Source organism: Hemibagrus wyckioides, linkage group LG28 (genome assembly GCF_019097595.1).
Source record: "Hemibagrus wyckioides isolate EC202008001 linkage group LG28, SWU_Hwy_1.0, whole genome shotgun sequence".
Taxonomy (NCBI): domain Eukaryota; kingdom Metazoa; phylum Chordata; class Actinopteri; order Siluriformes; family Bagridae; genus Hemibagrus; species Hemibagrus wyckioides.
In genome coordinates this window covers 3,557,527-3,700,574 of record NC_080737.1, presented here as the reverse complement: position 1 = coordinate 3,700,574, position 143,048 = coordinate 3,557,527, and the positions used below count along the sequence as shown (strand labels likewise).

The 143,048-nt window shown below is 41.0% G+C and overlaps 10 protein-coding genes and 1 long non-coding RNA gene across 18 annotated transcripts; 4 read left to right on the top strand and 7 right to left on the bottom strand.

The window, feature by feature from the left end:
- Positions 1–4,903: 4,903 nt before the first annotated feature.
- On the top strand, positions 4,904–6,631 carry LOC131347957 (uncharacterized). Of its 2 annotated transcripts, XR_009203865.1 has the most exons (4): positions 4,973–5,077; positions 5,531–5,575; positions 6,134–6,178; positions 6,416–6,631. It is a non-coding gene; the product is annotated as an uncharacterized LOC131347957 (long non-coding RNA). The 2 variants fall into 2 exon arrangements; XR_009203866.1 differs by lacking the exons at positions 4,973–5,077; positions 5,531–5,575 and adding an exon at positions 4,904–4,944.
- Positions 6,632–10,187: 3,556 nt separating this feature from the next.
- h3f3c (H3 histone, family 3C) lies at positions 10,188–13,996 on the top strand. Of its 2 annotated transcripts, none has more exons than XM_058383411.1 (4): positions 10,188–10,346; positions 11,565–11,706; positions 12,158–12,311; positions 12,534–13,996. In XM_058383411.1, exons 2-4 carry the CDS (start codon positions 11,579–11,581, stop codon positions 12,660–12,662), a joined length of 411 nt encoding a protein of 136 aa, XP_058239394.1. In that variant the 5' UTR covers positions 10,188–10,346; positions 11,565–11,578; the 3' UTR covers positions 12,663–13,996. The 2 variants fall into 2 exon arrangements, with proteins under 2 accessions (XP_058239394.1, XP_058239395.1); XM_058383412.1 differs by having other exon boundaries at positions 10,192–10,346; positions 11,568–11,706.
- LOC131348453 (single insulin-like growth factor-binding domain protein-2) lies at positions 13,506–16,356 on the bottom strand. The gene is made up of 2 exons (XM_058383413.1): positions 15,966–16,356; positions 13,506–15,690 (listed from the first exon to the last, which is right to left on the bottom strand). The coding sequence occupies exons 1-2, from the start codon at positions 16,243–16,245 to the stop codon at positions 15,653–15,655; spliced, it is 318 nt and encodes a 105-aa protein (XP_058239396.1). The 5' UTR covers positions 16,246–16,356; the 3' UTR covers positions 13,506–15,652.
- A 6,054-nt stretch (positions 16,357–22,410) lies between these two features.
- crx (cone-rod homeobox) lies at positions 22,411–25,655 on the bottom strand. The gene is made up of 3 exons (XM_058383755.1): positions 25,568–25,655; positions 23,741–23,892; positions 22,411–22,968 (listed from the first exon to the last, which is right to left on the bottom strand). The coding sequence occupies exons 1-3, from the start codon at positions 25,653–25,655 to the stop codon at positions 22,411–22,413; spliced, it is 798 nt and encodes a 265-aa protein (XP_058239738.1).
- A 12,755-nt stretch (positions 25,656–38,410) lies between these two features.
- kptn (kaptin (actin binding protein)) lies at positions 38,411–43,350 on the top strand. The gene is made up of 12 exons (XM_058383703.1): positions 38,411–38,757; positions 39,333–39,415; positions 39,601–39,685; positions 39,975–40,029; positions 40,157–40,235; positions 40,349–40,422; positions 40,684–40,790; positions 40,899–40,994; positions 41,123–41,195; positions 41,334–41,469; positions 41,548–41,721; positions 42,019–43,350. The coding sequence occupies exons 1-12, from the start codon at positions 38,547–38,549 to the stop codon at positions 42,139–42,141; spliced, it is 1,296 nt and encodes a 431-aa protein (XP_058239686.1). The 5' UTR covers positions 38,411–38,546; the 3' UTR covers positions 42,142–43,350.
- A 158-nt stretch (positions 43,351–43,508) lies between these two features.
- On the top strand, positions 43,509–53,278 carry hnrnpl (heterogeneous nuclear ribonucleoprotein L). The gene is made up of 14 exons (XM_058383701.1): positions 43,509–43,671; positions 44,356–44,474; positions 45,316–45,553; positions 45,644–45,731; positions 45,894–45,988; positions 46,126–46,198; positions 49,949–49,984; positions 50,302–50,370; positions 51,136–51,398; positions 51,744–51,865; positions 52,203–52,404; positions 52,512–52,569; positions 52,796–52,891; positions 53,000–53,278. The coding sequence occupies exons 1-14, from the start codon at positions 43,588–43,590 to the stop codon at positions 53,056–53,058; spliced, it is 1,602 nt and encodes a 533-aa protein (XP_058239684.1). The 5' UTR covers positions 43,509–43,587; the 3' UTR covers positions 53,059–53,278.
- A 3,701-nt stretch (positions 53,279–56,979) lies between these two features.
- Positions 56,980–62,744, bottom strand: srsf7a (serine and arginine rich splicing factor 7a). Of its 2 annotated transcripts, none has more exons than XM_058383704.1 (8): positions 62,618–62,744; positions 60,278–60,500; positions 59,418–59,597; positions 59,264–59,326; positions 59,122–59,160; positions 58,439–58,552; positions 57,769–57,879; positions 56,980–57,515 (listed from the first exon to the last, which is right to left on the bottom strand). In XM_058383704.1, the coding sequence occupies exons 2-8, from the start codon at positions 60,484–60,486 to the stop codon at positions 57,464–57,466; spliced, it is 768 nt and encodes a 255-aa protein (XP_058239687.1). In that variant the 5' UTR covers positions 60,487–60,500; positions 62,618–62,744; the 3' UTR covers positions 56,980–57,463. The 2 variants fall into 2 exon arrangements, with proteins under 2 accessions (XP_058239687.1, XP_058239688.1); XM_058383705.1 differs by having other exon boundaries at positions 62,546–62,683.
- A 130-nt stretch (positions 62,745–62,874) lies between these two features.
- Positions 62,875–98,258, bottom strand: slc8a2a (solute carrier family 8 member 2a). 4 transcript variants are annotated; one of them, XM_058383698.1, is made up of 14 exons: positions 97,735–98,258; positions 86,059–86,356; positions 85,466–85,603; positions 84,032–84,259; positions 82,490–82,771; positions 81,921–82,367; positions 81,304–81,650; positions 80,020–80,123; positions 79,694–79,711; positions 78,853–78,965; positions 66,836–66,934; positions 66,445–66,544; positions 65,772–66,044; positions 62,875–65,482 (listed from the first exon to the last, which is right to left on the bottom strand). In XM_058383698.1, exons 2-14 carry the CDS (start codon positions 86,326–86,328, stop codon positions 65,106–65,108), a joined length of 2,796 nt encoding a protein of 931 aa, XP_058239681.1. In that variant the 5' UTR covers positions 86,329–86,356; positions 97,735–98,258; the 3' UTR covers positions 62,875–65,105. The 4 variants fall into 4 exon arrangements, with proteins under 4 accessions (XP_058239681.1, XP_058239680.1, XP_058239682.1 ...); XM_058383697.1 differs by having other exon boundaries at positions 97,740–98,258; XM_058383699.1 differs by having other exon boundaries at positions 62,876–65,482; positions 66,851–66,934; positions 97,740–98,256.
- A 1,013-nt stretch (positions 98,259–99,271) lies between these two features.
- Positions 99,272–105,000, bottom strand: LOC131348757 (F-box only protein 50-like). The gene is made up of 6 exons (XM_058383940.1): positions 104,787–105,000; positions 104,137–104,220; positions 103,554–103,650; positions 102,723–102,818; positions 102,424–102,562; positions 99,272–99,509 (listed from the first exon to the last, which is right to left on the bottom strand). The coding sequence occupies exons 1-6, from the start codon at positions 104,935–104,937 to the stop codon at positions 99,363–99,365; spliced, it is 714 nt and encodes a 237-aa protein (XP_058239923.1). The 5' UTR covers positions 104,938–105,000; the 3' UTR covers positions 99,272–99,362.
- A 1,520-nt stretch (positions 105,001–106,520) lies between these two features.
- Positions 106,521–109,488, bottom strand: LOC131348549 (F-box only protein 50-like). The gene is made up of 6 exons (XM_058383620.1): positions 109,303–109,488; positions 108,653–108,736; positions 108,179–108,275; positions 107,301–107,396; positions 107,005–107,143; positions 106,521–106,747 (listed from the first exon to the last, which is right to left on the bottom strand). The coding sequence occupies exons 1-6, from the start codon at positions 109,451–109,453 to the stop codon at positions 106,598–106,600; spliced, it is 717 nt and encodes a 238-aa protein (XP_058239603.1). The 5' UTR covers positions 109,454–109,488; the 3' UTR covers positions 106,521–106,597.
- Positions 109,489–112,375: 2,887 nt separating this feature from the next.
- Positions 112,376–128,699, bottom strand: LOC131348411 (immunoglobulin lambda-1 light chain-like). 2 transcript variants are annotated; one of them, XM_058383312.1, is made up of 6 exons: positions 128,589–128,699; positions 128,352–128,496; positions 118,209–118,333; positions 117,794–118,116; positions 113,303–113,336; positions 112,376–112,880 (listed from the first exon to the last, which is right to left on the bottom strand). In XM_058383312.1, exons 1-6 carry the CDS (start codon positions 128,626–128,628, stop codon positions 112,558–112,560), a joined length of 990 nt encoding a protein of 329 aa, XP_058239295.1. In that variant the 5' UTR covers positions 128,629–128,699; the 3' UTR covers positions 112,376–112,557. The 2 variants fall into 2 exon arrangements, 1 of the variants encoding a protein (XP_058239295.1); XR_009203934.1 differs by lacking the exons at positions 117,794–118,116; positions 118,209–118,333; positions 128,352–128,496; positions 128,589–128,699 and adding an exon at positions 113,619–113,865 and having other exon boundaries at positions 112,766–112,880; positions 113,303–113,530.
- Between the last annotated feature and the right edge of the window lie 14,349 nt (positions 128,700–143,048).

Below are 143,048 nucleotides of genomic sequence, written 5' to 3'. Positions count from 1 at the left end.
CAGGGGCCTTTGTGTGTGGAGTTTGCATGTTCTCCCCATGCCTGCATGGGTTTACTGGGTACTCCGGTTTCCTCCCACAGTCCAAAAACGTGCATTAGGTTGATTGGTAATTCTAAATTGCCCATAGGAGTGAGTGTGTGTGTGTGTGTGGTTGTCTGTCTATATGTGTGGCCCTGTGATGGACTGGTGACCTGTCCAGGTGTACCCCTGCCTTTCACCCAATGTGTGCTGGGATAGACTCAAGCAGATCCCCGTGACCCTGATTAGGAATAAAGCAGGTATAGGAAATGGATAGATAGATGGATGGATGAAATGACTCTGGTGTTCATGAGCTTTGCCTTGTTTGCACAAATGAACACTTCTGGACTCACAGATATAGAAGAAAATTTAGATTGGTTTACTTTTGAGTCTGGTTCCTCTCAAGGTTTCTTCAGGGAGTTGTTCCTCAACCTCAGCACCGTCACCTCTGGCATGAAGATTGGGGATAAATGTATTTACTTAAAATTTCTATCTGTAATTGAAACACATCCTGTAAAGCTGCTTTACAAATAAAATTGAATTGAATCCCAGAAATAAACCAGCTGTTTAATTTACTTTTTGTTGAACTACATATTTTACCAGGATTTCCCTGGATTTCTGAATGAAATGTTAGCAATTTGTGTAAAGACCGAAACTCAACCTTTCTTTATCTTTTTCATCGGTATAACATCTAAATAAAGAAAAATGCTAATCAGGCTTGCTGGAAATCTTCTACATATTTGTTTTGTGATAAAGCTACCAATGAGGAAGCAACAGAGTCAACTGGCCTTGATCTCTTTTTTTGCCGTTTTATTCACCATTATAAATCTCTTTCGACGTTTTACAAGAGTCTGTAATAAATCATACGGTTTTCTCTCTCAGCCTGGCGTCTGCTATCAAGCAAGTCAGCAAGAAATAAACAGGGAACAAAAAGAGAGAAATCAGAACTGAGTGGTTGTTTACCCTGCTGAAGTGCTTCCTCCAGCGCAACTTATTTTATTCAGCAGTTTATTAGTTTTAAAATTTACATACGGTATGTAAATGAGGATGTTACGGGAACCTATGAGGAAGAAGTCATGGGGAAGCTGCTTCCACTGTAGGCTATCTACAAAAATGTTATCAGTAAGATGAATCTTAAACATCAATCCCATCCCTGTGAAGATGGTTTGTATGTTAAGAGGTCTGATGGTTTGTAAATGTGCTTTGTTCTGAGGTGATATATTTCTGGAAGGTTCTGAAACCATCCGAGTTTCTCATAATCAATGAAATACTATTAAAAAATTGTTTGTCAGAAGCACTCAAAATTGAGACTCTGGATTTAGGACAGAACCAAAGGTGGCTCCAGCCAACTTAGATATTTTATATAAGTAATAAAAGGACACAATTTGCATTACAGTGTTTTGATGCTCTGTTTATAGGGGCATTGTCATGCTGGAACAGGTTTGGACCTGTTAAGTGGAATCTCAAATCTACAGCATACTAAGTCATTCAGCATACATACAATACACACCTTTAGGGCTTGGCTCGTAAAAAAAAAAAAAGAGCTACTTTTTAGTCTCTCTTTCTTGGTGTCTATCCAATAAACACAGACAAGCAACCAAACCCAATGCCAATGGCATCTATCTATCCATCATCGCACCGATTTTTGTTTGTTGAACATTCTGTTTCAAAACCATGGGTTCCACCTTGGCAGGCATAATCAGCTCCACTTCCCAGATTCTGGGATGGTTGGGTTGTGGCTGTGGGGATTAGTGTTCGTTCACATTAGTGAGATCAGACTCTGATGTTGGGATGTTGAGGAGACTCCAGTTCCAGTTGATCCTAAAAAGGTGTTCAGTGGGGATGAGTAAGAGTCAGGGCTCTGTGTAGGAGACTCCAGTTCCAGTTCATCCCAAAGGTGTTCAGTGGGGATGAGTCAAAATATGTTCAGTGGGGATGAGTCAGAGTAAGGGCTCTATGCAAGAGAATCCAGTTTCAGTTCGTCCCAAAGAGGTGATCAGTGGGGATGAGTCAGAGTCAGAGCTCTGTGCATAAGATTTCAGTTCCAGTTTATCCCAAAAAGGTGTTCAGTGAGGATGAGTCAGAGTCAGAGCTCTGTGTAGGAGACTCCACTTAAAGTTCATTCCAAAGGTATTCAGTAGGATGAATCAGAGTCAGGGCTTTGTGTAGGAGATTCCAGTTCCAGTTCATCCCAAAGAGGTGTTCAGTGGGGATGAGTCAGAGTCAGGGCTCTGTGTGAGACCCTCAAGTTCTTCCACTGCAACCTTAACCTCCATGTCAACACCATGTCTTCATGGAGCTGCTTTGTTTTGTGCACAGATACTTTGTTATGCTTGAACAATGAAAAAAAATAGTTTGGTGAAGAACCAAACATTCAGAAGTGTGCTCAGATGTCCACAAACCTTTGGCTGTATACAATGTCTTGAGTAACCTACGTCAAATAGAGACCTCTCTATTCATAAAACAATGGCTCATGGCCGTTCGCCACGCAATTAAAACATAAATCACGCATCACAACACACAGCACACAGATTTATCAGCATGACCCCGGGCATTGACTCTGGCGGTCTCTCAAATACCATCGCAGCAAAGATGTCAGCTGACGATCAAGTGATAAAACACGCCAGGAATCTGAAAGTGAAGAGGAGCATGTGATCTCCAGGCACAGAGAACCCTCAGAGAATGCGGATACAGCGATATTACATAAACTACACCTTGTTTCAATAAAATTGTTTTAAAAATAGAATTCAGTGAAGCGATTTGGAACCGATCCAGCCCTAAAATAAGGAGTAGGTCTGTAGATTTGCCAAAGTTTCAATCCTGGCAATGGAATTATATAATGCATGAATATTTTAGTGTTTTACAGATCATTTTATGTACATTTACCTATATATATATATATATATAAATATATATATATATATATATATATATAATATTTATATACATATATATTGTGAGCATTTTGTCATATTACATAGCAGGAGGAAATGGAGGTCATGCATTCCAAAAACAAAAAACAAACGACCAAAACAAAGCATGGAGGAAATTCTTGTGAGCTGTGTATAAAAAGCAGTTGCTACTTAACACAGATTCATTAACTGATGAACTTTCAAGTGGAGCATGATGTATCTCAAAGGACTGATGATCTCCCAGTTTTTGGTGGTGCTAGTGGTGAGGTGCAGCTCGACGTTCGTGTGTGAGCCGTGCTCTTCGACTGGATGTCCAGAGCTGAAATGTTTGGGTGGAAAAGTGTTGGGTGCGTGCGGCTGCTGCTACGTGTGCGCCAAACAACTAGGCGAAAAGTGCGGGGGTCTGTACGGATTAATTGGGATCTGCGACCAGGGACTCCGTTGTCTCCTCCCGCCTCAAGAGGTCAATGTGACAGTTACAATCATTTATCACGTCGGAGTTTGTCAAGGTGTGTATACAGAAATATTAAGAATGAAAATAAATATATATCCCTCATTTTGAACAAAAGATGGCTTTAAAGCCTACATAAGGAAATAGCATATATTATATTTACTAGCAAGAGTTATATATATATATATATATATATATATATATATATATATATATATATATATATATATATATATATATATATATATATATATATATATATATATATATATATACTTTATAAGCACTTTCTGGAACTCAGTACAGTCTACCCAGAGCAGGATTTCTATCATGTAGAGCCAGAATATAATCCAGGGTTTGTACCGACTCCCAAATATGTATCACGAGCTGGTGTTAAAGTGTTTGGGTCATTAACAAATGTCCCAATCATTACAGCACAAACCACAGCAAGACCGCAAGCACCAACACCACCAGGTCCAGGTGAGGCTTCATTTTTTATTATTATTATTTTCAATATTGTCCTTATTTAGTAAGAGCTGTGTAACCTATGAAGACAAACCTGACCACAGCCAAGTTTGGCGTCTCGTTTTGTGGTCAATTTCATTCTTTTGGGGCCGTATTTAGAGTTGAGTTACGGACTCACAATGGGGATTTAATACAGACATACAGTAACTCTTTGGATGAGAGTTTGGATGAAACAGAGGCGTATTTAAGTGTATTATTACTCCAAAAAATGTGTTTATGCTGTAAGAACATGCAATGGGGTCTATATTAAATATGACCCTAATCTATTTAAATCTTATTTTAGCATGAAAGACATTGGAGACTGGATTTAATCAGAGATGTTGAGAACTTCTTCATCTGCAAATTTTCTTTACAGTAGAGCGCGTGAATATGAACCCGAACATCCGTTTATTAATCAACAAACCAAAACAATGGATTAAATTTAGTCTCTTGTGGCTTCATTACATTGTTTGCACGCAGCATTAAGCAAACAGGAGGATACGCTGGATCGAGTGTTATTTTACAAGTTGCGAAATAATGAGTGCAGAAGACAGTGTTCAACGAAACCACATTTGCAGCAGTGAGCGTGATCGTTCATGTGAGAAAAAGACTAATGAGTGATTTCATCGATTGAATGCTTGCCATATTTTCATTTATGTATCATTGTTCGGGTTTAGCCGGCTAAAAAAGCAGACTCTGAATACAAGAAACTTTCCCTGTGTAAAATATCCACCGTAATTTTTTCAACAACTATTCAGCATTTAATGGTACTCCTTCTCATTGTGGAATCTTTTAGTTTAAATATGTATGAAATTAATAATTCTATTGATTAATATTACAGCAGAAACTACAATTAGGTGAGGCTTTATGATGAAGTTCAGTCTGTCATCAACTTTCACAAGAAGTCATTATTAAGCAACAAAGTTTTAACATTACAGCACGAATTGGGCTTCATTTAAATGTGCCTAGAATGTTCTAGAATTTCATGACCAACCCTTTTTGTTTTCTGCACAGGAGGTGTTGACATCACACCAGGACAATACACTTCAGCTGTACAAGGTAAGGTTTTTATCTCATTAGCAAACACACCGGGGAAATCATAACGCTCATAATGTCTTAAAATTTTTGTCCATCGAAAGCTGAACTGTGGATTTGTACGAATTAGAGATCATCAGCACTTACATCATACACGGTAATAATCCCAGACTTGTCCCGGGTTCAGAAGGGATCTTCAGGGAAATAAATCTTTCAATTTTGTTTTATTTGACACAGACACAATCGTACACAGCACTACAAGTAGCCAGATTTTTTTACATTCTCTGTGTTTTAAACGGAAAATAAAAAGTGTGTGTGTGTGTGTGTGTGTGTGCTATTTTACCTTTGAACAGCTTCTTCTGGCCTTGTCAACGTAACCATAAATCCAGTCCCTAATAATAATGAATAAAATAATAATAAAAAATTAAATATAAATAAATGATTCTGTCGATTAATATTACAGCAGGAAGGCTTTATGATTACGTTCGGTCTGTCATAAACTTCCACAAGAAGTCATTATTAAACAGCAAAGTTTTAACTCGTTGAAATGTGTCTAGAAGGTGCTGGAATTTCATGACGAACCCTGTTTCTGTTTTTGTTTTCTGCACAGGAGGTGTTGACATCACACCAGGACAATACACTTCAGCTGTACAAGGTAAGGTTTTATGTCATTAGCAAACACACCGGGGAAATCATAACGCTCAGAATGTCTTAAAATTTTTGTCCATCGAAAGCTGAACTGTGGATTTGTATGAATTAGAGATCATCAGCACTTACATCATACACGGTAATAATCCCAGACTTGTCCCGGGTTCAGAAGAGATCTTCAGGGAAATAAATCTTTCAATTTTCTTTTATTTGTCACAGACACAATCGTACAAAGCACTACAAGTAGCCAGATTTTTTTACATTCTGTGTTTTAAACGGAAAATAAAAAGTGTGTGTGTGTGTGTGTGTGCTATTTTGCCTTTGAACAGCTTCTTCTGGCCTTGTCAACGTAACCATAAATCCAGTCCCTAATAATAATGAATAAAATAATAATAAAAAATTAAATATAAATAAATGATTCTGTCTAAATGATTACGTTCGGTCTGTCATAAACTTCCACAAGCAGTCATTATTAAACAGCGAAGTTTTAACTTGTTGAAATGTGTCTAGAAGGTGCTGGAATTTCATGACGAACCCTGTTTCTGTTTTCGTTTTTTCCGCACAGGAGGTGTTGACATCACACCAGGACAATACACTTCAACTGTACAAGGTAAGGTTTTATGTCATTAGCAAACACATGGGGGAAATAAATGATAACGCTTACAGTGTGTTAAAAGAGATCTGAATTTTTGTCCCCAAAGAGATATTCGGGGAAATAAATCTTTCAGTTTTATTTATCATAGTACTACAAGTGTCTGGATTTTTTTTTTTTTACACTCTCTGTGTTTTAAACAGAGAATAAAAATTGTGTTTGTGTGTGTGTGTGTGTTATTTTGTGTTTGAACAGATTCTTCTGACTTCATCAACGTAACCACTCATCCAGTCCCTAAGCTGGAAAATGGTGTTTCTTCTTCCCTCCGAATCAAAGAAGTCCAAATTTTGTGCCTCATCATGTCTCTCATTTGCCTGTATTGTAATTTCAGTAACGTAATCAAGTGATTTTAAACAGGTGATGGTGTGTGTGTGTGTGTGTGTTTAACCTCTCCTAGTACATACTGCTGATTGCCACTAGGCATAACTCTGTAAATTCTGTAAATTATAAAGTTGGGATGTCACTCTAAGTGTTTCCAGTGTTGATTTTGTGTGTCTTCGTTCGTGTGTGTGTACAGAAAACCCTTATTGACACCGCAGACCTTTTCACTAACCTCACAGTGACACAATGCACTGCTAATTTCATTAACATTTAGTCTTCAGAGGAAAATATTCCCAGTGTTCAGTGCTCAGAGTTAGACAGAAAAAAAAAGAAAAAAATTTAGCCACCTAAGGTTTGCTTCCTTCTTAAAAGGAACTCTAGACTGTTTCACGCACATTGTTTTACAGTACAGTCTTCCTGCAATCCTTTCTCTTTCTCTGCTCTGCATTTGGCTAAATGAGATTCATGCTAGCATGCAGTCCTCCAGTTTGCTAGTTCTAGGAGTATTGTATTAGCCGAGCAATACAAACACAAACACACAAAAGAAGTTTTGTTCCAACGGGATAAAGTAATTCTGTGAGGAAATAATAACTGGTTGTGATTGATTAAGGATAAAGGATGAAAAGTTATTCGTCACACATCATTTACGAAAGTCGGAACATTTTCGCCTCACAACTCACTAAATCTGACCCTCAACCTTATTTGGGATGGAAATGCTATATTTAGCCCCAGCGATGCAAACTGTGACTCATCAATCTCACACTGTGATCAAAATTTCCAAGCTTCCCTCCAACTGCAGAAGAAAAAAAAAATAAAACAGGGTGTTGCACAAAATAAATAAATAAATAAATACATCATGCTGTGAGGAAAAGCTCTTCCTGGGGCTAGTTGTGTTTTTGCCTCACAGACTCACCTGAAGGTGACACCTGGCTGACCTTTAACACTGGCATGGAATCTGAGGACTGAAGACGCCGGGGCTCTGTCTACTCTCTACCTACAAAAGATCCCTGGCATCAGCGACACGCACCGCTTCTACCCTTCCTCTAAAGAAAATTAAACGTCTAACACTGTTCCTATTGATGAAGGTGCAATGAAGGAGAACAATGACTGAAAAGATAAGCAGCGTTATCGACTAGCTTTAAACAAACAAACAAAAAAGGTCTTAAGGTTAAAGCTTTTCTACTTTGATTATCCAGAAAGGAGTTTGAAAGCCCAAAGGTCACGAGCTGCATAAATAAATCAATAGCAGTGACCTACTCATGCTAATAGGATGATTTTTCAGGGTTGCCGTATCACCTGACTAAAAAATATACACATGCTCAAGTCTCAGCATTTTGTAGGAAACGTGTGAGTATAAAGGACCATATGAATCCCTTCATATAGAATTTCACAGGGAAAAGAAAGAGAACGTTATAGATATCTAAAGACATCCACTGATGAGATCGCTTCTGTTTCTGTTATATCCATCTCACACTAAAAAAAGATAGTAATGAATACACACAAATCTTGCAAACTTTTACTGCTCTAAACTTAGTAGCAAAGTTATGACAAATTAAAAAAAATCTGACAGAGAGAGAGAGAGAGAGAGTTGGTAAAACACGCCAGCCATTTGTTTGTAAAAGAAGACAGTGCCCCCTGTATTATTTAGTCATGTATTGCACTTAAATATAAAGATGAAAACAGATGGCGACACACACACACACACACACACCAAGATCAAATGCCTTTCTGCAGCTCCACGCTCACCTGCACCTGCCAGATAACAAAACAGAGGAAATTATCACTTCATCTTATTAATTCATTTAGATTTTAATTATTTATAGCATTCTCACAGACCTCCACAGAATCGAACTGGGTGGCTGAATTCCAAACCGCCCCTCTATAGTAGTGCACTATACTGATGATAGGGCATCGTTTGGGTTTCCTGCTTCCTTTTCTTTATAAATATATAATACACACAGTAGGGTCCTTAGCACTGGAGCTCAAACTGGGGTCGCTGGGGGGTGGGGGGTGTTTTTTTTGGTTGGTTTTTTTTTTTGTTATAGTGAAAATGAAAAAGAAATCTCTAATAAATAACCAGAATTTTGCTCTACTTAGCTGGATTTTTTTAGCCTAATTTTTATGTTCATGATATAAGGAGATTCTTTATATTTATTTTTCAGTTAATGTGCTAATCTTGAGTTCTTTGGGATTTCTTTCACTATATGTACTCTATACAAAATAGAAAACGTTGTCATTTTTGTATGAACTTTTTTTGAAAAAAAAATGTCTTCATAAATCCTCTAGCATCTGAAAATCTCAGGAAAAACTGTAAGCTGTGAGTGAACTGATAAACGTGAGGCTTTTTTAAGATCTAACAGTGAAAGTGCAGATCTTGGAGTAATCTGAGACTGAATAACAAAGAAATCCTTAAAAATGAACATTCACGCATTTAAATAAACACCTTTTTTTTAATTAGACTTTTTTGTTAATATTTAATTGGCAATAGTGTGTAAATTCTAATAAAACTGCGAAATGTTGCATAGGTACTGTAACTAGGCGTACAAAGTTTAATATTAAAATTAATAAATAAAAGGAAAAGAATGAAACACGAATGGAACATGCTCTGATAAAAAAAAAAAAAAATCAACTTCAGGTTTGCAAACCTTTTTTTAAAAGGTTTTAATTGTTTTAATTAAGTGGTAAAGTGTTCCATCATCTTGGCACCAAATTTTTGTTAGTAAAATAAATTGACATGTCACATAGCAGACAAAAAAGGACAAAAGTAAAACAATGACAACCTTTCTGTGGGAAGAAAATAGATTTAATAATATTTTATGGAAGGAGTCTCCAGTTTCAGAGAGGGTAAAGCTGTAATTTACATTTTTAAACATAGAAAAGTCTTCAGAAAAGAGTTTATGCGGCTTCGTTGCTTTCCTATTACCACAACAAGCTTTTTTGTGCGTTTGTGAGGAAACGACCGTTTATAGCTGCTATAATGTATGTGATAAAAAGAGCTTGTTGAAAGGACGTTCCACATTAACTGTAACCGAAAGTGGATAGAAACCTAAGCCGTTATTGTTTAATGGGTAAAAAATTCGATTGGCGTCAGATTTCTGTAGCGTAAAAGGAATAAAAACACTTCAGGATGGGATGTTATCAGAATACCATCGTTGATTAGCTTCCAGTTTAGCAAACACCAAAATGTTTTCCTCCCCTTATCAACGTGCAGTTTTATTGTGTAGAGATTTATCAAAGCGTTTGAATAAACAGATTATTATTATTATTTGAAATAAACTGTTAAGCAGCACTTTTTACTAGCGTCTCTATAGAGTTTAACGTAGCTTTAAAAACAAAACTCCATAACTTCAGAAAGAAATTGCTATTTATTAGGTAAAAATGACTCCGTACTCATTTTATATTTCAGACATTGATAGTAGACGAAGTGAAAAAAAATAATAATGAAAAAAAGATTAGCATTACTTCACAGAATGCTAAACGGACAAAAATGAACAGCTTTTTAAACAGCTGGAAAGTGACAATAAACGTAACAAACGTGGTTTATGTGGCGTTAAAAGGGAAAAAATAGGTGTACATGTGTGAGATTCTTTATTGTAAAACATTAACTGTTTTTTTTTTTTTTGGAAACGTTCGGAGTTTCCAATTAATTGAGGTGCATTCTGGGAGAGAGAGGAGTGATTGACGTGGCGGCCATTTTGCTGCTGGCCGCTCGGTTCCCATTGTGTGTGTGATAGTAAATACTGACAGTGCCAGGCAAAGCTCTTGCACATATTTCACTGCGCCAAATTAAACACGTTCGTTGCAGGTAAGTGGCCGGGCTGCGCACCAAATTTCGCCTAAGACACTTTTTCACAGCTTTGTTCAACTTTCGGGTGGAATTATTTTTATTTTGCGCGAAAAAAACCGTCGGGTTTGCGTCGTCTGAAAAGGAGAAAAGCGCTGAGAGAAAAACAGGCTCTCCTTTTCCGTGTCGTCGGAGGGAAGAAAATCCGTCCCACTTTTTAATGTGCGTTTTTTACTTCGCTTATTCGCCTCGAATTCGCCACGGAAAATCCCTTTTAACCGGCCATCTCGTTGCCCGAGGGTGTCTAGTCGGTAGTTGTGGAACATTTGAGCCGGTTCTCGTGGCGGATTTTGAATTTTCTGTCAAAGTTTACGCGCTTGTCTTGTCTTCGATACGGGCTTTTCACTCACAGTTGCTATTCGAATCGCGGCCATAATCTTGCGGTAGTGGGCGGGGGCAAAAGAAGCAGAGCTGCCCCCGCAACCAGCCAGCGCGGCCTCTGATTGGCTGGAGCCGGGCGTTTCTGATATTTCATTGGTTCGGTGTCCGTCGATTTCGTGCACGGCTCTTGTGATTGGCCCACCGGTGCTTTCGATCCGCGCTGAATGGTTGGTTTTTGTTTGTTGCTTTTGTTTTTTTTTCCTCCTTCTTGCGCGTGCGAGAGGAAGTTGGCTGAAATAGTAGAAAGAGCAGTCAGGCGCACGTGCGTTTCTTTTATTTATTTTATATTATTTATTATTTTAAATTGAATTAAACAAGTTTGCATGGACTTCCTGGAAGTCATCATTGTTAATAAAATTATTAAAATAAAAATAAACTTTAAAAAAAAATATATATACAAAATGTTACTAGTCATTGTATATTACTAGCAATTTTACTTATTTGTTTATTTATATGTTTGTTTTTCAGTGTTGGATAATTTTCTAAAACATTTTTTTTTTTTTATTAAAACACTTACAATTATTATTTATTTTAGGATTATATATATATATATATATATAATATAATTAATATATAACACAACTGTAAATTAATATGGTATGATAAAGTATATTTATTCATGTTAAGTGTTTACTATTCTATTTCTACTCTTGAGACTCAGTACTGTTGCTTGTAAGTTATCTAGTGATCTACAAGACCAGAAATGTTCTATATAAAATCACTGTTCCAGAAATTCTGTTCACTATAAAATCACTTCTGATCCGTATCGACGCTCTGTTCTTTTTCTTCCCTTTGCAGCAGATTGAGGAAGCATGGCCCGTACCAAGCAAACCGCCCGCAAATCTACAGGAGGCAAAGCTCCTCGTAAGCAGCTGGCCACCAAAGCGGCCCGTAAGAGTGCTCCCTCTACTGGAGGAGTGAAGAAACCTCACCGCTACAGGTGATGCACCGACTTCACCCGGAACTTGAACTCGTCGATCTCCGTACATCTACAGTGCATCGTTTTACCAGTTGCAAATGTCACTTAGAGTTATGCCACTTAAATTCACAATTGGGCACTCGTCATAAATGTGTCCTGACCTGAAGCAAACTAACACCAACCACAGCTGAAGTAAATAACAGCGGCTATTTGCTGAGCGTAGGGCTTTACTGAGGTAGAACGAATGCTGCACAGAGCACTTTTTGCGCTGATATGGATCAGTGGTTTCTGATTGTGTTCGATCGTACCAGATAGATTTTTCATCAGCACACACTAACCACTTTTGCTTTAATACCTTTTAGGTATTTAATACCAGGTGCCTCAGCTGCCTTTTTTGGTCACCTGATTCAAGGACACATCTCGGCTGTAGTCGAGTGGGTATTTAAATGTAAACGTTATGATCTGTGTCCAGGCCCGGCACAGTGGCTCTGCGTGAGATCCGTCGGTACCAGAAGTCCACCGAGCTCCTGATCCGTAAGCTGCCCTTCCAGCGTCTGGTGAGAGAGATCGCTCAGGACTTCAAAACGGATCTGCGCTTCCAGAGTGCTGCCATCGGAGCCCTGCAGGTGTGTGTGTGTGTGTGTGAGAGAGCATCCTTGTACTGAAATAATGTAAAAGACATTTAGAGAGAAGGCTGAAGGGACGGAATGTTCAATAAGATCACTGACCGCCCCTTTATGTAATTTGCTATACCGATTTTTATTAACAGAATAAATATAACAATTTTACACATACTGCCACATATTGTGTTCTGATCCATATATATGTGTGTGTGTGTGTTAATGCAGGAGGCCAGCGAGGCCTACCTGGTGGGTCTCTTCGAGGACACCAACTTGTGTGCCATCCATGCCAAGCGCGTCACCATCATGCCCAAAGACATCCAGCTGGCACGCCGTATCCGCGGAGAGCGTGCCTAGACACTCATCGTCCTGTTCCTTCCATCCTTTCTGTCACTCTCTCTCGCGCTGTCTCTTTGTCTCTCTGTCTCTCTCTCTCTCTCTCCACTCGTCTCTCCCCTTCTTTCTTGGTAGAGTTTAGAATATCTGCGACGGGGAGGCCTATGTGTTTCAGTCTAATAGTGCTGTCTCACTGACGCGTAGGGTACCTGTATGTGCATGTAACAGACGCTTCTGATCACTCACACACACACACACACACACACACACACACGTATAAGAGTCGGAGCGTAAACGAGGTCCACCCTTGCCCAGCTTGGGGTTTGAACACACACACACACAGCATGAGGGAAGGTGGGATCTGGGGTTAGTCTGCTTAAGGGGAGCAGCAACTTCCACAGCAGGGTGCTACTAAAACTGCCCCAGACCACCTTCACTTACACCCCCCCCCCTTTTTTTTTTTTAACATATCCGCCCCCAGACACCTTAGAAACATCTTCCCTTACCTGTCCTCACATACATCTGAATACTTACACACCTCAGAAACCCTCTATCCACCCTGTTGCCCTTTTATCAAACCCACATGTCTGCCCCTGCCCCCCAGCCCAAACTTGTGTGTGTGTTTGTGCGTGTGTAGGATCAGCAAAGCAGAAATCGTATTCAACTGCAAACCAGCATCCTATTGGTTATAAAGTTGTTACTTATAATATTGATGATTACTATTATTGTTGATGGTGTTTTTCCTTTTTTTCTTTTTTTTTCTATGATGCATAGTCATGAATTGTTTTACCACTGTTATGGGACAAAGGAAAAAAAAAAAAAGCAAAACTACAAAAAATTTGAACGAAGAATTCTCTTTTCGTGTTTTTTTTTCGTATAATTATTATTTTTATTTGTACTATTATTATTCTTATTATTATTCTTATTTTCCATGTTGATTGCCGATCCTGCTCCTCCTGTTCTAACTTTCAGGCAGCCACAGGGGGGCGCTCTAAACCAGCCTCTCATTCACTCTCACTGTTCTCCGCAGTCTCGATTTCACTCTTTCCCCTTTTTTTGTCGTCCCCGTTTTTTTTTTTCCCCTCTTTCCCTTCCTCCACAGATCGGCGTTTGTCAAAAGAATTGTAGCAAGCAAAAAATAAATAAAAATAAAAAATCGTCACGTTTAGTTTTCGGAGTGTTTTGCTCTCTTCGTGTAGATTCTCTCTCTCTCTCTCTCTCTCTCTCTCTCTCGTGATACACACGTATACCCTCATGTTCCTGTTTTATTTTTCTTATTCAGAAATTTAAATGAGCTGATCTTTGTATTTTCCAAATTTCTCATACTATGGTGGTAATAAATAGATGTTACACAATGTCTGGTGTGTGTGTGTTCTGTCTCAGTCATTTTAATGATCTTGTATGAAGGTGACAAGAAGATAGCATGTCAAAGATATTTAAAGTTGAATTCAACAGCCAAAAAAATGTACATTTTTAATGTTATATTAGCAACTTTAGAGAAAATACTATAACTGCAGATAGTAACATAGTCGTGGATGTCCTGTGAGGAGAACTAGTTAACTAACTAGTTAGCAAGTAACCTGTTAACAACTCAACTAGGCTTAGAATGAAAGCTTTTCAGTTTGTAGAACACAAAATAAAGTGTAATAATAAGCAAATATATCTCTGTTTGCTCTCTGTCGTTTCTGATCCCCGATTCATTTCGAACGAATCCTTAATATGACTCGGGAGCAGCGAGTCGACTCCTGGAGAGCGAGTCGTTGATTTTGTATTGACCGCGCATGCGCGACATCCTATAGGTTCTGTACGGGGCAACGGGACCGCCTCATAGGCTTCGGCTTTGCAGTCTGTGGCGGAAAACAGAAATGATGAATGGATTTCGGATGTCACGAAATTATTTTGAATATATTCCCCTCTCAAAAAAGTCTCACTGAATAATGTACAGTCTCACACGAGGTCGTTTGCTTGGCGCTGTTCCGCTCGTTTAGTGATGTGTCGTTCACGTGGAACGAATCCTTAATATGACTCGGGAACAACGAGTCGACTCATTTTGTATTGACCGCGCATGCGCGACATCCTATAGGTTCTGTCCGGGATACACGATTAGTTCATCTCCCGAGTCTTCGGGCACGAGTCGTTCGTTCGTTCATCACGTGACCACTTCCTCGATCGTTATCTAACAGTCAGTAATACTAATATAATGTTGTGTAATATTTAGGAATTATCATAAAATGATCAAAAAGCATGTGCAATGAACATTTTCTGATAAATAAAAAAAAGATCTGCTGCTTTTTAGATGATTTTGGGTCGCAGATCAAAAAAAGTCCAAGCAGAGTCACTATTTTATCCAGCTTTACTCCAAAACCCAATGATGTTTTTCAGTATTTCACAGAAAAAGACCAAGACTCCCTCAACTCAACTCCAAGCCAAAGAGCTGGGTTTCCCAATCCTGCTCCTTTAACCCTTTCATGCACAAATTGCTTGAATCCAAAATCCAGATCCTTTAGGACATTTCTACATCTTGCTCTTATAAAGACCCTCCCCTTTTCCCTCCGTTCTTTATTAGTCAAAACAACATACAACCTCACTGTATACCTTCAGAGACACGTGCAATACACTTTAGGTTGTCCAAACCTTTCATTTCCACTGAGATCTTTATCTAGTGTCCACTCCCTGGTGTTCTTGTGAGGATCCTTGCAACAAAGAAATGTAGAAAATAAATAGGCACACTTGAATTAATACAAAAATAATTGTATTAAAAATGACAGAGACATACAAAAGTCAGAGAAACCCAGTGTCACCGGGATACAGAGGACTCTGAAGGTCAGAGGAGAGTAATCTTAGGTTATAATGAAAAACAGTGTTACTGTAGTGATGTCATAACAATGCAGGACTGTTTATGATAACGTTTGCTTATTTATATAGTCATCCTCAACGGTCCGACTAGCTGAATCGTTGATGTCGATGGTCTCCGTCCACCTCTCGGATGTCCCTCGCTCACATCCTCCAGCTCATTTCCTCAGTTGCTTCAGCTTCGCGATAAACGTTTCTGAAAACGTAAACATCTGAGTGAGTGATGAGGTATTTCACGATAAGCCAACTACCAGGCTAGCAATTTCCAGAAAGTTCTGGTAATTCCAATTTGGTTTTCCAGCAAGGTTTCATTGTTTCAACATATTGGCTAATAAGAATGTTCTCAATGGTTCCTAAAAAAACAAAGAGGAGCCAAATGGTAACATGAGTGCAATGTTCTGAGTTTTATGAGAAGACCAACTAGTTCTGAGCCCACATTAGTTAAACACATGTGTGTGTGTGTGTGAGTACCTTTACACACTCCCATGCTGTTGAACGTGACCGGTTTTTCCTTCACACACTCGAGGTCCGTGTCACAGAAGCCGAGGTAGTTGTAGGGGCCAGCGCAAGGCTCGTCCTTCACCCTGGCGCAGTTCATGCAGCAGCCGCACGCATCCAACACCTTCCCTCCAGGGCAGGTGAGGTCTTCTGAGCATTTCCTCATGTAGCAGGGGATGCAGGACATCGCCTGGCTGTCCTTCACCAGCAGGATGGCCAGCAGCTGACAAACCAGCAGACACTTCAGATACATTGTGGTACGGGAAATGAGAAAACTAAACTAGTTCACACTTTCGGTGTTGAATCTCAGCTCCCGGCCTTTCAACCCTGAAAAATACTGATCCTTTAACTGGTGAGATCTGTGCCTGCCCATTTTACCCTCAGGAAGGATTTCTTGAAGAGCTGAAGAATGATGAAGTTCAGAGAATGATAAGTTCAGACATGTCAGAGCAGGAGTGCAGCCCAAAGGATTGTGAAGAAATACTCCACTGACACACCCTCTAACACTGCTGGAGCATGTTCACATGAGTCACAAGATCATTATTTCTGCTGTAAGGTTTGTATAAAAACCGTGTTTATTGTTCAGATTCCCTCAGTTACCTGTGGTAGAGGGTTATTTTTCTCTCGTGTGAGCTCGTTCAGGGTCATATTCATACTTCACATTAAAGACTCCGGGCCATGTTTTGAAATTCCAGGAGCAAGTTTGAGCCTGATGTTACTACTCGTGTTTTTCCATTCGCTTTTAAAAAGCTAGAAAGAGTCTAAACCTAGGAATTATGCAGTGAATAAATAAGCGCACACGTTTGTCAACACAATTATGTTTAATCACGTTTATCACATCATCGAATGAAATATTAAGAGAAGACAATACATATATTAAGTGGCCTGGTGTTCCCAGAAAACCCCAGTTCTCCACACCATTACACCTCCAACACCAGCAGCCTGAACTGTAGGCAGATTTCACACAGTGTTATGTGTAAAATACTGTATTTAGATATACATACAAAATGTGTGTGAAAATCCCAGCAGATCAGCAGATCTAGTTTCTGAACTACTTAAAACCATCCCTTCCACCACCAACTGCCATGCTGACGGTGATTTTCTCCATTGTGAGGTTCGACGTGAATATTTGGGCAAGTGTTCCTAATAAAATGTCCAGCGAATGTATGTCCTTAATATACTCAAAAGCTGAAAGAGACGTCAACATTAATCAAGAGTGAATTAGCAAGAGCTAGAAAATGGCGTACCCGGCAGTACCGACGCTGTCCACCAGAGGGCATTACTTGGACTTGTTTCTCATTAGGCCGAGCTTTTAAACGCTCCCTCAACTTACTTCTACCGTCTCGTCTGCTAATTTCTTTTCTTATAATCTGTTATTTTTTTGTATATAATCGAATTATATTTTATTAAATAAATATTTATGTTTTTGTTGGTAGATTGTCGTGAAGAGTTTTTGTTTCATAAACATAGTAATGTCTATATAAAGCTCAAGACGCAAGTAACCTCGCGCTTGGACCTGACTGAAGGTTCTGTCAGGAATTTTATTTAGGAATCAGATTGACTTTAGCTAAAATGCTCTCCAATTACTACGGATTAGCGCCGAAAGACAGGGAGTGATGTTTGGCTAAACGAACACGTTCAAACGGCGTAAATCTAGAAGATTCTCAAGGCTTGACGTCCTGTCGGTGGCTACCTCATGCTTGCTCACAATGACCAGACATATAGGTTTCTCACAGAAATTGTCACAGCTCTTGATGCTAACAACTAAGTTATTTGTGGGTAAGACCTAGCACTGAGGACATAGACAGAACTAGCTAGTGTGTTCATTGCAGGTAACTTCTCAGTAAGAATGTGAACTAGCTGGTTTCTTCTGGAGAAACTTCAATTCAATTCAATTTTATTTGTATAGCACTTTTAACAAAGAGCATTGTCTCAAAGCAGCTTTACATGAGAAACAACATAAGAAAACAACAAACATATAAACAGATAAACAGTCCTAGACGTTATCCCAAGTGAGCAAGCCTGAGGTGACTGAGGCGACTGTGGCAAGGAAAAACTCCCTTAGATGGTACGAGGAAGAAACCTTGAGAGGAACCAGACTCAAAAGGGAACCCATCCTCATTTGGGTGATAATTGTGTGATGCAGATACAGCATGTGTAGAATATTATGTACATTATGTACATTATGTTCATAATATTAGCAGCACTAGATGATAATGTGCATTTAATCAGATGTACTGGAGCACAAGGTTATGGGAAGTGTTAGATGTATGCCAGGCTAAAGAGATAAGTCTTTAGTCTACATTTAAACTGGGAGACTGTGTCTGAGCCCCGAACACTGTCAGGAAGACTTCCAAAGTTTAGGAGCTAAATACGAAAACGCTCTACCCCCTTTTGTGGACTTTAATATTCTGGGAACTACCAGAAGTCTGGGGTTTTGTGATCTTAAAGAGCGTGGTGGATTGTAGCGTGTTAGAAGACTGGCTAGATACGTGGGAGCTAAACCAATTAGAGCCTTGAACGTAAGTAGTGCTAATTTATAGTCAATTCTAAGTTTAACAGGTAGCCAGTGCAGGGATGATAATATTGGGGTTATATGATCAAATTTTCTTGATCTGGTAAGAACTCTGGCGGCTGCATTCTGGACTAACTGTAGCTTGTTTATTGAAGATGCAGGACAACCACCTAGTAATGCATTACAGTAGTCCAGTCTGGAGGTCAGGAATGCGTGAACTAGTTTTTCTGCATCAGATACAGATAAAATGTTCCTAAGCTTGGCAATATTTCTAAGATGGAAGAAGGCTGTTTTTGTGATATTGGAAATATGATTTTCAAAGGACAAGTTGCTGTCTAATATGCAAACTCATTATGAAAATCAGTGCAGGGCCCCTAGGGGTCTATACACGGTGGCCAGAGCAAGATATAGTAGGGATTTTTTATGTATGTTCAGACATTCTAGTTTTGTTAAGGAACAAAGATCTGTTAATTCAGTAGCAATCTACAAGTTAAAAAGTTAGTAAGCATGGCACATTCAGTGATATGATGGTTATCCACATATTTGAGATAAAACTGTTGATGCAAAGATCAAACCTTTTGACCAGAGATCCTTCCCAAGGCTTTTTCCAAATGGGAAAGACTTTACATGGGGATAATTTGTAGTTTTATTTCCACCAGGATCTGCAAAGTCTGTTTATTATATTTCTTTTTCCTTTCCCCACCTTCTAAACACAACAGGTACATGTATTTGAACAGACGCTCTGGTCGAGAGCTTTACAGCTAGGCTTAAACTTGCTGCTGTTCCTTTTATAACGGCTTCGTCATCCTCTGGGATGAATTCGAAATATTTTTAAACCTGATCGTTAAACACATCATATCTGCATACCAGCCCTAGTCACATTGCATGGCTTTATTCAGGTCAGAACAGGATTAGAAAACTCTCCTGCAGGATGAGGGGGATGGAGGAATGGAAAAAAAAGATAGAGGACATGGGTGGAGTTTCTCCGTGTGCTGCAGGTCATTTTTTTTCCAAAATGGATTGGGGGAACATATTAGTGATCAAATGCATGGTAGGAGTAATAAATGAGATGAAGAGAACAGGGAAAGAAGAACTGGCCAAATAGGAAGTTGTTGACTTAAATGGAAATATTGGTGAATTTGTAAGCCCCCCATTATAAGGTTTCCTTGATGGTAAAGGCTCTCCTGACCAATCAGAAACAGAATGCTTAAGTAATGGAGCAAAGTATACCCTATATCTGAGAGTGACGAGTCTCGTCAGTCCATTTCTGACAAATGTAAGGAAAGATGAACTCCAAAAATGACAAACAAATGGTGGGGAGAAAAGAGGAATGTTTAGGAAATTCCTTAATCCATTCCCCCACTTTGGAGATATTGCCTTCTTGCAGATCTTAGAATACAAGAAGTAAGGACAACAGTAAAGATTGGGGTTAAAAGTGTAAACATTGTGGACCTTGACACATTAGCTAGGTCCCTATACAGCCATCCTAGTTAGCTAGCTGGCAAACTGCAGCTATCTGCTCTGCATGATAAACAGGTGAGCACAAGATTAGCATAATTCTAGCTATGTAATTCTAACCAGCTGTAAAAAAAAATAAATAAAAATAAATAAATAAAATAATTAATTAAAAAATTGATTAACAAACCTAATAATTAGATTACTAGCAAAATTCCAGCTAATGCGATCAGCCATAACATTATGACCACTGACCACAGTTTGAGGTGTTGACTTTAATTCCAAATTCCCCAGATCTCAGTCCAATCCAGCATCTTTGGGATGTTCTGGACAAACAAGTCCGATCCATGGAGAGCGCACCTCACAGTTTACAGGACATAAAGGATCTGCTGCTAACATCCTGATGCCAGATACCACAGCACACCTTCAGGGATCTAGTGGAGTCCATGCCTTGACCGGTCAGGGCTGTTTTGGCACAATATTAGGCAGGTGGTTATAATGTTATGGCTGATCGGTGTATATTCGTCAATCTATGAGAAATTATATGGTCTGCAGTAGAGAGGTTATAAATGTAATTAGTCCACAATGGCTCTAAACTTCATTTGTGTACTTCCTTACTACTTCTACTCTTACTTATTCCCTATCTGTTAAATACTATTTTTATGTCTTTTGCCATTTCATTGCTAGCTATAATGATCTACCAGAAGAGAAAGGATCAATTCCTGCTTTCTAAAAATCTGCTTTGTGACTCCTGTTTGTTTTACCCCCATCCGACTCCACTCACATTCTATTCTTCTCTTCCCCAGAAATCAGCGTTTAGAGCGCAAAAATTTCAGAAGAATGTTGAAGTAGAGAAAGAATAAATGTTAGAAGAACAGAAGGCGATGGGGTTGAGGGGTCTTTGCTAATCCTCGCTAATTGCTTTAGGCTCGTGTCAGTTTGATGGTAAGGAGATTGAGGTATTCTCTGGGTCATTGCCTAAAATAAACCACCCCCATACACACACGAGCACAGTCGCGTAGTCGTGAGGAACTGGTAACCAGACAGCCGTCTGTCACCAGCTGTTCGTCAAATCTGAACATTTCATCATTTCTGAACATACACTAGTTTGATGGTTCATAAAGTGTGTAAAGACACGCTGGGAACTGAACACCGCCCATTACGGAGAGCCATTTCAAATACTGACCATGATATTTAGACCAAAAAGGTAATTCAAATTAAATTGTTGATTCATCTTTATTAACTGCTTCATCCTGGTTGGGATACGGATCTCAGGAAGCAGGAATGAACCTTGAATGGGACACCGGTCAATCCATCTACCAGCATGTTTTTGGGAGGTGGAGGGAAGAAACCAGTGGAAGCTTTAGATTATTTTCAGTTTCTGCAAAAGTCTGACCTCCTCTAAAGGTTTTCTAGGCATTTGACCAGCTAACATTCATGCAAACTGCATCACATGACCCACACACTCAAATGATTTACATTTACAGCATTTGGCAGACACCCTTCTCCAGAGCGACTTATAATATCTCATTTCATACAACTCAGCAGTGACAGCTTGGTGGACATGGAATTCAAACTCACAACCTTCCAGTCAGTAGTCCAACACCTTAACCACTAAACTACCACATCCCTTGCAGCTTCAGCCCTTTCCATAATTCCCAGACATTTGGATAGTTACAAGTCCTTTAAATATCCTGCAGAGTGTATATTGGTTCTGGTTTTCACTTTGTTTTGCCTTTTCCTAGTCTAGTCTAATCTTTAGATCAGTCTGTTCTTCTGCCTCCCTTGTGTCCACCTTGGGTTACTACAGACATCAAAACCCAAGTCTGAATCAGTCACAGTTAGCAAACCGATTAGTATTTATGGAATCAACTAAAAATACTTTAGTCAATACAAATGATTTGTTATATGCATTGATTCTGTAAAATAGCATCACTGGAAAGTCTAAAGCTAATGCCTTCAGTCTAAAACAAAAAAAACAAAAAAAGATCCACAGGAGCCACTGTAGCAACAAATCAGTTTTAATGACAGCTACATAAAATTACACTTAATGTTTTAACAATTTAACAGCTGATAAATATTAGCAAGCTAAAAGCACAACACAATCATATATATAGCATCCTAGAAGAGAAAGTCAAACAAATAGAAAGAAAATAGAAAGACAGAAAGACGGCTGGGCAGAGACTCGACTAAGACTCGGCTCTCCAATCACATGTGTGTGTGTGTGTGTGGGTGTAGATATAAATCTGTGAATGTATGTGAGGTAAGTTCTTAATCATGACGATTGCTCAACCAATCACAGAAAGCAGACGCCATCTCTTTCACAATGGATGGCTTTTTGAATCAGTCCCCAAGACTACCTCAGCAAATGGCAGCTTGAATCCTCTTCCTTCGTGTTCCGGCTTCCCTTTCCCTTTTCCCTTCCCTTCCTTCCAACTTTCCCGGACATTACAACACCTGGAACTTGTGATCGAGGCAGTCGACGGTGCTGAAGCCGAGCTTCCAGGCCTGCTGGTCCTTGTAGTCGAGGCAGTCGAAGCCGAGCGAGGCGGAGACACCGTAGCCCTGGGAGGCGAGTGAGGGCGACTGGCTCAGCGAGGTGCCTACAGAGGACACAGCAAGGGGCGAGAGGGCTCCTTGAGAGGTAACAGGTGACAGGTAAGGGCCACAGTCGAAGTACGGCGATGTGCTGAAGCCTGTGCCATAGGAGCACGACACTGGACCATAGCTCATGGCATACGGACGCTGCATGCAAGCGGTACCCGAACCACACAGAGGGTCAGGGAGAGGTGACAAAGAGGCTGGGCTCCAAACGGACACGGGGGCAGAACCTAGGGTTGGAGGTGGAAGAGGAGGAGGTGGGGCCACTGAGATGTTGGCAGCATCAGAGGGCATCTCCGGGGGAGGAGGAGTGGCCTTTTTCTTGGGAGGGCGTGGCTTGGGCTGCCCACTTGTCTGCTGTTGTTGCTGTTGACGGCATTTGGCCCGACGGTTCTTGAACCAGACCTACACATATAAAACAGAGGAAACCAGAGAAACAATTTAGAGATGGCAGAAGTAAGAATAAAAAAATAGTGATGTCAAAGTAAATATTTTTAAATATTACAGGCACAAAAAGTGGACGTGCAACCACATCTTTAGGAAAATATAGACCTCAGTGTAAAATTAAAACCAAAGAAACAGTGTACCCTGAAGGGGCCTCACAGGCATCACCTATATCTACCTTATGTATCTCACACACAGGTGCATCTCATGATTTTATTTATAAACACCTGTACATTGTTTTACCTCTACTCAGAAAAACCTCACCTGTACCTTGCTTTACCTGTCTGTATCTGTATCCCATTCTCTTTTCCTGAACCTTGCAGTGTCTTCAGGGAGATCACACCAGTGTCTCTAGATTTTAAGGAAGTATCCTTCTTTTAACAGATCCCCAAGAACCTAAATGGAGCTTTTTTCCTTAAGCGTGTGTCATACTTGTATCCATATAGATCTCAGCTGTACTCAGGTATGTCACATCTGTCTGTACCTTGCAGATTCTCACCAGGACTCGATCAGATCAGGTCTAATCTCCATCTTGCACCTTCCTTCTGTGCTCATGTAGATCTCACCTACACCTTGCAGTGTACTGTGTGTACCTGTGTCTATACTCCGTTATATTTCACCCACAGCCTGCGGTGCGAGTGTGTCATCAGTCTGCTCACTCATTATGCTACACCTGACCTAAACAGACTTCACCTGCACATCTATATCACACCTGTCCTGATACCGATCTCACCTGTACTCTGGATTCAGGCAGGTTGATTTTGAGTGCCACCTCCTCCCTCATGAAGATGTCTGGGTAGCGCGTCTTCGTGAACAGCGCTTCTAAAATGTCCAGCTGAGTGCGCGTGAAGGTGGTTCGCTCTCTACGCTGCTTTCTCGGAGTTGCTAGAGACAAAACACACAGGCGTTGGTTTCGTAAATCCCTATTTCAATCCTGAATCATCAGAGTGGACGATTATGTCCTTGTTAGAATTAAATTAAATGTGCTATTGGTGACTTGATATGCTTTGAGAACAAACTTATGCTGTTTGTTTTATTTTTAAGCTATCCAGATTTCATTTGAAGCTTCTTTGTTTTTGGAAGGGAAGCACATAATGTCACCTTTTGTCTTTCAGAGTTTTAAGTGCCTTAGACATAGAACAGAAAAATACTGTACATTGTAATTACTTAACTTGTTGGAAAATAAATAAAAAACAGCTAAAATTAGACTTATAAAATATCTTGTAGAATCTACATTTATCTGTATAAATTGTTAGACAGAGTAAAACATCTCTCTCTCTCTCTCTCTCTCTCTCTCTCTATATATATATATATATATATATATATATATATACATATTGAGCAATGTTTCAAAATTCAACTTACATAGACAATCATACACAGTACCACATGTAGTGACATTCTTATTAGGACTGTCCTTGGTATAAAAATAGAACCAACTAACACTTAGGTAAAAGAATAAAAACAAGACAAGATACAATCAAATAAAATAGAACATGTAGGAAAGAATATGGTGGAAATATGCAATAAAAATAAAATACATAAAAAAAACAACAAATACATAAAAAATAGAACATTTTGAAAATATTTAGTTAGAATGTAAAGACATAAACAAACAAATAAACAAATATTAATGTGCATGCAAAAGTAACCAAGTATTATTTCGTCAATCATCTAAACAAGTAAATTGAACCAAAATGAAATATGTGAGGGTTTTGTGCTGGGGTTTTTTTCCTCTATATAATAATATTTAATAAACAAATATTCTAAATAAATAAATAAATAAATTTTATGTGCATTCGCTTTATTCTATGGAGTAGTGTTTATTTTTAGTGACTAATTCACTAAAAAATAAACACCTAATTGTCCGTCTGATTTTACGTGAACTCTGTAGATAAAGTCACAAACAAACGAGATTGGAAACGAATTTTCAACAGAAATAACAAAAACAAACCATTAAATATTTGAAACGAGAAGGTGTAGCGGAAAATGAACGGCTCATGGGAGAAAACTAAAACTGGACAAACTTTACTGGAAAGAAACAAAAAACAAAATCCACTCTTTACGCGAACAGAATCCATTCAAATATAATTGATTTTGTTTTTTATCATTTAAATCTGTACAACAACAATTTACCTCTGTTTTTCGATCCACTGAGCTTTTTCATTTTTAATTAAACAGTATCAGTCCAGGCAGAAATGATTTATAGGACTGTTATCTTATGCGATATTGAGTTTAAGTATGTGACCGATCGATAACTATAAGAATACAATATGCTAATATTATTTTTATTTATAATAATAATAATAATAATAATAATAATAATAATAATAATAATAATAATAATAATAATAACGGGTTGCGTTTGCCTATAATAATAAATCAGAAGTGATTTTTTTTTTTTTAAAGTAAAAGTAGAAGCAGAATCGAATAAATATTGTAATTAGATGAAATCAGTTTTGGATAAATTACATCGTAAAACATGTAAAAGTGGAACAGAACAGAAGATATAATACTGTACTATACCTTACTATACAATACTATACTCTACTATACTGACCGGGGAAGGAGGCGGCGGTGTGCAGGAGCTCCATCCCCGGTGCCGGGAGCGTTAAACCGAACTGCGGCTGCTTCACATAGGACATCATGCTGACCTCCAGGAGTTCCTCTCACTAGTGCACCAGGAGAACCAACGAACCTCTGTTCTCATCCACACACACACACACACACAGACACAAACACACAGACACACACACACAGACACACAACTACTGACTGACTTCAAAGTGTGATGTAGCAATTTAAAATCAGAAGAGCGCACTAATCAATCTCTCTCTCTCTCTATCTCTCTCTCTCTCTCTTTATATCTCTTTGGCCTCTCCGTCTCTGCCTTTTCTCCCTCTCTCTCTCCTCCTCCTCCTCCCATTCTCCTTCCTCGTCTCGAGCTCGTTGCAAATCATTTTCCGGCATGGTCATCTGTCGTTTTTTTTTTTTCTTTAAATCGATATTCTTTTCCTATTTTATGTGTTCATACGTGGCTTGTTATTGTTTACAATACTAAAAAGTACTGGATTTGTCTTTTAGAAGTGAAAAAAAAACCCACAATAAATGTCATTTAATTGTGACGTAATAATTATCATGTCGCAGACATCACAGTAGCTGATGCTCTTGGAAAGGCAGGAGCTAAACTGTACCTTTTGTTTTACCTTTGTGACGTCATCCACCTATTGCTCCTTGATTATGCATTGTTATGTCACTGGAACTGACCCCTAATAACCTTTCAGAGCAAAACGTAAAGAAAAGCACGAAAAGTATACACTCTAGTACCATTTACACGGTTCCGGATTTTGTAATATTTATTGTGCGTCTAAATTACTATCAGTGATCATGAGAGAAGCACATATGCATCTCTAATGTAGGACGTCTGTATTGGAAATCTAACAGAGTCAGGAATATGCTCTGCAAAGCATCAGAACTAAGAACTAACAGAAATAACGCCATCAAAACGGTTCGTTAAGGAAACATAACATGATTTTCATGGCATCACAAAAAATGCCTCCATGATTCAAGTGGAGTCTAAAATAAAAATTACTTAATAATTTTTTTTTTTAACTACTAAGGAAACTGACATTTTCTTCAATGCAATTATTTTGGAAATTGTTTTGCAATTATTTTTTACAGTTTGGAAAAAAAAGTGAAGAAAATCTTTCATGCATTACTAGACACATCATGGTATTACGATAATAACCATGTGCTATATGTTATTTGCTTGTTTGTTACTTTATAAATAATTAATATATTTGTACAAATTTTGTCATACAGCATTTAATCAGACACACACTCAGTGAGAGAGAGAGAGAGAGAGAGAGAGAATTGGGCTGACTTATTATGATGTGCTTTATCTCAAATAAATCTCAATAAGTCTCTTAGTACAGGATAAAGAGGGAAAACAGTCATTTCTCATCAGTGGGACAGAATGAGGAGAAGATGGTGCACAGAGCAGGTCAGTTTCTGGATACATAGGGCTACTTTTTTTTTTACCTTTTACTTACCTGGGAAAGTGAATTTATCTTCAAAAACTCATAAATGGGATGGAAAAACACTTGTTCTAGCTGTACTGTGCACTTTCCTTTGAGCCTTATGTGATGGACAGAAAGCAGCCCAATGTGTCAGGAGAAGAAATGATGGACAAACAGCAAGCAGCTCAAGAAGACAGAGAGAGGCCTTACTGAGGAAAGTGGGATGGACGGATGAATGGATGGATGGATGGATGAATGAATGAATGCAATAAGGAAAGAATAGAATAATGATGTCTAGATAGATATCTACATTTATGAATGAATGAATGAATCAATGAAAAGAGGGATTGATGGATGAATAGATGGATGGATACATGCCATAATAATTAGATGGGCCCGATAGTGCCTAGATATTTTTGTGGATGGATGGATGGATTAAGGGAGGGAGAGATGGATGGATATATGGATGGATGAATAGATGGATGGATGAATGTAATAATAATTAGATGGGCCTAGTGGTGCCCAAATATATTTTGGTGGATGGATGGATGGATGGATGGAGAGACGGATGGATGGATGGATGCAGGGATGGATATATGGATGAATGGATGCATGGATAGATGGATAGATGGATGGATGGAGGAATGGATGGATGGATGGATAGAGGGGTGGATGGATCGAGGGATGGAGGGATGTATTCATGTATTGTAATGAATCAAACAGAAAATTTGTATCATTCTAAGAAATTTGCAAAAGGAAGCATAATATTTCTTATTCATTCTGTTATGATGAACAAAAACAACTGACCATGACGCTCAACTCGGTTTTGAAACTTAAGACTTAAGAAGAGATTGGACAGTACCGTTGAACCATTGCTGTGAACATCAGATAGAACCACTGGACAATAGAACACTGAACTATTTTTCAGAACACTGGACTGTAGCTTTGGACCATAGTGTAGAACATTAGTTCACTGCTGAGATCATTATACAGTTGCATTAGAATATTTTAGAACACTGGACTGTAGGACTGAAGCATTAGACAGTAATGCTGTAAATGGGGCACTAACACTGGAGCATTTTTAGAAGATTGGACCATAACATTTGAGCCCTTTAGATGACTGGACAGTAACTTTGGTCTGCTGTTTTGAAGATTGGACAGTGACTTTGGACTGCTGTTTTGAAGATTGGACAGTAACTTTGGAGCATTTTCAGAACATTGGACACAAATGACCCCTGCTTAGATCTGCACTGTAATACTGTACTACTGTGTAATACTTTGGATAATAATAACGGACCATTATTCAGAAGATTGGACAGTAACACTGGATCATTATTCAGAAGATTGGACAGTAACACTGGATCATTATTCAGAAGATTGGACAGTAACACTGGATCATTATTCAGAAGATTGGACAGTAACACTGGATCATTATTCAGAAGATTGGACAGTAACACTGGATCAGTATTCAGAAGATTGGACAGTAACACTGGATCATTATTCAGAAGATTGGACAGTAACACTGGATCATTATTCAGAAGATTGGACAGTAACACTGGATCATTATTCAGAAGATTGGACAGTAACACTGGATCATTATTCAGAAGATTGGACAGACGCAGTGGGCCTTGATTGATTTCTATCCAGAATGTTAATAAACTGTAGCTATAGTTTTATATGTAAACCAGTGTTGTTTAATTGGGATTATTTTTCTTTCTTTCTTTCTTTCTGTCTTTTTTGCCAGCGAGTAAACTTGATGCCAGCAGTCAAAGTGCTAAAAATTATGTGAACTCTCTGACCAACGCAAGGAAAAAAAATATGAGGCAGTTTTAATTTAAGTTTAGTGCTTTCATTTAATTTAATTCTGGTAAATAGCCTAAAATTACTATTTTTAACTAAATAGTAAACTAGTTAAAAAGTTAGTAAAAGTTTTCTTTTTGGATGATGGTATGTTATATATGTAAATATATTTGACATTTTTTTGGTCTTGTGTCAGAGTAAATGTAGTTGTTTCCCTGTTCCTGTGCCCAGTTTGTGGACGGGGCAGTTTTCAGGACGATGGTGTGGGTGGAGGGGGGGTGGAGGGGGCATCCATCTGGCCACCAGCAGCTAGACAGCCTCACAAGCAATTATGGAAGTGGACTATCCTTTAATCCGAGTGTGCACTCACACTCACACTCACACACACACACACACACACACTTGCTAAAGGATCTCGTTCACATGCCTGTCCGCACTGACGCACAGATTCTGCACTGTACGGAGAAGATGAGATGGAGTAAGCAGGACAGGGAAATAACATTTTAGAAAAATGGGATGAGATGAAGAGAGTTTAGATAGAGAGAGAGAGAGAGAGAGAGAGAGAGAGAGAGAAAGCGAGAAATAGAAGAGAGAGAGAGAGAGAGAGACGCGTCATTGCTGGCACACTGCATTAGATAATCCAGATTAGGGAGCCTAAAAAGAACGGGTTTAATCTCCTGCCCAGCCAGTAATACATGCACTGCTGTCAGCACCAATCACTCACACATTCCTAATCCCTGAAGAAGTGCACACGCAGCCCACGCATACATGCAGAACAACACTTTATAACCCCCTCTCATACACTTTATTTTCATACACACACATTAACCCCTTTTATTTCCTATACAAGAAATAATGAACATGAACATTACTGACTGAAAAGCAGCTCAGAAGCTGCTCTCACATGTGATGTGAAGTTAGAAGGAGTGAGCAGGAACAACCAGCAAAAATTCTAAATAATCTCTGTTGCAGAAAAATGATTTTCTTTCTTGTTCGTCTTGGAAAATAAACTAGAACAGGGTAGAACTGAACTGAACTGCAGCATAGAGTGCAGCAGAGTGAAGTAGAAGAATGCACAGAGGAGTGCAGAATAGAGCGAAACAGTATACAGTAGAGTAGTGTAGAGTATAGCAGAGTAGAATACAGTAGAGTATAGTAGTGTAGAGTACAGTACAGTACATTAGAGTACAGTACAGTAGAGTACAGTAGTGGAGAGTACAGGAGAGTACAGAGGAGTACAGTAGAGTACAGTAGTGGAGAGTACAGTAGAGTACAGTAGTGGAGAGTACAGAAGAGTACAGAGGAGTACAGTAGAGTACAGTAGTGGAGAGTACAGTACAGTACAGTAGAGTACAGTAGTGGAGAGTACAGAGGAGTACAGTAGAGTACAGTAGTGGAGAGTACAGAGGAGTACAGTAGAGTACAGTAGTGGAGAGTACAGTAGAGTACAGTAGTGGAGAGTACAGTAGAGTACAGTAGTGGAGAGTACAGGAGAGTACAGAGGAGTACAGTAGAGTACAGTAGTGGAGAGTACAGTACAGTACAGTAGAGTACAGTAGTGGAGAGTACAGGAGAGTACAGAGGAGTACAGTAGTGGAGAGTACAGTACAGTAGTGTAGAGTACAGTAGAGCACAGTAGTGGAGAGTACAGGAGAGTACAGAGGAGTACAGTAGTGGAGAGTACAGTACAGTAGTGTAGAGTACAGTAGTGGAGAGTACAGGAGAGTACAGAGGAGTACAGTAGTGGAGAGTACAGTACAGTAGTGTAGAGTACAGTAGTGGAGAGTACAGGAGAGTACAGTAGAGTACAGTAGTGGAGAGTACAGTAGAGTACAGTAGTGGAGAGTACAGGAGAGTACAGAGGAGTACAGTAGAGTACAGTAGTGGAGAGTACAGTACAGTACAGTAGAGTACAGTAGTGGAGAGTACAGGAGAGTACAGAGGAGTACAGTAGTGGAGAGTACAGTACAGTAGTGTAGAGTACAGTAGTGGAGAGTACAGGAGAGTACAGAGGAGTACAGTAGTGGAGAGTACAGTACAGTAGTGTAGAGTACAGTAGTGGAGAGTACAGGAGAGTACAGAGGAGTACAGTAGAGTACAGTAGTGGAGAGTACAGTAGAGTACAGTAGTGGAGAGTACAGAAGAGTACAGAGGAGTACAGTAGAGTACAGTAGTGGAGAGTACAGTACAGTACAGTAGAGTACAGTAGTGGAGAGTACAGAGGAGTACAGTAGAGTACAGTAGTGGAGAGTACAGAGGAGTACAGTAGAGTACAGTAGTGGAGAGTACAGTAGAGTACAGTAGTGGAGAGTACAGTAGAGTACAGTAGTGGAGAGTACAGGAGAGTACAGAGGAGTACAGTAGAGTACAGTAGTGGAGAGTACAGTACAGTACAGTAGAGTACAGTAGTGGAGAGTACAGGAGAGTACAGAGGAGTACAGTAGTGGAGAGTACAGTACAGTAGTGTAGAGTACAGTAGAGCACAGTAGTGGAGAGTACAGGAGAGTACAGAGGAGTACAGTAGTGGAGAGTACAGTACAGTAGTGTAGAGTACAGTAGTGGAGAGTACAGGAGAGTACAGAGGAGTACAGTAGTGGAGAGTACAGTACAGTAGTGTAGAGTACAGTAGTGGAGAGTACAGGAGAGTACAGTAGAGTACAGTAGTGGAGAGTACAGTAGAGTACAGTAGTGGAGAGTACAGGAGAGTACAGAGGAGTACAGTAGAGTACAGTAGTGGAGAGTACAGTACAGTACAGTAGAGTACAGTAGTGGAGAGTACAGGAGAGTACAGAGGAGTACAGTAGTGGAGAGTACAGTACAGTAGTGTAGAGTACAGTAGTGGAGAGTACAGGAGAGTACAGAGGAGTACAGTAGTGGAGAGTACAGTACAGTAGTGTAGAGTACAGTAGTGGAGAGTACAGGAGAGTACAGAGGAGTACAGTAGAGTACAGTAGTGGAGAGTAGTGGAGAGTACAGTACAGTAGTGTAGAGTACAGTACAGTAGAGTACAGTAGTGTATAGTACAATAGAGTAGTGTAGAGTACAGTACAGTAGTATAGAATACAGTAGTGTAGTTTGGAGTAAAGTAGAGTATAGTAGAGTGGTGTAGAGTATAGTAGGGTAGAGTAGTGTAGAGCAGAGTGCAGTAGAGTACAGTACTGTACAATAGTGTAGAGTGTAGTAAAGTACAGTATAATGGTGTAGAGTATACTGGTACAGTGGTGTAGAGTACAGTACTGTACAGTAGTGTAGAGTGTAGTAGAGTACAGTAGAATGGTGTAGAGTATACTGGTGTAGAATACAGTAGTGTAGAGTACAGTAGGGTAGAGTAGAGTACAGTAGAATGGTGTAGAGTACAGTAGTGTAGAGTAGAGTAGAGTAGAGTAGAGTAGAATGGTTTAGAGTACAGTGGTGTAGAGTACAGTAGTGTAGAGTAGAGTAGAATGGTTTAGAGTACAGTGGTGTAGAGTACAGTAGTGTAGAGTGCAGTAGAGCACAGTACTGTACAGTAATGTAGAGTGCAGTAGAGTACAGTAGAATTGTGTAGAGTACAGTAGTGTAGAGACATGTAGAGTAGAGTACAGTAGAGTGCAGTAGAATGGTGTAGAGTACAGTGGTGTAGAATACAGTAGTGTAGAGTACAGTAGTGTAGAGTAGAATGGTGTAGAATACAGTAGTGTAGAGTGCAGTAGAGTACAGTACTGTACAGTAATGTAGAGTTCAGTAATGTAGAGTGCAGTAGAGTATAGTAGAATGGTTTAGAGTACAGTGGTGTAGAATACAGTAGTGTAGAGTCATGTAGAGTACAGTAGAGTGCAGTAGAATGGTGTAGAGTACAGTAGAGTGCAGTAGAATGGTGTAGAGTACAGTGGTGTAGAATACAGTAGTGTAGAGTAGAGTACAGTTGAGTAGTGTAGAGTAGTGTAGAGTAGAGTGCAGTAAAGTACAGTAGAATGGTGTAGAGTGCAGTAGTGTAGAGTGCAGTAGTGTACAGTGGTGTAGAGTGCAGTAGTGTAGAGTACAGTAGTGTTGAGTGCAGTAGAGTACAGTGGTGTACAGTACAGTAGTGTTCAGAAGTGTAGAGTACAGTAGTGTTCAGAAGTGTAGAGTACAGTAGTGTTGAGTGCAGTAGTGTACAGTAGTGTAGAGTACAGTAGTGTTGAGTGCAGTAGAGTACAGTAGTGTAGAGTGCAGTAGAGTACAGTGGTGTAGAGTACAGTGGTGTAGAGTACAGTAGTGTTCAGAAGTGTAGAGTACAGTAGTGTTGAGTGCAGTAGTGTACAGTAGTGTAGAGTACAGTAGTGTTGAGTGCAGTAGAGTACAGTAGTGTAGAGTGCAGTAGAGTACAGTGGTGTAGAGTACAGTGGTGTAGAGTACAGTAGTGTTCAGAAGTGTAGAGTGCAGTAGTGTAGAGTACAGTAGTGTAGAGTAGAGTGCAGTAAAGTACAGTAGAATGTACAGTAGTGTAAAGTGCAGTAGAGTACAGTGGTGTAGAGTACAGTAGTGTAGAGTATAGTAGTAAACAGTAGTGTAGAGTGCAGTACAGTACAGTAGAATGGTGTAGAGTACAATGGTGTAGAGTAGTGTAGAGTACAGTAGTGTAGAGTATAGTAGTAAACAGTAGTGTAGAGTGCAGTACAGTACAGTAGAATGGTGTAGAGTACAATGGTGTAGAGTAGTGTAGTATAGGGTGCAGTAGAGTAGAGAGCAGTAGAGTACAGTAGAATGGCGTACAGTAATGTAGAGTTCTGAGTGCAGTAGAATGGTGTAGAGTACAGTAGTGTAGAGAACAATAATGTACAGTAGAGTACAGTGATGTAGAGTACAGTAGAGTAGTGTAGAGTACAGTAGTATAGTGTAAAGTTCAGTAGTGTAGCTTGGAGTAAAGTAGAGTATAGTAGAGTAGTGTAGAGTGCAGTACAGTACAGAGTAGTGTAGAATAGAGTAGACAGCAGTAGACAGTAGAATGGCATACAGTAGTGTAGAGTTTGGTAGAGTTGTGTAAAGTACAGTGGTGTAGAGTGCAGTAGAGTATAGTGGTGTAGACTACAGTAGTGTAGAGTGCAGTGTACAGTAGTGTAGAGTTTGGTAGAGTACAGTGGTGTAGAGTACAGTAATGTAGAGTGCAGTAGAGTACAACAGAATGGTGTAGAGTACAGTGGTGTAGAATACAGTAGTGTAGAGTAGAGTACAGTAAAGTGCAGTAGAATGGTGTAGAGTACAGTAGTGTACAGTTGAGTAGTGTACAGTAGAGTACAGTAGAATGGTGTATAGTTCAGTGGTGTAGAATACAGTATAGTAGATGCAGGAGTGTAGAGTGGTGTAAAGTACAGTAGTGTAGTGTGGAGTAAAGTAGAATATAGTAGAATTGTGTAGAGTAGAGTGCCATCTAGCGGTGTAGAGGACAGTAGAATGGTCTAGAGTATAGTACAGTAAAGTGCAGTAGAGTGGTGTTAAGGACACTAGAGTACAGTACTGTAGAGTATAGTACAGTAGATTGCAGTAGAGTGGTGTAGAGGACAGTACAGTAGAGTACAGTAGAGTGGTGTAGAGGACACTAGAGTACAGTAGAGTGGTGTAGAGGACAGTACAGTAGAGTACAGTAGAGTGGTGTAGAGGACAGTACAGTAGAGTACAGTAGAGTGGTATAGAGGACAGTACAGTAGAGTACAGTAGAGTAGTGTAGAGGACAGTACAGTAGAGTACAGTAGAGTGGTGTAAAGTACAGTAGAGTACAGTAGAGTGGTGTAAAGTACAGTAGAGTAGTGTAGAGGACAGTACAGTAGAGTACAGTAGAGTAGTGTAGAGGACAGTACAGTAGAGTACAGTAGAGTAGTGTAGAGGACAGTACAGTAGAGTACAGTAGAGTGGTGTAGAGGACAGTACAGTAGAGTACAGTAGAGTGGTGTAAAGTACAGTAGAGTGCAGTAGAGTAGTGTAGAGGACAGTACAGTAGAGTACAGTAGAGTAGTGTAGAGGACAGTACAGTAGAGTACAGTAGAGTGGTGTAGAGGACAGTACAGTAGAGTACAGTAGAGTGGTGTAAAGTACAGTAGAGTGCAGTAGAGTAGTGTAGAGGACAGTACAGTAGAGTACAGTAGAGTGGTGTAGAGGACAGTACAGTAGAGTACAGTAGAGTGGTGTAAAGTACAGTAGAGTGCAGTAGAGTAGTGTAGAGGACAGTACAGTAGAGTACAGTAGAGTGGTGTAGAGGACAGTACAGTAGAGTACAGTAGAGTGGTGTAAAGTACAGTAGAGTGCAGTAGAGTGGTGTAGAGGACAGTACAGTAGAGTACAGTAGAGTGGTGTAAAGTACAGTAGAGTACAGTAGAGTGGTGTAGCAGACAGTACAGTAGAGTACAGTAGAGTGGTGTAGTGGACAGTACAGTAGAGTACAGTAGAGTGGTGTAGTGGACAGTACAGTAGAGTGCAGTAGAGTGGTGTAAAGTACAGTAGAGTACAGTAGAGTGGTGTAGCAGACAGTACAGTAGAGTACAGTAGAGTGGTGTAGTGGACAGTACAGTAGAGTACAGTAGAGTACAGTAGAGTGGTGTAAAGTACAGTAGAGTGCAGTAGAGTGATGTAGCGGACAGTACAGTAGAGTACAGTAGAGTGGTGTAGCAGACAGTACAGTAGAGTACAGTAGAGTGGTGTAGAGGACAGTACAGTAGAGTACAGTAGAGTGGTGTAGCAGACAGTACAGTAGAGTACAGTAGAGTGGTGTAGAGGACAGTACAGTAGAGTACAGTAGAGTGGTGTAAAGTACAGTAGAGTACAGTAGAGTGGTGTAGCGGACAGTACAGTAGAGTACAGTAGAGTGGTGTAGAGGACAGTACAGTAGAGTACAGTAGAGTGGTGTAAAGTACAGTAGAGTACAGTAGAGTGGTGTAGCGGACAGTACAGTAGAGTACAGTAGAGTGGTGTAGCGGACAGTACAGTAGAGTACAGTAGAGTGGTGTAAAGTACAGTAGAGTGCAGTAGAGTGGTGTAAAGTACAGTAGAGTACAGTAGAGTGGTGTAAAGTACAGTAGAGTACAGTAGAGTGGTGTAGCGGACAGTACAGTAGAGTACAGTAGAGTACAGTAGAATGGTGTAGAGGACAGTAGAGTGGTGTAGAGTACAGTAGAGTGCAGTAGAGTGATGTAGAGGACAGTACAGTAGAGTACAGTAGAGTGGTGTAAAGTACAGTAGAGTACAGTAGAGGACAGTAGAGTGGTGTAAAGTACAGTAGAGTGCAGTAGAGTAGTGTAGAGGACAGTACAGTAGAGTACAGTAGAGTGGTGTAGAGTACAGTAGAGTGCAGTAGAGTGATGTAGAGGACAGTAGAGTACAGTAGAGTGGTGTAAAGTACAGTAGAGTACAGTAGAGGACAGTAGAGTGGTGTAAAGTACAGTAGAGTGCAGTAGAGTAGTGTAGAGGACAGTACAGTAGAGTACAGTAGAGTGGTGTAGAGGACAGTACAGTAGAGTACAGTAGAGTAGTGTAGAGGACAGTACAGTAGAGTACAGTAGAGTAGTGTAGAGGACAGTACAGTAGAGTACAGTAGAGTGGTGTAGAGGACAGTACAGTAGAGTACAGTAGAGTGGTGTAGAGTACAGTAGAGTACAGTAGAGTAGTGTAGAGGACAGTACAGTAGAGTACAGTAGAGTGGTGTAGAGTACAGTAGAGTACAGTAGAGTGGTGTAGAGGACAGTACAGTAGAGTACAGTAGAGTGCAGTAGAATGATGTAGAGGACAGTAGAGTGGTGTAGAGTACAGTACAGTAGAGTGGTGTAGAGTACAGTACAGTAGAGTGGTGTAGAGTACAGTAGAGTACAGTAGAGTAGTGTAGAGGACAGTACAGTAGAGTACAGTAGAGTGGTGTAGAGTACAGTAGAGTACAGTAGAGTAGTGTAGAGGACAGTACAGTAGAGTACAGTAGAGTAGTGTAGAGTACAGTAGAGTGCAGTAGAATGATGTAGAGGACAGTAGAGTGGTGTAGAGTACAGTAGAGTGGTGTAGAGTACAGTAGAGTACAGTAGAGTAGTGTAGAGGACAGTACAGTAGAGTACAGTAGAGTGGTGTAGAGTACAGTAGAGTACAGTAGAGTAGTGTAGAGGACAGTACAGTAGAGTACAGTAGAGTAGTGTAGAGTACAGTAGAGTGCAGTAGAATGATGTAGAGGACAGTAGAGTGGTGTAGAGTACAGTAGAGTGCAGTAGAATGATGTAGAGTACAGTAGAGTGGTGTAGAGTACAGTAGAGTGCAGTAGAGTGGTGTAGCGGACAGTACAGTAGAGTACAGTAGAGTGGTGTAGAGGACAGTAGAGTACAGTAGAGTGGTATAGAGTACAGTAGAGTACAGTAGAGTAGTGTAGAGTACAGTAGAGTGCAGTAGAATGATGTAGAGGACAGTAGAGTGGTGTAGAGTACAGTAGAGTGCAGTAGAATGATGTAGAGTACAGTAGAGTGGTGTAGAGTACAGTAGAGTAGTGTAGAGGACAGTACAGTAGAGTACAGTAGAGTAGTGTAGAGTACAGTAGAGTACAGTAGAGTGGTGTAGAGTACAGTAGAGTAGTGTAGAGGACAGTACAGTAGAGTACAGTAGAGTAGTGTAGAGTACAGTAGAGTGCAGTAGAATGATGTAGAGGACAGTAGAGTGGTGTAGAGTACAGTAGAGTGCAGTAGAGTGGTGTAGCGGACAGTACAGTAGAGTACAGTAGAGTGGTGTAGAGGACAGTAGAGTACAGTAGAGTGGTATAGAGTACAGTAGAGTTATACTATAGAAGAGAGAAGAGTATAGCTGAAAATGAGCAGGCAGAACCTGTACAATTCGCACAAGAAGCCACAACAGTTGTTTCTTCCTCTGTTTTATTATTGTATGAGTTTGTGTCACTGTCTGTGACTTGTGTGTGTGTTTCTGATGAAGAAACCCAACAGTCTCTAATGTTCTTCTGGAGACATTGTCAATAAATCCTCATAGTTATGAACATTTGATTTGTTTTTCAGTTTGTTGTCTTTTTGACTCCAATGAAACCTTCCACACTTTCCACACCGTTGCTACATCATGAACAGTGTCTGCTCTGTTGGTATCCTTAGGAGTTAAAAATAAGCTTGCACTGGTGAATGGTGAAATGCACTACGGTTTGTCCAGGCGAAGAAATCCAGCGAATGAACAATAACATGACTATCCTCTAGTGGTAATGCTCTCTCTCTCTCTCTCTCTCTCTCTCTCTCTCTCACACACACACACACACACACAATGACAATGATTATATCCAGAAATTATTACATTGAACCATTATTTATTGATATTATTATTAAGATACATTATGATACATATTTATGATACATATATATTGATATTATGTTTATCCATTGGTTTTTAGTCATTTAATCTAATATATCTAGTTTTGTTTGTTTGTTTTGCAAAGAATGTGCATGTTTAATATTATGTTACTCATGAACTCATTAAAGTTTTCGGCAGTTTTCGCCCATGTTCGTTAGTGTTCGGCGCTGACTGTATACGTCAGGTCATACGAATGAATTCGATTGGTTGCAAGCGCGTCCATGCAGCTGATTGGTCGAATTTACTCTCAACGACCTCATCCAAACCGGATGTTTTGTGTCTGAGGAGCTCATGGAAGAAACCGGGCCAATATGAAATGTGAATCGAAACTAACATTGTTTTGAATTCATACCGTATTTAACATTATCGTAATGGTATAGTTTATTTATTATCATGCTGCCAGACGCTGAAGGTTCGTGTCCGTTTGTAGAGGACAGTTTTAGTCGCTTTCCGTCACAGAGTAACATATACGGGCTGTGCCAAGCGGGAGAAGACGAGCTGCTGGCCGCGACACTTAAAGGAAAAGTGGTTTGTTTTCGGTACCAAGACCTGCAGCAAAAAATCCGACCTGTGGCTAAAGAGTTGCAGTTCACTTACATACCAGGTGACAACGTTAACTCATATTCACGCTTTGATAGTACCCGATTAAGTCTGGGAATCGACAGAGTCGACTCCAAAGAAACTTGAATCAAATATCCCTATGTTTCCTGGAGTCGACTCGGTTTCAGATTCAGGCCATGGGAGTCGGTTCCTAATATAATGTCATATTAATAAGCACACAATACACTGATATTACCTGTAGTACGATTGCCAAGAAGACTTAAAGAGGTTCTGCTGTAAATGTAATTATATTTACACAAAGAATACAATGAATTGGCAAAATCTGGTAAAGCTTCTTTTTGGAATCGATTCCCTTATTAATCTAAATATGAAGCACCTGGTGTTCAAAGCTGTATTTTATCCAGAAAAAAAGAAATGTCCCTTTAAATCAGATGGCTATCAACCAAGCCGTGTTTGGTGTCTGGAAGCAATAAACACACTGTCAAGGGTCCGTTAACTTTTGGCTTCATTAGTTTTATTTTAAAGTGTTTTGATACTTTATCTTCAAAACAGTTTCTTAAATATAAATAGTGATTTATTTCTCCGTTGACAGACGTGTGTATGTGTTTTTCCTTACAGTCGATGCTGAGATTGTGTCCATCGATGCGTTTAACAAGTCCGCCCCTAACAGAGGCCTGGTGGTGGGAATCACCTTCATTAAGGTTAACATCAAGACTCTTGAGATTATCAACCGATTCAGTCCTGCTCTTCAGTCTTGTTCTTTAAATTTATTCCTCTACACACACACACAAAAAAGCGCTAGTTATCAGAGACTTTTTAGATCAAATACCAGAGTTAAATAACAGGCTTTCTGTTATGTTATTTTTTCATTCTTTCTTTCTCTCAGGACTCGGGTGATAAAGCGACACCGTTCCTGAATATCTATTGTGAGTACGAGCCAGGGTCAGAGTTCAACCTGGAGTCCATCGCTCGTAGGTCACACAGCAACACATGCTTCATGTTATTATTATTATTAGTAGTAGTAGTAGAAGTTTCACCTGATTTATCCAGACTTTAAAATATTATGATAGGTTACTGCAGACTAAGAGGACAGCAGCATTCTCATGAGCTTAAGGCTGCATTCAGAAGCTCCCCCACTCGTATTTTTAAAGCTTTGAAAGTAATGTTTTATTACACATTTTATTTTATAAAGTCACTCAGGCTGAAAGCATCTGCTGAATAAATGTAAGCGTGAAGATTAATAGTGTTTGTTCCTCACAGAGAGCTGCCTGAACCTGGAGCTGCAGTTCACTCCCTTCCAGCTCTATCACACTGAGTGAGTGTCCACTTTAAGGTTTATGTATTAGAACACTTAGGTTTTTACCTTGTTCAAACTGGAGGCTGAGTGTACTGTGTTGGAGTGTGCACAGTAAAGTGTGTGTGTGTGTGTACGTGATGTGCAGGCTGCAGTATGAAGAGGGTCACAGAGAGACAGTATTCCTGCTCAGTGGACATGATCAGCGCATACACCTCTATAAAGAAGTAGGTTCTCTGTGTGTGTTTGCTTGCTTACTAAAGGCCATGAACTGATTTGTAGAATAATGTTTCCATCTGATTGGTTGAATAACCCCGCCCCCTCTCTCACTGACTGGCAGAATGCTTCTCTGCATCAGTTTGAGGAGCAGCCAGTCGAGCGTTTCTTCCCCGAGCTGACCGATCTGCCCAGCAAGTGAGCGTTTGCTTGCTCTAAAGTTGTAAAAGCTCTTAGATGTGATTTTTATTCCCACTCAGCAGAAGGGATGTGATCATAAAGTCTGATGACTTCAGTCCTGTCCAAGCTGATGTTTCTTTTGGTCACAACTCCAAGATGGATTTATTTAAAGGAATATTTAAATAAAGTTTTTTATGCTAAATTTTTACATTAACTATAGTTATATAGTGTATGTACATTACCCCTTCGAATAATGGGGCACAAACTGTGTGTGTGTAGTGTGTTGTGGATGAACGTTTTAAGTATTGATGGTGGTCACCGGCTCACGGCTTTTGGCTGTCAGAGCGGCTGTGTGGGGCTCGCACTCGTCAACCAGAGAGGACCTGGTAATACACACACACAATCATACACAAATGACATACAATGATATAAACACAGATTTGAATACAGTTTTTTTGTACAGTTCACACATTGCTGTGTGTGTGTTCATCCAGAGATCCTCCAGAGTTGGCGTTTGCAGCAGGACAGTCCCATATCCACAGTATTACTCTTCCCTCTGAAGGTGGCGGCCCAGAACAGCAACCCAGCCGGTGGGTCTGTGTGTGTGTGTGTTTGTAATAGTCCTGTATAATTGGCCATGTTTGTAGGGTATATTTAAGATCACTTGTGTGTGTGTGTGTGTGTGTGTATGCGTTTGTATATATATGTGTGTGTGCAGAAGATCAGAGGAATCCTTTAATACAGTATAACCTGTTGGTGAGCAGCACTATAGAGATGGCCGTGGTTTACAGGTGAGGCTCCGATGTATTTTTTTAACCTAAACTATCAGCTGATATTCTTGATTATCGTCCAGGTCTGCTGCTGAATGTGTGTTAGGAGGTTGTTGTGTAGATGATGTGAAGCTTGAGTGTGTGTGTGTGTGTGGTCAGAGATGTAGAGCAGTATGGTGTGAGCAGGGCAGTGTGTTTAGCAGGCAGTGATCAGTGCGATGCTGTGCTGTGTGCTCTCCTTATCGACCTGGACTTTGACGGACAGCTGGAGGTGCTGCTGGGAACGTATGGACAGGTACGCGCACACACACACACACACACACACACACTCTCACTCACTCGCTGGATAAATGCTTGCATTTGTCCTCCACAGGACCTGCTTTGCTACAAATTCCAGCAGCCTACAGACAGCACAGATGGGCGGTTCCAGCTCATGTGGAGGCGGAGCTTCAAGAGCCCCCTGCTCTCAATCATCTACTTGGACCTGACTGGGGATGGATTGAAGGAGCTGGCCATTCTGACCATAAAAGGACTACATATATTACAGGTCCCTGTTAATTCATGCAGAAATTCACAACAAATTGTTTTAAGTAAAAACAAATAAAATATACAGTGAGTGTACCAGTTTTACTGGCTGTTTTACATTGATTTCTCATATTTAACATGCTAATAGCTTGTTAGTAAAAAGAAACTTTCTTTAAAATAGTGCCTTATGGTGTGCCACACGGTTCTTTTCTAGGCCCCTTTCTATTATTATTCACACTGAATGTATTTTGTCCACAATAATAGTCTGCCTGATTCACTTATCCCTCATATTTTTCTTTCTCTCTGTGTCTCTCTACAGCATAGTCTCAGCAGCACGGCTGATCTCGTTCTGCAGCGACTGGCCAACAGAGTGGCGAAGCTCTCTACTGACACTGAAATCCAGCCAGTTACAAATAAAGACTCTGAACAGACTGAACAATGATCACATCTGGAACATTTCATCCTGAAACCCTCCTGTACACGCTTGCAATGGCACTATGGGATGTGGGCAGCCATTTCAGATTTGCCACTACAGTCGCTACAATAATACTAACATTAACATTAGAACTCGACCCTGTGATTGTTTGTTGTCATTATGCGAGTGATCATAAGTGGCTTGTGGACTGTGTGTTACCCACAATGCACTGCAAGTAGACAAAACAACACTGACAGGTGGCTGCCAACTGCGAGTTGGTTTACAATCTAATATTTACATCATTGTTGAATGAAGTGTAGTACAATGCTGCTATCCTCTCTACAACATACAGCCACAGGGCATTTTTTATTGCATCTTTGCTTTCTCCTAATCATTTCATGTTGATTCCACATCCAGTGAAACACTGATATAAGCTAACAGCATTAACTATCTGATCGTGTGCAGCTTGTCATCATGTGTCCCAAACCTTTTTATTAAGCAGTATCTTATATTAATTTGATATATTATAAATCATAATATTGCACATGTGAACGACATGATATATGAACAATAACTCCAGGAATTTCACAAATAAATAACTGATCATTCTCTACTGAAACTTATTGTACACTTTATTTCCAAAAGTTTTGGGACGTCTGCCTTTACCTGCACATGAATGTAATATGGAGTTGTCCTGCCCTTTGCAGCTATAACAGCTTCAACTCTTCTGGGAAGGCTTTCCACAAGGTTTAGGAATGTGTTTATGGGAATTCTTGACCGTTCCTCTAGAAGTGCGTTTGTGAGGTCAGGCACTGATGTCGGACGAGAAGGTCTCTGCTCTAATTCATCCCAAAGGTGTTCTGTGGGGTTGAGGTCAGGACTCTGTGCAGGCCAGTCAAGTTCCTCCACACCAAACTCACTTATCCATGTCTTTATGGACCTTGCTTTGGTCACTGGTGTACAGTCATGTTGGAACAGGAAGGGGTCATCCCCAAACTGTTCCCACAAAGAGCATGAAATTGTCCAAAATGTCTTGGTATGAAGCTGAAGCATTAAGAGTTCCTTTCACTGGAACTAAGAGGTCAAGCCCAACCCCATGAATTCAATTAATTAATTCAATGATTTGGAGGGGTGTCCCAAAACTTTTGCCAATATAATGTACTATTTCAAATGGTATTCAATGCACATAGTGGGGTTTTTTTTTTATAGCTGCAGAAATAAAATATATTTACTGAATATTTCGAAGGAATATTTTATTTTTATGTTTTACAGTGTTGTATCTAGTATCAGAACAGTTCTGACTACAAGCCAATGAAAACGACGCATGGGAGGAGTCGAAACGCGGCGGGCCCCGCCCCCTGGGCTTTTGTGCTTTTGCAGTCAGTTCCTCGTCTCATTTTTCCGCTTCGCAGTTTGTCCTCGCCGCAGCTGCCGTCCTTCCGCTCCCATTTTAAAAGCTGTATTCGGGACAAGATGGCTGCCGCAACGAGTCGCTACTATAGTGAGGGTGGAAGGGCCACTAAAAGGCAAAAAACGGACAGCGACGGAATGACCACGGTATGTGTGTTTTATAATCGCTGACTCAGCTTTGCATTTGGTTTAAGACAAAAAATAAATAAATCCTGCTTTGTGTAACAGGAGAAAGTGCGTCCGCTAGTCGACATGCTAACACGCTAGCTGTTCTTTTTTGTTTAGCCGATTAGCTGCGGTGAATATTTGCAAAATATATGTTCACATTTTATATTTTATATATCAATCGGTGTCTTTTTTTGTTGTTTGTTTCTATTCTGCATCCTTTTTGTGTGTGTGTGTTTTTTTGTCTTTTTTTGTGCTCGCTGAAGGCTTTTCCGTGTGGGAGGAGATTTCGCTCAGCTCATTGTTCCTAAAGCCACGTTAGCAAGCCAGCATGGACCGCTAGATGCTAACGATCATTTACACACACACATTTATACAACTCAACTAGAAATAGATCTTTGTACCCAGAAAGCAAGATTATGTAATTCAAGCAGGCTTGTTTTGTGAAAAAAAAAAACAAGGTTGAGGTCATTAGCCCTGATTGCACGTATAATGTATTGCTTCTGTCTTTAGCTGATTTTCCTGGCTGCTAGGTTCTCCTTAATTCCTAATAAATTGACCTGAAATGTCTCTCATATTGTACCTGACATTTTGTATTGTGTAAATATCCTTACAGTTTCTTAAACTCACCGGTATTTGACCTCTGACCTGTGTGTTTATGTTTAGGAGGTTTATGAGGACCCTCATAAGCCCCTGCCCTCTCTGGTGGTGCACATCAGGGGTCTGGTGGACGGCATTACCGAGTCTGACCTGGTGGAGGCGCTGCGCGAGTTCGGCACCATCAGGTACGACGCACACAGTGCTTTCACATACACTACATTGCCAAAAGTTTTGGGACACCCCTCCAAATCATTGCATTCAGGGCTTGGGCCCGGCCCCTTCGTTCCAGTGAAAGAAGCTCTCAGTGCTTCGGCCTACCAAGACATTTTGGGCAATTTTACAACATGACTGAGCTCCAGTGCACAAAGCAGGGTCATGGATGTGTGAGTTTGGTGTGGAGGAACTTAACTGCCCTGCACAAAGTTCCGGGTCAGGCTTTCTTGTCCAAAGTGGGATGCCCGCATTTACATTCACATGAATGTAATATGGAGTTGGCCCTTTCTTTACAGCTATAACAGCTTCAACTCGTCTGGGAAGGCTTTCCACAAGGTTTAGGAGTGTTTCTGGGAATTTTTCTCTAGAAGCGCATTTGTGAGGTCAGGCAGTGGTGTTGGTTGAGAAGACCTGGCTTGTGGTCTCCATTCTAATTTATCCCAAAGGCGTTCTATCGAGTTAAGGTCAGGCCAGTCAAGTTCCTCCACACCAAACTCGCTCTTCCATGTCTTTATGGACTTCATGCTTTGTGCACTGGTGTGTGGTCATGTTGGGACAGAAAAGTTGGGAGCATGAAATTGTCCAAAATGCCCTGGTACGCTGAAGCATGAAGAGTTCCTTTCACTGGAACTAGGAGGGCAGCCCAACCCCTCAGAAACAACACCTGAACTCAATGATTTGGAGGGGTGTCCCAAAACTTTTGGTGATGCAGTGTACGTAATGTTTATTACAGTTAATGTAATGTTTGTTATAATTCATGCACAAGACCTGTTCTTTCCTGTTTGTGACTATTTGTGCATGTGTGTGTGTTAGCTATGTGGTGCTGATGCCGAACAAGCGTCAGGCCCTGGTGGAGTATGAGGACATGGGCGGCTCATGCAATGCTGTGACGTATGCCAATGACAACCAGGTGTACATTGCTGGTCGTCCCTGCTATATCAACTATTCCACCAGCCAGAAAATCTCTCGACCCGGGGACTCGGGTGACGCCCCCAGTGTTAACAACATCCTGCTCTTCACCATCATGAACCCCATCTACCCTATTACCACGGTAACATTCCCTAACATGCCCACTGGTAGTTAGAATGTGCATGCCCTGATGAGAAAATGGTATCTAAATGTCTTACTGGCTGTTTTGCAGGACGTGTTGTATACCATCTGTAATAACTGCGGCCCTGTGCAGAGGATTGTGATCTTCAGGAAGAACGGCGTCCAGGCCATGGTGGAATATCCTTCATAAACGGATTGAAGTGTCCCATGATTCATGCCATTTCTAGAACAGTTTATAATCTTGTTATATTATAATGTTCTGTATGGTGGGGCATTGGTTTAATGTTTTTCTTCGCTCTGTTCCGCAAAGGCAGACTGTTATTTCCTTAACTTGCTCACATTTGATTCAGTCCAAAGTGCTCAAAGAGCAAAAGCATCACTCAATGGAGCCGATATCTACTCCGGCTGCTGCACCCTCAAGATCGAGTATGCCAAGGTCAGTGATTCCGCATTCACCCTGTGTACACTAATCTATAGTTATATTGACAGACAAATTATTTTAATCCACAATTCCACTTGAGGCCACGCCTCCCAGTCGAGTCTCTACTGAAGGTTTTTTCCCTCTCCCCGCAGCCGACTCGACTTAACGTGTTCAAGAATGATCAGGACACTTGGGATTACACCAACCCAAGTCTGAGTGGCCAAGGTAAAGCACATGCACTGATCCCGGCGATAGTTATGTGGTTAAACTTCCTGTAGTGACATCACTGTGGAATTCACAAAAGGTCACTTCACAGTGGTGTCATTTCAGTCCATTTTTTTTCATGCACAGGCGTGCGCACACAGTCGTTCGGTTCGAGCTGGTACACACAAGCTGACACATGATGTAGCCTCTTCTTTTCACCACCGGTTCGCATGTCACCCGTGTCGTGTCGAAAAACACACAAGCATGCGTCGCACTCGGTAGAGGAACCCTCCCTTCCCTCGCTCACTGTTAGTCACTCCGCATGGCACTGCACCCAGAGCACACAACATGGTGGAGACTTTTATCTTATAAATTTGTTGGTCTTAAAAGCAAACTTCTTTCTGAAATGCTAATTAGACAAAGGACCACTTAGTTTTATGCTAATGTAAGCATGCTAACTGGTCCTTTGTTTTATCAGTTTATACAGAGCTTTCATATAAAGATTGTTGCTACAAATTGATTACTTTATAGTTCAAGTTTCATGATTGGTTTAAACTGCTGCCTGATCCAAAAGTAAAGAAAAACTGGGTGGGTGCTGGAGCTTGTTGCTCCCTCTAGATCCAAAATGAAGAGAGAAAAGCTAGGTCATGGGTTTTGTTTAAGGAAAATGGCATTGTCGTGTGTGTGTGTATTTTTTTGGCTACAATGGTCTATACAGGCTGCTGGATGAAGGGTTTCAGTCGTTCAGGTCACAGAACTTATTGGTAGAAATGGCTTCTATTCATCTGAGGGGCTTCATCAGTTCTGTAGAATGGTGTGAAAATGGTTTTAGTGAAACTCCAGGCCACATGATGGCCATTGAATTCCCAGAGGTGTGAATTTGCAGTGAAGGTGGTGAGTTGATAACGAGCGTCCCATTCGCACCTCTTTCCAAACGGGCGTTTCCTGTCGCTCATTTCATATGCATGTGTATTTAAATGCAAGTTTCAGCTCCGTCATCACCTTGGAGTAGTCTTCCATTCTAGTTTGTATTTTGAGGTGTTAGTAGAACTAACTAAGCCCCTTGGATGAGTAGTGAACTCCAGTAAGCCTGACTTTAAAAAAATATATTTTTCTATTGTTTCATTTAGTTAGTGAAGCTAGTAATTTGAGCATTTTCAACAGTTTCATTGTGATTTAGTAAGCAAGGAAATGAGTATCACTAGTGCCTGCGAAACATTTCGGTCATTTTGCCTACAATACAAAACACACAGGACATTTTTCAAGCGGCATTCATATACCCCAAAATGAGCATTCTACAGAAAACACACCAAACATGCTACTCTTCAAACACTCTGGAATAATCACATGGAGACACATCTTAAACGTCAAACATCACATGGAACAGGAACACTTCAGAACAGGTGACATGTTTCATCTCCTCGACAAGACGACTACCCGCTCTGATTTAGCACCGTATCTGGGGGATGGTCTTTTTCTTGGCAAATAAATTGCTGCCAGTCACAGAAGATTTTTTCCCCCTTAACACATCACCACAAGTCAAGCGGCAAACATGACATGCAGACACTAAGACAGATTGTAAGAAGAGGTGGGAGGATCATACCTTGTGTTTATTCCCTGTTTGCTGTCTTAATGTCTTGTTTCTTTGGTGTGCGGGCTATTTTTTTATTTTTATTTTTGCTATCGTCACGCCACATTTTTTTGAGTTCTGAGCAGACATTGCCATTCCACTTCCAAGATTTCAACATCACCAGGGTCAGAGCTTTGCCATGGCACGCTGAGCTCACATTACCACAACAGCACACAGAGTCCAAGACTGTTGCCACACCACACAGAGATCGTCACAACATGGCAGGACGACACACCCCCACCCCAGGATCATCAGTGCACATTTACGTCAGGATCACCACGATACTAATGCTACAAGCAGACACTACCCATGCCGACAAGTCGAGATCGTCATTGCTCACCACACCGAGCAGATTTTTCTCTATAGATGCCATGAACCGCATGTCACGACGTCACACCCTCTAGTTCAATTTGTCGTAGTCACCGCACAGACATAGTGCACGTCAAGCTTCAACATCGTCATGACAACACATCAAGCATCACAGTAAGCCACCGGGACATCACTGCGGCCAACACTACATTTACAGCACATGGAAAGGATCACTGAAGTGTACATGAAGACACGAGCACCGAACATGTAGCTAGAGCCTCGTCATCCTTCCTTAAGCCCTCTCACTCTTTGAGGAATCAGGTCCTTCTCTGTCTCTCTTTCTCCTCTCTCTCACCTCCCTCTCTTTGCTAACTCTTTCACCCTGAGAGCGGCGATTCGTGTTCTGACTGCTGTTACGCCTTCCGTGTGACACAGGTTCGGATTAGCTTGGCCGCTACAGTGGCGTCTGTCCTCAAAACCGCCGCTGTGTCTGCAGCCCCTCCATCTGAACGGTAAGCACTGTGTGTGTGCCTGGTAACCACTCAAGGCAGCCTCAAAGCACTTGGAAGTCTAAGTAAAGCACAATGGAGAACGAAAGCCGATGCCTGGGAATCGAATCTTTGGGTTGAAGGAACAGGTTTACGGGCAAAGCATCTCTCGTTCAACCAGTAACACCTTGGATTCTCATATCACTGTAAGTAAGTACCGCCGTCAAAACACCCTGACTTGCTGAATCGTGCCAGTTGTGTGGCCTTTCAGCCCTGGCAGCTTGCATACAGCATGAGTTGCCCCTTTTAAACCCGTTGCTAGCCATGCTTGGTGTGCCTGCTGAAAGACCTTTTTAATGCCTCAAATAAAGATTATTCCCATTCTACACACTAAAAAAAAAGGTGCAGTCTTGATTTTCATTAACTCCCTTCACATAGGCTTTCAAGAAACGTGTTGGTCCTTGTTAAAATGAACAAGGCAAGAATCAGTTTGAATAATGACCTTGATAACTACCGGAATCCAAATTATTTGTGCTTTTTAATCAGTAAATGTTTGCTCATTGTTCTTGTTGGTCCCATGGTCCATAAAAAGATGACTATCAACTGGTGGTTCCAGTTGACGTTCTTGTAGAGCAATTGCACTTCATGTTTTTGGTGCATTGGAGCAGTAAATCATAGTGACCGTAGCCAGTAATGGGGGTCTAGGAGCTCATGTATAAGAGGGCAGATGGTGCTTTCCTCAGTGTGTGTTATGGTGCCCTGCGCTGCAACATGAGCGCCAGAAGAAGGTGTGGTTGGATGGTTTCACATGTCTTGGATAAAGCACATGTTGGCCTTCACCTTCACCGCTTGGTAACTGTTATATATTGAGCTGGCTCATTGGAGGGAAACGGCAGATGACTAAACCGAGGAAAAACACTGGGGAAAATAAGAAAAATCTTGGGGATATTGGTGGTTAGTTTCCAAACGCCAACCATAAATGAACCCAATTGCTGGAGAAGATGGGACAGATTCCTTATAGGGTTTACTGAACCTAGTTATGATACTGTAAGGTTGCCTTAGCTGTCATTATTTTCAAATGCAAGCTAGTATGATGTCTGGCCATGTGACAAGAAGCGTGTGTCCAAATAAAAACCTCTCGGGTATTTAGCTAGTTAGCTTGCCCTTCAGTTCAAGTGCTTTCAATAACAGTAACCAGCAAAAGTGCAGTGGGTACATTGGTAGTGTTGTACAGGAAATAAATAGATCTTTAGATCTGCTACACTTATTTATTTACTGTAAAGTTTGTTTTTCCTGTGGTTTTTTTTATGCATGTCTGATGTGTGTATACCTGTGTCTGTACAGATGCTGATTCAGATGGCAATTGGAACAGTTCTCAAGGTGTGTTTTGAGATTTGAGTCTGAGATTTTTTTTTAAACTAAACCTGTATGGATGGGTAATTAGTTTGAACTATAAACAAACATCTCTCCATGTTCTTACCTCAATAATCTTCTTTTCAACATATTTACCATGGTGTTTATCTAGATGTTGCCCCACCATGTGGTGTTTACAGCTAATGCAGTTATAGGCTCTCCTGCATGCCAGTCACAGCTGCACAGCCCCTCCCTTTTTTAGTCTGTTAATCTGATTGGTTCTTGTGTGCTGCCCTTCAAGCTGATTGGCTCTGGTGTGTATGTATGTGTGTTCTCTCTGTCAGACCCCACCACAAATCCAAACAAGCGCCAGAGGCAGCCAGCTCTGCTTGGAGACCACCCACCCGAATATGGTTAGTCACCATCACTGACACACACTCACACTGCTTAGCCCCGCCCACTTTAATACAAGGTAACTTTAATGATGCACCTGCTGCGCATGGCCGAGCTCTGCACAAAATCACCCAGGATATAATGGTACTTGATTTGACTCAGGATTTTAATCAGGATCAGCCAACATGAATGTGACTTGGGTTGCATGATTTTCCTTTTAAGACATACACTCTGAGAGCGCACTTGTTTGCATACGTGTATGATCTTTAAGGATATGTCTACAATCTGATTCACTGTGAATAGACAAGCTCTTACCTCAGCCGGTGATTGACCAGTCCAAGTATGAGCACCTCTGACATGCTATCTTGACTTTATATGAGACTGTAACATCATACTAAAGGAAATCAGTAGATAGATGTCTTACAAGTTTGTGAGGTGGGAGGGACATGTTAATTCTGATCTCTGCTCCCGTGTCATGCCATTGAGTAAATGGGCAAACAGTGGGGAAAGACATGTTACCAGTTTAAGTCTGCCAAAAATTGTGTAAAGTTTTAATTTGAGTAACAATTTTGCGGATGATTCTCCGTTTCCATTTAGCTATCTGTAGGAACTAGCATGTGATTAGAAAAAAGGATACGGTAATATATCTTGGCTAGCTTCAGCTAAAAAGATTATTGGAATACAGCAGTATTAAAGTAGGTGGGTCTTTTTTTTTTTTTTTTTTTTTTAAAGTGTAAAATAGCACAGTGCCATCTGCATTTCCTCTGTTGTATTGTTTCCTGTAGGTGGTCCCCAGAGTGGTTATGGTCACTACGACGAAACTTACGGTCCTCCTCCTCCACATTATGAGGGCCGGAGGATGGGGCCACCTCTGGGCCGGACCCGTGGCGGACCTCGTTACGGAGGCCCTCAGTATGGTCACGGCCCTCCCCCCGACTACGCTGCTCAGGCAGACTCTCCGGTCATCATGGTTTACGGTCTTGACCCTTTCAAGATTAATGCAGACCGCATTTTCAACGTCTTCTGTCTTTATGGCAATGTTGAGCGGGTGAGTTTCCTCATACCGACATCTTTTTAAACTAAATTCCACACTGAAGTTTTTCGGTTGCTGAGTATAGAAATAGTTGTTCTTAACTTAATTAAAAACAAAAGCTGACATGACATTTAATCATCAGTTTTAGATGTTTGAGAGATCAAATTGAAATTTCTATCCATTTCACACACACTGGCACGATGAAATAAATGCCAATATCTGGATTTTGACTCAAGTATCAGATGGCAGATGTAAGATTTTGGCATTAGTTTGCTTGACTTAGTTTATATATCCAAGTAGTTTTGACCTAAGTTTTAGACAGTTAATTGAGAGTAATTAACATGTGCTGCATTTGTGCAGGTGAAGTTCATGAAGAGTAAGCCTGGTGCTGCAATGGTGGAGATGGGGGACTGTTACGCAGTGGAGAGAGCTATCTCCCATCTCAACCACACCATGCTCTTTGGACAGAAACTCAACATTTGGTATGTTTCTACTGATCTAGAAAAAGCTTAGCCTTTTTTTTTGTTCCCTAACAACAGTGCTGTTCTAAGTTTTGAATAACTATAACATTATGACCACCTGCCTAATATTGTGTTGGTCCCCCTTTTGATGCCAAAACAGCCTTGACCCACCTAACATATCCCACCCACTAACAGGTGAGAACCCCTAATCTGAGCTGGTTTTTTTAAAGCAAAGGCTCTTGTATGCTATTGTGCCTGATAACTTCCCCTGTTTCTACCATTACTCTGCTACTGATAGGATAGATTAAGATTAGTAGACCGATCCTGTGTATGTAATGTGCCGTTTCCTGTGGTGCAGCGTGTCGAAACAGCAGGCTATAATCCCTGGCCAGTCATACCAGCTGGAGGATGGCAGTACTAGCTTCAAGGATTTCCATGGCAGCAGGAACAACCGCTTCAGCACCCCTGAACAGGCAGCCAAGAACCGCATCCAGAGGCCCAGTAACGTCCTGCACTTCTTTAACGGGCAGCCGGACAGCTCAACAGAGATCTTCGCCCAGGTAGCCAAATGGTCGTTGACCATCCCTAGTGTCTCTTATTTTTCCTCTCTGGTTTTATTAAATTATTAAAGACATTGTGGATTAAACTGTTATCGTTCCCCCTGCAGATCTCTGAAGAGCTTGCCATCAAGCCCCCAAACAGTGTCAAACTTTTCACAGGAAAAAGTAAGTCTTGGTGTTTTTAAACCTGTTTTATTTGACGTGTGCTGCATCATTTCCCTATATTCACCTGTGTATTTTGTGTCCATCTGGAGGAATGTGACATCCACTACTCAGCAGGTTTCCATGTTCTTGTTTAGGATGTCAATGCTACAAAACTGTTCTTTCACTAAAGTTTTTACTCTTCTTTGACTGTAACCATGGTTACAATCAATTTATTGTGTTGCTTTAGGTGAGAGGAGTGCGTCGGGTCTGTTGGAATGGGAGAGCATCAACGATGCGATGGAAGCTCTCTCTGTAATGAACCACTATCAAATGAAAAATCCAAGTGCGTATCCCCAAAACAAGAGCTGCACATCATGCTTTTTTTTTTTTTCCTTGCATAAGAAAATGGTTTTGACTGAAAGTATAAACTCTCCTCTTTATTTTCTTTTAGCTGGACCGTACCCCTTCACTCTGAAACTCTGCTTCTCCACGGCCCAGAATGCTAACTAAAGCCTTGATGACCTCTGACCCCCTCCTTCACAGTGTGTCCCAAGATGGCTCTCTGTTGTTTTAAGTACAAATAGTGTTCCTACGTGATGATTTTTTTTTATTTTAATTTTTTTTTATTGTTGTATAAGCTCTTTTTTCCTGCCCTGTATACCAAGGCAAATTAAGAAATAAATCAAAAGTGATGTTTTTGTTCTCTAAATAAAAGCCATTATTAAACCCAGTTGGAATAACTTTATTTACACTTGGGCTGCTTATTTCCTGACTGAAACTTTCTTGCTAAGCTTGAGTTAGAGCTATTAAGATTACATGATGGTACACTGATTAGCATCATTTTTGTGGTTTAGCTAACTAGCTATTTTTCCTATAAATAAAATATTCTGGCTGAAATAACTTTTAATCTAATGATAAATGATTTGGACATAATACTACACAGGACATTTCAATTAACATTTTTAAGCTCTTGTGTAAAAAAAAAAAAAAACCTCAAATAGTGCAATGGGTTGTACTTGAGCCGATATCCTATGTCAAAAGCATGAAAGAAATCGAACCTAAAATGATGCAGACATTTTGAACTGGGACAGTGATCCACTTCTATAGCTATTTACTTCTATAGCTATTTTGGTGCAAATAGCACTGCTATTTGCACCAAATAGCCATAACCATGAGAGAAGTGAGTGAAGGCTGGCCCGTGTAATCCAATCTAACAGATGAGCTACTGTTGCTCAAACTGCTGAAGAGGTTAATGCTGGTTCTGATAGAAAGGTGACCAGTGCATCACAGTTTGTTGCTTATGGGACTGCATAGCTGTAGACCAGTCAGGGTGCCCACGCTGACCCCTGTGCACCGCCGAAAATGCCAACAATGAGCACGTGAGCATCAGAACTGGACCACGGAGCAATGGAAGAAGGGGGCCTGGTCTGATGAATGACGTTTTCTTTTCTTCCTGCATCTAATATCAACTTTGAGGACAAAATGTTCACTTGCTGCCTAATACACTATATTGCCAAAAGTATTCGCTCACCCATCCAAATAATCAGAATCAGGTGTTCCAATCACTTCCATGGCCACAGGTGTATAAAATCAAGCACCTTTAGGCATGCAGACTGTTTTTACAAACATTTGTGAAAGAAGCTCAGTGAATTCCAGCGTGGAACTGTGATAGGATGCCACCTGTGCAACAAATCCAGTCGTGAAATTTCCTCGCTCCTAAATATTCCAGTCAGCTGTATTATAAGAACGTGGAAGTGTTTGGGAACGACAGCAACTCAGCCACGAAGTGGTAGGCCACGTAAACTGACGGAGCGGGGTCAGCGGATGCTGAGGCGCATAGTGCGAAGAGGTCGCCAACTTTCTGCAGAGTCAATCGCTACAGACCTCCAAACTTCATGTGGCCTTCAGATTAGCTCAAGAACAGTGCGCAGAGAGCTTCATGGAATGGGTTTCCATGGCCGAGCAGCTGCATCCAAGCCATACATCACCAAGTGCAATGCAAAGCGTCGGATGCAGTGGTGTAAAGCACGCCGCCACTGGACTCTAGAGCAGTGGAGACGCGTTCTCTGGAGTGACGAATCACGCTTCTCCATCTGGCAATCTGATGGACGAGTCTGGGTTTGGCGGTTGCCAGAACGGTACTTGTCTGACTGCATTGTGCCAAGTGTAAAGTTTGGTGGAGGGGGGATTATGGTGTGGGGTTGTTTTTCAGGAGCTGGACTTGGCCCCTTAGTTCCAGTGAAAGGAACTCTGAATGCTTCAGCATACCAAGACATTTTGGACAATTCCATGCTCCCAACTTTGTGGGAACAGTTTGGAGCTGGCCCCTTCCTCTTCCAACATGACTCTGCACCAGTGCACAAAGCAAGGTCCATAAAGACATGGATGACAGAGTCTGGTGTGGATGAACTTGACTGGTCTGCACAGAGTCCTGACCTCAACCCGATAGAACACCTTTGGGATGAATTAGAGCGGAGACTGAGAGCCAGACCTTCTCGTCCAACATCAGTGCGTGACCTCACAAATGCGCTTCTGGAAGAATGGTCAAAAATTCCCATAAACACACTCCTAAACCTTGTGGACAGCCTTCCCAGAAGAGTTGAAGCTGTTATAGCTGCAAAGGGTGGACCGACGTCATATTGAACCCTATGGATTAGGAATGGGATGTCACTTAAGTTCATATGCGAGTCAAGGCAGGTGAGCGAATACTTTTGGCAATATAGTGTATATCCCACCCACTAACAGGTGCCATGATGAGGAGATACTCAATCTAATTCACTTCACCTGGCACTGATCAGAATGTTATCAGTGTTGTACATGGGTCCAAAAGTCTAAGACCACGCTGACGCAACTTGCTGGTGATTGCCATACACACTGTTCAAAGCAAAAGCAGGCATAGTCACAGCAATATACACAAACACACACTTGATCGTGTACGATGTGACCGACCTGTCCACTTCAATTTGATGCTATAGGCAGCAGTGCTGTTTAACAGGGACCTCTGACTGGCACACTACTCATGGTCACGGGTTTCTGTAACACAACACACACACACACACACGATATTCAACAACTACGATATGGACAATCTATAGCCACAATTCTTCAGAAAGCGAGTGTTAATTTGTGCAGTATTTAAGCTTGAGATGGAAAAAAGGACAGCTAAATGTCTAATTCTGTTCTCTATATATATGCACTGTATATCCTAAACATGAATTATAATCATTAATGAGTATAACTGTTTACACACACTTACCTGATTATTACTATTAAAAGGAGGACTCCTAAACTCCTGAATTACCTGAAAGGTAATTTAGTTTTATTAAGTTATACTAGTAATTGATCTCCGCGTCGTTTTTTGTCCAGTTTTGTGTCTTATCATCGCCTGTGTGGAAAAAACTAAACGGCTAGCTAGTTAGCTTAATCGGCTGCATGCGCCCTATTGGTGCCCGACCGTTACTGTTTAAATTTAAACTGCAGAGGGTGCGCGTGCGCTTTATAGATTATTAGATTTTATAAACTTTACCTGAAACTGGTACAATATCCCATCAGGCTAGCTTTAGAATTGAGAATCAGGATCAATTATGAATATAATTTAAAGTTTCTGTCAGAAATTCTCAAGATTCATATGGGCTAATTTAAACGGGGCCTATGTGTAACCCGCGGACAAACCCATATGGTGCCCACATGGGCCCCACCTTGCAATGTTGCAATGGGCTGTGTCTCAGATGAATTATATAATTAAATGATTACCGGATGGAATATTACTTTACAATATTACTGGATAAATCATCACGTAGTCTACAATGTGTTGAGTATGCTAACGAAACTCAAGTCTGACTCTTGATCAGTGGACTACTAAACGTAAGAGTCTCAGCTGAATCAGTCGATGAACCGGCTCAGTGAGAGAATCAACTGAATCAGTCGATGAACCGGCTCAGTGAGAGAATCAACTGAATCAGTCGATGAACCAGTCAGTCAATGAGCACGGTAGCAGCCATACGACAAATATGAATGGGGTTAATTTAGACCTCGGACTCATGAATCATGAGTTAATATGGAGAATCAGGTGAGTCAGTCAGGGCCCGTAATAATCGGTGCACAATATTCATTATAACAATAATAAACCAAATTCCAGCTTAAGGTTAAGGAATAACAGCTGTTACTACAGTTAAAACACTTGAAATAACTAAACAAAACGCTCACACATCCTTCTACATCATTTCCTCTTGGTTTGATTGTTAACGCTCAAATCTTGCAATAAATCTTAACATAAAAGTCCTCACATGCAATCAATCATGAAATAAATTAATGGCTTCTTTAAAAACTTTCACCAAGGGAAAATAAAAACTAATCATAAACCAGCTTTATGACTTGCGTGTGGGTCCTTGTTTATTGTCCGCCATAAATAATCAGACAGCAAAGAAACACTGATGTGTAAAGACTCAGTTTATTAAAAAGACCACTGGCGTTTTCATAGCAGGGGAGGGAAAAAACCAAACAAACGAAAAAAAAAAAAACAAAACCCAAAAACAAAGACAACTTCAAGCCTAGCGTGACCCAATTATGGCTCATTCTTTTTTTTCCAATCCCGACACCGCTGACTGTCCCGTTCGATACAAAACCACAGTCTCGGGCCTGAAACTAAAACAAATGGCTTAAAACCATTTTAAGAATACGTTTTTAAAATGGAAAGGAAACTTGTGAAAAAATTTGGTAAAGAGAGGAAAGTGGGAAGAGCAGAGACGGACAGGTGCGGGTGCAGATGTATGAAACCGAAAACTGAAAGGAGGGTGACAGAGATGGGACACGAGTCACAAGGACACCGGTCAATGGAGGTTCGTCAGTTGAAAGAGGTACAGCAGAGAAGCATGGGGGGGGAGAGGGAGGAAGAGAGAGAGAGAGACGATCTGAATCAGTCTGCGTCAGGCGTCGGGCTCTTTCTCGGGCTGACGGATCTAGAGCGGCTGAAACACACACACCATTACACACATTTTTTGTGGAACACACAGTATGAGCATCATACATTTATTCCATACAGAAACAAGACAATACACCATACAGCACTTTGCATAACTTGTCTATGAATGGTTCATGGACTGTCCGTCTAAACAAGGCAGCTACATGCACAAATCATCATCATTTAATGGATTTAAAGCAATCAATTCTTCACTGAAGAAGTGTCAGATAAAAACAGGTGCAGGGACAGGACGGACTCACCTGTCTCTTTTCTTGCTTATGGAGCGAGAACGAGATCTGGATCTCGATCTGGATGCGCTGCGCGCTCTCTGTCTGGAGCCGGAGCGGGAACGTGAATGAGAACGTGAGCGACTGTTCGAACAAAAGACAGGCACAAAAACACAAACATTGATATACAACCTTTGTTTAAAGGCAGGATTTTCAAAGGAGCAAGAAAAACGGATCAACCAAAGAAAACAATTCCAGCTGAAAGCACGTCTCGCAGTGGGTGTGAAATCCCTGAGAAACCAGATGTTGGGTGAGAAACTTCTGCTAATATTAAGCTAGAATTACCCAAGCAAACAAATTATGGTTAACAAACAGGTCTACATTTAATATTTTGCCGAAATAGCACTGCGTTCACACCAGTAAGCCAAAAGCCCTCTAACTTTCCCTTTAAGTTCTCATTGCAGCAAAAATGTACAAGTTTGCTGTAAAATTTACATATTAGATTATACTTTAAAGGTAAACTGTGGCCTGTGGCTTTTCCTCCATTTTTGGATGTCAAATGCAGACTAAATAGAGGTTTCAGAGGACAGCACTTCTCCATGTCACTCACTTGTATTAATCGGTCACTGTCATAAATTATAATTTCCCCACACTCCCATGCTATCACCGGTCCTGAACAGAGTATATGCAGCACGTGTGGTACCTGGTCCTGCGGACTGGCGTTCTGGACCTCCTGGCAGGACTTCTGGAGCGGCGCACAGGGGAACGAGAGCGACGAACTGGGGTTCGGGATCTGGAGCGGCCTGGGGACGCCGACCTAAAAAACACAAACATTTGAGCCACAGTAACACGTTTTCGTTTAAAAAGGCACATGTTGCTATCCGTTTTGGCGTTCCGTCCACACCGGGATGACGTTTTTAGTCAACGAAAATGTATCTTTGTGAAAACGCTCTCCAAAGTGGATACATTTTTAAAAAACACCGTTTTCACATAATGTGGACTGTGAAAATGGAAGCTTTCAAAAACGATGATGCATTTTTAGTCATGTGACCAATTCAACCAAGATGGTGGACGACATTGTACAGTTGTTTTGGATGATCTCCATTTTGAAGTAAATAAATAGCAGGTGAAATGACACCGGTTGAAGCGTCTTACATTTTACTCATGCGGAGTACAGGGACATAAGCGTTTTTCAGATGTTCAGTGTGGATGACCAATGTTTGGGGAAACGACTGAAAACGACAGTGGACGCAGAGCATTTTTTAGACGAAGATTCCGTTTTCAAATTTATCCGGATTAGTGTAGACGTAGCCTTAGATGACTAGTCTCCACAAAAGACACATCAGCTGTTGAGTGCTGTAACGCATAAAGCAGAGCAGAACTCACCTGCTTCGCCTTCTGGAGTAGGATGGAGAGCGATATCTCCTGCAACACACACATACATATAAGCAAAACTTCAAATAACATCACAGCCCAGTAGAGAGATTACCAAAATCACTGAGTAATAATAAAATTACGGCATTCTTACCGCTCGTAGCTGCGGCTGCGAGAGTGGTGGCGACGGCCGCGAGATCTGGACCGAGAGCGAGACCTAAACAGACCGTGTTTTTAAAAAAAATGAGCTGCAGTTCAGACATTTCAGAGCTAGTGCTTTTTAAACGTTGAGCGCTGCATGGCTGTACCTGCTGCGTCTGCCGCCTCTCTTGCTGTAGCGGTAGCAGTCGTAAGCGTAGTGACCTGTCTCTCCGCACTGGTAGCAGCGGTCGTTAGGATCAAACTGCCTGCGGCTTGGCCGGCCGAAGCGGGACTTCCGGGACATTCCATTTGACATCTCGACACGGATGCGGGCCCCGCAGAGCATTCTGGGAAAGAGAAATGAGTTACTAAAAATCACAGCAGTTATCCAGTCATGTCACAGGTTAATGGACGTGTACAGTCTTGCCCTTTAGATACATACAGATTTTCCATACAGATACATTTTCAGTAAATTACAGCTCTCCTAACACCTTATTGGTGTTTTGGCCACCAATATTTCTTGACTTGGTGTGTGTTTATAGAACACACAGGAAAGGTGCTGAAATGCTGTCATTAATTCCAGGAGGTATTCTGTTCCAGTTTAATTGGAGATATGTATCCAATTTGTAGAACAAAATTTGGAATCTCGGGTCATCAGTGTAATCAAACGTTCAGCTGAAGCTACAGCAATAAAGAAATCCAGCCAAAGTAGGTTATTTAACATAGGATTTAAAAAAAAGAAAAGAATTAATTCATGGATCACTGGTTGGATTGCGACATGTGGTCATCATGAGTACTCTCATAAAACAACGAATCTCATGAAACAGGTCACCTGTGTGATGTTACTGAAAGTATATTAAAAAGGGACACCGATGCGTGTCCTCCATTTTCTTTTTAATTGTATCTCTTTACACTGAAAACCCAAGATAAAGTAAGAATAAAAACTCTGCTGTCTGGAGACAAACAAGAACACGGCCGGCCTTCTAACAGAAAGACGAAGGCAGATATCGAGCTCGAGCCGACTCACTTGCCATCCATGCCCTTCACAGCGTCCTCTGCGTCTCTGGAGTCTTCATACTCGACAAAAGCGAAGCCCGGAGGGTTGCGTGCCACCCAGACGCTCCGCAGAGGCCCGTAGTAGCTGAAGGCGCGCTCCAGCTCACCCTTCGCCGCACCATTGCCCAGGTCACCCACGTACACCTTACAGTCCAGGGAACTGCGTGACGAGTAAGACATCTCGAAGCTGCGACCTGGAAGAGTTACAGAAACTTAAACCCTCTCACGGCTTTCAATATCAGCGCCTCTTTCTAGAACAATGCCATCTGATATTCGAGACCCGTTTCGCTCATCTTGAGCATAAACACACACCCGATTCCGACTGAATTAAAACCGACAGTTGAGACGGCAGAAAAGTTTCCAGCAAACAATATTAAGCCTCGACAGCCGGGTGAGGAGACGATTATATCTGAGAACCGTATGCAAATGTAGCAACGTCTGGTTTACACAGTCAGCTAGATCAAAACATGTATTCCTTCACGTTTCTGCGGCTGACGGGAAGCAGGTTAGCTTCTGTACGGTCTTGAGCGTCATTGTAAAACTACAATGTTAAAATTTGTAGCTATTAAAGCAGTTAAATACATCCTAATGCATATTGCAAAGGTGCAGAAACATCTAGTGATATTTTGGTCCCTCAGTCCCCTAATATAAGCTGACAAATACAAGACTAGAGGTCAAAAGGCTTACGAGCTGTTTATTACGTTCATGAAGAACAAATTTGACATCTTTTAACATCGCTACACAGAATTCGTGTTCCTGGGGTCACTTTACACCGAAGAAAGTGTGCAATCTTTTTGGTCAGAAAGGTTTACACAGACTCATTCCCAACACCGTGTCCATTCAGACAGGACACACACTGCCTAGAGTTATTTATATTTATATATTGCTTTAAAGCAAGTAAAAAAAAAAAAAAAAAAACATTTTTGTGGACTCATACACGGTGGGAAAAATTTATCATGGGATTTGGAGACTGAATAAAAATGCCAAAGATGCTAACGTTAAAAATTACTTCAGGGTGCAAACTAATCCCGTCCAAACAGAGCTAGCACGATATCACGTGCGTTTTAAACACTAATTTCTACTAATTACACAGAAATTTTAATGTGAATGTGGGCAACTTCTACCTAAAAAGAAAACCTTTATTATCATGAAACAAATGATTAATATAAAAGGAGTCCGTAAAATCCTTCCTCAGAATCGGCTTTGTGCAATATATTATTATTACTACATATTTACAGTGTTTTAGCCACTGTTTAACGCCGTTCCATGATAACTAAAAACTTGTAGATTGAGTGTGGATAATATAATCATTGTAGAAATAGTTTTAGATTTAAAAAAAAGGAAGAGTTAGGAAACCGAATTAGTCAGTTAGCATGAAGCTAATAACGCCATTAAATATGCGGTAGTCAGTAAAGTTTAGCCGACATGCTAACAGCCTCTTTGTTCGTTAACTGGCTGCAAAATCCAAAATTTCATGCTTTTTTTGCAGATTTACTCAAACATCCATCAGCTTAAGTCATATTTATTATCAACAAATGTTACATGTTTTCTGTTTTGCGACATGTTTGATCATTTAACTCAATTTCCCCTTCTAATCTATGGTGCATCAGGGTTCACCCTCAGCCCTGTAGCGAACAATTTACTGTTTTTCCTCAGCAAAAAAAATAAATAAATAAATAAATAAATAAAGCCAAACAAAGTGCAAGCTGTTCTTGTTTTTTTTAATGATGTTACGAATTATTTGTTTTTATTTATCCGTAGATTTCGATTTATATTTAAAATGCTGAACACCCGAATCAAACCCTATAACAACCTTGTCCCAAATGGCTGCGTGCGCCCTTAACGAGTAAGCTCCATCAAGACAACAAATAATGGCGTGTAACGCACTATGTAGTGAAAGGGCCAGCCATTTGAAACACAGCCACATACACTGTCGTGCAGCGAACAGAAACCAAATCAATTAAAGAAGAAAAAAAGACGCAAGCGACACCGAGTCGGCGTTATAAATCAGACAGCTGTATGCTAAACAACGATAGACAAGCAAAACAATGAAAACAAATTAAATGTTAAAAAACAAAAAAAACAAATGCGCGTGCTATGTAGCTTAGCTTAGAGACAGGCGTACATGTCGGCCTCGGGCTCCGCGACACAGCACGCGCGTGAACGTGCGTTTCCGGTTGCACACGCAATCTCAAACCGCGATAATATTCAATACATGCAGAACCTGTAACAAACTCACCGACGATGCATAAACAACCGCAACGGTAATCGTGTTGTTTTTTTCGAATCGATTTCTATTCTATTTTCTCACCTTTTTCTACTTGTCTCGAGCGTCACATTCACACACACACGCGCTCTCTCTCTCCCTCCCTTTCTTTTCCCGGAAGCGCACGGTTTCCAAAGCTGAGCGCGCGCCTTCGCGAGCAGTCAAAGAGGCGGGGCTTTATAGACGTGAATTCTGATTGGCTCCTACCTAGGCGACGCGCTATAAAGGCGCGTTTTCGTAGCGGTTCACTCCGAACCCGCTTTCTGTAGGTTACAGGTAGTGCACTAAAAAGGGCGCAGGCGCCATTACTTCAAACCCCATGTCGTGATATTATGTCAAAAATGAAGAAGAAACATGAGTCTGATGTGTTATATAGCACTTTTTAGTTAGAGTGCTTTATAATATATATTGAAACCGGTTAGAGGATTAAATGATTGAAAGTTACATCTGCAATTGTTATTGCCTTCTCAGATTTATCAGACAATTAAAAGTATATTGAAATAAAATGAAAGACCGGCAAGAGTATAAGCCAACTATTTTCTATTTTCTGTATTGCAAAAGACAGATAAGCAACAAAAGATACAGCAACAGAGGATGGATGTTTGGGGGACAAAGTTTGAGAGGCCAGATTAAGATGGTTTGGACATGTCCGGAGGAGGGAGAGTGAGTATATCGGTAGGAGAATGTTGGACATGGAGCTGCCAGGAAGGAGGCAAAGGGGAAGGCCAAAGAGGAGGTATATGGATGTAATAAATAAGGATATGAAGCTAGTGGGTGCAAGTGTTGAGGATGCAGAAGATAGGGGTAGGTGGAGGGAGATGATTCTCTGTGGAGACCCCTGAAGGGAAAAGCCGAAAGAAGAAGAAGCTACACCTATAGAGTGTCCTTAACTCATATCTGAGGGAAAGAAAAAAAACGACTTGGCTGTGATTTAAAGGTGCAATATGTGATTTTGTATTTGTAAATTACTTGTTGGAGAGATCTTGAAGAAAAAAAAAAGACTAATCTAAACGAATGTTCCTTTGACAGTACAACTGCCCTCCACTGCAAATAATATCCAGGGGTATAGTGCTTTAGGAGACCAGTAAAACACACCACATGGTGAATTGAAGTGCTCAGTATGTGTTGTACATCTTTAGAATATCCATTACACAGTTCTGAGAAAAAAAACGTTATAGCAATACGTCACCTTAGATGTTATTTTCATTATAAAGCCGTAAGTGTACTTCGAGACGCAGCAGCAACAGTCTAATCTGGAGGTTATTATGATTACACAGTGTAGCAAATGATAATATGTGATTTTATTTACATACAAACCAAATGATAAACCTGTGTCAAGGTCCTTAACTGTAGCTACAACAGCAGTCAAGTAGGGTAGGCAGTCTTGGTACTCAACAATATATATATATTTGTTTGTTTCAGTATAATTTAAAAAAAGTCTTCCATTTTGTGTAGCTGCACTGCTACATTTTGATATTTATTACAATTTTTATCGTCAGAATCATGAAAGCCAATGTCATGTTTGCAAATTAAAAAATAAATATAAGAAATATAAGTAATCAACAAGGAGCCTAAAATAGAACCTTGAAGGATACTTCAAGGATACCTTTCTGACCATACTGGAAGCCTCTCCATTAATGTTTATCAACTAGCAACCATCTTAAAAATGAGATCCATGGGATATGGGAAAGGGAGAACAGGGAAGGAGAAATATGATATAGTGAATAAATGGGGAAAGTGAATGGAGGATGGAAGTAAAGGGAGAATGAAATAGAGGAGATGAAAGAGAGAGAGAGAGAGACAGAGAGAGAGAGAAGACAAAAATTAAGAAAAAATTTCAGAAAATTAGGAGAAAAAGAAGGTGTGGGCTATAAAAGAAAAACAATAAGGGACCTAGAACAGAACCTTGTGGGACACCATATTTCATGTTATCCAGAAGAATCTGCATTAATGCTAATTAACTAGAAACAATATTATAATATCTGGACTAGACACGCCTTCCAGCCCCTGGTTAGTGTAAAATCACGATTCTCTATTAAGATGATTCCATGAATCAGAATCACAAGGTGTACACTATGTGTTATTTCTAATTAAAAACAACACGAGCTACTGGGTTAAAATGTTCTCCAAAGTCTTATAACAATTTACCAGAGTATCTGGGAAGAGGAAACAATTTCTAGTAGTAGTTAATAATGCTGACATGTGTTTAGTGCCATTTAAAAGAGTAAATATTACATACATCATGCATGATCAAAGAAATCATTATTCGCAAGTTCCATTCATTTGTTCTTTCATTCAGTGCTTTCATTCGTTCAGTCCATCAGTTCACGTTCAAGTGTAAATATCAGTCATGTGAAATATTCTGCTTTGGTTGTTTAGGATTGTTCGTCTTCTTCTAATGGATGACAGTGTCCTGTTAGAACAGGTTATAAATTAAAGTGTCAGAGTTTATCCACTGCTGTAGATGAAGATGAAGAAGATGATGGTGAAGAAGGCTTCTCGGCTCAGTCTTCCTGATGGAAAGTGCGTTTTCTCAGAAGCCTGTGATGTGACAGTATGCCTCCAGGCTGGAGAAGGTGATGTAGAGGAGCCACAGGCCAATGAACAGCGTGGACGTGAGGATCTTGATGGCTTTGGGTCCACCTAGCTCTCCGCCCACAGAGGGGCGCCGCCGCAGCATGAGCACGCCCATGTTGATGAAGGCGCAGATGGTGAAGAGCGTGACGGAAAAGGCCAGCGAACCCGGCTCCACGTGGAAAGCCTGACCTTTGACCTCCCAGTAGATGGCAGAGATGGACCAGGCCACGCCGATCCCCAGAAAGACGTTCACAGCATTGCTGCCTGTCACGTTTCCCACCGAAGCGTCAGCGTACTGATCCTGAACCGCCGCGACTTTACTCGCAAAGGTATCTGTGAGAGAACAATGAGAGCGAGAGAGGAATAAAGAAATCCAGGTAGAAAAGGAAGAAAGACAAAGAGTTGGGAAGCAAATCAATACAAATTAGACAAATAAAAGAAGGGAAAATTGTAGACAGAAAACAGAAGAAAGATGAAAAAACAAAGATAGAAGGAGGAGAAATAAAAAAGGGAAACGGAGAGAAGGAGAAAAGGAAGTGAGAATCAGGGAAGAGAGAAAGGAAAAAGGAAGAGAAAATAAATGAGTATAATTAATTCTTTGAAATTACAGACACACACACACCTGGGATGGACGTGCCGAGGGCGACGAACACCACAGCAGTGACGGTGTCCCGCAGTCCCACGGTGCAGCCGAAGTGAGACGCCAGGTCTCCGATGACGGCCGTGAGGAAGCCGATGACGAGGATTGAGACGATGAAGCAGGCCCAGCCGTTCCAGTACTCAGTGGGAGGGACAAAGGCGAATGTCAGCTTCCAGAACACCGTCATCACGTGCATGAAGTAATCACAGCAGGACGGCCGGCGTGGCTCAGCCCCTTCCTCCTCATCGCCCTCTCCTGAGACACACACACCTCATTACACAACTACCTCTGTGCTCCAGTGACTCCGCCCACATACACACTGTACAGCCTCAAACACTCCTCCCACGGCTCTCAAACTGTGTCATGTAATGTAATGTACACCTTTCTGGTCACAAAGGAATGGAATCCTGGAATACTGGAATCCTAAAGGTTTTGTGCACAGAATTTCAAAACAAGACAAAGTCACTGGTCAAAAATAGTTCTTAAAAATCATTACAGGTTTTAGCTTGAAGTCAGTTTAGGCCACACCCCAAACCTGGTGTGACTGACACATAACACTATGCTGGAAAAAAGTAATGTTTTGCTCGGTGGTACCTTTGTGATCATATTTCTAGACAACAGTCTGTTATACACTGTCAACACACACACACAGTACCTGCACTGACAGTAACCGCTTCAATGAATTGTTCTTTCCATGAGTGTGTTCCAATCACTTCAGCCAGGTTAGTGTCTTTTAACAGACGATCCACAGTGTTCTACACACACACACACACACACACACAGATTAACATTAAAAGAATATTGTAAATGTCAATTCATCAAAGATTTTGGATTTGCACTGATCATTCAGAACACACACCCACACACAACACCACTATCAATCTAAAAAGTGAAATGAAACACAGGTGAATAAAGACAAAAAGCAGGAAAGAATCACTGGTCAATCACGGCAATCCAAATACACACAGGTGACTCTGATTGGTCAGTGATTTAATTTGACAGCCAATATCAATCGAGACTCTGAAGCGTCCAATCAGAGTCCTGACCAAAAAACTATCTACCAATCCATGAACACTTCTCATGCAGAGGGGTGGAGCCTTGTCTACCGGGTCTATCGTGCCATTGGGGGCCATTCCCTGGCGGATCTACAGAAGAGGAAGTGGGTGGTGTTAGCACAAAACTCTCTCTCTCACACACACACACACACACACACACACACATATATATATATATACTACTCACAAAAAGTTAAGGATATTCGGCTTTTGGGCGAAATTTCAGGATGCACCTAAAATGCACTATAACCTTTCCAGGTGAACTTAATTTGACCTTCTCTACACTTTTGAATGCACATGTCCAACTGTTCAGTGTTTCAGTACTTTCTGCATAACTTGCTGTTCTCTAACAAGGTGCTTAACGGCAAAATTCACAACTGAGGTTTGATCCATGAATCGACCAATAAATTTTCTGGTTCCATTAGAATTGGTATTTAAACAGTCCTCTTCATCATGCTGTTCACATTTTGACATCATGAGACCAAGACCACACCTAACGACTGTACCTCACCATTACGAGGCTTCAAAGAGGATGTTCTCAGAGGGAAGTGGCCACTGAGCTTAGAGTGTCAGTGTGTCATCAGCAGGTTGCGACAGAGATACAGAGAGACTGGAAGAGTCACAGAAAGGCATAGAAGTGGACATCCTTTGGCCACATCCCATGCTGATGATGTCGCTTCATTGTGAACAGTGCCCTGCGGATGATGAATGCCACTCAACTCCAGGCACATTTAAGGGAGGTGAGAGGCACCCAAGTGTCACGTCAGACCTTTCGAAGCATGGTCTGCGTGCTAGACAACCTGCAAGGGTACCTGCCAACACCACCAGACACAGGTGTCGGGCCAGGGAGTATTTACACTGGACGAGGGACCAATGGGCCTCAGTGCTGTTCTCTGATGAAAGTCGATTCACATTCAGCAGAAATGATGGCCACCAACAATGTTGGAGACGTCAAGGAGAGCGCTATGCATCAGCCACTGTTGTGGTGGTGTTACAGTCTGGGCAGGTGTGTCTACTCAATACAGAACTGCCCTACATCTTGTGAATGGTACAGTGACAAGTCAATACTACCTGAATAAAATCATTAATCCAGTCATTGTGCCCCTGCATGAACAACATAGGCCTAATTTCATCTTCATGGACGACAATGGACGACAATGCTCCAGGTCATCGAGGTCGCATCATTAGGGAACGGCTGCTGGAGGCTGGGGTACCTCAAATGGAGTGGCCTGCACTTTCTCCAGACCTGAATGCCATAGAAAACCTATGGGATCAGCCGAGTCGCCATGTAGAGGCTCGTAACCCTGCACCCCAGAACCTCAATGACCTGAGGGCCGCCCTTCAAGAAGAGTGGAATGCCATGCCTCAGCAGACAATAAGTCGACCCGTGAACAGCATGAGACGTCGTTGTCAAGCTGTAATTGATGGTCAAGGGCACATGACAAATTATTAAGACATTGACATTTTTTGTTGTGGTATACCCACCACTGTTGGCTTTTATTTCAATAAATTGTTTAAGATGAGGAACTCACCACTGCAGCTTCTACTTAAATACCCTACTTTCATGATATAATATCACTGTAGCATGAACTTTTTATATTTAGCCAAAAGCCAAATATCCTTAACTTTTTGTGAGTACTATATATATATATATATATATACCCCCCCACACACATAAATACTGTATATACAACCCACACACACACATACATGCTGTATATACACCCCCCCCACACACATACTGTATTTACACACTCCCCCCCACACACATACATACTGTATATACACCCCCCACACACACATACATACTGTATATACACCCCCCACACACACATACATACTGTATATACACCCCCACACACATACATACTGTATATACACCCCCCCACACACATACATACTGTATATACACCCCCCCCACACACACATACATACTGTATATACACCCCCCCACACACACACATACATACTGTATATACACCCCCACACACATACATACTGTATATACACCCCCCCACACATACATACTGTATATACACCCCCCCCACACACATACATGCTGTATATACACCCCCCCCACACACATACATACTGTATATACACCCCCCACACACTAACTGTATTTACACACTCCCCCCCCACACACATACATACTGTATATACACCCCCCCACACACATACATACTGTATATACACCCCCCCCCCACACACATACATACTGTATATACACCCCCCCACACACATACATACTGTATATACACCCCCCACACATACATACTGTATATACACCCCCCCACACACACATACATACTGTATATACACCCCCCCACACACACACACATACATACTGTATATACACCCCCTCACACACACATACATATTGTATATACACCCCCCCACACATACATACTGTATATACACCCCCCCCACACACACATACATACTGTATATACACCCCCCCACACACACATACTGTATGTACACCCCCCCACACATACATACTGTATATACACCCCCCACACACATACATGCTGTATATACACCCCCCCCCCCACATACATACTGTATATACACCCCCCACACACTAACTGTATTTACACACTCCCCCCCACACACATACATACTGTATATACACCCCCCCACACACATACATACTGTATATACACCCCCCCCACACATACATACTGTATATACACCCCCCCACTCACATACATACTGTATATACACCCCCCCACACATACATACTGTATATACACCCCCCCCCCCACACATACATACTGTATATACACCCCCCCACACACACATACATACTGTATATACACCCCCTCACACACACATACATACTGTATATACACCCCCCCCCACACATACATACTGTATATACACCCCCTCACACACACATACATACTGTATATGCACACCCCCCCCACTCACACATAATGTATATACACCCCCCACACACATACTGTATATACACCCCCCCAGACACATACATACTGTATATACCCCCCCACACACACATACATATTGTATATACATCCCCCACACATACTGTATATACACCCCCTCACACACACACTGTATATACACCCCCTCACACACATACATACTGTATATGCACACACACCCCCACTCACACATAATGTATATACACCCCCCAGACACATACATACTGTATATACCCCCCCACCCACACATACTGTATATACACCCCCCAGACACATACATACTGTATATACCCCCCCCACACACACATACTGTATATACACATACCCTCCATATACATGCTGTATATACACACACCCAACACACATACATGCTGTATATACACCCCCCATACACATATATACTGTATATACACTCCCCCCACATACACATACATACTGGATATACACCCCCCCCCCCACACACACACAACCAAACCGTATATACAACCCCCCCAAACACATACATACTGTATACACCCCCCCCCACACACACATACTTTATATACACCCCCCACACACATACTGTATATACACCCCCCACACACATACATGCTGTATATACTCCCCCCCACACACATACAAACTGTATATACAACCCCCCCCCACACACATACATACTGTATATGCACCCCCCCCCACACACACATACTTTATATACACCCCCCACACACATACTGTATATACACCCCCCACACACATACATACTGTATATACACCCCCCCACACACATACAAACTGTATATACAACCCCCCCCCCACACACATACATACTGTATATGCACCCCCCCACACACACATACTTTATATACACCCCCCACACACATACTGTATATACACCCCCCACACACATACATGCTGTATATACACCCCCACACACACATACTATATATACCCACACCCCCCACACATCCTGGCTGTATATACACCCCCCCCTCACACATACTGTATATACACCCCCCAGACACATACATACTGTATATACACCCCCCACACACACATACATACTGTATATACACACACCCCCCCACACACATACATGCTGTATATACACCCCCTCACACACACACTGTATATACACCCCCTCACACACACATACATACTGTATATGCACACACACCCCCACTCACACATAATGTATATACACCCCACACACACATGCTGTATATACACCCCCCAGACACATACATACTGTATATACACCCCCACACACACACACATACATATTCTATATACACCCCACTGTCACCTGGGTGTGAACACCAGAGGGAGCCCTCGTCTGAGTATTAACCATCTCTGCCCTACTTCCGGTACTGAGGTGTATTTAAGCAGCGCGCCACCTTCACTCCAGTGCGAAGCATTGTTTCCGTTTAGCATGACTTGCCAAGCCTTTATTCTGTTCTCGTTAGCTACATCGTGTATGACCTTGCCTGTTTATTTCTCTTTACTACGAGTTTCGAATTTGTGTTTTTGTCTAGTTTGCCTAGTGTTAGTCTGTCTGGTATTTGACTCTTTGCTTTCATTTTCCTGACCTCGATTACCTGCCCTCTGTTCTTCATTAAATCCGCAAATGGATTCTAATACACCGGTGCCTGACGATTCATTACAGAATGCTTCGCCAGAGATGAATCCAGAGGATATGCAAGCGGCGTTGTGGCGACAGCAGGTCCTCATTCCGTGCGTATCAAGAGGAAGTTGACTCTCTGAGAGCCGCAAACCAACAGCTCCAGCAACAGCCACGAGACCAAGCAACCGCCACTGCACCGGCATTCTATGCGCGCAGCGAACTTCCCCGTTTCGCACTGCCCGAAAAGTTTGACGGATCCGCTGATCGCTGCCGGGGATTTCTGCGTCAATGTGACAACTACTTTGCTCATCAGCCAGAGGCATACGGTGACGAGAGAACCAGGTGCACGTTTATTCTATCCCTGCTTACCGGAAGAGCGCTAGACTGGGCAGCAGCGATTTGGGACTCCGATCCTCAAGTCAAAACATCCGCTGATTATTTCGTGAACTTAATTAAGGAGGTATTCAAATACCTGGCTGGAGGCAAGGATGTTTCTGTACAGCTGCTGGAGTTGCGCCAGGGAATGGATTCGGCAGCGGATTACGCCATTAAATTCCGCACACTAGCCGCGCAGTCTGGTTGGAATGCGATAGCTCTCATGGCGGTGTTTCGCAAAGGACTCAACCCGGAGTTACAAGCTGAAATGGCATGCCGCAACACCAACGTGACGCTTTCTCAATACATCTCTACAGCCATTCGCCTGGACAACCTGCGACGCCAACACCAACCCACAGCCACCACCCCACGTGTCATGCCGCGCCGTATGATGGAGGCCCAACCACATACAGCGGATCTCTCTGAACCCATGCAACTGGGAAGGGTTCGAGTTACTGAGGAAGAGCGGGAATGACGCACAAGGCTCAACCTCTGCTTTTACTGCGGGAAACCAGGCCACAGAGTGTTCCGTTGCCCAGAAAAGCCAGCCACGTCGCAGGTAGAGACTATAGAACGATTTTCCAAGGTTTCTCTTCCTGCTCTCTTGCTTCTCGCTAACTCTCAGTTCTATGTCACAGCGCTAATTGACTCTGGTTCGGCGGTCAACCTCATGGACTGTAATCTGGTGCGCGACCTCCACATCCCCACGGTCCCATGCATGCCTCCACTCCTTAGTGTCACTCCCTCAGGAATATTATGATCTGCGAGAAGTTTTCAGTAAAGAAAAGGCGACCAGGCTCCCACCGCACAGACCATGGGATTGCGCCATTGAGCTCCTCCACAATACCACACCACCCAAGAGTCGAATCTACCCCCTCTCTATTCCAGAAAAAAAAGGCCATGGAGGATTACATCCAAGAGGCTCTCACAGCTGGATATATACGACCCTCTACATCACCGGCTGCTGCAGGTTTCTTCTTTGTGGAGAAAAAGGATGGAGGTCTCCGGCCATGCATTGACTACTGAGGTTTGAATGCCATCACCGTGCCTTACCCTATCCTCTCCCGCTAGTTCCAGCTGCCCTCGAACAACTACAAGGAGCTAAAGTATTTACTAAGCTCGATCTGCGCAGCACCTATAACCTCATCAGGATAAAGGAGGGAGATGAATGGAAGACTGCTTTCCACACGACAAATGGACACTATGAGTATTTGGTCATGCCTTATGGACTTACCAATGCCCCAAGATATTCAGAGACATGCTCCACAGTCACGTCATAGCCTACATCGACGACATACTGATTTACTCATCCGACCACGACCAACACATTTCTCACGTTCGAGCCATCCTTCACCGTCTTGCAGACCACAATCTCTTGGTAAAACTGGAAAAGTGTGTATTCCACTGGTCCTCCATAACGGTTCTGGGGTATGTGATTTCTTCAAAGGGAGTGGAAATGGACCAGTCAAAGGTGGCAGCTATCACTTCTTGGCCGGAACCTACCACTATCAAGGAACTACAACGATTTCTGGGGTTCGCCAACTTTTACCGCCGTTTCATCCGGAATTATAGCACCATAGCCAGTCCTCTAACCTCGTCACTGAAAGGAAACCCACGGAGATTAAGATTGACTGATCTAGCCAGGACGGCCTTCAATAGGCTCAAGCAGAGCTTCTCCTCCGCCCCCATACTCCGACACCCACGACCTGACCTGCCTTTCACCGTGGAGGTGGACGCCTCTAACTGCGGAGTAGGAGCAGTTCTTTCTCAACGCCAGCCAGAGTCAGGCAAACTGCACCCATGTGCCTTCTTCTCCCGCAAACTCACACCAGCGGAGATGAATTATGATGTGGGCAACAAGGAACTGCTAGCCATGAAGTCTGCCTTGGAGGAGTGGAGGCATTGGTTGGAGGGGGCCATTCACCCATTTCTCATTCTCACAGATCACCGGAACCTTGCGTATCTTTGTGAAGCTAAACGCCTGAACTCACGCCAAGCCAGGTGGGCCCTGTTCTTCTCCCGATTCAAGTTCACAGTCACCTATCGTCCGGGGTCCAAGAATGGTAAAGCTGACGCGCTCTCCAGAATCCATGAGGTCAGCGAGTCTCCCTCACACCCGGACACCATCCTCCCACCTTCTGTTCTCGTAGCCCCCATACGTTGGGATTTCATGAAGGAGATCGAACAGGCCTACACCTCAGAGGCACCACCTCTGTCCTCCTTCCAAGAGTTTCGTGCCCACAGCTCTCCGTCAGAGACTAATCAGGTGGACCCACGAAAGCCCCAGTACAGGCCACCCAGGTATACACCATACGACCCGGTTGCTACGTCAGACCTTTTGGTGGCCTTCTCTGAACCAGGATGTGGAGGGGTTTGTACACTCATGCTCCGTTTGTGCCCAGTCTCGGACCGGCTGGCACTTGCCAGAGGGCCTGTTGGAACCGTTACCTATCCCACGCCGTCCCTGGTCTCACATATCCATAGACTTCCTCACCGACCTCCCCGATTCGCAGGGTTTCACAACCATCTTGGTAGTCATTGACCGGTTCTCCAAGGTGTGTAAACTCATTCCCCTGAAAGGCCTACCTACATCCTTGGAAACCACTGTAGCCATCTTTCAGAATGTGTTCCGTAATTTTGGCCTCCTGGAGGACATAGTGTCGGACCGCGGCACCCAGTTTACCTCCAGAGTCTGGCAGGAGTTCTGCAAACAGTTGTGGATCAAGGTTAGTCTAAGCTCTGGGTATCATCCCCAATCCAACGGTCAAGCCGAACGCCTGAATCAAGAGCTGGGAGGGTTCCTGAGAACTTACTGTAGCATGGAACAACACAGGTGGAGCGAGTTCCTCCCGTGGGCCGAGTATGCCCAGAACTCTTTGACTCATTCCTCCACGGGACTAACGCCGTTCCAGTGTGTATTAGGCTATCAACTGCCGCTGTTCCCTTGGTCCGGCGAGCCCTCCGACGTCCCCGCGGTGGATGAGTGGTCCAAACGCAGCCAGGAGACTTGGGAAAGAGCCCATGTTCGCCTACAGAGGGCGATTCGATGGCAGGTTATTCAAGCCAACCGCAGATGTCAGCCCCACCCAACATACCAGGTGGGGCAAAAGGTTTGGTTGTCCACACAGAACCTGAAACTGAAACTACCCTGCCGTAAACTCAGCCTGAAATTCATAGGCCCTTTCAAAATTGTTCGCCAGATAAATCCGGTCTCTTATCGCCTTGAACTGCCCGCCTCTTACCTCATCTCACCCACATTTCATGTGTCTCTACTCAAGCCTTATCACGGACCTCAGACTACGAACCCCAACACTCACGAACTGCCCCCTCCCCTGGACGTAGACGGCTCCCTCGCCTACCGAGTTAACACCATCTTGAACTCACGTTGCCAGGGCAGTCGCCTCCAATACTTGGTGGACTGGGAGGGGTATGGCCCCGAGGAGCGCTGCTGGGTCAATGCTCGCGACATCCTGGACCCGGCACTCATAGAGGAGTTTCACCGAAACTTTCCCCACAGACCTGCTCCTCGCCCAAGGGGGTGCCCTCGACGACGAACATCTGGAGGTGTTTCTAGACGGGGGGGTTCTGTCACTAGGCAGCCTGGGCGTGAACACCAGAGGGAGCCCTCGCCTGAGTATTAACCATCTCTGCCCTACTTCCGGTACTGAGGTGTATTTAAGCAGCGCGCCACCTTCACTCCAGTGCGAAGCATTGTTTCCGTTTAGCGTGACTTGCCAAGCCTTTATTCTGTTCTCGTTAGCTACATCGTGTATGACCTTGCCTGTTTATTTCTCTTTACTACGAGTTTCGGATTTGCGTTTTTGTCTAGTTTGCCTAGTGTTAGTCTCTCTGGTATTTGACTCTTTGCTTTCATTTTCCTGACCTCGATTACCTGCCTTCTGTTCTTCAATAAATCCGCGAATGGATTCTAATACACCGGCGCCTGACGATTCATTACATCCACACACACATACTGTATATACACCCCCCTCACACACACATACATACTGTATATACACCCCCCACACACATACATGCTGTATATACTCCCCCCAGACACATACATACTGTATATACACCCCCCCCACACACATACATACTGTATATACACCCCCCGCCTCACACACACATACATACTGTATATGCACACACACCCCCACTCACACATAATGTATATACACGCCCCACACACATACTGTATATACACCCCCCAGACACATACATACTGTATATACAACCCCCACACACATACTGTATATACACCCCCACACACACATACATGCTGTATATACACCCCCCCACACACACATACTGTATGTACACCCCCTCACACATACATACATACTGTATATACACCCCCCCACACACACACATACATACTGTATATACACCCCCCTCACACACACATACATACTGTATATACACCCCCCACACACATACATGCTGTATATACTCCCCCCAGACACATACATACTGTATATACACCCCCCCACACACACATACATACTGTATATACACCCCCCCCTCACACACACATACATACTGTATATACTCCCCCCAGACACATACATACTGTATATACACCCCCCCCCACACACACACATACATACTGTATATACACCCCCACACACATACATGCTGTATATACTCCCCCCACACACATACATACTGTATATACACCCCCCCCACACACACATACTGTATATACACCCCCCCCCACACACACATACATACTGTATATACACCCCCCACACACATACATGCTGTATATACACTCCCCACACACATACATGCTGTATATACTCCCCCCAGACACATACATACTGTATATACACCCCCCCACACACACATACATGCTGTATATACTCCCCCCAGACACATACATACTGTATATACACCCCCCCACACACACATACATGCTGTATATACACTCCCCACACACATACATGCTGTATATACTCCCCCCAGACACATACATACTGTATATACACCCCCCCACACACACATACATGCTGTATATACACCCCCCAGACACATACATACTGTATATACAACCCCCACACACATACTGTATATACACCCCCACACACACATACATGCTGTATATACACCCCCCCCCACACACATACTGTATGTACACCCCCTCACACATACATACATACTGTATATACACCCCCCCACACACACACATACATACTGTATATACACCCCCCTCACACACACATACATACTGTATATACACCCCCCACACACATACATGCTGTATATACTCCCCCCAGACACATACATACTGTATATACACCCCCCCACACACACATACATACTGTATATACACCCCCCCCCTCACACACACATACATACTGTATATACTCCCCCCAGACACATACATACTGTATATACACCCCCCCACACACACACACATACATACTGTATATACACCCCCACACACATACATGCTGTATATACTCCCCCCACACACATACATACTGTATATACACCCCCCCCACACACACATACATACTGTATATACACCCCCCCACACACACATACATACTGTATATACACCCCCCACACACATACATGCTGTATATACACTCCCCACACACATACATGCTGTATATACTCCCCCCACACACATACATACTGTATATACACCCCCCCCACACACACATACATACTGTATATACACCCCCCCACACACACATACATACTGTATATACACCCCCCACACATACATGCTGTATATACACTCCCCACACACATACATACTGTATATACACCCCCCACACATACATGCTGTATATACACTCCCCACACACATACATGCTGTATATACTCCCCCCAGACACATACATACTGTATATACACCCCCCCACACACACATACATGCTGTATATACTCCCCCCAGACACATACATACTGTATATACACCCCCCCCCCACACACATACATGCTGTATATACACTCCCCACACACATACATGCTGTATATACTCCCCCCAGACACATACATACTGTATATACACCCCCCCACACACACTTACATGCTGTGTATACACCCCCCACACACATACATGCTGTATATACACTCCCCACACACATACCTGCTGTATATACTCCCCCCAGACACATACAAACTGTATATACACCCCCCCACACACACATACATGCTGTATATACTCCCCCCAGACACATACATACTGTATATACACCCCCCCACACACACATACATGCTGTATATACTCCCCCCAGACACATACATACTGTATATACCCCCCCCACACATACATACTGTATATACACCCCCCCTCACACACACATACATACTGTATATACACCCCCCCACACACACACATACATACTGTATATGCACACACACCCCCACTCACACATAATGTATATACACCCCCCACACACATACTGTATATACACCCCCCAGACACATACATACTGTATATACACCCCCCACACACATACATGCTGTATATACACCCCCACACACACACACTGTATATACACACACCCCACACACATACATGCTGTATATACACCCCCCACACATACATACTGTATGTACACCCCCCCGGACACATACATAATGTATATACACCCCCCCACACACACACACATACATACTGTATATACACCCCCCCCACCTCACACACACACATCCTGTATATACACCCCCCACACACACATACTGTATATCCACACCCCCCCATCCCACACACATACATGTTGTATATACACCCCCCCCCACACACACATACTGTATATACACACACCCCCCCCACACACATACATGCTGTATATACACCCCCCCCCACACACACATACTGTATATACACACACCCCCCCCCACACACATACTGTATATACACACACCCCCACCACACACACACATGCTGTATATACACCCCCCCCCCCACCCACACACACACATACATACTGCATATATACACACACACACATAGCCAAAGACACTAACTATGTAATTGGGCATTAATGCATCCATCTACATAAATCAAATGAAAACATTCTTCAAAGTATAAATATTGGCACCCTCATTCACGGTGTGTGTACCTTAAAGGCCATGCTCTCTTCAATAATGACCTCTAGCCTGCTCTGTTCCCCCAGAACCGGCCGTCCCTTCTCAGCGATCTTTCTCGCCTCCTCCTGTTCAGCACTGGGAGCACCTGAGAACGGGTGAGAGACATCGATTGATGGATAGAGAGAGACAGAGAGCGAGAGAGAGAGAGAATGATAAATCACATTACCCATCCTAAAATATAATACAACACTATACTACATTTAGTGTTATTATTAAACTCAGTAGTGCAGCTGTTATATGTTATCGTTTCTATGGAAACAGATCATACACAGGGACTTGAACAGCAGACACTCGTTTGTACTGAGAAGTTCATTTAACTTTCATGTTTTTAAGGAATCTCCAGTGTCAGTGTCCTGCTTACACACTTTGTCGATTCCCGCTTACATGAAAAGATGCTTTTTTGTTTTGTTAACTTTAAAAGAGATTAAAAAAAGACAGGCTGGTGAGGAAACATCTGTTTATAGCTGCTATAACGTGAGTGAGAACATGTTTTGCAGACGTTTCACGATATTCCATGCAGCTATAAACAGATGAAATGGCATTCTTTATTAAATAAACATCTGTGCATGTGGAATAAAACAGTTCTGGATGTGCTGTTTGGAGGAAAATGATCAACTCTGGGCTGCTAACATTAACCTCGCTACATCACACCACTCTGCTGGTGATTAGTTTCCTATAACAGCACCACACTCAGTGTTTTATTCCGCTCTTAGGGCATGTAGTGTAGAGTGTTTCAACAGTGTGATATATAAAAAATACACAATTCTGGAGAGAAAGAGAGCAAACACTGAGGAAGATGATGGTACAGCTTACCCTGATTCAACAACAAATCTGCAGCAGAACACAATTCAATCAATCAATCAATCAATCAATCAATCAATCAATCAATGATGAGGAACATTTAGTTAAAGTTTTAAGTGCAATATTCAATCAGAATAGAATGAAAATGAGCATAGCAAGATGAAAAAACAGGATGTAAAATAACACTCATTAATACACACACACACACACACACTTTTGAAACTAGAGACAGTAGGGTGACAGATTGAATGACAGTGGGGTGATGATCTTGAACAATCTCTCTCTGTCTCTCTCTTGCTCGCTCTCTCTCTTACACACACACACACACACACACACACCTGAAATTCCTCTCTTGAGCCACCGAGGTTCTTCAAGGACGATGAAAAAGTTTTCTCGCTTATCATATTCCTGGACATTGATGATTGGCACCTGTAATGTCTTACTACACACAACACACAACACACACACACACAACACACACAACACACACACACACACACACAGAGGGAAAGACAAATGCTTATTTCCTTTAGGCTTAACCCCTGAAATATTAACAGAGACCCTGACGCTTAAGTCACATCAAAGCTGAACTTGCATCAATACTTAACCACAGACTGTGAATAATTTAAACACACACACACACACACACACTGCGTCAGAAGTTCATGCATTGTATTTAAGTTGAATAAAAATGAGAGAACAATCACAGACATACAGCAACTTACAGGGAACTGCTTCACAACTACCACCAAAGATTCTACACAACTACACAACTACACAACTATTACAACATTGTACAACTCGCTGATTATTATATAGTTATAATACACCATATACAACCACAAAACTACCACCACAATATTATAAAAATGGCACAGTACTGAAGTAATAACACATAATTAACTTATTATAATTAACAACAAACACACAACCACTATACACTAAATACCAAACCCACATAAATCACCACAACACTACAACAAAACTACCACACAACAAAATCTCTCGCCTTAACTACTCTCCTTCTCACCTAAAACTACTACAAAATGACAACCACAGACCTCCAGCTACTGTAGTCTAAATAATTAACACACAACAATGATACTTTTAACACAAAATTATCGAACAAAATGACTACTAAACATTTTTTTCACAAAACTAAAAAACGATTACAAATAGACAAATTCACAACTGTCATATCATGCAATACATATTTACGTGACAAACCACCAGAATCTACCAAATAACTACTGTGAAATTAGCAAGAATCATTTGAAATAATGGTTTGTTTAGAATTGTTTAACTCATAACTCTTTTTGACAAAGTCAATGAAAGGTGTAAGATAAATGTGAGAGAAACTTCTTGAACCAAACGACCGGTGAAAAAAGTTCCACTGAAAAACCTAAAGGATAATAAAAGATGAGGTAGGTCACGGTTACTGATGTGCTTTAATGTCACGGTTTTTGAGCGTTCACCACTTACATCTTTAATGGGAAGAAGATCTATCGCACACTAGACGCTACAGCATCAATAAAACACATTGTCCCTCACACACACTCACACACACACAAACAAATTGTCCTACACCCACATAAGGGAAATTCCTGTGTGTGTGTGTGTACCTGCTCTCCTCATTACTGAACTCCAGTTCCCCCTGTGTTTGTTGGTAGTCGACTCCGCTGTGCGCTGTTCCATCCTCAGTGTGATACGGTATGACCACAGTGCCCCGGCTTCCCGTCTCCCGAATGACGGTTACTTCGGCGACACCCGCACACTCGGAAACGAGGAGCTCGCGCTGCCCGAACGAAAAGACACCAGCGTGATCATCGTCCAGAATCGTTACCGTGGCGACCAGTGGTTCAACCAAACGGGCAGCCTCTGTGGCATCGACCCCCGGCTCACGCAGGTTTGAGAGACGGATAAAGAAATACTCATCTTCTTCGAAAACATCATCGTCTATGATACCAATCTATAACACACACACACACACATTTCTAGCAGATTAATAACAAAGATACACATGTAACTGCCTCATTCAGTTGAAACCCTGTTGAAGGGATTCCTCAAGGCTCAGTTCTTGGTCCAAGTATTTTGCTTGTATGTCATTTAGATTTGAGTTCACTGGTAATTTTTATCTGATCTCCTTCCTTACTGGTCTACCCTTAACTCCATGACTAGCTTGCTCACTATTTTTCCATCTTCCTCTAGCTTAAAACACACGCACATTCCGTATCCCTACCTTTATCTCTTTGCGTGTGTCTCCAGGTTGAAACTCCAGCGTTCCCTCACAGTAATCATAATCCACTCCAGCTTTGGCCGAGCCATTTTCAGTCCTGTAGTCCACTTGGAATGTTTTGGAGCCACAGCCCCCCGACAGTATAACCCATACGATCAGTTGGCCGCAGTTTTCGCTGCAGCGGTAGTGATCCAGCTCTAAGGCCACATGTGAGCAAGTCATCAAGTCATCATTGGGGCTAGCGTTCGGGCCTGCACGTTTGGCCTGTTCTGCTGCAGCATGCTTCTTTAACACGTTTCCAGCTCCGATAATCATGCGTGTGGCTTGTACGCGGTAAAATGCTCGACTCTTGGGTTGCTTCTGCAAGTTTGAGTAGTTGGCCATCTCGATCAACTGGTCCAAGTCTTTATCTGGATGTTTCTGCCTCAGGTCACGCAGCATCCGGATCACCTGGAGGGACAAATAAATAACCTATTAGCAATACCTGATCAACTAATGGTTAATCTGTGAGGCTAAACATTTGCCCATATCTGTCCTTCCATGTCTGTTCTTTTCTCCCACTCCATCTGTACCTCCTCACGATCCTGCTCAGGGTCTTTGCTTGTCTCTGTGCTGGTGACGTTGCTGGCACTGTTGCTAGGACCACCATTGGCATTGCCATGGAGTTTCCCCTCCATGATGACATCAATGCCATTGAGCGCCAGATCACCCTCTGTCTCCACAATGATGCCATGGTGCTTGTCAGTGCGGTAACGTCGATGAAGATATTTGTAGAGGAGAAGCCGCCGGTCTGCGATCCATGCCATCAGGACACACACAGGGAAGAACAAGAGCGTCAGCAGGGCTTCCCATACCTGACAGGCAAAGAAAAACACACTGGCATAATTATGAGTTTCATGTACTTACACAATTTAAGCAAGGTTTATGCAACAACAGCCATACTTTTATATACTGACGGTCATTTTAAAGTAGATACCTAAGAGAGATACAGTGCAGATGCCTGAATCTGTTGTTCCGCCATTAACACAACAAGACCTAACACTCCCAAGTTTTCTATGTCACCTTACCCACGGGAACTTTCTGGAACACATTAGCAACCCTGGTGGCCCACCCAAAGCTAAAGAAGGTACTAAGCAAAGACACATGAGTAAAGTGTTCCTGTGCCTCATGACCACCACATTCCACCCCAGTCCTCAAAGTAACATTGATGAGGCTGTGGACATATTGGGACATCAACGCTTTACAATAGAGACAGTAACACAAAGACAGGTTGGAAATTGCACACAGTATATCAAACAGTCAGTATACACAGGGTAATGTGATAACTGACCAGAAGTTACTAGTGCATGTTAAGAACAAAAACTACAAGATATATAAGAATCAAATAAATACATACAATTCATAAATAAATACAATCACAATTTAAAAAAGGGGGTCCCCAAAAACTAAATATTCCTAGTAATTCCACTATGAAGTTTTGTCCTCAGTTCAGACAAGATTTAGGTTATCCTGGAGCTGGAGCTTTTATGCCATTTGTGCTGTGTGAGACTCCTGCTCTCATAGCTTGATCAATGATGCACACGTATGCTGGAATAAAACCTGCTTTCTTGCACATGCCATGCATTCACTAGGTTGTTGACCTGTTGATGTATACCTTAATCAAGTTATTAGGTCTTCATGACTGCAAAAGCATTGTGCCTTTTCCAGTGATAGGTGAAGCTCCAGAGCCACATAGACTTCAGCTACAGTACCACTGCAACAGGCCACTAGAAGGTTAACACTCTACAGAAGAGCTGCAGTTTCTTTGGGTTTCCAAGAAAGCTTTACAGCAGCCCAGAATAAAAGGGTATGAAAGGCTATGGTTGTGGTTTTGAGCAATGACTTCACCTCGCTTTTAAACTCCAAAAACCTTCCAGAGTGCTCCATTAAAATGTGGTTGGAAACAGTTTGACAATGCTACCAATCTATAATACTGATAAACACCATTTAAAGGGTGTTGTTTTGACCCCAGATTTCCTTTCAGCTAACTATTTCATATGATATAATGATTTAAGTATCTTGAATAAACCATCTGTAAACATCATATGCATTTACCCACACACACACACACACACCTGGACAATGCCTGGGGATATGACGGAGAGGATAAGATAGAGCCAAATGTACGCGAAGATGCTCCAGAAGGCGGTGATGAAGAACACGCGCAGGTGTTTGATCTTCCTCACTTCACCGTCCGGGATCACAAACACACAGATTGCGATGATCACGAGCATGTTAAAGGCAGCGCTGCCCACGATCGTCCCAGGCCCGAGTTCGCCCGATTTGAAGCCGTGCCCACACACCTGTATTTAAGGAGATAGAGCAGCATTGAGCTTGATCATCAAGTTGCTAATTAATAGTTTCTATTCACTCCCTACTCTCCATTATATTATCAGAGCTTTTTGTTAACAGAGCCAGCTCTGCAATAGATAAAACCTTAATTCTCTTGATTCCCAGGTTGTAACACCTGTCTACTCCCAACTCCTCCATACTCTCCATGTCACGGTGTACAGCTCTGGATAAAATAATATGAGCTCTTCATTCCTGTGCTGTCTTTAATGAGCTCTTGTTGACTGATTATGGTAACGGGATCCTACAGGCCTACAGTGCTAAGGCTCAAGTAACAAATTAGACTTCGATTGAGCTAATAATGTATCAGAGTGGCCATTAAGAGGTAATAACAAGGATAAACAGAGTAAGGAGGAGCCAAAAGTAGGGCTGAAGTAGAGGGGAGATGCGGCCAACAGAGGGCACAAGAAGGCTAGAAAGGGCAGGATGGTAAATAAGTGGACAGTCGAGGAGAACCTTCAATCTCTTAAAATGGAAAATCAATTTTTCCAACAAAAAGGAAAGGCTCCATGTGTCTGAGGTTAATGAGCATCCACAGACACAAGGAAAGTGAGTTGGGAAATACGACAATTTTCCGAAAGCACGGAGAGTTAATGTTTAATGGTGTGTGTGTGTGTGTGTGTGTGTGTGTGTGGAGAAAGAAAGTGTGTAAAATTGTTGCTTATTGGCAAGATGACCTTGTGTTAATGTGTGATATTATTCTGAGATCTAAAAAGTTAATGTGCAATGTGTGTGTGTCTGTTTGTGTGTGTGTAGTCAGTCTATAATGTACTTTAAATGTATTCAGGAATTGTTAGTCAGAGAATATAATATAATTTTTTTAATATAATTTCAAAATATGTGTGTGCGTGTGTTTGCATCCTAGTTTATTCTCGTCTCTAAATTTAGTCCTATTTTCCCACACGTTTGGCAAGCTGAGGTGAATACAGAATTAAGTCAAATAATTGTTTGCTGTGTGTGTGTGTGTGTATGTGTGTGTGTGTGTGTCTTTGTATCCTAGTTTAGTGTGCATTCTGCAACTGACACCAGCACAAGAGAGGATGACAAAGATGACCCATGGCAGAAGTGTGTGTGTGTGTATGTGTGTAGTCCTGTGATTGACATTATCGCAGATGAAGTTGAACCAGGGGCATATAATGTGTTTGTGTGTGTGTGTTTACCTCTATAACTGACAGCAGGATCTCTGGAGCAGAAGAGCCGAGGGCCATCAGAGTGAGATTGGATACGGTTTCGTTCCATATCCGCACCGTCGTCACTGTCTGTTCACCGTTTGGCCCTGTAATGGTCACCTCTTTCTCCTACAGGAACACACACACAGAAATAAATGGACAGACAGGTACATATACACAGATATAGATGTACAGACCAGATAGATAGATAGATAGATAGATAGATAGATAGATAGATAGATAGATAGATAGATAGATAGATAGATAGATAGATAGATAGATAGATAGATAGATAGATAGATAGATAGATAGATAGATAGAGGGTAAAAGTGTGTTCAAGTGACCGAAGGATTGGAGTTACAGCTACACCGTATAATTATATGTATTTTTTCTATAACTTGTTGCTGTGGAAATGGCACAATATTGTTTCATAAAGAAATGAACGCTTAAAATAATCTGATCAAAAATTTCTCTATAAAGAAAATACAATAATTAATATATTTCTATTAATTTTAATGAGACAAACAAGTCTTTACTATGAAAACTCTTCTTAAATGCAGCTCTGTGTGTGTGTATGTGTGTACCTGCGAGGTGATAACCTCAATGGCGGCCATGAAGCGGTCAGCGATGATAGATACCCCCAGGAACATGTAGAGGAGAGACAGGAAATAGATGATCGCACGAATCACCTGCTGGGGCAGCGGCGGGTTGTGAGGGAGCCAAACAGGAAGTAGAATCCCGTTGGCGCACTCCACCTTGTCCATACAGCTCCGCTTTGCACTGGTGTTCACCTCGACGCTGCCGCACACGCACACGGACAGGACGAGGAGGCGCAGGAGGAGAGGACACGCCATGACCGCGTGAGAGAGAGACAGTCTCCTCCTGCACAGAGAGAGAAAATCACGAAATATTGTAAAGACATTTCTAAAAACGGAACATTTTAGTTAGTATATGTAAATATCCTAAATGTTCAGTGAAACCTCGGGAGGTTTTCATGTGAGACATTCCCACAGGTGGCAGTGTTGGATTATTGTAAGTATTTCCTGCTGTCATCCACCTGGACTATGAGCCTCTGTGAAATTGATGAGAACCTTCAGTTCTTTAGCTGCAGAACCAGTCCAGGGGTTCATTCAGCTCATTGTGTTTCAGCCTAGAAGTGTGTGTTTGTGGGTTACAGTATTAAGCTTATAACTGCTCCACTTTTTTTTCCAGTAGTCAGGACTGGAAACAGGAAGCATTCCTTCCATCCCAGGGGTTGTGTTTTAGGTCAGAGCTGTGCTTTAGGTCTGGGGTCCATATCATAGGCTCTGAGGAAAGAACCTCCTCAGCATACATGAGCTCACAGACACTCAAGACTGGTTAGTGTCCGTGTGATTGACAGGTGAGAGAGAGTACCCCTTTCCCACCCTGATGAAGAGCATGGACAGTGGTTTTGGTGGTTTTGGACTGGGGCATTGTCTGAACCCGAACTCATGCCATCTGGACAACAGGATGAAAGCTGTATTCCTGAGCAATTAAGTGATCACAGGAAAATCACAGGAGCACGTCTAATCACAAATCTCGTTAATGTCTGCATAACGACTGAGACAACAGGGAAGTTGCAAGGCGGCAAAGCCATAAAGACTAAAACCCAGAAGCCACCGACAAGTTAAACTTGAAGTGAATTTCTGGAAAGTCTTGGACGTGAATCGCCCAAGGCATCAGTTTCTTTGTAATTTAAAAAAAAGCAACGTTTTATGTTTTGTTGTCAGAACAAATAATCTCGAGCTGGATTTGGCCAGAGGGCCGCTGGGCTCCGACTCCCGGTTTAAACAAACAGACGGTTCCGCTGTGTGACCTTTAAGGGGATTTCACAATGATATAAGCAACGATCAGCAATGACACATTTTCTGGTGAATTTCATGTCATGTGTGTGTGTGTGTGTGTGTGTGTGTGTGTGTGGGTAACAGTTCGGTTTAATCAGTGTGATTCTATGGAGCTCATAACATTTATATCACACAAACATTTTTTGATGTTTAATTTAATTTACTGCACTGCTGTTGCCTTGACCGATTGAAATAATCAGACAAAAGCAGGTTCAAACTGTATCATCATCATCATCATCATCATCATCATAGTCATCATCATAGTCATCATCAAGCAAGGACATGGCCAGACCTCCTGACATTTCACTTTTTTTATTCATCTTTCCAAAACGAACAAACCGGTGAAAAGCAGGAAGTCTGAAGAAGGTGTACTCAAGAGAACAAGATTCCACGCAGGAGTGTGTCACATTAGTAGTTTTTATGTCGATTAAGAATGTATGAGCTAACTTTAATGCGTGTGTGTGTGTGTGTGTGCGGTTGAGATTGACACGAGGAACGTGCGCCTCACAGTGGGGTCACGTTTCACTTTCCAAGCTGTGCTATGGTTACCTGCACTCCCTGCAACCCTACACCTGCAACAAAAATAACCTACACACACACACACACACTAAATACACACACTCAGTCTACATCAGCATAACACACACTCCTCCTTCAGCCAAACGATTGGCCCCGGTGAATTCCTTCCACCAATCCGACGGCCCAGTTCCTTCCTGCGTTTGACTTCCATTTTTGTGGTGGAAGTCGAAAAGTCTGCTAGTTTTTTCTTTTCTTAGCGATCATCGGTTCCTGATCGATTCCTTATTAGTGTATTGATATAGGTTTAATCACAGAGCAAAACAAATAACAAATAGCAAGATGGCTGTCCAGACCAGACCAGAATGTGGTGGGAAAATGGTGTCATGTCCAAAACCACATTCAACAGTCACTACTAAGAACTGTATTACTTTGACACAGGATTTATGTATATATTCTTTCTCAGGATTTAGATTAACTGGGTTTTGCATAACATCCTGCTAATACAGTGTATAGAAATAAAATCCTGCCCTGTGATGGACTGGCGACCTGTCCAGGGTGTACCCCTGCCTTTCGCCCAATGTGTGCTGGGATAGGCAGATCCCCGTAAGCCTAATAAAGCGGGTATAGAAAATGGATGGACGGATATAAAATCCTGCCCCCTGTTGGCTTTGAGACTAAAAGATCTTTGCATTATGTTCTTTGCTTTATACAGAAGACGAGATTGGACGTTAATGTTAAATGTCAGTGTGTAGTTTTATATGTGTGTCTGTTGTGCAAGTGTGTGTGCGTGTGTGTTAGTGTGTGATCTCGGGTTACCGCGGTGACACTGTCCCTGTCTTCCAGTGTTGGCTATAAGTGATTGGTCAGATTGGTTTACACACGAGGCTCTGACAACTTAGGGGGAGTTAGCACCTTTTAGCGGTTAATATTACACACACACACACACACATGCAGGAAACACACCAAGAAATGCACAGGAGAATTAGAGAGCAGGGTTACATGAGGGGAAAGAGGGAAAAGGTTACAGGGATGAAGGGAGAGAAAGCCAGAGAGAAAGAAAGAGAGATCTGATAGGGAGAATAATGAGGGTAATTAGTCAGAAGGAAGTAAAGGAGACGAGGAGGCCAAGAGAGAGGAAGAAAGAGAGGTGAAGAAATCACCTCTCCACAGCCTGGAACATCACCGATATTTTTAGACCCGGGTTTGTCGTTCATGTCCGTTTGACGTCTTTTCAAACTAAACGGTGGAATTTCCCATAGCCTGATGTGATGCAGATTTTCAGAGTTTCAGAGTTTCGCTCTTCAGAGCAAAGCCACAGAGAACATTTATGGTCTATGATTCTTTAGTTAGTTTATTAACAATAATAATAAACAGAAGAGACAAATACAGATCCTTTTGCATAAATAACCCAGTAACATAGCGAACTGCCTCCCATTTACACCATAATCCCAGTCAGAACACCTCATCCTCCTCTGTGACACCATTACAATTACCCAATTAACACTCTGTACCTGCCTTATCGACCAATCAGCATTAAGCTGTCCTACATCACTAACCAATCAACAGCACTTGCTGGGAATGATGGTAAAGTCTTTTAACCATCAAGAGTGGTTATATCATCATCATGCCCTGTTCAGATTAAGACAGCATTGATCTCTCTCTCTCTCTCTCTCACACACACACACACACACACAATTACTAGTCAGCTGTAACTGAGCCCTGACGACCTCATGTCCTGGCTGTCTCCGGTTAGCAGCCATCACTCTGACACACACACACACACACACACACAACTGTTATCAGTATCACTGCTCTATAGTCTCATGCTTTCTAGCGAAAGTCTTAACCCAAAACTTCCACAGCATTTATATTTTCAAATCTGTTTTCAATATTCAAATATGTTTTTACCATGTGGTCACTTTGTATCAGTCTCTATCCCATTTGTTGCTCTGGACAATTGGACTGACCCCCGTCCTTCTACACCTACACATCATCCATCAGTGGAAAGTGAGCACCACAGGACCACCGCTGTGTGTCAGTCTCAGTGAAGGAGGTGTGGCCTCTGTGTGTGTCAGTCTTAGTGAAGGAAGCGTGGCCTCTGGGTGTGTCAGTCTCAGTGAAGGAGGTGTGGCCTCTGTGTGTGTCAGTCTTAGTGAAGGAAGCGTGGCCTCTGGGTGTGTCAGTCTTAGTGAAGGAGGTGTGGCCTCTGGGTGTGTTAGTCCCAGTGAAGGAGGTGTGGCCTCTGTGTGTGTCAGTCTTAGTGAAGGAAGCGTGGCCTCTGGGTGTGTCAGTCTCAGTGACGGAGGTGTGGCCTCTGTGTGTGTAAGTCTCAGTGAAAGAGGCGTGTCCTCTGTGTGTGTCAGTCTTAGTGAAGGAGGTGTGGCCTCTGTGTGTGTGTCAGTCTTAGTGAAGGAATCGTGGCCTCTGGGTGTGTCAGTCTTAGTGAAGGAATCGTGGCCTCTGGGTGTGTCAGTCTTAGTGAAGGAATCGTGGCCTCTGGGTGTGTTAGTCTCAGTGACAGAGGTGTGGCCTCTGTGTGTGTAAGTCTCAGTGAAGGAGGTGTGGCCTCTGTGTGTGTCATTCTCAATGAAGGAGGTGTGGCCTTGGGGTCTATCAGTCTCAGTGAAGGAGGCGTTCACTGGAGCATTCCAATTCGCCCGCTCTGTCTCTGTCTTTCTCTGTCTGTCTGTCTGAAATATAATATTATAGATGATGATATTGTGTAAATGGAATAAAACACTATAGGGTTGCGCTACATGGTTCTTCAAAGTGAAGAACAGATTTTCTTTCTCTTCCATAATAAAAAATCAAAATCTGAAACTAATCCAGATTCAAAGTGTATCATTATATCATATTCAGTGCAAGTCACATCAACCCCCAGACCTACAGAGTCCCAGTTCACCAGCGTGACACACACCCAGGAAGTTCTAAGGATAAGATTGTATTAAAACTGTTGAGAATGTAGATGATTCAGCAGTCTGTGTGTTGTTATGTGTTAGTACAGGACAGTAAAATAACCGACTGTGTTACATTTTTGTTGTTCAGGTTAGTGAGCAGGCTTTTCACCTCAGAATCTGATTAACGAGGCCGTTTCAGGAAATCAAGCTATTGTTACTTAAAGCGTGTGGATAATCGGAGCCGGCTAACATCAGACACGCTTGGCTCAGGATCAGGGGTGTCGGACTGCAGTGTTTTATCCTGCTCCAAAACACAAGTGTTTCAATTCACCAGCTAAGTATCACACACTTCAGGAGTTCAAACTGGTGTGAGAGAGATCTCAGAAAGCTGTCTCAAGATAAAAAACTGCTTATATACTTAATAACAATCTGAAAATCGACTGATCCTTATACCTGTCACTCTCAATGAAGGAGGCGTGGCCTCTGTAACTGTAAATCTCAGTGAAAGGGCGTGGCCTCTGTGTGTCAGTTTCAGTAAAGAGGGTGTTGCCTCTGTGTGTCAGTCTTAGGGAAGGAGGTGTGACCTCAATGAAGGAGACCTGGCCTCTCTGTCTATCAGTGTCACTGAAGGAGGTGTGCCCTCTGTGTCCATCAGTCTTAATGAATGAGGCGTGGCCTCTGTGTCTATCAGTGTCAATGAAGGAGGCATGGCATCTCTATCTATCAGTCTCAGTGAAGGAGGTGTGACCTCTGTGTCCATCAGTCTTAATGAATGAGGCGTGGCCTCTGTGTCTATCAGTCTCAATGAAGGAGGCATGGCCCCTGTGTCTATCAGTCTCAATGAAGGAGGCGTGGCCCCTGCGTTTCAGTTTATTAAAGGATGTATGTCCTCTGTGTGTGTCAGTCTTAGTGCAGGAGGCGTGGCCGAGATAAGCAGCTGCTTATATACTTTATAACAAGCTACTAATCCTTATACTTGCCACTCTGTAGCTGTAAATCTCAGTGAAAGGGCCTCTGTGTGTCAGTCTCAGTGATGAGGGTGTGGCCTCTGTTTGTCAGTCTAATTGATGGAGGCATGGCCTCTGTGTCTATTAGTCTAATTTAAAGTTAAGTGGTCATTTTGTTTGTTTTCTCCTAGCCCAAGCTTTAACCAAACACAGAATCATTTGAACATTGTCTAACTTTCCAGCCTCAAGCTGTGAACTTTAACCGTTGAGGCCCTTTTTTCGCTGCTCAAATAACACCTCACATGGGTCAAATACGCATCTCTAGTGTAAGTCCGTGTCAGCCGAGATGATCCACAATAAATCCAAACTGCTTTGTGGTTATTGCTGATGGAAAAACTCTTACTAAAAATCAATAAGCATTCACACACCCAGGGACCAGCGCTTGTTTTTCCCAATTCTAACACACCCCATGCACAATAAAAAAGACATTTCCACAACACACACTCTCACACTAACAATAACAGCTGTTCCAGTGCCATGCAGTTTTATTCCCTTTTTTCTTGAGTCCTAACAGCAGAGTTCACGAGGGTCCTCAGGGATATGATATGATATGATATGATATGATATGATATGATATGATATGATATGATATGATGGACAAATCAGGTGTTTTCCCTGGTGTTATATATACTGTATACACATGGTTTGTGTAGCTGATGGACTTTTATTTGGCAAAATGGTTCAGCAACTTTTAAAAGCTATACTTTCAGAGCTATTCTAAAGCAAGCAAAACATTCAAATGAAACAACTGGTACAAGATGAGGGTGTGGCCTCTGTTTGTCAGTCTTATTGAAGGAGGTGTGGCCTCTGTGCCTTTACAATCAAAATATTAAGAGGCCCATAAATCTCTCGCTCTGTCTCTATCGCTGTCTTTCTCTCTCTGTCTGTCAGTCTGTCTGTCTGGGAGAGAGAAATGTAACAAAGATGCTGTGCAGCAGGGAGATGCACAAACACACACACACACACACACACACACACACACTACAGCTACAGGCTGATTAAGTCAGCAGACATTGAGAAATACGCAGATGAATGCTTGGACACACACACACACACACACGTGTCAGACGGAGGGAGCTCAGGTCCTGTGGTGTGTGTTACACCTGCCACTTTCACCTGAACATGGCGATACGGTCACTCTAGAAGGAGCCGCTGTCTCAACTTCAACTGCCTTTCGCCACAACGCGGACATTATGCAATATTCAACACCGCGGCAAGACAATGAAGCTGCCACCCCCCACACACACTCTCTCTCTCTCTCTCTCTCTCTCTCTCACACACACACACACACACACACACACACATTGGCAAACTCCAATCATCTGACAGATGCACATTTATAATTAATGCATGTGGCTCATCAGAAGGCGACACCTGAAAAACTCAGTAAATGACATAACCGGATTGGGGAATCGATAAACAGCCACAACTTGGCTGCATACAAACGGCTTCCTTTTCAGCAACAGTCGCGAATGTTTAAGGTTACGCTTCATAGAGACGTCTTTCGCATGCAGAAGTAACGGAATACATGTAACAGGATTAGGTATTTAACCAATAAAAAGGCGGTAAGCAATATTCTCCGAGTCTAATAGCAGATCAGATGCTGTTAGTGTTTACAAAGCAGGCTTAAAGTGCTGGAATATGAGAAGCATCCAAAATTGTCACTCACTTTTTTTCCAATATATAACTAACATTACACAGTACATATGAGTGAAAAAACAACACTGCACACACATCACACAATAAAGAGCTTCTTAAAAAGTAGCTTATTCCCTGTCTCAGTAATGCTAGCAGATGTGCAAAACTGTGCATTCTACGTTTTTATTTCTAACTTGTAACTTATTCTTACAGAGTCACTGCTTTGAATTTGGAAGTTTGTTCTTCCATTTACTATTTATTTATCTGATATACTGCATAAAAAGCAAATTTTTTAAAAAATCGTAGCATTTAACAAGTTTCAAACTGATGCTAACTAGCATCTAAAATAAAGCTGGAATTTTAGAAGACTTTTTGGAAGACTAGCCAGAAGATTTTCTGACTAAAAATGTCCTTGCTACCCACTAGCTTGCTAAGGAATGCATTCAAAATTGGTTTCTTTATTAGATAAAGAATCACAGATTGATTTTTATATACATATAATTACTGTAATTGACAGCTAACGTAGCAAACTGATGCTAGCAAATTTCCACGCTAGATTTTGTGACAAGAAATAGTGCAAACAGCACCACAGCCACAGGTTTTCCCTCAGAAACTAGGATTTCCCTCAGGATTAATACACAGAATAGATTACATTTAATGAACCAGCTTTGCTGTAATCAACTTAACTTGGCAGTGGTTTTCACGCGAGTGTGAACACAATGAGTGTTCTATCCAGAAAGTGTTTAGTAATCATGAGTTTATAGTTTAGTTTAGTTTAGTTGCTCAAAACAGAGAAGAGTAAAGTAAGGAAGAAATCTTTCATTTACTGTTGGTCATGTGATTAACCATGTTAGCATGACATTATATGCTGAACTCCAGGTTCACCTTCCTGACTAAGATTTTAAAGTTAAGTGGTCATTTTGTTTGTTTTCTCCTAGCCCAAGCTTTAACCAAACACAGAATCATTTGAACATTGTCTAACTTTCCAGCCTCAAGCTGTGAACTTTAACCGTTGAGGCCCTTTTTTCGCTGCTCAAATAACACCTCACATGGGTCGAATACGCATCTCTAGTGTAAGTCCGTGTCAGCCGAGACAATCCACAATAAATCCAAACTGCTTTGTGGTTATTGCTGATGGAAAAACTCTTACTAAAAATCAATAAGCATTCACACACCCAGGGACCAGCGCTTGTTTTTCCCAATTCTAACACACCCCATGCACAATAAAAAAGACATTTCCACAACACACACTCTCACACTAACAATAACAGCTGTTCCAGTGCCATGCAGTTTTATTCCCTTTTTTCTTGAGTCCTAACACCAGAGTTCACGAGGGTCCTCAGGGATATGATATGATATGATATGATATGATATGATATGATATGATATGATATGATATGATATGATATGATATGATATGATATGATATGATATGATATGATGGACAAATCAGGTGTTTTGCCCTGGTGTTATATATACTGTATACACATGGTTTGTGTAGCTGATGGACTTTTATTTGGCAAAATGGTTCAGCAACTTTTAAAAGCTATACTTTCAGAGCTATTCTAAAGCAAGCAAAACATTCAAATGAAACAACTGGTACAATAAAACATGTTAGCATCCAGTGAGAAATGGAGGAGGAACATCTTGTTGGATTGGTCCACCCTAAATATTATTACTGTAATTGAAGCAACAGCAGTCCATTACTATGCCATTAAAAACCACACAGAATGCTGCTTTTATCACTACATCATTCACATCATCAACTCAACCCACTCACTATCTAATAAAGCTAGCAAAGTGCTCACTGGCTATGCTAGCTTTAGTAAATGATAAGTGGTTTTAGGTGATGTATTGACACAACTGTGTGTGTGTGTGTGCCCCCCTACAGGGGCATTGTGTCTATGCAGATCTGTTAGGACTGAACACATGCTGAGTTTTATGTTCCAGTCCGGCGTATTACAGATCTGAATTGATACCTTACGGTCTCAGGATAGTATAGACCAGATTAGCTGTGTGTGTGTGTGTGTGTGTGTGCACTGCTGTCTAGTTGAGTAAATCAATTATTATAGTACGTGTTAACCTAGATTATATGTAAGTGCGTGGGAGAGAGAGAGATGTTAAAAATATACACCAAGTTCCCTTTACCACAATTCTGCTTTTTCCATTTGTTACTTGTTAGCTGTAAGGCTAATGTAGCTAACCAGTAAAGAAAGCTTCTACCTACCAGAGCTTCACATGCTTACTTTATTTCAGTGTCTGTAGCACTATTTGTACATAGAATTCTCATAAAATCACCTTTAAATCCACTTCCTATCTATAGGTCACCTTAACAAAATATCTAATGAGGAAAGAAATGATTAAGCATCAGTACGTTTTTCAACTTTAGCTTTTGAGCAGAAAACTAAAGAAGCAAACTACATTTTTCATTCAGTCACATCATGAGAAAGAGTCAAAGGATTCATTTTTCTCTCAGTATGAGGTAATATATCAAAACCTGATCCATGGTAAATGCTGCACATTTTCAATAAATGTAGAAACGGTTAAAATAATAGTCTAGAATAGATGATATGTTCTAACAAAATGTTATAAAAAAAATATTTCAGCCTTTTTTTTCCATTCTGAAAGACAACAGGGCTGCGTGAGGTGGATTACTCTTTAATCACTTCCACTCAGGACTGACCCGAGACTTTGACCTCATACATCACCGACTTCATCATTACTGTACTGATTCCAAATTAAGTAAGAAATAAATCACCACGTCTAGCAATGTTATAGGAAAATAATCTATGACAGGGTGATGTGATGAAGCCAACCCTGCGAGGATCCCGAGGCATCCAGAGATGGACCAGCTCCAGATGGGTTTTGTGAGGACTTGGGTATTCAAAGCAACACCGCCAACCCTATGTGGACTTTGGGGATGACCACCATTTAATTAATACACACAATAACGTTCTACATCACATAACTGACTATACATAAGTGCCAAAAGGACATTGTTCATGTCCAGTGTCACCCAAATGAGGATGGGTTCCCTTTTGAGTCTGGTTCCTCTCAAGGTTTCTTCCTCATACTATCTAAAGGAGTTTTTCCTTGCCAGAATCACCTCTGTCGCCTCAGGCTTGCTCACTTGGGATAATTTTGTCTAAACATCTAAGACTGTTTGCATGTTGTTTGTTTCTTATGTTCTGTAAAGCTGCATTGAGACAATGTTCATTGCTATATAAATAAAATTGAATTGAATTGAATGAAGTGAAGTTCTGCAGTGTTTTATTCCTCTTATACCACAGAATTGTCCACAGAATCTAAATATTTTTAAGTGAAAAAGGGTGAATATGTCAATTCTGTGGAATGAATAAAAGCGGGACGTGCAAAGCTAATCACGCTTATAAGGGTTTTCTTCGTTTATTTAGCCTCGCTTGCATTTTTCTTCGAAATGCTTGCTTAAGAATTAATGCATGATGTTTAAATGTTATGTTTTGTTTGTACAGATGTCATTTAGGATGAAATGAGTTAACAGAGTACTCAGACTTGCTCTGAAATTCTGTATGCAACTGAGGAGTTTCGCTTAAAGATTAGCGTATGCCAACGTGGTGTCCATTACAGGAGCTATGTGCTAGCTAGGCTAACGAACGTAACTATAATCTAACAGACAAAAAAAAACTGTTATCGTGAATTCTGTAGTGAGATTAATTGTTTTGGCTGCCGTTGAATAAATTACTGAGGAAACAACTGTGTAAATCGAAACTCTGATACTGAAATACTACTCGTGTTGACCCGCGACTAAAAGCGAGCTAGCTTACTAGCTGGTGTTTTTCCCCCCCTTGTGGTTGGCGGGAAGTCAATGAAGATTGAAATTTGCATATTTATTAATATTCACAGCTCCTGTCTGAGGGTGAAGAGACGTTCTTGAACTTATAATTCAACTATTTCTTAGGCACCATAAAGAGATTTATATCTATTCGTTCATCTTCAAATATCAACAAATTATGTTCACGGATTCTCTGTGACTGAAGACAGCTTATTAATATGCATATGTATTATTTTCTATTACCAGGACATTAAAGGCGTGCTGAACAGATTATTATTCCACATATTCATTCATTCGTCCCCAGTATGTGGACACTTTGTGCATGAAGACAAATGTACATTTTATATGAATGGTCATCTTCAAGGAGGAAAACACCAGTTGCACCTGTAACTCGGACGTCTCAGGTGTCTTGAAGGTGATTTAACAGAGTTTGGGCTCGTGCATTGTCGAACTTTAACAGTGGATGTAGCAACATCACACACACACACACACCAATAGAATATATATTTACATATAAACATACCTTACCTCAAGTTCTATTGCAATGGCACGTGCATCGCTGGTGTGAAAGTTCTTCAGATGCTTTTCTGTTTCTTTATTCTTTTTCCGAGGTCCGGTCCAAGACTTTCAGCACCTGCTTGGATGTTTGTCCTGGATTATTACTTTCTGTGCATGTGTGTGTGTGTGTGTGTATGTGCGCGTGTGCGTCCTGTCCTTAGAAAGCATCCCCGAAAACGACACACACACCGCGGCGCGCGCGCGCAACTGCGTTACCCGACACGAGGAGCGGTGCGTCAAACGGCCCATTATAATAAGATGAAGCGGGTTGGAGAGAAGCCAGTGGTTGTCGACCACCCAGATTCATTTGCATTCAGCACTGTGGGTTTAAGTTACATTTTACAGGTAAGTCAAGAATTATTGGCACCCTTCACGAGACCGGGTGATACTGATACAGTTATTATAGAGCGCAGGTTCCCAGTGCTGGTCTCGGAAGTCCTCCTGCTCTAACAGACATAATGCAACTAATCAGATAGCTGACAATCCATCACGAGTTGAATCAGCCGTGTTGGGTGCAGGACAGGAGGCTCTTCAGGACCAGGGCTTTAAAGAGTACAATTACAGAAGCAACTCATACATAAGCAGGAAGTGAAAGGCACTTTAGATACTTGTGTTTGTCAAGCCTTAAAAGCATTAGATCTTTTAGCCTGTGCAGAATGTTGCCTTGGACATCTATAAATGTCATATAATGAAGCATGTGATGCAAAATAAATAAACAGATAGATACAAATAAAACTTTCTCCTTAAGAATATACTGCAGTCACTCAGACTTTACAACTTTTTCCAGAATGAACAATAATCTTAAATATAAAGAATCCAAACAGTATTTTCTCTTGTTAATGTGATGGGTAGTGCCATCAAGAATACATCTTTTGCATTACTAGTATGAACCATTTACCTAGAAATGCAAATACTGTGTATTTATTCTAATGTAGTGTTTAGGTCAATTATTCCATTTAAAATATGTCCACTAATGTTAACAGGTCAGCTATAGCTCAAGTGGTTAAGGCTCTGGGTGGGGGATCAAGCCTGCCAAGCAACATGCTTAAGTGTTTTATTGCTCTTGTACCACAGCAATTTGGTGACGATAAGCATTATTTATTTATTTATTAATAACACAAATTGTTATAGATATTTGATGCTGTGTAGAGTGTGTGAGGTAAATTAGATCTTGTTCTCAATCGTTCCTGCAGCAGCCTCGTTTTACAGTCATGAATTATAATAACAATAATAATAATAATAATAATAATTAAAAAAAAAAGCTTTTACAGAAATACAGCAAAGCAAAAAACAACCAAAAAACCCATATTTAAACAAATCCAAAGCACCCAAAACCCAAAAATGCCGATGTCAGTGATTATCCAGGTTTTTCTCTTGGATGTGAAAAACCTGGTGTCCGCGACTGGACTTATTTTCTTTTATTTGCTTCCCCCTGCTGGCTGAACCGAGGTATAACATCCATCACAGGCGACTTCAGGAAATAACAATACCATTTCTTAGTGTTGAGAAAAGCTTTGGTTTATTAAATTGTGTAATACCTTTGTGCAATACAGTTTCCAGTGGAAGTACACAGTATTTGGCATTGTTTTTAAATCATGAGCTAGACTTGGTTGCCTTGACGACAACTGAAGTCCCAGTGACCTTGGTTTCAAAGAATTCAACCATGAACTTATTTTTTACTTTGCGCAGAAAGTGAACGTATCTCACGCCGGGCCCGTAGCCTGAGAACACGTGGGAAACCTGTGTGCGCACACACACACACACACACACACACAGTGGACAAATGTCAGTTAGAAAGCATTATACACTACTCACAAAAAGTTAAGGATATTTGGCTTTTGGGTGAAATTTATGGAAAATGTAAAAAGTTCACACTACAGTGATATTATATCATGAAAGTAGGGCATTTAAGTAGAAGCTGCAATGGTGATTTCCTCATCTCAAACAATTTATTGAAATAAAAGCCAACAGTGGTGGGTATACCACAACAAAAAATGTCAATGTCTTAATAATTTGTCATGTGCCCTTGACCATCAATTACAGCTTGACAACGACGTCTCATGCTGTTCACGAGTCGACTTATTGTCTGCTGAGGCATGGCATTCCACTCTTCTTGAAGGGCGGCCCTCAGGTCATTGAGGTTCTGGGGTGCAGGGTTACGAGCCTCTACATGGCGACTCGGCTGATCCCATAGGTTTTCTATGGCATTCAGGTCTGGAGAAAGTGCAGGCCACTCCATTTGAGGTACCCCAGCCTCCAGCAGCCGTTCCCTAATGATGCGACCTCGATGAGCTGGAGCATTGTCGTCCATGAAGATGAAATTAGGCCTGTGTTGTTCATGCAGGGGCACAATGACTGGATTAATGATGTTATTCAGGTAGTATTGGCTTGTCACTGTACCATTCACAAGATGTAGGGCAGTTCTGTAGCTCTCTCCATGACATCTCCAACATTGTTGGTGGCCATCATTTCTGCTCAATGTGAATCGACTTTCATCAGAGAACAGCACTGAGGCCCACTGGTCCCTCGTCCAGCGTAAATGCTCCCTGGCCTGGTGGTGTGGTCAGGTACCCTTGCAGGTCGTCTAGCACACAGACCACCCTGATGTAAATGGTTTCGAATGGTCTGACGTGACACTTGGGTGCCTCTCACCTCCCTTAAATGTGCCTGGAGTTGAGTGGCATTCATCATCCGGTTCATCAACGTGGGATGTGGCCAAAGGACGTCCACTTCTATGCCTTTCTGTGACTCTTCCAGTCTCTCTGTATCTCTGTCGCAACCTGCTGATGACACACTGACACTCTAAGCTCAGTGGCCACTTCCCTCTGAGAACATCCTGTTTGAAGCCTCGCAATGGTGAGGTACTGTTGATCAATTGTTAGGTGTGGTCTTGGTCTCATGATGTCAAAATGTGAACAGCATGATGAAGAGGACTGTTTAAATACCAATTCTAATGGAACCAGAACATTTATTGGTCGATTCATGGATCAAACACCAGTTGTGAATTTTGCCGTTAAGCACCTTGTTAGAGAACAGCAAGTTATGCAGAAAGTACTGAAACACTGAACAGTTGGACATGTGCATTCAAAAGTGTAGAGAAGGTCAAATTAAGTTCACCTGGAAAGGTTATAGTGCATTTTAGGTGCATCCTGAAATTTCACACGTAAGATGAATATCCTTAACTTATTGTGATTAGTGATGAGCAGTTTGGTGTATAGTCTCTAGACTGGTCATTTTCCATTTTTAAAAATCCCAGTCTGGATAAACATCTCCAATAACCAAAATATTGTGAAAGTAAAGTAAAGTATTCTCAAACAGAGTTCTATGATTTCTGCAGACATGTGGTACATATACACTATATTGCCAAAAGTATTCGCTCACCTGCCTTGACTCGCATATGAACTTAAGTGACATCCCATTCCTAATCCATAGGGTTCAGTATGACGTCGGTCCACCCTTTGCAGCTATAACAGCTTCAACTCTTCTGGGAAGGCTGTCCACAAGGTTTAGGAGTGTGTTTATGGGAATTTTTGACCATTCTTCCAGAAGCGCATTTGTGAGGTCACACACTGATGTTGGACGAGAAGGCCTGGCTCTCAGTCTCCGCTCTGGAGATTCATCCCAAAGGTGTTCTATCGGGTTGAGGTCAGGACTCTGTGCAGGCCAGTCAAGTTCATCCACACCAGACTCTGTCATCCATGTCTTTATGGACCTTGCTTTGTGCACTGGTGCACAGTCATGTTGGAAGAGGAAGGGGCCAGCTCCAAACTGTTCCCACAAAGTTGGGAGCATGGAATTGTCCAAAATGTCTTGGTATGCTGAAGCATTCAGAGTTCCTTTCACTGGAACTAAGGGGCCAAGCCCAGCTCCTGAAAAACAACCCCACACCATAATCCCCCCTCCACCAAACTTTACACTTGGCACAATGCAGTCAGACAAGTACCGTTCTCCTGGCAACCGCCAAACCCAGACTCGTCCATCAGATTGCCAGATGGAGAAGCGTGATTCGTCACTCCAGAGAACGCGTCTCCACTGCTCTAGAGTCCAGTGGCGGTGTGCTTTACACCACTGCATCCGACGCTTTGCATTGCACTTGGTGATGTATGGCTTGGATGCGGCTGCTCGGCCATGGAAACCCATTCCATGAAGCTCTCTGCGCACTGTTCTTGAGCTAATCTGAAGGCCACATGAAGTTTGGAGGTCTGTAGCGATTGACTCTGCAGAAAGTTGGCGACCTCTTCGCACTATGCGCCTCAGCATCCGCTGACCCCGCTCCGTCAGTTTACGTGGCCTACCACTTCGTGGCTGAGTTGCTGTCGTTCCCAAACACTTCCACGTTCTTATAATACAGCTGACAGTTGACTGTGGAATATTTAGGAGCGAGGAAATTTCACGACTGGATTTGTTGCACAGGTGGCATCCTATCACAGTTCCACGCTGGAATTCACTGAGCTCCTGAGACCCATTCTTTCACAAATGTTTGTAAAAACAGTCTGCATGCCTAGGTGCTTGATTTTATACACCTGTGGCCATGGAAGTGATTGGAACACCTTATTCTGATTATTTGGATGGGTGAGCGAATACTTTTGGCAATATAGTGTATGTGTGTATGTGTGTGTGTGTGTGTGTGTATGTGTGAGTGAAAGACAGAGACCTGTTTCCAGTTGTGAGAGTAGACCTCCAGGTCCTCTGTGGGACTGCATGTGTATTCCTTAATCACAGTTTGGCCATCAGCAGCTAAGAGTTTCACATGAAGCTCATAGATAGAAGTATGGAGTTGACTCTCCTCATACCTAAACACACACACACACAGTCCTCAAGATTTCAAATGTATTACAACAAACTCCAAATAACAATTAACAAACCAAAAATAACACCTTAACATGTCTGTAATGAGGGTTTATCCCTCACCAGCTCTTCTATCTACGGCTGTAATAAGTGTTTATAACGTACCAGTCCTCGATGGCTATGACCGGCTGGAACGTGTCGAGTAGTTCGTCCCACAGTCCTTCAGCCTTCAGATCGACTTGCTGCTCCATGGAGAACCAGCTGAGAGCAAATACCAAGGACACATCAGAACAAAAAAGCATACAGCCTACAGGAAGCAGATCATCCAAAATGAGTTCCATTTATTGCTTTGTACTGCACTATTTGTATACTGTATTTATTTCATTTTATTTTTGGTTCAGCTTGATACAGCATGGTGCATGTTAATACAGACCTCACTAAACTTTTGTGGGGATTTAAAGGAGCCATTTTGATGCCTGAATGGAAGGTCTGGTAATTTAATGTTTTAGAAAAAAATAGGCAAATTGGTTAAAAGACTGGGGGTGGAGCTATGCCCATAAAAATAAAACAAATCTTAAAATGAAACAAAAATCCCTAATTAGATCAATTATATGAGCTAGTTTATAGCAAAACGTGTAAATGTGTGGTTTATACATAATTTGTTACTAATCTTGAGAAGAAACGAACTAGAGTGAATAAGAGGAGTCTTTTAGTGTTGCAGTGTGCAACAGCAGCATGAGCAATACCGCGTGAGTTCTGTGTGTAAGAATGTATGTGAATTGTTAACTGTTAATTTAACTCATAAATACTTTATAAATAATTTATTTATAAATAATTTATAAATAATTTTAACTTATGCATGTTAAAGTGGTACAATGAGAATAAACTTGTGTAACTTGATACGCTTTACTGCACACATGATGCCCATGACTGCAATAAAGGCTTACATTTATTATTATTATTATTATTATTATTATTATTATTAACTGCACCCACATGAAGTTTGGCATATAGCAGACCACGACACCTGGAGGAATACCGCTGGTATCCAGTGGCAAATGCTCTGTACTAGTGTTCCAACCTGAGAAATCACCTGAAACAGGCAGACAGGACACAGGATTAATCACACAATTAAAAAATAATTCATTGGCGATCACAATTTTTGCATGTTTGGGACCGTGTTCATAATTCTGACCATCAGACAAAGCCCATTTCCTTTTTTTTATTTTCAGTTTGCTGCAACAACAAAAAGTTAGTGGTTAAGGCTCTCGGTTGCTGATTGGAAGGTTGGGGTTCAAACCCCAGCACCACTAAGCTCCACTGTTGGGCAATTGAGCAACCCTCAACCTTAACCCTCTCTGCTCCAGGGGTGCTGTATCCTTACTGCCCCTACGCTCTGACCCCAACTTCCTCAGGTGGGATATGCAAAGAAAAGAATTGGTGAGGGTGGTGATAATAAAAGCTTCCTTTTCATCATGCAGAACTTTATGTTTTGGTCGTAAACACACTAAAAGAAATATAAATATGGTAAATATAGTATCTATCTATCTATTAGACCATTATTTGATTTTTTTTTTACCTGTCGGTTCATACTGTGGTGGCTGGTCAGGGTCCGGACGTTCTCTGAGCTCCGGTTCGGGTAGCGGAGTGTCATGATTCAAACCTGCTGGCCAAAATAGGAGAGGACTGTGAGAAAAAAGAAACACTCATTTCTTCTTGTAAACCTGCCCATCCCTGAAGCTCACATTGCACACTCACACAAAAACTCTTGGCATGGATCAACGTGAGCTCGGTTAGTCACAAGTAAGTAAAGTAAGTAAGTAAATCACCATGAAAGCATGTCACTAAGTTGACAATAACGCTGACTTGTTAAACAAAGATCTCCAAAGTATCAACTCTCAACTAAAGTTTCTAACTTTATAACTATGTATTAGAACTTGATAGCTGGTTTAGAGAGACTAAATCGTACAATCAGACACGAGTTCCAATCCAAATGGTAAGTCTTAAATACAAACAAACTGCTGAAATCTATAAATTAGAAATCTAAACTGATTTACTGCTCAATAAACTAATCTGCACTTTTACACTAAGATTTACGGTCATTTCTAACGCATACTGTCGTTTACGGTCAATTCCTGAAATGCAGTAGAGTTAACGGAACAGTGTAGATACAGCAGTGCAGATTTCACTCAGGTGAAGGAACGTTATTTTGTGACGTCACTAACTTACCGTAAGGCGACGGGTTCTTCAGTAAATTCCGCTCCAGTGGTTTCTTCTCATATACGGTTTTCCAGTCCACGTCGTCCGGCAAAGGAACTCCTTTAGCCGCCAGTTTCCACTCTGAATCGCATTTCTGCTTCCACTCCGCCATTGAAGACATTTTTTTTGCCCCTCAGCAGCTTCTTCTTTCTCGCGCTGTAAAGCAAAATGAAAACCGGAAGAAACCGACTCTATTTATCAGGCGCTGCCACACCCACAATCCTCCTCGGGGCTGTGTCCCAATCCGCACAAAGCCCACAATATATATTTGTTGCTGTTTATCTAAAGTTTCTTATTTTGTTATATAAATTGTTGCCGGTTACCATCTAGCAATTTTAACGTCCTAGCATTATATGAGCTGGCTGCCACCTCACACCACACACTAAATCACATGTCCACAAAGTCTGTTTCTCCAGTCAGTTCATTCCAGTCATCAGTGAAGACCCCCCTCTGCTTTCCTTATTCCTTGCAATCAGCACAAAAGTTCACATATCACACACACACAGATCAGGCATAACATTATGAGCACTGACAGGTGAACATTATCTCATCAGGGCACCTGTTAGTGGGTGGGATATATCAGGCAGCAGGTGAACATTTTGTCCTCAAAGTTGATGTTAGAAGCAGGAAAAATGGACAAGTGTAAGGATTTGAGCTTTGAGTTTGACCAAAAGGACTAAATTGTGATGGCTAGACCACTGGATCAGAGCATCTCCAAAACTGCAGCTCTTGTGGGGTGTTCCCGGTCTGCAGTGGTCAGTATCTATCAAAAGTTGACCAAGGAAGGAACAGTGGTGAACCGGGGACAGGGTCATGGATGGTCAAGGCTCACTGATGCACATAGGGAGTGAAGGCTGGCCCGTGTGATCCGATCCAACAGACGAGCTACTGTTGCTCAAACTGCTGAAGAAGTTAATGCTGGTTCTGATAGAAAGGGGTCAGAATACACAGTGCATCGCAGTTTGTTGCATGTGGGGCTGCAGACCAGTCAGGGTGTCCAGGTGGTCATAATGTTATGCCTGGTTGGTGTAGATATCCTTAAACCTGAATGTACAACTTTGACACTCAAGACTCCTTCCATAAATGTCATCTAATCATGTCCTTAGAGAAAACCTCACCCTACTGATTACATCTTTTACATTTTTTTCTTCATTTTTTAAAATTTTTTTTTATTATTAAGCCTTATAATATATAAAGCATCCACTAGGCCTTGTTAATGAGCTCCTCTTATAGAAACGATAAGGTTACCGAAAGTGACGAGCAATTTTCATTTATTTATGAATAACACAAATCTTTATAGATATTTAATACTGTGAAAAGTGTATAAGGTAAATTAGTTCCTGTTATCAATCGTTCCTGCACTATAACTTCATTTTAATGATGTTAATAAGAAAAAAACACTGTTTATTGTTTACTGAAAAACCGCAAACCAAAAATAAATACCCTCTTTAAACAAATCCAAAGCTCCCGACACCCAAAAATCTCTTTCATGAATGTTTAATAAAGCGATTATCCAGGTTTTTCTCTTGGATGTGAAAAAGCCTGGTGTCCACCAATGGGCATTTAGTTTCATTTGCTTCCCCCTGCTGGCTGAAACGAGGTATAACATCCATCACAGGCGACTTCAGGTAATAAAATGTCATTTTGCTGAGTAGAAATGAACATAAAACCAAACAACAATGCCATTTCTTAGTGTTGAAAAAAGTTATGGTTTATTAAAGTGTGCAATACTTTTGTGCAATACTGATTCCTACGGTTGCAAATATACAGCAGACCTAAAGCTAGACTTGGCTAGACTTGGTTGCCTTGATGACAGCTGAAGTCCCGGTGACCTTGGTGTTGGAGAAATGGACCATGGATTTATTTTTTACTTTGTGCAGGAAGTGAAGGTATCTCACGCCGGGCCCGTACCCTGAGAACACGTGGGAAACCTGCGTGCACACAAACAAACACACACACACACACAGGACAAATGTCAGTTATAAAGCATTATGTGTTATGCAGATTGGTGTATAGTCTCTTGACTCTCCATTTAAAAACAACTGATAACAAACAAACAAACAATAACTAAAATATTGTGTATTTAATAAAGGATTCTAAAACAGAGTTCTATGATTTCTGCAGACATGTGTTACGTGTGTCTGTGTGTGTGTGTGTGTGTGTGTATGTGTGAGTGAAAGACAGAGACCTGTTTCCAGTTGTGAGAGTAGACCTCCAGGTCCTCTGTGGGACTGCATGTGTATTCCTTAATCACAGTTTGGCCATCAGCAGCTAAGAGTTTCACATGAAGCTCATAGATAGAAGTATGGAGTTGACTCTCCTCATACCTAAACACACACACACACACACAAGATTTCAAATGTATTACAACAAACTCCAAATAACAATTAACAAACCAAAAATAACACCTTAACATGTCTGTAATGAGGGTTTATCCCTCACCAGCTCTTCTATCTACGGCTGTAATAAGTGTTTATAACGTACCAGTCCTCGATGGCTATGACCGGCTGGAACGTGTCGAGTAGTTCGTCCCACAGTCCTTCAGCCTTCAGATCGACTTGCTGCTCCATGGAGAACCAGCTGAGAGCAAATACCAAGGACACATCAGAACAAACAAGCATACAGCCTACAGGAAGCAGATCATCCAAAATGAGTTCCATTTATTGCTTTGTACTGCACTATTTGTGTACTGTATTTATTTCATTTTATTTTTGGTTCAGCTTGATACAGCATGGTGCATGTTAATACAGACCTCACTAAACTTTTGTGGGGATTTAAAGGAGCCATTTGTAACTGTCTGCAGATTGCAAAGTCTTTCCCCAGCCCTAAACCCACCTCAGGTTTTCTGAGGACATTATATTATATTAAACAGCAGAAATTATACTGAGTCTTGTAATTAACGTTTTAGAAAAAATAAATTGGCAGATTGATTACAAGGATGGGGGTGGAGCTATGCCCATAAAAATAAAACAAATCTTAAAATCTTACAAAACCCTAACCAGATCAATTAGATGAGCTAGTTTATAGCAAAGCATTTGAAATGTGCAGTTTCTAAATAATTTATTACTAATCTTAAGATGAAACAAACTAGAGTGAATAAGAGGAGTCTCTTAGTGTTGCAGTGTGCAACAGCAGCATGTGCAATACTGTGTTCTGAGTGTAAGAATATATGTGAATTGTTAACTGGTTTTAACTCATAGATGCATATTTATCATTGTACACTTGTTAAAGTGGCACAATAACAATAAACTCATGTGACTTGATATTCTTTAATGCACACATGATGCCCATGACTGCAAAGGCTTTCATTTCTTTTTCTTCTTCTTCTTCTTCTTCTTCTTATTATTATTAATTGCACCCACCTATAGCATGGCAGATAGCAGATCACGGCACCTGGAGGAATACCACTGGTATCCACTGGCAAATGCTCTGTACTAGTGTTCCAACCTGAGAAATCACCTGAAACAGGCAGACAGGATACCGGATTAATAACAAGCAAAAGAATAATAAAAATAAAAAGACGTCATTGGCGATCACAATTTTTGCATGTCTAAGGACCATATTCATAATTCTGACCATTAATCTAAGCCCATTTCCTTTTTTTTTCAGTTTGCTGTAACAAAAATACATTAGGGGCAGTTGTAGCTTAAGTGGATAAGGCTCTGGGTTGTTGATTGGAAGGTCAGGGTTCTAGACTCAGCACTGCAAGGTGCTGTATCATAGCTGCCTCTGCGCTCTGACTGCAACTTCCTCAGCTGGGATATGCAGAGAAAAGAATTACACTTCGCTGTAATGTATTTATCTATAATGTGTATGTGTTTATTTTATTTTTTTACCTTCTGCATTGTACTGTGATGTCTGGTTACGCTCCACAAATTTCATGACATTGGGTTCGGGTGGCGGAGTGTCATGATTCAAACCTGCTGGCCAAAATAGGAGAGGACTGTGAGAAAAAAGAAACACTCATTTCTTCTTGTAAACCTGCCCATCCCTGAAGCTCACATTGCACACTCACACAAAAACTCTTGGCATGGATCAACGTGAGCTCGGTTAGTCACAAGTAAGTAAAGTAAGTAAGTAAATCACCATGAAAGCATGTCACTAAGTTGACAATAACGCTGACTTGTTAAACAAAGATCTCCAAAGTATCAACTCTCAACTAAAGTTTCTAACTTTATAACTATGTATTAGAACTTGATAGCTGGTTTAGAGAGACTAAATCGTACAATCAGACACGAGTTCCAATCCAAATGGTAAGTCTTAAATACAAACAAACTGCTGAAATCTATAAATTAGAAATCTAAACTGATTTACTGCTCAATAAACTAATCTGCACTTTTACACTAAGATTTACGGTCATTTCTAACGCATACTGTCGTTTACGGTCAATTCCTGAAATGCAGTAGAGTTAACGGAACAGTGTAGATACAGCAGTGCAGATTTCACTCAGGTGAAGGAACGTTATTTTGTGACGTCACTAACTTACCGTAAGGCGACGGGTTCTTCAGTAAATTCCGCTCCAGTGGTTTCTTCTCATATACGGTTTTCCAGTCCACATCGTCCGGCAAAGGAACTCCTTTAGCCGCCAGCTCCCACTCTGAATCGCATTTCTGCTTCCACTCCGCCATTGAAGACATTTTTTTTGCCCCTCAGCAGCTTCTTCTTTCTCGCGCTGTAAAGCGAAATGAGAACAGTAAGAAAGCGACTCTATTTATCAGGCGCTGCCACACCCACAATCCTCAAGGCCCAATCCACACAAAGTCCATAATATATATTTGTTGCTGTTTATCTAAGCTTTCTAATTATAAATTGTTGCCGGTTACCATCTAGCAAATTCAACTTCCTAGCATTATATGAGCTGGCTGCCACCTCACACCACACACTAAATCACATGTCCACAAAGTCTGTTTCTCCAGTCAGTTCATTCCAGTCATCAGTGAAGACCCCCCTCTGCTTTCAGACAGTCCTTATTCCTTGCAATCATGTTAAGACCAGCACAAAAGTTCACATATCACACACAGATATCTTACAACCTGAATGTACTGCTTGTACATGAATGATGTAGATGCTTGAAATGTATTTTCTGTTGACTTTGCTTTATGTTTTTCAATTTTTGTAGATTCATCATAAAACAGAGATATAGATTTCCAAATTCACAGGAGCGTAAGAGCAGAATGTAGTCAGAACAATGCAGGAACACTGCTCTGGTCAAATTACTGTCTAACCTTTATAGTGCAAATACATTATGGATTACAGCCACTTCTAACTTGTTTTATTGCTGTCACTTCATCCCCATGTAAACACTGCAGTCTTTGACTAAACTTGACAAGCTACATGGCTGAGCTTTTCTAAATAAAACCTAATGTAACCTGCAATGAGATACTTAAGGCAGGTAGTCAGGAAGGATTATGTTCTCACATGCTCTTCTCCAAAACCAAGTCATATGTTTAGATAAGAGGGTGGGTGTGGCGTGTGGCGTCTGTAAATAGACTTACTGTCAGTTTGGAAATCGGATCCTCCTCATTTTAAAGACTTACTGATAACCAGGGGTCAAAGTTTAACCATTTGTTTGGGCTTACATCATAGCATCTTAAATGTGTTTTTATTTGAAAAGTTGAAGTTAATTTTAACACTATCTTAGATTGTTGTATATCGTACAAATAAACTGAAACTGAATCATTTTAACACTGACTACTTAACTTTTTATTGGTGTTCCTGTAGTGAATATGAAAGGGGATTAAATAAATCCAGGTCTCAGGATGTCTCTACACAGATGTATAGTGTGTGATGGCTGAACATTAACCAGGTTATCTTTATTACTGTGTAGGTGGGGAGGGGCTGAATGCTGTACTCATATGTGTTTTAATTCTTTATATTTTTTATGACAAATTGTAATAGTAACACAATCAGTTATGTATTCTAACACACCCATAAGCCCTAACACACTGCAAGCTTCTGTGTCAGGTCAGTCATGCTCAAGTATCAAGATGAATAGCCACAAGATGGCAGCAGTGGCTGACTAGCCAGAACCACAAACAACCAAACACTTTCTAAAATTCAAGACCTTCAGTCATCTATTTATTCACATCTAGCACTGTTTCATCTGGTACTTCAGATACACTGTGGGTTGTCTCACATCTCTCTACAAAGGAGGAAAAAGTTACTTCAGCTCTAACATTCAAGCACTCTGATCCCTTTTATAGTAGGCATTGAAGTTTCAGACATGGAACCAAGCGCCATTTCAAGTTATTATTTTTTTTTCCAATTCAATTTATTTGCATTAGCGCTTATAACAATAGAAATTGTCTCAATGCAGCTTGACATAAATATAAAGTATAAAGTTAAATAAGTTAAATTTATCAAGAATGAGAAGCCCCAGGAGACTGTGGCGAGGAAAAACTCCCTGGGATGATATGAGGAAGGACCCTTGATAGGAACCAGGCTCAGAAGGGAACCTCATTCCCATTTGATAATGTCCTTTCTACAACAGCAACCACAATCTCTTGAGGAACAAGTAGGTCAGTGTAGTTTCTGAGTTCATTACAGATTTTACACTAATTCAATCCTGCCAAAAGTTGTTTGAGGCAACAGCAGTTCGAAGATAGAGAGATAATTTCCAAGTGGTAAGTCATCAAGTTAATCCTTCTCTATCCATGTCCCTTCTATTCAAACAAGTTATCCTTTGAAGAAAAGTCATAATCAGAAAATTCTGGTCAATCAAATCGGCACTGGAAGAGTGGAGACATTGATGGGAGGGGTTATAGAAATGATTGATCCTCACAAACTTAAGTACACTCAAGCAGCCAAGAGGTTTACTCATTAGATTGACATTCTGGTGACGGTTGACAGAAGGCATCCAAATGAATCCCTCTCAAATATTCATTGATCCATCCTTCATTCAGATGGATTTTAAAATGCATTAATGTGTTTTCAGATAGGGAAGTGAAAGAGACAAACCACATCATTTACATGGAGCTGAAATTAGAGTTCGGGGGCCAGCAGGTGCATCCTGAGTGAGAGAGGACGTCCACACACTGATTAGCACTCGTCTGGTCTTCTGAAAATGTCCACATCAACGCTCTTCATTAAAACTTTAGCAGAACAAATTACTCAGCAGTGTGTCTTAAATGTTATTAGAGATTTACTGCTTAGTTTATATTTAAGTGTATTGGTTGCTTTTTACATGAATGAAGTCATTTTAATAAAACTGACTGGATGTAAGAGTCATTAAACCTTCAGCAGGTTCCACATTTGTGTGGTCACAGTCTTAGGATTTGCTCTTTTCAGACCTTTTAAAAGTCTCTCATAGAAAAGTAATTTTAATTCTCTCTCTTTATCACATTAAACTGGACAGTGATCAGTAAGTCCTTTTTTGCTTTAGATTAAAGAGGAATGACAGACATTAGAAGACAAAAATCACAAAATCCATCCAGTAGAATTTTATTAAGCAGAATGAAGCCTGACTTTGATCCATTCCTGCTCTACTTGTCTATTTTTGTGTTTTGTTGATTTGATGTCTGTAAGATTAACATCTAGTTCAGATAATCAAGGACAAAGTGAATTCCTTTTTCAGATATGCACTTTATTAAACTTCAATCTATTTCTCAAACACAAAAGCAAAACAATTAAACCATCAGGTCATTACAGTCTCAGTAATAAGAAATTATTTTCTACAGTTTAAACTACAGGTCTTAGAAAGATTCGCAACTAAACAATTAACATGTGAAAGTTGTGAATGGGTTCATTCACTGCATTCAGACTTGTTAATCTTCACTGATGCGGCTTTTCCTCCAGCAGACACTTCACATGTTATGACTTTGCTGTTGTCCCACTCGGAGCTGTCGATGGTCAAGTAGCTGCTCAGTGTGAATTTCTTATTGTCTTGCTGCTGTACAGAGCCGGTGATGACTCCACTGGTGACCGAGTTCCCGTTCACGAGCCAGCGGACATCAGCAAAACCGACAGACATGTCACTGGCCAAACACACTAGAGTGGCTTTATTAGACTTCAGCTCTTCACTGGACGGAGGGAGAACGGTCAGAACAGGAACCGGGAGAGCAGCATCTGATTCCACACACAGCGGGAGATATTCATTACACAAAACAACACAAATCTAATGTGCAGACAGAAATCTAAGACATTTTTAAAGAAATGCTTCCATTCAGAATGAAGTCATAAATCTGTCTGTGTGGCAGAACATCAGGAACAAAATGAAGCACTAGAACGGATTTATACTTCGTGTTGTGAGAGATTCCATATGAAAGATCGGAATCAACATTTAATAATATGAATAAATTTCAAACTAATAACTAAACATTTCTTTGTCCCTGTTAAAAAATGTGAAAAACTGACTGGAACACAAAGAATAAAACATGTATGAAACATGTCAGAATAAATTTCTCAAACTGGAAAAAGAAATAAAAGTGTGAATCTGAAGCAGTGTAGAAGTCTAGCGTAGGAAAAAAGAGGGGAGAAGTTTTACTTACCGCTGACGATCAGCTTTGTTCCTTGGCCGAATACCACAGTGATTCATTCAGTGTCCTCACACGTACAAAAAGCTCCTCAGATACAGAAGTGAAAGCAGAAGAACTGAAACGTCCTCCAGACTTCAGCTCTCTCTTCTACTGTCTACCATCAGCACACACTCCTTTAAGATCCCGTTCCAGTGGCAGTGAATCACACGTCTCTGTTATACGTTGTTCTGTTCACACGTCCTTATTAGCACTCACCGTCATGTCTTTACTGGGACACCTCCTGGACATCATTATCTGAGATCATTGTGAAATGGAAGTTTGGATCGACCAGGACTCTTCTTCCAGCTGGCTGTCTGGCTAAACTTAGTAACCAGCCTTGGTCAGGGAGGTGAATAAAACCCCAGTGACCACGCTAATTTGAGCTTTAGAACTCCTCCACAGAGAGAGCAGAACATGCTGGAGGTGAAACCATCTCAGAAATACTTCATCTATCCGGCCTGTACTTCATCTATCAAAGTTGTGCAGCTAGACAGTAAATACTCCTGAGTTAGAACCATGTGACAGACACGTAATGGACTCTGAGAACATGACGAACAACATTCTCTGATCTGATTAGACAAAAATTAACACTCTAGGCTGAACTCCCAAGTTCCATGTCTAAGAAAACCAGAACTCTATTCCTATGATGAAGCATGGTGGTGGCAGCATCATGCTATGGGAGTGTTTCTCAGGGTCAAGGAGAGAGAATGAATGTTCTAAAAGAAAACCACCTCCAGACTGCATGTTTCCTCAGACTGTTGTGATGTTTCACTATTTAGCAAGACAAAAAATCTTAAAGCATCCAGCCAAGACCCATGCTAGACTGGCTTCTGGACAGGTTTCTGAATGTCTCTGAGTGTGAACACCCAAGAGAATAGGAGAATCTTCTAAGTCCAGGTGTGTAAACAGTACTGGATAAAGGGTTGGAATACAGATCGAAAAGAAAGATTTCAGTTTAGAAGTTTTAATGCACCTTGGAACAAAACCCCCTCAAATAAATGATTTTGCTTTGTGATTTGGGTTAAGGCGTGTGGATTGATGGTTAAAAAGTACATTTAATCCACCTTAAACTGATTCTATAACATAACGAAGTAAACAAAGTGTCAGAAAACTATTCTTTAGGTTTTGTTGTAATGTTGTCTCTTACACAAAAGTGTGTCACAAAAGTGTGACTGATCAAAATTAGAGGGATATCATACTGAGCTTGTTAAAGAACTGAACTGAGAACATGGTAGAATCATAAACCATCTGTGTCTGTTTTCAGAAACGCGGAATAAAAGGTCGTACCGTATCTGTGATCTTCTACTGTGAAGTTTTTTGTTGTTTCTGGTGTTGTGTGAAAGCAGAAGTGAGTGTGAGCAGTGAGGAGGTTTTTGTCATGGTGTATATCACTGTGATACATACTCACTAGCAGAGCTGTCCCGTGTCTGACAGTAATACACTGCTGAGTCTCCCACCTCCACATTGCTGATTATCAGTTTATAATCTGATTTAGACGAGTGTGTTGATGTGAATTTAGGAGACGAGAAACCAGATCCATATTTAGGAGAGTCCCAGTCATGACGATTTCTTAAGACATGCTGAGGAACTCCTCCAGGAACCTGTTTGTACCAGCGTGAACTAGCACCAGTGACAGTCCCCAGATTACAGTCCATGGTGGCCGAGGAGGGGCAGAGGGAGGAGACGCTCAACATCACACAGCTGACTCACTACAGTACTGTCATGTGCTTTAGAGTTCACATCTTTACATCTTTACACTGAGTTTTTACAATCAAAGTTATCATGGTCTGGATTTATATCATCTGTGGAATCCTACAGCTTAAGAGAGTTTAACTAAAATATCTTTATTAATCATGAACATCCAGAGTTTGTCGTTCTTCCACTCAGAGAGAAGTGAAAGAGAGAAAGAGCATCATTTACATGGAGCTGAAATTACAGATCGGGGGCCAGCAGGTGCATCCTGAGTGAGAGAGGACGTCCACACACTGATTAGGACTCTGAATCGTCTCTTGAGGAAAATCTCTTACTGTGACAAAACCCAGACAAATATGTAACATTAAAAAAACACAGTCATTTCTAAGTGTACCTTTTAATGACGTGTTTAAAGAAGTGAACATTTAAATCTCTGCTTCACACACAGTTTAATCCCACAGACACTAGTGTACTAAATATACTGGACTACAACCAAAATTCATTCACATCTGGACTCTTTATATTCCAGATGTCACTAAAGTCCAAAGTACTAAAGTAGCTAAACTGGGTCATGTACTGGGACTGTCCTTTCACTTTTATTTTTTTAAGAAAGCCTTATTTCATTACAGTGGAAACATGTTTAAACACACAGCTTTGTGATGTGGCCCCTCTCTTTATTGAAAACTAGCTACTCTCAAGACTGAGGGCTGACATTCATGACTTTTTTCCAGAACATTTCATCATCTCTGCCCTTGAGATTCTAATTTCCATTTACTTTTTATTCCTGTATATATTTTTTATATCTATATTCCTTTGTCTCCCTCCTCCTCAGACAGTTAGATAGTCATGGATGGGTTTGATGTGTCTGTTAACTGTGTTCTCATACTGTATGTTATCAATTGTATTTCAGTCCCGCATTTTGACCCTTTCCCTTTCTTTTCGTTGCTTCAACTGTCCAGTTTGGGTGAGTCTGTGCCCACTGTTGCTGTTCAGTGAGGGAAAACTGATGTGGTCTTCTGCTGCTGTAGTCCATCCACCTCAGGACTTGACATGCATTCTGAGATGCTTTTCTGCTCACTGCAGGTGTACAGAGTAGTTATATGAATAACTGTAATTATCCTTTCAGCTCAAAACATTCTCATTCTTTATTCATGAGCTGATCTCAAAGTGATTGTCACAATGACACAGTTTCTGTAGATGAAATAAGTCAGTAACATGCAGAACGTGTTCCTCTACATTTCAGAGAAGAAGTTCATCATTTACATAAATCTAAGATGTCAGCATGAGGAGCAGCAGGTGTTTCCTGTGTGTGTTTCTCTGTCCATGATGTACGATGAGTCAGTGTTAAACTATAGAGACTGACAGGACCATACAGTTCAGTGTATTATCTGGACTGGGGGAAGGATGAATGATGTTCTGGATGTCCTTTATTACGTGAATATCTGACTCCAGATTATACTGAATTACTGTAACTGACTCCAACCATCAGACATTTAGTTATATGTAATATCTCAGTATCTTAACATCTACTCAGCTTTATACTGTTCAAATCTCCTGAGGTGTTACTGTTTCCTGAGAAGAACATCTGAGAACACTTTGTTTCTATAAAAGATATAAAGAAAAATGCACTGAGGTGAATTTGAAACAATTTCCAAAATCAGTGGAATAAATGGACAGTGTAGAGTCTGGAATTAAGTACAGAGAGATCAGAAGGTCATCTCTATGGAGATCTGATGGTAGAATATCTCACTGACCAGTTGGTAAATTTCCTTCTAGGAATGTAAAAATTTCTCCAACTTCACATCCATTTCAGACGTCTTGAGCATCAGCTGAATTCACTCTAAAGTCATTGACCAATTTAGGAAATTGGAAGAACACCATACTTTTATGAGAGAATGAGGACACAACCTGAAAAAAAAATTAATCCCAGGGTCCTAACTGGGCTGTAAACACAAGACCCTCTGTCTGTGAGAGGAGTTCAAGAAGGTGGGAGTTGATCAGACCAGATGAAGCTGATCTACAGATGTGTGTGTGTGTGTGTATTTTGCACCAGATGTGTGTGTGTGTATTTTGCACCATGAAATAAGGATTAAAATTATGTTTTGGTAAGGAATTTTATTTTAAATTAAAATGACCAAATCCTGAGGGTCTCTCTGCTCCACATTCCTGATGCACTAAATCCACTGCATCTGTTTGTCCAAAGGTTGTGGAGAAAGTCTTATGACTCAGTGTTCAAGTGTTTTCAGTGGAGATCACAGTGAAGCAGTGTGTCCTGGAATCCTGCTGTTGTAAAAGTATCTTGTTCTGATATACAGAAGATAACTTTAAGTTCCTTTAAACATCTCATGGATTTACTTTCTGCCAGTTTATGTCCACATCAGGTATCTGTCAGGCAGTGTCACTAATCACAAGTGTTCAAGTGTTTTCAGTGGAGTTACAGTGAAGCAGTGTGTCCTGAAATCCTACTGTTGCAAATGTCTCTTGTTCTGACATACAGAAGATAACTTTAAGTTCCAAAGAACTGAACTGAGAACATGTTAGAATCATAAACCATCTGTGTCTGTTTTCAAAAAAGTGGAATAAAAGGTCGTACCATATCTGTGATCTTTAAATGTGAAGAAATCAAAATGTCTTCAGTGAACATCAAGTGAGTTTCCACTTCAGTTCCAGTGATTTGAAGTTCAGGTTTTTGTTGTTTCTGGTGTTGTGTGAAAGCAGAAGTGAGTGTGAGCAGTGAGGAGATTTCTGTCATGGTGTGTATCACTGTGATACGTGCTCTTTAGCAGAGCTGTCCCATGTGTGACAGTAATACACTGCTGAGTCTCCCACCTCCACATTACTGATTATCAGTTTATAATCTGATTTAGACAAATGTGTTGATGTGAATTTGGGAGACGAAAAACCAGATCCATATTCAGGAGAGTCCCAGTCAGGATAATGCCGTAACACATACTGAGGAACTCCTCCAGGAACCTGTTTGTACCAGCGTCCAGAGTTCTGAACAGTCCCCAGATTACAGTCCATGGTGGCCGTCTGTCCTGGAGTCAGTGTGAGAACAGGAGGCTTCTGCGTCACCACAGTCACACCACTGACACCTGGAATAAAAACAGCACACATGTTACATGGCTTCATGCTCACATTAGATGGAGGCTGAATGCTGATGAGCTCCAGAGTTGTGAAATCTTACATGAGAGAACAGTGAAGAGAGAGCAGAGCGCTGGCAGCATGGTGTCCATGTGTGATGGGACTCTGGTGCTGAGTGAAGAGATGAGCGGTGTGACGAGCAGATAAAGGAGAGACTGCAGGGACGTGCTATAAGAGAGACAGGAGGAGGGGCAGAGGGAGGAGATGCTCAACATCACACACCACAGCTGACGCTCTCCACAGTGGTGTACTACATACTGAACACTCACCTCACTGTTATTATTAACACTCCATCAACACTCTGACACACACCCTCTTCTTATAAAGACTCTTTATTCATGAGCTGATCTCAAAGTGATTGTTACAATGACACAGTTTCTGTAGATGAAATAAGTCAGTAACATGAAGAACGTGTTCCTCTGCATTTCAGAGAAGAAGTTCATCATTTACATAAATCTAAGATGTCAGCATGAGGAGCAGCAGGTGTTTCCTGAGTGTGTTTCTCTGTCCATGATGTACGATGAGTCAGTGTTAAACTATAGAGACTGACAGGACCATACAGTTCAGTGTATTATCTGGACTGGGGGAAGGATGAATGCTGTTCTGGATGTCCATTATGATGTCAATATCTGACTCCAGATTATACTGAATTTTGTTCAAATGTCTAGAGGCATTACTGTTTCCTGAGAATAACATCTGAGAACACTTTGTTTCTATAAAAGATATATATAAAATATGCACTGGGATGAATTAAAAACAATTTACAAAATCAATGGAATGAATGGACAGTGTAGAGTCTGGAATTTTGGACAGAGAGATCAGAAAGTCGTCTCTATGGAGATCTGAATGTCAGAATATCTCATTGTCCAGTTGGTAAATTTCTCTCTAGGAATGTCCAAATTTTTTCAAGTTTAAGTTTACAACCATTTCAGACGTCTTGAGCATCAGCTGAATTCACTCTATAGTATTTGACCAATTTAACAAATTGGAAGAACAGTATACTTTTATGAAATAATGAGGCCACAACTTGAAAATTAATCCCAGGGTCCTAACTGAACTGTAAACACAAGACCCTCTGTCTGGGAGAGGAGTTCAAGAAGGTATGATACAGATGATCATGAAGATAGAAGTTGATCAGACCAGATGAAGCTGATCTGCATGTATATATATTTTTTTGAGGCGCCACACAAAAACCGAGACATAAATGCAACACATTTAAGTTCTTTATACTAACCTAACTTAAGTAGCCACAAAAATAATTTCACAGAGTCGATTCCACTAATTGTTGTTTACAGACCCCCCAGGGCCATACTCTGAATTCCTCAGTGAATTTGGAGATTTTACTTCAAACCTTGTTGTTTCTTTAGACAAAGCATTAATAGTAGGAGACTTCAACATTCATTTTGATAAGCCAGAAGACCCTCTGAGAACAGCAGTTGTATCCATCTTAGATTCATTAGGTGTTAATCAAAATGTAATAGGACCCACTCATAATGGAGGTCACACTCTGGATCTTATACTAACATTCGGCTTAAATATAGAAAACATAGTCACTCTTCCACAGTCTCAGATCACTATCTTGTTTCATTTAAAAAGCGTCTAAGACACGAGATGCACAATTTGCCATGTTACCGTATCAAGCGTACATTTACATCAGCTACTGCAGAGAGATTTACCAATAGTCTCCCAGAATTATCACGCATGATTGGTTCACCGTCTGACCCCACAGAACTTGATCAGGCGACTGATTACCTGGAGTCAATGTGTCGCAACACCCTAGATACTGTAGCTCCACTTAAAAGGAAAACAATTAAAGAGAAGAAACTAGCACCCTGGTACAACGACCACACAGGAGCTTTAAAACAATCAGCTAGGAAACTAGAACTTAAATGGCATCAAACTAAATTGGCAGTATTTCAGTTAGCGTGGAAGGAAAGCCTTCTGAGATACAAAAATTCTCTTAGTGCTGCTAGATCAGCGTATCTCTCTGCCATAATCGAAGATAACAAAAACAATCCTAAATTTTTATTTAGTACTGTTGGCATAGCCATTCTTGCATTTGATAACCAGGACATTTATTAAATAAAACGGAAGCAAAATAACGTGCACACCATTAGGGAATTGCTGAACCGGAAGTTGTTTCACTTTTGCATACTTCCAATTATAATAACACATATCACATGACATGAGCAGTATGAGGGCACTATTACAAATTATAAACTATTACAAATCTTAACACCCCCACTTGCTCTCATACTGTATCCCACTATGTGTTGTGATACGCAGAATGTTGATGTGACGCATTACGTGGCGTGCGTGAGCCGAAAGTTGTTACTGTTATCCTTGTAAACATGTTGAGCACCGAGTAAAGATGGTCCAGAGTGCAACAAATATGCTGAAAGTAAACGACTGCTTATTACGTGAGTACAAGACAAACACAATAAAATGGCTTCACACTTACCGACAATGAACTGGTCTGACCCCGATTTGAGTGAAGCAATGTCTTCATTCAGACAAAAAATGAATCTATACCTGGAGGATGAAGAGATAAACGATGCAGAAAAACAAGCTAGAAAAATTTGTAGAGGAATTGGAGATGAAGGATTGAAACGACTCAATGCAAGTGGGCTCAGTGATGCAGATTAAAAAAACCTGAGACACAAATTTTTTTGAAGGACAATTAAAATTAAATGTGAACTTCAGAATTCACAGGCTCCATCTCATGTAATACAGGCAAAAAACAAATGAGAGCATTGCTGACTTTGTGACCAGAGCCAGAACTTTAGCACTGAAATGCCAATTTACTGACGATGAGCTTAATGAACGTCTCGTTGAGCTTATCATTGCCAGTACTCCCTTTGATGCTCTCAGAAATGATCTCTACAGCAAGCCCAAAGGCCACCCCATTGCTGATGTACTAGCAGAGGGGAGAAAGTATGAAGCCTTAGCTGCTGGAAACAAACAAATACCAACAACTTGGCATGCCAAACACTGAAAAGGTCCATATTATAACGAGAGGACGAACATGTCAAAACTGTGACACAAACCATAAGCCAAGGCAGTGCCCAGCATACAATGATACATGCTCCATATCTGACTATACCTGACTGTTTTAAACCATACAGTGATTTGTTTAGTTTACAGACTAGTGTTTCACCCATGTCTGACTTCACTTCAAAACCCTCTGGCTGTTCAATGTAAATCTTGCAGTCAATTGGGGCATGTAAATAAATTGTTTTTACATCCATCTGGTGGAGAACAAGATCATATTGAGCTGCCATTTGCATTAAGGCTCTTATTGAAGTGATGTTTGCTGTTGGTGAGAAAGTTTCTTTGTAATCTGCACCTATCACTTGACTATAACCTTTGGCAACATATCTGGCCTTGTACGTCTCAGCTTCATCTGCATTATGTTTTATTGCATAGACCCATCTACCCCCCACTGCATGTTTACCCTCTGGTAAGGTAGTTAGAGTAAATGTGTCATTCTCCTTAAGGGAGTCCATTTCCTCTTCCATGGCTCTAGCCCACTTCTGTGACTCGTTTGAACACAGTGCTTCCTTAAAGGTTTGTGGTACATTACACACTCTGTAACAGTAGTCAGTATTAGTTAGAACATGGTCATTACACTTAACATCAGAGACATAATCTGTTAAGTATTGGGGAGCTCTCCTATTTCGTTTAACGGTTACTCCGGTTACTTTCCTCTGTCTGAGGACTACCCTCATTTTTAGCTTCAGTTTGAGGTTCATGAGTCTCTTCTAAAGTCTGGTCAGTCTCAGGGCCCTTTGTCTGTGAGGGTGCATACCTTTCGCCATGAAAATCATCACCTGACAATGAAATGTCAGTCTGTGTTTGGTGTTCAATAGTACACTTTGTTACAAATTTCAGAAATCTGTGTTTAAGGACTTTCCTTGTGTCTGGATAGTAGACTAGGGCTGTTTTTGTCATACACTACAAAGACCCCCTTTTCACATCTTGCATCCAATTTCTTTTTGTCATGCTTGTACACATAACATTCTGAACTAAAAACCCTCAATTTAGAAAGATCAGGTTTTCTTCCCGTCAGTGCATGGTATGGTGTTTGCTGTATTCGGCTATTGTAACACCTGTTGCAAATTACTGCAGCAGTCATTATAGCGTAAGTCCACAATATCTTGGGTAGATTTCTCTCTAAAAGCATACATCTTGCCATTTCAAACAGGTTCTCCAATTTCTCTCAGCAGTCCCATTTTGATGAGGTGAATATGGTGCTGAGGTCTCATGCCTAATACGATTTTAGCTTAGCAGTGACTGGAACTCTTTTGCCATGAATTCTGTACCATTATCTGACATAACACACCTTATGGTCCCATAAGGGGAAATGTCAGCAATGAACCTTTCAGTAGCTTTCACAGTGCCACTCTTTGCTTTCAAAAAGTACACAAACACTGAACCTGAGTAGTCATCAGTAAATGCTAGAACGTACTTGAAACCATATTTGGCCTCTGGATCAGTAGGTCCAGCTAGATCTGTATGGACTAGTTCAAGTGCGGCCTTAGTTCATCTGTCAGGTTCTCTGTTTCTACTCTGAACAAACTTTCCTTGTATGCAAACTTCACAGTTTAGATTAGACTTATCAACTGTACCATTAATTTTCATTCCCGCAACTACATTTTGTAATTTGAAAATATCATCATAATTGCAGTGACCAAGGATTTCATGCCAGGTTTGAATATCATAACATCTGTTACAACTATCACTGTCATTATTTACTGTGTTCAGATAGTATAGTCTATTGAACTCTTGTATGTGAAACTTGGTACCGTTCTTATGAACAAGTTTGTCTTGTCCTTGTTTAAAGTGGATCGAAGCTCCATTTGTTGTTGCTGCTTTTACAGAGAAGATGTTCTGTGGGTATGATGGGATGAATAGTGCACTCCTCAGTGTAGCCTTCACCTGACATCCCTCACTGTCAATCAGGCACAACTCCGCATCACCCCTTCTCAGTGCTACTCCACTTGCTCTGGTCCTGTCTGCTAACTCAATGTAGTGTTTTTCCGGCTGGAATTTGTCATCAAATTGCTTAAATTTTCCAATGTCCGTAATAATGTGTGATGTCGCACCTGTGTCAACCATCAGCCCTTTCTGCTCCACTCTGTAAAACTGGCAGTCATTCTCTTTAAAGACAAACGTGTGTTCATTATCCTCTGCATCAGTGGCTTGTTTAACATTGTCTTTCTTCCGACGTCTACAATTTTTATCTTTGTGTGTTGATCATTTGCAGTAACTGCACCACTGTCTCTTGCGATTTTGGTTCAGGCAAGCACGTGCTCTGTGTCCTTTTTGACTGCAGTTGTAGCATGTCATGTCCGAGTCTGTGAGTCGTTCTTTCCCCCTCCATTCAGGAGCTGAGGCGCTCGCTCTCATCACGGTGTCATCATTCTTACTGCTGTGAAAATTTTCTGTACTTGCAAAACTTCTCAACTTGGTTTTAAATTCCGCAAACGTTATGTTTATATCACTTTGTGTGATATGGATGGCAAACGGTTGAAATGAGTCTGGCAAACCCTTCAAAATCATCACAATTAAAAACGGTTTTCCTTTACCAGCATAATAGCTCCTCAAAATCTGCAATCGGCAGCATCTCTCATTACAAGTGACAAACTTTTTTCATCCAGGTACTGATTCAGCTCAGCATAAGCTTCTTCATTTTTATCGACAGCATCTTCTTCCTCATCGGCTCTTGTGGGAAGCTCCGACAATATAGTGTCCTTTAGCCCTGGCAAGCACGTGTCCTAAAAACTTTGCCTCCCAGAGTTCGTAATTCTTTTCATCTCCATCAAAACACAATTTGTTCCATCGGCTACCGACTTCTCTCCTGGGACCATAACCTGTTGGTGCAGCCATTCTTGCATTTGATAACCAGGACATTTATTAAATAAAATGGAGGCAAAATAACTTGCACACCATTAGGGAATTGCTGAACCGGAACCCGGAAGTTGTTTTATTTTTGCCTACTTCCAATTATAATAACACATATCACATGGCATGAGCAGTATGAGGGCACTATTACAAATTATAAACTATTACAAATCTTAACAAGTACTGTAGCAAAACTAACTAGGAGTAAAACCACTGTAGAAAAGCGCATACCCTGTATATGCAGCAGCAATGACTTCATGATTTTTTTCAGTGAAAAAATTGACAATATCAGGCAAAAAATCCACGCTATTAATTTAAAAGCAAATTATCTTTGATAGATAATTCTTTAGATAATATAACTATTTCTGAGCTTAGAATGCTTCACTCCACTTCAAGAGCCTGATCTAATTTCACTAATTTCATCTTCAAAACTTTCAACCTGCATTGTAGATCCTTTACCCACGTCTTTCCTTAAACAGATACTACCAATAGCTGGCAAACCCCTTCTAAAAATCATTAACTCTTCCCTTAGCACTGGCTATGTGCCTAAATCTTTTAAGCTAGCAGTTATCAAACCCCTGATTAAAAACCGGACCTGGACCCCTGTCAGCTGTGTAACTATAGACTGATATCAAACCTGCCCTTTATCTCCAAGATCCTAGAAAAGGCTGTAGCACAGCAGTTCTGTTCATATCTGCATAGAAATAACATTTATGAAATGTACTGTATCAGTCAGGATTCAGGCCTCATCAGAGCACAGAGACAGCACTGGTTAAAGTGGTAAATGACCTGTTACTGTCTTCTGATCAGGGTTGTGTCTCCTTACTGGTGCTACTGGATCTTAGTGCAGCTTTTGACACCATTGACCACACTATTCTATTTGATAGGCTAGAACATGTTGTTGGTGTTAAAGGAACAGCCCTCTCCTGGCTCAGGTCTTATTTGACTGACCGTTATCAGTTTGTAGATCTAGATGATCACTTCTCTATGCATACTAAGGTTATGTTCGGTGTTCCACAAGGTTCTGTTTTAGGCCCACTGCTTTTTCCCTATATATGCTACCGCTTGGTGCAATTATTCATAAACATGTTATTAGCTTCCACTGTTATGCCAATGACACACAGCTATATGTTTCAGCTAAATCAGATGAGAGACACCAACTTATTAAGATAGAAGAATGTGTAAAGGACATTAGACATTGGATGGTCACTAACTTCCTCCTGCTTAATTCCGACAAGACAGAGCTGCTAGTACTTGGACCACATGCAGCTAGAAGTGAGCTTTCTGATTACGAAGTAACTGTGGATGGTCTTTCTGTTTCATCTTGTCCAGCAGTAAAAGATCTTGGTGTGATTATTGACTCTGGTCTTCCATCTCAGAAATATTGCCAAGATAAGAAATATGATGTCACTTCATGATGCAGAAAAACTAGTTCATGCTTTTGTTACCTCTAGGTTGGATTATTGTAATGCCTTACTGTCTGGATGTTCCAATAGGAGCAAGAACAAGTTCCAGTTAGTCCAGAATGCAGCAGCCTAACTAGTCCTAACTAGAACCAGAAGATATGAACACATCACTCCTATTTTAGCCACACTACATTGGCTCCCAGTCAAATCTCACATTGATTATAAAATTCTGTTACTGACCTATAAAACACTAAATGGTCTCACGCCACAGTACTTGACCAATCTTTTAGTCTTTTATGATCCGCCACGCCTACTCCGATCAAAGGGTGCTGGTTATTTGGTAGTACCTCAAGTAGCAAAGGCTACAGCAAGGGGCAGAGCTTTCTCTTTCAAAGCCCCACAATTATGGAACAGCCTTCCAATTAATGTTCGGGATTCAGACACAGTCTCAATGTTTAAGTCCAGGCTGAAGACACATTTGTTTAGTCAAGCTTTAAATATATTTTTTCTTAGGTAAAGGAGCAGATCTGGAAGGTTCATGGGCATAGAGTGTTTGGTGTACTGGGATGTTTGGATTGCTGTCATCTTACCACCCTCACAAGTCGCTCAGGTTTGCTGACTGTGAAGTGGTTGGACTCTTTATGTCCCGGGAAGCCCTCATGTCTGTCACCTTCTGGCTCTCCCTTTTAGTTATGCTGTCATAGCTAGTCTTTGCACTTTACGCATAATCTACATTGTCTTTAAACATTACATGATCAGAAGCATACTTAATATCTTTCTCTTTGTCTCTCTGTTTAATAATTTAATTTAATAATTTGTTTTTTATTTCTAGTTATTTATTTATTTTATTTTATTATTATTCCCCCCCTCTCCCTTGTTTATTTTCTTTTGTAAGGCTACTTTGAGACAATGTCCATTGTAAAAGGCGCTATACAAATAAGATTGAAATGAATTGAATCAAATTGAATATATATATATATATATATATATATATATATATATATATATATTTTATAAACTTTTTTTCAATTAGATTCAAGTCAGGTGATTGGCTGGACTATTCTAGCAGCTTTATTTTTTTTTCTCTGAAACCAGTTGAGAGTTTCCTTGGCTGTGTGTTTGGGATTATTGCCTTGCTGAAATGTCCACCCTTGTTTCATCTTCATCATCCTGGTAGATGGTAGATCCTGGCAGCAGATTTTTATCAAGAATGTTAACATTCTTGTAATCGTTGCAACGAGCTTCAACATGCGTTTTCTTCAGCAATGGAGTCTCGCATGGTGAGCATGCATACAGCCCATGGTGGCTGAGTGCATTATTTATTGTTTTCTTTGAAACAATTGTACCTGGTGTTTCTGAAGATCGCCACATGTGGTCCTTGGCTTTTAGACATCTCTTCTGATAATTCTTTTCACTCGTCTGTCAGAAATCTTGCAAGGAGCAAATGATCATGGCCGGTTTATGGTGAAATCATGTTCTTTACACTTCCTGATTATGGGCCCACACAGTGTTCACTGGAACATTCACAAGTTTTGAAATCCTTCTGCAACCAATGTCATCAGTTTTGCAATAATTAGGTTGAGAAGATCTACAGAGAGCTCTTTGCTTTTACCCATCATGAGATGTTTCTTGTGTGACACCTTGGTCATTAGACACCTTTTAATAGGCCATCAGATGGAACTGAACCAGCTGATATTAATTTGCACTGACAAGGGGCAGGATTGCTTTCTAATTACTGGTGTCTGGGCTTTTCAGGCCTTTTTGCACTGCCCTTTCTTCATATGTTCAGTACTTTTTCACATAACTTATGGACGTCTGTGGTTTGACTTTCACTGTATATGTGGATTGCATGGGTTGTTACCAACATCTGGTGAAAATTTCACCTGTAGAAATATATTTACTGAGAAAAATGATAAATGACATGTTCAATACTTATTTTACCCCCTGTGTGTGTGTGTGTGTGTGTGTGTCTGTGTGTGTGTGTACTTTCTACCATGAAATAAGGAATAAAGTTATGTTTTGGTAAGGAATTTTATTTTAAATTAAAATGACCAAATCCTGAGGGTCTCTCTGCTCCACATTCCTGATGGCTGTGTTCAGACCAGTCCAGTTCCAAATTACTGCCACATCTTATAAATCCACTGCATCTATTAGTCCAAAGGTTGTGGAGAAAGTCTTATAATTCAGTGTTCAAGTGTTTTCAGTGGAGATCACAGTGAAGCAGTGTGTCCTGGAATCCTGCTGTTGTAAATGTCTCTTGTTCTGATATACAGAAGATAACTTTAAGTTCTTTTGGACATCTCATGGATTTACTTTCTGCCAGTTTATGTCCACATCAGGTATCTGTCAGGCAGTGTCACTAATCACAAACATCAGAGGAAATCATTAGTAATGCTCTCATATGTAGATCACCTGATCACACTGAGATTATAACAGCCAAAGAACTGAACTGAGAACATGATAGAATCATAAACCATCAGTGTCTGTTTACATAAAAGAGGAATAAAAGGTCGTACCATATCTGTGATCTTCTACTGTGAAGAATTCAAAGTGTCTTCAGTGAACATCAAGTGAGTTTCCACTTCAGTTCCAGTGATTTGAAGTTCAGGTTTTTGTTGTTTCTGGTGTTGTGTGAAAGCAGAAGTGAGTGTGAGCAGTGAGGAGATTTCTGTCATGGTGTATATCACTGTGATACGTGCTCTTTAGCAGAGCTGTCCCATGTGTGACAGTAATACACTGCTGAGTCTCCCACCTCCACATTACTGATTATCAGTTTATAATCTGATTTAGACGAGTGTGTTGATGTGAATTTAGGAGATGAGAAACCAGATCCATATTCAGGAGAGCTCCAACCATGATAGTTCCTTAACATATACTGAGGAACTCCTCCAGGAACCTGTTTGTACCAGCGTGAACTAGCACCAGTGACAGTCCCCAGATTGCAGTCCATGGTGGCCGTCTGTCCTGGAGTCAGTGTGAGAACAGGAGGCTTCTGCGTCACCACAGTCACACCACTGACACCTGGAATAAAAACAGCACACATGTTACATGGCTTCATGCTCACATTAGATGGAGGCTGAATGCTGATGAGCTCCAGAGTTGTGAAATCTTACATGAGAGAACAGTGAAGAGAGAGCAGAGTGCTGGCAGCATGGTGTCCGTGTGTGATGGGACTCTGGTGCTGAGTGAAGAGATGAGCGCCGTGAAGAGCAGATAAAGGAGAGACTGCAGGGACGTGCTATAAGAGAGACAGGAGGAGGGGCAGAGGGAAGAGACGCTCAACATCACACACCACAGCTACAGTACTGTCATGTGCTTTAGAGTTCACATCTTTACATCTTTACCCTGATGTAACACCCAATTGATCAAGTGTTTAGCTTAAATGCTCAGGTGATGGACCAGTTATGAAGGTTCGGCTACTGGAGCAGAATGAGTAACTAATGAGACAGAGACGGGATGTTTGAAGTAATAACAATGTATTATTCACACTTCTTAAAATATGTGCAATATTACAAAAGAAAATCATGGGCCCATAAAACAAAATGAGAAAAAAAATAAACAAAACATAAACTTAAACCCAGGGGATTTTTTGATAGTCTTTGTAAACACGTAACTAATAAGTGCGAAGGTTTCAATTCCTTGTTCTCCAAGTGGTGTGCACAGAGGAGCAGGTGAGTGCAGGTTTTGTCTTACCACACAGGCAGAAACAATGTGGATCACAGTTCATCCAGGGAAACTCAAAGTACTTTCAAATCCAGAAAACTTCACTATGGGTCCTGGTGGAGTGGCTCGCCATCCCTGGATGAAATCTTCGTTTGTCCAATCCAACCAATATCAACAAAAAAAAAAAAACTGACCTGTGTAACATAGTAACACAGTCAGAAAGACTCTAAGCAATCATATTTATATGTAATGCATCATATTAATAAATTTAAACCATGGGTGGGCAAACTACGGCCTGCGGGCCACATCCGGCCCCTTGGTCCTTTTATTCCGGCCCGCCGAAGTTTGGTACAGAATTGTCCAAATCAAATTATATCATAATTATGACTGCATTCATTTGACCTTGTCCTGTAATGCCTGGTGTTCCATCAGGTGGCACATTAGGCGCGGTGATACATGACTTGATTTTGCGGAGCCCAGGCTACTCTCTGTTATTACTCTGCTACTGCTCTGAACCCATCTGCAACAATCAGTGGGCCAGTGAAAAGAAAAGTCGACAGTGAGTGCCGAGTGTTTAATATGGAATGGTCAACTAAATATTTTTTCACTGATGTCCGGTCAAAGGCTGTATGTCTTATTTGCCAAGAAACCGTTGCGGTTTTAAAGGAATACAACATCAGCCATCACTTTTCCACCAAGCATGCTAATTACTTTAACAACCAGTCAACGCAAGAACGGACGGCTACCGCTCAGAGGCTGGCAGCTAGTTTGCAGGTTCAGCAAAACACCTTTATCCAACATCCAGCTGCCATCTAACTGCCACCCAAGAATCAAGCTGTTATTTGCTGGCATTCAAATTGCCACAACAAAACTAACACCAGACTTCGATGCACTGGCAAAAAACAGTGATCAACAACTGTTCCCACTAAAAGTGAATGTAAGTATTAACACTGTAATGCCTTTTATATGTTTATGTTTGATATGTATGCGTCTGGTGCTGGCCCGGCCCATCTGTCAAATTTTAATAGTCAATGTGGCCCCTGAGCCACAAAGTTTGCCCACCCCTGACTTAAACATTCTTCCAGTGTAAATGACAATGAAATAAAATAAATTCTGATAAGTGTTTTCTCTTACCAAAGGCAACAAAATACAGGCCTCTCCTGAAGCCTCACAGTGGCGGGAGCACAACGCCACAGAGCAACTATAGTTAGAAAATCTTCAATCAGTGCACTGAATCTCTATCAAACACACACACCATTTAACACACTGGTAGTCAATATAGTTTTTAACATAACGTTTGAGTTCGTCAAAAAACTCTACATTTACAAAAAACTACTTTAGCAACTCAAAAAACGTGGTGCTAGCTTAGCATCATTAGCTTAGCATCATTAGCTTAGCGGTGCTAACCGTTAGCCGCTAGATATTAGCTAGTATTCATTCGCCTCTACTGTTCACTTCAAAGTTCTCAACTCACCAACAATGGTTTATTCACAACAAACCTCCATGAAGCAAAACAACTTTTAACTATAGTTAACTATAACTATAATCCTTATTCTCTTCAGGACTTCAAACCAGGAGTCGTTAGAGAAAGTGGTACTCAGAATTTCTCAGATGAATTCAATGATGATGAATTGCCAGCAGAAGACGGGAATGAAGATGTTTCAGGTAGTGTGGAAATTGTCACAGAAGGACAAGATTTGTCCAAGACCATAGAACTAAAATTCGCATCAATTTTGCTAAAACATGAAAATTATTTTCATGTTCCTAGTAATGCCACTGATGAACTTTTTTAGATAACTGATCCCATTGAAATAATTCTTCAGTCTGAAAAAAACAGATCTTTCCAATATGTCATCGTCTCTAACTTAACGTCTGTATTCTTCTACAGAATGATACCATCTCAACTCGGAGAGCTTGCATTCTCAGAGCACTTTCTGTGTCTAATCTTAATGAAGATTATGAAAAGCTCATGAAGGAGTATGCAGTAAGTATTCTCAGGCATTCTTTTGAGAATATTTAAAGTAAAAAAAACCCCAAAATCACTAGACAATACAATACAGGGCTTATATTTGGGCAAAATTCACATAATGTAGTCAAGAAATATAAATGTACAAAGTAAATTTAACTCAAAAAACATAAAGTAAAGTAGTCTTTTAATGAAACAAACTGAATAGTTTGATGAGTAACTCAGGTGCAGTTGCAGTAGCATTAGTGGTGCTTTACCATTGCTGGTGGCTTTATTGTTCTTGAAATCTAGCGTGATTTTTTTTTTTTCCTGGGCAACTCATTGGTGTGAAACATTATGGGCAATTGATACAGAATTCTCAGATTATTTGCTTTTTCTGGATGTGATCTATCATCTAAGTGATGTTAAATTTGCAAAATGCATTTGTTGGTGCAGTTAAAATGACTGAATAGTGTTACTCTTTGTGTTTTTTAGGATACCGAATTTGCGAATGCTGAGAGAGACATGGCTAATACAGTCATTGGAATTTACATCATCAGGCCTGAAGATGCATAACATGGTGATCCACCATCAGATGTTGGACTAATTGTTGACGGAGTGAAAGTGCTTCAGGAGCTTGGTGATGTCCCCAAGGCTTGTCCTCTTCTATTGGGAGTCATATACAGCTTGAATCTCAGCTGTCCATCAGACCTGAAGTACACTTTTGAGTTTTTTCAGGTGTTACTGGGACTTGATGCAAAGAAACTTTCACACAAAATACAGGTTCTCAAAAAAAAACTTGTTGATTGAATCAGTACATCTTCGTTTGTCTTGCACTTGTCGAAAAATATTTTTTTGGACACAAAAAAAGTCTCAAAATCAGAGGTTTTTTTAGTCCAAAAAAAAAAAAAAGTGACAAACTCGTTCACATTTAAAATGTGTTTGTGGTTTTAAAAAATTAGGGAGAGGTTGCAATGTTTCCTTTGTTAATGGCAAATTTGAAATCTTGAAAGTGGAGTTCTGCAGCTTTTGAGCAGAGTTGTTTTATTGTTTTTAGGAACTGTGCATTTTAAATAGTGTTTGTGGTTGTTCACCAAAAATTAGAGGCCTTTACTGATGGCTGAAAAGATTTGAAATATCAAAAATTGAGTGCTGCACTATTTTGTGGAATGCTGTCTTGAACAAACTTTCCTTTTATGTAAAACTGTTTATCATAATATTAGAAGGCATTTGGCCATTGTAAGAACTTGGGAGGAATATTTGTTATTGACTAGAATGTTGTGTAAAAAAAAAAATTGTTTTATTTTTAAAACAAATTGTGACATTTAAGCTGTTTGTGGTTTACAAAAACAGGCTGGTTCTGATGTTACCTTCACTGATTGCACAAATTATCGGAAATATCAGAAATGGAGTTATGGAGTTTATTTAATGTAGTATGTTTCTAATTATATGTTTCTGGTACATTTATTACAATCTTTTGAAGGGAGTTGCACTTTAAAAGACATTGTAAAGAATGTTTATTATTAACCAGAAAGATGTTGTGGAGTAATTGTTTCTAAAGACCTGCTGAATGGAAATTGTTGCACAGTTTCTTAACAGTTGTATATTACAAGAGCAATATAAGAGCAAATAAATTTTACTTCAACAAGTTGTTTAAGTAAATAAAATCAATAAAAAAGGGTTCACCTGCCACATTGAATGTTCGTAAATGTAACGTAACATGTTCATATAACTAATTTGTAAAAGTGACAAATCTTAATGTTTTGTATTTACTCAAAGAAATTTTGTCAACTTCACCTACATTTTTTTTGTTCATACAACTAAACCACTAATTGTAGAAACTACTCAACATACTTGTGTGGAACCACTTGACACTGCTTTTTTATGTCAGTCCAACAAATCATTTTTTTGAGTGACTGCAGTAACCCTTAGCTGGGTCTATCGGACTCAGTTAACCAGATTAACAAATAAAGTAAAAAATAATAATAAAGTACAAACTAATAAACCCACTTGAATCATCCACAAAAACCCGAGCATAAAACAAAAATGCAAAAGCAAATAAAAAAAAAACAAAAGGTTTCCAACCTTGAAAACAATTCAATAAATCAAAATACGTTCAACCAAACTGAGACAGAATTAACACAAAAATACAGAAAGAATATACAAAAGTAAACTAAAAGGTTAGCTGAAGCCCCATATTGGAAACAGAACAGCACGGTCGACCAGAGTGGACTAGAGTACAATTGCAGGCCTTCATGGGAAACCTATAAGAAATGAGACCATTAGCTCATGGAATTCAGCCGCCCAATCCAAAATATACAACCATATTAAAACTTACATACCAATCATGGAACATGTTAAAAGGAAGCTTTCTGTAGCGAATTAAAGCAGGAAAATCCCAACCCAGTGGCTGCCTCAGGCTCTCATGACTAAAACATAAAAAAAGTAAATCCATAGAGTTCTAAAATATACGCCGTGCTTCGGAAACACATGACTCATTGTAACTGCAACCTGTTAACGAGCATTTACCCACATACATCCCACACCTGCTCTGATGTCCACATCCGGTTCCTAAAATAATGACAACGACCCTGTAAGCGAAGCATAAGGCCGGCAGTAGCAATCGAAAGTGAAAGCACACTCGGAAATCACAGTCTCTAAAACATACATTAAACATTGTGTTGAGGATGCACGTCTTGTAACTGAAAATATATTCTTGTACAAAACAGGCATTGCTTTCACCTAACTGATGCAGGTATCCACGTTTTGTTCCTACGTCAACAACAAAAGCGTGTTAACGATGCAGCGGTCTACTACAAATAACATATCGCAGGTGGCACGCACGTATGTGAACTGACATGGAAAGTGTCTGATGTGGAATGTACCATCTGAAATGTAAAATGTAAAATGTTAGTGTGAACTGAGCACCATTTGAACTATCACCATTTTTGTTCTATCAGAATTGTTGTTTTCTATTTCTGTTTGTTTATGTACTACTGCAGGAAAAACAAAGACTGAACAAAAGTTTGTATCTGAATTAGTTTGAACAAAGTTTTATGTCTTATTGCTTGTAATTTTGTTTGTTGAGGAGTGGAACAAGATCTTTTTATGACTATTGCTTCCTTTATTCTGTTAATTTCTTTTACTAGATATTTAGTAAAAATGTAATCTACTGCCATCTTGGAGTAGGGGCATTCCTCCTGTCTTGTAGGCTGGAAGTAGAGAAAAGAGATAATTAATTCCATCACACTCCAAGAAGCTACCATATGCATTTTGTGTGCCTTCTCCTCACAAGTCATCCAAACTATTCAAAATACACTGTCAAGACAGAGAAAAAGAGAACCTGTCATCTTCCTAGTCGTCCAGGATAGTGCAGAATAAACCACCCCTACATTGTAGTGAAATTTCGTGCTACATCTGGGGGAGGAGTTCAAGAAGGTGTGATAAGGATGATCATGAAGCTGTGAGTTGATCAAACCAGATGGAGCAGATGTGCAGATATATGTGTGTGTATATGTTCCACCATGATATAAGGATTAAAGTTATGCTCTGGTAAGGAATTTTATTTTAAAAGAAAATGACCAAATAATCCTGAGGGTCTCTCTGCTCCACATTCCTGATGTCACTGTTCAGACCAGTCCAGTTCCAAATTACTGCCACATCTTATAAATCCACTGCATCCCTTTGTCCAAAGGTTGTGGAGAAAGTCTTATGACTCAGTGTTCAAGTGTTTTCAGTGGAGATCACAGTGAAGCAGTGTGTTCTGGAATCCTGCTGTTGCAAATGTCTCTTGTTCTGATATACAGAAGATCTCATGAAAGTGGAATAAAAGAATAAAAAGTCATGCTGTATCTGTGATATATAATATCAAATATAAAAATATTAAATGTGAAGAATTGTAAGTGTCTTCAGTGAACATCAAGTGAGTTTCCACTTCAGTTCCAGTGATTTGAAGTTCAGGTTTTTGTTGTTTCTGGTGTTGTGTGAAAGCAGAAGTGAGTGTGAGCAGTGAGGAGGTTTCTGTCATGGTGTATATCACTGTGATACGTGCTGATTAGCAGAGCTATCCCGTGTGTGACAGTAATACACTGCTGAGTCTCCCACCTCCACATTACTGATTATTAACTTACAATCTGATGGAGATGAACATGTTGATGTGAATTTAGGAGAGGAAAAGCCGGCCCCATATTTAGGAGTACTCCAGGACTGATGGTGGCTTAATACATGCTGAGTAACTCCTCCAGGAACCTGTTTGTACCAGCGTGCATCATTATTAACAGTCCCCAGATTACAGTCCATGGTGGCCGTCTGTCCTGGAGTCAGTGTGAGAACAGGAGGCTTCTGCGTCACCACACTCACACCACTGACACCTGGAATAAAAACAGCACACATGTTACATGGCTTCATGCTCACATTAGATGGAGGCTGAATGCTGATGAGCTCCAGAGTTGTGAAATCTTACATGAGAGAACAGTGAAGAGAGAGCAGAGCGCTGGCAGCATGGTGTCCGTGTGTGATGGGACTCTGGTGCTGAGTGAAGAGATGAGCGGTGTGTTGAGCAGATAAAGGAGAGACTGCAGGGACGTACTATAAGAGAGACAGGAGGAGGGGCAGAGGGAGGAGACGCTCAACATCACACACCACAGCTGACGCTCTCCACAGTGGTGTACTACATACTGAACACTCACCTCACTGTTATTATTAACACTCCATCAACACTCTGACACACACCCTCTTCTTATAAAGACTCTTTATTCATGAGCTGATCTCAAAGTGATTGTTACAATGACACAGTTTCTGTAGATGAAATAAGTCAGTAACATGCAGAACGTGTTCCTCTACATTTCAGAGAAGAAGTTCATCATTTACATAAAGATGTCAGCATGAGGAGCAGCAGGTGTTTCCTGAGTGTGTTTCTCTGTCCATGATGTACGATGAGTCAGTGTTAAACTATAGAGACTGACAGGACCATACAGTTCAGTGTATTATCTGGACTGGGGGAAGGATGAATGCTGTTCTGGATGTCCTTTATTACGTGAATATCTGACTCCAGATTATACTGAATTACTGTAACTGACTCCAACCATCAGACATTTAGTTATATGTAATATCTCAGTATCTTAACATCTACTCAGCTTTATACTGTTCAAATCTCTAGAGGCATTACTGTTTCCTGAGAAGAACATCTGAGTGCACTTTGTTTCTATAAAATATATAAAGAAATACGCACTTACAGTAGGTGAATTTAAAACAAAACAAAAAAAACATGAGCCCAAGTATCCTCAGTATACACTTTATGGTCCTTTTTTCTCCTTTCACCCACAGCACTGCAATAGCATGCTTAATTTGGGCAAAACCCAACAAGAAAAGGAGCCCAAAACCAACACACACATCTATTTGGAGTCTGGCAGCTTATTTAAAGGCCAGGCTCCGCCTCCTTTTCTGGGACACTAACATTGCCAGAAAATTTTTACCTATTTTCACATTCGAATGCACATCTAATTCCTTCACCTGACGTCAACTAAAACACAATATAAATCACTTTAAGTAAACAATATACATAACCATTTTCCTATAGTGGCAAACCAGCACAAATCTCAGTCTTCTTATGTCGGAGAAAAAAATAATATACCCAGCTTTGAATTATATACCTAGCTTTAAAAGTAGCTTAAGTAATAATGTACTCAATGCTCTGACTTAGCAATATTCTGCCTAAGAGTAGTGTGTATCTATCAAAAATTATTTAGCCATTGATTAAGTAGTTAACTTTGATTAATAATAGCTATAATAATCAGATATAGCCTCATAGTCTTTATAATAATCATGCAGAATTATTAATGGCAGCATGCTAGCGTAATAACCACACTGGGACTGAAGAAACAGAAAAGAGGAGAGATTTATTGGAACATTAGGAGTTACAACTCAGTCAGCCAGCCTATCCAATGGGATCAGTGGGACCGGAGGGTCAGTTGTAGAAGACGGAATCTCGGGATCCTGAGGAGAAGTTGGAGAGTAATCAGTGGGAGAAGTTGGGGGCGAATAGTCAGAAGAAGACTGAGGAATATCATGAACACTGTAAGGCATAGGTACATGTCCAGGAGAAAGTTGGGGAATGTCAGGGGAATTAGGAGATGAAGAAGAGTCAGAGGAAGAATCATTAGAGGAGATCTCAACAGGGAAATCCTCAGACTGGACGCCTTGAGAGGTGGTGCGTGTCCAATGCCAGTAGAAGGTCTGAGTAGACTGATAACTCTTAGTATGTAAACTAAGGAAGGAGGGACTAAAGTAGCCATACACTGAATATAATGGGAAATTGCTGGAAATATTTAAATTAGAGAAAAGGAGGCGCCCCGGGGCGCCTGGGGTATAAGTAGAGGGGACTTTTTCGGGGTTGTAGAGACCAGCTGCTCTCTTCAGATATGCATGTTGTTGACTGCATGGCTGAATAAAGAAACCCGCTTCTTCTCATCTGTTGACTGAGATCTCTTTTATTTCGGCTAAGTTTTATAGCTTGTGGAGGTCATTGGGAAAGCTAAGAGAAATGGATACAAACAAAAAATTCCACCCTGTGATATGTCCACTCGGAGGGGGGCTCTGAGTTCTGACACTTACCACCTTGGTACCCCTCAGAAAAAAAAAACCCATTCCAATTTCACTTAGCCATCATGGTGCAGTCTGTGATGTCATAACTGGCAGCCCTCAATGCGCTCGCACCAGCTGGCATCACCCTGCCAACACCACGCCGCCAAAAAAACCCAATCACCAAAACAAGAGACAAGGTGTATGTATAATATAACCAGGTATACTAACTGCGTAACGTGATATGCAGTTAAATGTCCCAGTGCTATCAGGATTGCGTGTGCACCCGCTACTCCGAGAGCATCCACAACGGGTATTGTACTGATGTTTGTATACGTGTATATGCCGGTGCCACTATTCGCCACAGAGAGGTCAATCAATTTTTCACATCACCTTAGTGCTCGGTGATTGGTCTCTATGTCAAACTCCCGCCCCAGAAGGTAATAGCATAATGCTTCTAGGGCCCACTTAATTGCCAGACACTCCTTTTCAACAGTTGAATACCTGGTCTTTCTGGGTAACAGTTTTTGACTCAAAAACACCTCCGGCAGCTCCCTGAACCAGTACTGCTCCAATTACTTTGTTGGAGGCATCTACTCATACTAGAAATTGCTGTGTAAAGTCAGGGCTTTGTAACACTGAATCCGAGCGCAACCTATCTTTTAAGGTTGTGAATGTTGTCGGTCCACTTCACCGGGTTCTTTGCTCCTTTCGTTAGTAAGTCAGTGAGGGGTGCTGCAATGGTGGCAAAGTCTGGTATGAATCTGCGGTATCAGCCCACCAGCTCCAGAAAGGATCGAACCTCCTTCTTTGTCCTAGGCCTAAGACTGTGCCAAACCCTTTCCACCTTGCCCACTTGTGGTCTCAATTCAACATTGTCCAGTTGGTATTCCAGGTAGTTGGTTTTCTGCTTGGCCCACTCACACTTGGCAACATTCAAGGATAGACCTGCTGCTCGGATCTTCTCACAGAGCCTGTCCCAGATGGTTGAGGTGGTCTGCCTAGTTGTCGCTATATAGATGTGGCATTTAAAAATACGCACTTTTTCCCACGGCATGCCGCGATTCCGCCTGCAGTGTGCCTCACTCAAAGTTTGCTATGTAGTCTTCATACTATTGTTAAATATGCTTGTAATTTATCAGGTTACATTAAAAAGTGTCCAATAAATTTGATAACTGCACATGTAATGTAATGATTGTGAGAAAACATCCACAATAAATTCTGAAAGAAATAGACACAGTTCTTCTATATATATATTAATACTTTAATACATATATAATAATATTTACATTTTAAATGAATATGTTTACATTTACCCGTGACTGTGTGAGTGTAAAGCTGCGAAGAATTTTTATGTGCTTTGTAAATACTTCATTGCGCTGGTGTTGTCCTGCCATCTGCGCATAACTTTTTTTGTTCAACTTTAAAGATGCCTGTGCAAAGATAAAAATTAAAATGGAAAACATCTTGAGATTAAAGTCATTATAATGCAAAATTTAACTGGTAGTTATTCCAGAAAAAAGGCAAACTAAAAAAATTGTGACAAAGTAGTAATATTTCGCGAATAAAGTTAACACTACGAGAATAAAGTAAAAATCATGAGATTCGTAGCAATACGGGATTAAATTCGTAATATTTTGAGAATAATGTCATTATTTACATTAACGTGTTTAGATTGATGAATAATATATTAGGCCTATTTGTGTATAGTGAAATTAATGTATTAATAAAACTACTTAATGCATTAAGCTACGTTGAGAATACGCATAAAAGTGAAACTTTACTCATTGTATGCGCATCTACCTGTTTTAATAATAAGGTAGGTATAACTTGTTCACATTACTCCAAACACATTGATGTATATAGCATTTAAAAAAACATTGCAACTTAATCCCTATATTGCATGAGTTTAATACTGTTATTTTAACTTTATTCTCGAAACCTCACGACTAGTGTTGACTTTATTCTCTAAATATTACTATTTTAGTCTAGAAGCAAATACAAACAAAGCAGCTTGTAAGCTAAGGAAAATTACTTTACTGTTATTTTGTATAAATTTAATGTTTCAGTTGATTAGACATTTTGATTACTGAAATTTAATTCAACCATTAAAACCAGAATCCAGAAAAATTAAAACAGAAAAACGGAATTTGGGAAAAAATAAAATGGATTTCTTATGGCCCTATTTGTAACGAACCCAGACCTTCCGCGATGAAAACCCGGCTACTCTCTGTTTTAAGTGAAGACATGCAGTTCAAATGAGATGACCATGCGATTTGGTTTAACCATTTGTATAATCTCATATACATTATCAAAAAGAAATATTTAATTTTTGTGGTCCTGTGAAAATGACCCGCAGAACCCGATTCAGGATGCCTCTGTGTTATTAATAGTTTTTAGCAGTTCATTTGTACTTTTTATCAGGTCCAAAAGAAATGTAGATAAATAATTCTGTGATTTATTTGTTATTTTTAAGAGGAAAATACAGACATGGATGTTTACAGAGCAGAGTTTGTCTTTCTTTCTTTCCTCGACCAGGTTTTAACCCCTGGCAATTGAGATGCAATACAGAAGATGCAGAACTGCTGGACTAAATATGACATGCTCACAAAATCTACTATATGTACTTGAAAAACAACGCTAGGCCATTTTTAGGTGGGCTTTAGCCCCCCTAACATTTCTACTCAGCCCTCCTAAAATTCTGCGATTCTCCATAAACTCTACACCAGGGATGATTCTAGGATTTCCATTTAAGGGGGGCTCAACCCCCAATGTGGGTATAATAGTAAAAAAAAAAAAAAATTAATTAAAATAAAGGTTTGACTAACAGGGTATGATGGTAAACTTATTGCAGCATTCCACTGTATTGCATAGATGTGTATAACATTTGAGATCTGAACAAGCCAAAGATCTTCCTGATCTCTCTCATACACACACACACACACACACACACACACACACCTGTCCTCTGATCCTCGCTCGGTCTGCGGATTGAAGAACGCACTGAAAGGCGGGGAGGAGCTGAAGAGCCGCCATTTTCATGTGAAATTTAAAGGGGACTGAGGAGATCACCAATTTGTGTACAATTTTTGGAGAATCTCAGAATTTTTAGGGGGGCTGTGTAGAAATGGCCTAGCAAAACCCATGTTCTACACAAATTGATGATCTTCTCAGTCAAGTGTGTGTGTGTGTGTGTGATCAGGAAGACTCGCATTTGGCTTGTTCAGTACTCAAATGTTATACACATCTATGCAATACAGTGGAATGCTGCAATAAGTTTACCATCATACCCTGTTAGTCAAACCTTTATTTTTAATTAATTAATTAATTTATTTATTTTTACTATTTACCCTCATGGGGGCTGAGCCCCCCTTAAATGAAAATCCTAGAATCGCCCCTGGCAAAGAGTTAAATGACTTTGACTAAACCGATTAAACTAACTAAAGACTAGATTGTGACATACAAAGGTGAGTTATTGTACAGTTTTATCCCCGAATTTGGCACCGTGTTCTGACAGTCTAACTGATAAGAGTAAACCCTCCCCAACCCTAAAAGTCAGTGTGGGGGAAGATATCTCAGATCGTCTGAACACCGCTCGAAACGGTTTTTACATGTAAATTACATTTAGCACCTCTTTGGGGAAGAAAGGCAAAGAGATCGCCTCAAAAACATCCTAAAACTTCCCCTATTTTAATCCACTAACAAACATCCGGCTGTATATTAATGTATATTTAAGCTGTGAAACAATTAACGAACAATATTAAATCAGACAGTACATTGAAACTACTGTAGTAAGTGGAGGCTCCTGTAAAGCTTTTTTATATGCCATTTAATGTCAAAGAAATGCGCTACATATGAATTAAGATTCCAACACCGAAAAATGAAAACAAAAATTAGAAAATTAACTGTAAATTGGAGTTCATGGTAGAGTTAAACTAAAATGTAGGCAATCACACAATATAAACAGTACAGTATAACGGTTATACTGCTGGCTATACGCTGGCAAAGCACATTATAGGAGAGGTATTAAATTAAGTTACAAAAGGTTACGTTTATGTATAACAATATATTGTATAAATAAACGTTTCATCAACTGAGCCCATTTGGATATGAAAATTAAAAAAGATAAAAAAGAGAGAATTTTTGCGAATCACTTTGGATTAAAAAACATCTGCTTAATGCCTCGATATACAAAACCCCCAGATCGTGTTGGGCGTGCTCGACTTCACACATTGAAACGTGCACTATACAAGTGCTCAGGGGCGATTCTAGGATTTTCATTTAAGGGGGGCTTAGCCCCCAATGAGGGAATAATAGTAAAAAATAAATAAAATAAAATAAAATAAAATAAAATAAAGTTTTGACTAACAGGGTAGGATCAGAAGTGGGTAGAGTATTCAAAATCTGTACTCAAGTAAAAGTAAAAGTAACAATCTTAATAGTTACTTCAGTAAGAGTAAAAATTGGATCGGATGAAAAAACTACTCAAGTAGTTAGTTACTAGTTACTTCTGATCTGATTGAGTGAAAAAAGAGAATTTCAAACTATTTGGGAAGCTTTCACACACCTCTCCTTGAAAGTCTCTTTGTTTTGCTTTTATAAAACATAGGTTGAAGTGAAGTAGCCTATCTCAGTCCAGTGATGGTCACATCTCAGTCCAGTGATGGTCACATCTCAGTCCAGTGATGGGCACATTAACATTACATGACCTGTCATTTGTCTTTATTTTCACATTCACAACACAAACTTGTCAGCATCTGCATTTAGAGAGAGAACAAAAGAGGTGTGTGTGTGTGTGTGTGTGTGCAGAGTGTGTATGTGTTATTATGTTTGTGTATGAACTTGTTTACGTGTGTTTGCCCTTCAGTATGTGAGTGTTTATTTTGTCATATGTTCTTTCTTGAACAATCAGGTTTACAGAATTTTACTGTGGACTGATCCTCGTTTTCTTGACTTGATTAGTTCTGCGTAAAACTTAAGCTTGTTTGGTGAATCCTATGATGAAATAATAATATATGCATTTTATAAGTACCTGCATTCTTTAGGTAGGAATAAAATCAAATACAATCCCGTTTTTATTTGGTATGTATGTTCTACACTTTGTTGAGGTGTCCGTATTTGTGTATAAATGCATGATGTCACAGTATGTTGTAAAATTGATGTAGTTTTGTGGAAAATGGGTGTGAAATTGTGCAGATGTTTAGAATGAAACAAGAACAATAAGAACAAGATATTGCTTGCACGAGAGGGCATATAAGGAAAAACCTTTGGACAGTGTGAGAAATGTGGTATTAAAATAAGGTCAATTTGCCCTTGGTTACCACATGACCATTAATAGGGTTGAAATAGGCCTAACTGTGACCCTTACTGCTCCGTGTTTTTTCAG

Excerpts from the sequence above, each read along its gene's own strand:
- LOC131348549 (XM_058383620.1), bottom strand. The coding sequence starts at position 109,453 with ATGTCTTCAATGGCGGAGTGGAAGCAGAAATGCGATTCAGAGTGGGAG. Across the intron at positions 108,737-109,302 it reads GAAGAACCCGTCGCCTTACG|GTTTGAATCATGACACTCCG; the intron begins GTAAGTTAGTGA and ends TTTGGCCAGCAG. Across the intron at positions 108,276-108,652 it reads ATCACAGTACAATGCAGAAG|GTGATTTCTCAGGTTGGAAC; the intron begins GTAAAAAAATAA and ends TGCCTGTTTCAG.
- slc8a2a (XM_058383698.1), bottom strand. The coding sequence starts at position 86,328 with ATGGCGTGTCCTCTCCTCCTGCGCCTCCTCGTCCTGTCCGTGTGCGTG. Across the intron at positions 80,124-81,303 it reads TTCAGTAATGAGGAGAGCAG|TAAGACATTACAGGTGCCAA; the intron begins GTACACACACAC and ends TGTTGTGTGTAG. Across the intron at positions 66,935-78,852 it reads AAGAGAGCATGGCCTTTAAG|ATCCGCCAGGGAATGGCCCC; the intron begins GTACACACACCG and ends CCTCTTCTGTAG.
- srsf7a (XM_058383704.1), bottom strand. The coding sequence starts at position 60,486 with ATGTCTTACTCGTCACGCAGTTCCCTGGACTGTAAGGTGTACGTGGGT. Across the intron at positions 59,161-59,263 it reads CGCAGCCGCAGCTACGAGCG|GAGATATCGCTCTCCATCCT; the intron begins GTAAGAATGCCG and ends TGTGTGTTGCAG. Across the intron at positions 57,880-58,438 it reads ACGCCAGTCCGCAGGACCAG|TCGCTCACGTTCTCATTCAC; the intron begins GTACCACACGTG and ends TTGTTCGAACAG.
- h3f3c (XM_058383411.1), top strand. The coding sequence starts at position 11,579 with ATGGCCCGTACCAAGCAAACCGCCCGCAAATCTACAGGAGGCAAAGCT. Across the intron at positions 11,707-12,157 it reads AAGAAACCTCACCGCTACAG|GCCCGGCACAGTGGCTCTGC; the intron begins GTGATGCACCGA and ends ATCTGTGTCCAG. Across the intron at positions 12,312-12,533 it reads CTGCCATCGGAGCCCTGCAG|GAGGCCAGCGAGGCCTACCT; the intron begins GTGTGTGTGTGT and ends GTGTTAATGCAG.
- LOC131348411 (XM_058383312.1), bottom strand. The coding sequence starts at position 128,628 with ATGCTGCCAGCACTCTGCTCTCTCTTCACTGTTCTCTCAT. Across the intron at positions 128,497-128,588 it reads TCTCTTCACTGTTCTCTCAT|GTGTCAGTGGTGTGACTGTG; the intron begins GTAAGATTTCAC and ends TTTTTATTCCAG. Across the intron at positions 118,117-118,208 it reads TCTCTTCACTGTTCTCTCAT|GTGTCAGTGGTGTGACTGTG; the intron begins GTAAGATTTCAC and ends TTTTTATTCCAG.
- kptn (XM_058383703.1), top strand. The coding sequence starts at position 38,547 with ATGCTGCCAGACGCTGAAGGTTCGTGTCCGTTTGTAGAGGACAGTTTT. Across the intron at positions 40,236-40,348 it reads GCATACACCTCTATAAAGAA|AATGCTTCTCTGCATCAGTT; the intron begins GTAGGTTCTCTG and ends ACTGACTGGCAG. Across the intron at positions 40,995-41,122 it reads CCAGAACAGCAACCCAGCCG|AAGATCAGAGGAATCCTTTA; the intron begins GTGGGTCTGTGT and ends GTGTGTGTGCAG.
- crx (XM_058383755.1), bottom strand. The coding sequence starts at position 25,655 with ATGATGTCCTATGTGAAGCAGCCGCAGTTCGGTTTAACGCTCCCGGCA. Across the intron at positions 23,893-25,567 it reads CACCGCCGCCTCCTTCCCCG|CAACTCCGAGAAAGCAGCGT; the intron begins GTCAGTATAGTA and ends TTTTGTCTCTAG. Across the intron at positions 22,969-23,740 it reads TGCCTGAATCCAGAGTACAG|GTCTGGTTCAAGAACCGTCG; the intron begins GTGAGATCGGTA and ends TTATATGTGTAG.
- LOC131348757 (XM_058383940.1), bottom strand. The coding sequence starts at position 104,937 with ATGTCTTCAATGGCGGAGTGGAAGCAGAAATGCGATTCAGAGTGGAAA. Across the intron at positions 102,819-103,553 it reads TGCTATATGCCAAACTTCAT|CTGGTTCTCCATGGAGCAGC; the intron begins GTGGGTGCAGTT and ends ATTTGCTCTCAG. Across the intron at positions 102,563-102,722 it reads GTCATAGCCATCGAGGACTG|GTATGAGGAGAGTCAACTCC; the intron begins GTACGTTATAAA and ends GTGTGTGTTTAG.
- LOC131348453 (XM_058383413.1), bottom strand. The coding sequence starts at position 16,245 with ATGTATCTGAAGTGTCTGCTGGTTTGTCAGCTGCTGGCCATCCTGCTG. Across the intron at positions 15,691-15,965 it reads CAGCATGGGAGTGTGTAAAG|AAACGTTTATCGCGAAGCTG; the intron begins GTACTCACACAC and ends TTACGTTTTCAG.
- hnrnpl (XM_058383701.1), top strand. The coding sequence starts at position 43,588 with ATGGCTGCCGCAACGAGTCGCTACTATAGTGAGGGTGGAAGGGCCACT. Across the intron at positions 43,672-44,355 it reads ACAGCGACGGAATGACCACG|GAGGTTTATGAGGACCCTCA; the intron begins GTATGTGTGTTT and ends GTTTATGTTTAG. Across the intron at positions 52,405-52,511 it reads CAACAGAGATCTTCGCCCAG|ATCTCTGAAGAGCTTGCCAT; the intron begins GTAGCCAAATGG and ends TTCCCCCTGCAG.